The 121,268-nt window shown below is 54.7% G+C and overlaps 6 protein-coding genes across 13 annotated transcripts; 2 read left to right on the top strand and 4 right to left on the bottom strand.

The window, feature by feature from the left end:
• Nucleotides 1-18,647: 18,647 nt before the first annotated feature.
• On the bottom strand, nt 18,648-38,608 carry IL9R (interleukin 9 receptor). 4 transcript variants are annotated; one of them, XM_002683814.6, is made up of 9 exons: nt 33,547-33,673; nt 30,394-30,495; nt 30,005-30,116; nt 29,747-29,925; nt 29,172-29,317; nt 28,657-28,858; nt 28,128-28,233; nt 26,801-26,885; nt 18,648-23,749 (listed from the first exon to the last, which is right to left on the bottom strand). In XM_002683814.6, the coding sequence occupies exons 1-9, from the start codon at nt 33,572-33,574 to the stop codon at nt 23,408-23,410; spliced, it is 1,302 nt and encodes a 433-aa protein (XP_002683860.2). In that variant the 5' UTR covers nt 33,575-33,673; the 3' UTR covers nt 18,648-23,407. The 4 variants fall into 4 exon arrangements, with proteins under 4 accessions (XP_002683860.2, XP_015314263.1, XP_024840984.2 ...); XM_015458777.3 differs by lacking the exon at nt 30,005-30,116 and having other exon boundaries at nt 33,547-38,608; XM_024985216.2 differs by lacking the exons at nt 30,005-30,116; nt 33,547-33,673 and having other exon boundaries at nt 30,394-31,472.
• A 435-nt stretch (nt 38,609-39,043) lies between these two features.
• Nucleotides 39,044-41,771, bottom strand: POLR3K (RNA polymerase III subunit K). The gene is given in 3 exon segments (NM_001046617.2): nt 39,044-39,645; nt 40,498-40,585; nt 41,652-41,771. Coding segments are annotated over 3 exon segments (327 nt in total). The 5' UTR covers nt 41,763-41,771; the 3' UTR covers nt 39,044-39,517.
• Nucleotides 41,772-41,996: 225 nt separating this feature from the next.
• On the top strand, nt 41,997-44,152 carry SNRNP25 (small nuclear ribonucleoprotein U11/U12 subunit 25). Its single transcript, NM_001166612.1, has 5 exons — nt 41,997-42,211; nt 42,633-42,723; nt 42,939-43,044; nt 43,405-43,479; nt 43,896-44,152. The coding sequence occupies exons 1-5, from the start codon at nt 42,170-42,172 to the stop codon at nt 43,951-43,953; spliced, it is 372 nt and encodes a 123-aa protein (NP_001160084.1). The 5' UTR covers nt 41,997-42,169; the 3' UTR covers nt 43,954-44,152.
• A 510-nt stretch (nt 44,153-44,662) lies between these two features.
• Nucleotides 44,663-63,108, bottom strand: RHBDF1 (rhomboid 5 homolog 1). 5 transcript variants are annotated; one of them, XM_024984958.2, is made up of 19 exons: nt 62,983-63,108; nt 56,834-56,905; nt 51,391-51,529; nt 51,191-51,246; nt 50,115-50,328; nt 49,485-49,694; nt 49,286-49,408; nt 49,057-49,214; nt 48,340-48,597; nt 48,129-48,240; nt 47,931-48,005; nt 47,667-47,828; nt 46,860-46,960; nt 46,642-46,705; nt 46,174-46,268; nt 45,910-45,985; nt 45,740-45,840; nt 45,482-45,635; nt 44,663-45,314 (listed from the first exon to the last, which is right to left on the bottom strand). In XM_024984958.2, exons 3-19 carry the CDS (start codon nt 51,505-51,507, stop codon nt 44,895-44,897), a joined length of 2,496 nt encoding a protein of 831 aa, XP_024840726.1. In that variant the 5' UTR covers nt 51,508-51,529; nt 56,834-56,905; nt 62,983-63,108; the 3' UTR covers nt 44,663-44,894.
• Nucleotides 63,109-68,587: 5,479 nt separating this feature from the next.
• MPG (N-methylpurine DNA glycosylase) lies at nt 68,588-75,842 on the top strand. The gene is made up of 4 exons (XM_024985448.2): nt 68,588-68,687; nt 70,583-70,816; nt 73,173-73,377; nt 75,400-75,842. The coding sequence occupies exons 2-4, from the start codon at nt 70,595-70,597 to the stop codon at nt 75,804-75,806; spliced, it is 834 nt and encodes a 277-aa protein (XP_024841216.1). The 5' UTR covers nt 68,588-68,687; nt 70,583-70,594; the 3' UTR covers nt 75,807-75,842.
• Nucleotides 75,786-108,755, bottom strand: NPRL3 (NPR3 like, GATOR1 complex subunit). The gene is made up of 13 exons (NM_001206315.2): nt 108,558-108,755; nt 103,412-103,481; nt 97,421-97,550; nt 96,260-96,334; nt 91,495-91,648; nt 90,489-90,570; nt 84,773-84,910; nt 83,516-83,672; nt 79,896-80,002; nt 79,374-79,503; nt 77,649-77,838; nt 76,927-77,119; nt 75,786-76,489 (listed from the first exon to the last, which is right to left on the bottom strand). The coding sequence occupies exons 1-13, from the start codon at nt 108,673-108,675 to the stop codon at nt 76,324-76,326; spliced, it is 1,710 nt and encodes a 569-aa protein (NP_001193244.1). The 5' UTR covers nt 108,676-108,755; the 3' UTR covers nt 75,786-76,323.
• Between the last annotated feature and the right edge of the window lie 12,513 nt (nt 108,756-121,268).

Here is a 121,268-nt window from a genome sequence, read left to right on the forward strand (position 1 = left end):
ATTACTGTGATATTAAATGGTTTACCTTGGAAACAAACAGAGATCATTCTGTCATTTTTGAGATTGCATCCAAGTACCACAATTTGGACTCTTTTGTTGACTATGATGGTTACTCCATTTCTCCTAAGGGATTCTTGAACACAGTAGTAGATATAATGGTCATGTGAGTTAAATTCACCCATTCCAGTCCATTTTAGTTCGCTGATTCCTAAAACATTGATATTCACTCTTGCCATCTCCTGTTTGACCACTTCCAATTTGCCTTGATTCATGGACCTAATATTCCAGGTTCCTATGCAATATTGCTCTTTACAGCATCAGACTTTACTTCCATCACTAGTCACATCCACATCTGGGTGTTGTTTTTGCTTTGCATTGATCACTGAGTTAGGCTTAAATAATCCATAATCTTAAATAATGTTTATTTACTTTACCAAAGTAACAAAAAGATTTTAAAAACAAATATAAATCACTTAAAGGCAAAGAAATTCATAATCTGTTATCAAAAGTTGCATTCTAAGAAAACTTTGTTCTCTAAACAGAGAAAATCAAATTCTAGTCTGGTACCAGCTTACTGTTAATAACAAAATTTGTTTATCTGTTTAATCTTAGAAAGTCTTTTCCATAAATCTTGAAAAAATAGCAGTATTCTTCTAAAGGCATGAGACTAAAACCATAGAAGGCATGTTTAAAATCTGATTCTACTGCAATCGACAAGGGAACCTGATCATTGTTGTGATATGTAACACTTTAATATAAGTAGAATTAAAACTGACCATATTTTATCAGGGCATATCAGATCTATATAAATTTCACATAATTTTAGGATATCTATATTAGTAACATCAACCATACAGTATAACCTGAAAAGATTTATCATCCCTTAACAGTACTTCCCATGTAATTTAACATGTCCAATGGATCCCGGTAGCTTAATAGCTCTTTGGGATGTCTCAGAGGCCCTCTGAAGCATCCCAGATTTAGTTAGAAGTTGTTATTTAGGAAGTTTTGTCAATAAATATCAAAAGGGTTTATAACACTCAGTCAGGTAGGAGCATACTGTGAAATAAGAGTTATTTACTTAGCTGAAGTTAACAAAATATTTCAAAGGTAAATATAGAACAGATCAATTAAGAGGTAAAGAAACTTAAGTCTATTATTAAAAGCAATTCAACATCTGAAGAAAGTATGTCCTCTCAACAGAGAGAAAGGCCAAATTCAAGTTTTGCACCAGCTTACTTCAAACTCATTCAGGTAAACTTAATAAAATTCATTTTAAACTTAGTCAGTCAGTCCTGCTGCTGCTGCTGTCCTCAGATCAGATCAGATCAGATCAGTCGCTCAGTCATGTCCGACTTTGCGACCCCATGAATCACAGCACACCAGGCCTCCCTGTCCATCACCAACTCCCGGAGTTCACTGAGACTCACGTCCATCGAGTCAGTGATGCCATCCAGCCATCTCATCCTCTGTCGTCCCCTTCTCCTCCTGCCCCCAATCCCTCCCAGCATCAGAGTCTTTTCCAATGAGTCAACTCTTCGCATGAGGTGCCCAAAGTACTGGAGTTTCAGTTTTAGCATCATTCCTTCTAAAGAAATCCCAGGGCTGATGTCCTTCAGGATGGACTGGTTGGATCTCCTTGCAGTCCAAGGGACTCTCAAGAGTCTTCTCCAACACCACAGTTCAAAAGCACCAATTCTTCGGTGCTCAGCCTTCTTCACAGTCCAACTCTCACATCCATACATGACCACTGGAAAAACTGTAGCCTTGACTAGACGAACCTTTGTTGGCAAAGTAATGTCTCTGCTTTTGAATATGCTATCTAGGTTGGTCATACCTTTCCTTCCAAGGAGTGTCTTTTAATTTCATGGCTGCAGTCACCATCTGCAGTGATTTTGGAGCCCAAGAAAATAAAGTCTGACACCGTTTCCCCATCTATTTGCCATGAAGTGGTGGGACTGGATGCCATGATCTTTGTTTTCTGAATGTTGAGCTTTAAGCCAACTTTTTCACTCTCCACTTTCACTTTCATCAAGAGGCTTTTTAGTTCCTCTTCACTTTCTGCCATAAGGGTGGTGTCATCTGCATATCTGAGGCTATTGATATTTCTCCCGGCAATCTTGATTCCAGCTGGTGCTTCTCCCAGTCCAGCGTTTCTCATGATGTACTCTGCATATCAGTTAAATAAGCAGGGTGACAATATACAGTCTTGATGTACTCCTTTTCCTATTTGGAACCAGTCTGTTGTTCCATGTCCAGTTCTAACTGTTGCTTCCTGACCTGCATACAGATTTCTCAAGAGGCAGGTCAGGTGTTCTGGTATTCCCTTCTCTTTCAGAATTTTATACAGTTTATTGTGATCCACACAGTCAAAGGCTTTGGAATAGTTAATAAAGCAGAAATAGATGTTTTTCTGGAACTCTATTGCTTTTTCCATGATCCAGCGGATGTTGGCAATTTGATCTGTGGTTCCTCTGCCTTTTTCAAAACCAGCTTGAACATCAGGAAGTTCATGGTTCACATATTGCTGAAGCCTGGCTTGGAGAATTTTGAGCATTACTTTAGTAGCGTGTGAGATGAGTGCAATTGTGTGGTAGTCTGCTGTCCTAACCATACACAAAACTTTTTTTCAAGGGTCCACTTTCCACAAACTTTTTAATCACTTTCTGTAACAGCCACCTGTAATTCAGACCTATTTTCTTTTCCCTTTATAAAATATTTTATTTTTATACTTTTTTTATTAAAAACATACATCCTACTTATTAGACTAGCAAACAAACATTAATACTATTTAATATTGAATATTTCCCAGGTTATGGGAATCTGAAATTTATCTAGGTTAATTTTTCTTGTATTTAGAATTGTTTGATTTGTAAGTACTTACTTTTTTTTAGGCCAATTAAATTAGAACTCATTTACAACTTCAACAATATTATCAACAACAAAAAAAAGACATACACTGAGACATATATAAACAACAGACAGACAGACTGACAGAGATCTTATAGTTTTCTGTTTGAGATTTAAAATATCTCTTTGACCCCTTTTTTCCCTTTGCTTGATGTTCTAATTGGCCCAAGGCTGAGGTCTCAGGCAAAGCTGGCTGTGTATTTCAAGGATATGAAAAGGGTTAACTTCAAGCTTTTTCCTAGGCAGGCCTTTTAACAAGTTAGCTGTTTTAATTGTATATGCAAAAAGAATTGGTTTTACAATTTCCAAAAAGAAAAATCTCTCACTCCATTCAATCAGCAATCACGCACTCACAATCACATAGAGGCTATCACAATGCCTCCCTTCTCCCGAGTCCCCAGGTTTCCTAACTGTTGCTCCCTTCCTGGGAGCTCCAAGGAGGTGATCAGTCACAATGCTCCCTTCTCCCGAGTCCCCATGTTTCCCTAACTGTTGCTCCCTTCCTGGGAGCTCCAAGGAGGTTATCAGTCACAATGCGTCCCTTCTCCCAAGTCCCCAGGTTTCCCTAACTGATGCTTCCTTCCTGGCAGCTCCAAGAGGGTGATCAGCCTCCTCTTCTACCCACTGGGGCAGGACCCGACTGGGAACGGGCCCCGGGCCTTACCTGAGATGGTGGCCACTCCTGGTGAGTTGGTCTGTACCTCCAATGAGTCCAATTGGGGCTCGGCTGTCCAGAGAGTCAGAACACCAGTCTGAAAGAGAACTCGGAATACCATCAGGTGGCACACCTACTTGTTTGTCTCGGATTCCTTCGCTCCAGCCAGGCCAAGCCATCAGTCCAGCAGCTCAAGAGGCTGGCATGGTTGGGGAATCTCACTGGAGCCTCCAGAAATGTTGCAGAAACCAGTACTCCAGAAACCAAGCACCACACTCGGAAAGTTCGAGAACTCAGGTTTATTATGCCAGTGGGCCCAGAGGAGTTAACTCTCCAAGCTCTGAGCCCCAAACAAAGGGATTGCAGAGTTTTTATACATGGACAGGCATGATAAAGCTCCAGTTCCTAGTATTGTGAGTTCCCACTTTCTGAGATTACATGATGTACATGATCCAGACTTTGCAAGGAGCAAGCTGAGTTACAGAAGCAGAAGGAGCAGGAGGTTATGTAAAATTTTCGCTTTTCCTCTTCACAAGGAGCAAGCATCTTTTAATTTCATGGCTGCAGTCACCATCTGCAGTGATTTTGGAGCCCAAGAAAATAAAGTCTGTCACCATTTCCACTGTTTCCCCATGTATTTGCCATGAAGTGATGGGACCAGATGCCATGATCTTAGTTTTCTGAATGTTGAGTTTTAAGCCAACTTTTTCACTCTCCTCTTTCACTTTCATCAAGAGGCTCTTTAGTTCCTCTTCACTTTCTGCCATAAGGGTGGTGTCATCTGTGTATCTGAAGTTATTGATATTTCTTCCCAGCAATTTTGATTTCAGCTTGTGCTTCATCCAGCCCGGCATTTCACATGATGTATTCTGCTTATAAGTTAAATAAGCAGGGTGACAATATACAGCCTTGATGTACTCCTTTCCTGATTTGGAACCAGTCAGCAGCTCCATGTCCAGTTCTAACTGTTGCTTCTTGACCTGCATAGATTTCTCAGGAGGCAGGTCAGGTGGTCTGGTATTCCCTTCTCTTTAAGAAATTTCCACAGTCTGTTGTGATCCACACAGTCAAAGGTTTTGGCATAGTCAATAAATCTGAAGTAGATGTTTTTCTGCAACTCTCTTGCTTTTTTGATGATCCAGTGGATGTTGGCAATTTGATCTCTGGTTCCTCTGCCTTTTCTAAATCCAGCTTGAACATCTGGAGGTTCACAGTTCACATACTGTTGAGGCCTGGCTTGAGAGTTTTGAGCATTGCTTTGCTAGCATGTGAAATGAGTGCAACTGTGTGGTAATTTGAACATTCTTTGGCATTGCCTTCCTTTGGGATTGGAATGAAAACTGTAAATATTAGAGAAATCCAATCAAAACTGCAATGAGGCATCACCTCACACCAATCAGAATGGCCATTGTCAAAGACTCTACAAAGAACCAAGGCTGGAGAGCGTGTGTGGAGAAATGAGAACCCTCCTCCGTCAGTGCTGGAATGTCAATCGGGAGTAGCCACTATGGAGGCAGTGTGAGTGTGTGCTAAGTCACCTCAGTCGTACCCAACTCTTTTCGACCCTGTGGACTGTAACCTTCCAGGCTCCTCTGTGCCTGGGATTCTCCAGGCAAGAACTGGAGTGGGTTGCCATGCCCTCCTCCGGGGGATCTTCCCCACCCAGGGATCAAACCCGCATCTCCTGTTTCCTGCATCGGCAGGTGGGTTCTCTACCACTAACGCCACCTGGGAAACCCATGGAGGCAGTGGGGAGGTTCCTTAAACAATGAAAATGGGAACAAAATTACAATATTCCTGTCAACTTAAAAAATATTCACAACCTAAAAGTTGAGAGTTACGTTTTATTCGGTGGGAACTTACAGGACTTCAAGCCCAGGAGACACCATCTCAAGTAACCCTGAGAGACCTGCTCCCAGGAGGTGAAGGGAGGAGCCAGGTTACACGGAACTTTGTAACAAAGGGCAGGTAGTCTGAATATCAAAGCATTATTGTTAAAGGAAACCAGATATCCTGAGTCAAGGAATTTAGTGCTTTTCTGTGTACGGGAAGATGCAAGAGTCTGGCTCACTGGACCATTCCTTTCATATGCACCTCACCTATCTGGGGCCAGCATTCTGCTTTCACATCCTGAGCTTCCTTTCCTCAGGGCTCACCTTAGGCAGTGTCTGCAGTCTGAAGGCTGCTAGGGAGCATATTCTTCTCCTTCCTGAGTTCTTGGAGGGCCCACCAGCTCACACTGGAGGGCTGCAATTGCTGATGACTACGACATCCTTGTTAACTGATACTGCAGGAAATAGTCCAGTTCTCACTCCCTAACACCATACGCAAAAATAAACTCTAAACAATTTACAGATCTCAATGTGAGGACAGACACCCTAAAACCGTTGAGGAAAATAAAGGCAGAAAACGCTTTGTTGCAAATCACAGCAAGTTCTTTTTGGATCCATATCTTAGAGTAAAAAAAATAAAAATAGGCCAAAGGGACGTCATTAACCTTAGCAGCATTTTCACAGCAAAAGAAACTCTAAATGAAAGAAAGACAACCTTCAGAATAGGAAAAAAAAATTTCAAAACAAAGATCCTCACTAAGAATTCATCTCCAAAACACACAGACAGCTCGAGCAGCCCAACTGTTACAGCCAAACGCCCGGGAAGCACACTCACTCAGAAGGAGTGGATAGTGTGATGCCGTGTATCACACTGGTGGGTCTGAGGCAGTTTCCTTTTTAGCCAAGGACCCCTACCGATTTTTGTGACAATCTTTTATACCCAAAGTGTACGTGCCCAAACCCACATCCCCCAAATTCTCTAAAGCCCACTCTGGACAATGTTAGTACGCGATACAATCAGGTTACACTCATAAATTTACATGTCTGGTCATGTAGTCTAACTTACATCACTGGGTATTCCTAAGATTACGGATACTGACTGATTACACCGCGGTCATGGTATTCTTTTTGGCTCTGGAAGGTCTAGGTATGGGGTCAGCCTGGTCTGGTTTCGAGGCACCCGTGAGGCTGGCTGGTTGCTGGTATTTTATCTCTATGGCCTCCCAGATATATAGTCCAAAGTTTGCCAAGAGTATAGGATGGACTTTCCTTTCTTCTAGAATGCAGTCACTCCAGTCACGGCAACCTGCCCCTTTCCTTCTTCACAATATCAAAAATAAAGTAAAAATACCCAATAGGGAAATGGGCCAAAGATCTCAATGGATATTTCATGAAGAAGGCATATACATGTGGCCATTAAAAACTTGAAAAAATGCTCAGTATCACTAATGGTCAGAGGAAGGCAAATCAAAAGTCCAATGAGCTATCACCTCACGTCAGTCAGAATGGCCATCTCAGAGAATCTCCAACAATCATGTTGCCAAGGATGTGGAGAGAAGGGAATGACCCTGCACAAGAGTGGGAATGTAAATCAGTACACCCATTAGGCAAAGAGTATGAAGTTTCTTTTAAAAAATTAAACTTAGAAGTACCATAGGATCCAGCAATTCCACACCTGGGTGTAGATACGGGGAAACCCAAAATTTGAAGATGCCCGCAGCCTGATCACAGCTGCTCTAGGACCATAAACAAGACACGGCAGCAATCTAAGTGTGGAATGCAGATGAACAGATAAAGAAGATGGGGTCCCTAGACATAATACAATATTATTCAGCCATTAAAAAGGGTCAAGAAATGATATTTCCAGCCACAGAGAAGAAAGTAGTAGTGATCATTCTAAGTGAAGTAGGAGAGACAGGGCAAGACTAGAATCATGGTATCACTTCTAGGTGGGAACTAAAAATGGAGACAGATGAACTTCTTTACCAAAGAGAAACTGCCTCACAGACATGGTTCCCAGGAAGAAACTTATGGTCCCCAAGGAGGAAAAGAGGAGGGCAGGGAGAAATAAGCTGGTTTAGATTAACATACACACACTATTCTTTATAAAATCATCTGCAAGGACCCACTGCATAACACAAGGAACCCTTCTCAACACTCCGTAATAACTTATATGGGAAGAGAACCTGAAAAGGAACATATATGTCTAGTCAAGGCTATGGTTTTTCCTGTGGTCATGTATGGATGTGAGAGTTGGACTGTGAAGAAGGCTGAGCGCCGAAGAATTGATGCTTTTGAACTGTGGTGTTGGAGAAGACTCTTGAGAGTCCCGTGGACTGCAAGGAGATCCAACCAGTCCATTCTGAAAGAGATCAGCCCTGGGATTTCTTTGGAAGGAATGATGCTAAAGCTCAAACTCCAGTACTTTGGGCACCTCATGCGAAGAATTGACTCATTGGAAAAGACTCTGATGCTGGGAGGGATTGGGGGCAGGAGGAGAAGGGGACAACAGAGGATGAGATGGCTGGATGGCATCACTGACTCGATGGACGTGAATCTCAGTGAACTCCGGGAGTTGGTGATGGACAGGGAGACCTGGCGTGCTGCGATTCATGGGGTCGCAAAGAGTCAGACATGACTGAGCGACTGAATTGAACTGAACAACTATACATGAATCAAGCCCCTGGAAAGACATTCCCCCCTCTCTCATTACAGGGCTCAGTTGTTCAGTCATGCCCAGTGCTTTGCAACCCATGGGCTGTAGCTTGCTAGTATCCTCTGCCCATGGAATTTTCCAGGAAAGAATACTGGAGTGAGTTGCCATTTCTTTCTCCAGGGGATCTTCCTGACTCAAGGATCGAACCTGCATCCCTCGCATCTTCTGCACTGCAGACAGATTCTTTACTGCTGAGCCATACCAGGGAAGACCCACTCATTATTAAATCAATGTTAATCAAATCTACACTGAGGAATCCCCTCCCACCGGTCAGAACGGCCATCATCAGAAAGATCTCCAAAGAATAAATGCTGCAGAGGACGTAGGGAAAATGAAATCCTCCTACGCTCTGAGTGGGGATGCACGGGCATGCAGCCATGATGGAAAACAGCATGGAGGTTCCTGGAAAAAGCAAACAGAGGAGCCACGGGATCCAACAACCCCACTTCTGGGCTCAGATCTGGAGAACATCACAATTTGAAATGACACGTGCACCCCTGTTTTCAGAGAAGCACTATTTACAATAGCCAAGACATAGAGTCCACCAAAATGTCCAGTGACAGGAACATGAAGACTGAGTGGTCCATCTGTACACTGGCCTACTCCTCAGGCTCTGGGGGTGGAATCAGGATAGGAGAATGTGGGCCTCTGACCAGGAGCTGGTTGGAAGAAGGGAGATCAGTCCTGAGGGCAGAGGGTTCTCTGAAGTCTGTGGACACCAGTGCCCTAATGGGCTTCATCCCCAGTGGGGACATGGGCAGGGGCTGAGCCCCTTTGATGAAGCCACAGCAGCACTGGTCTCAGAAGTCCTGACGACGTCTCAAACTCTGACACCATGTTTTACAAAGGAACAAGAGAATGAAGCTGAGCTCCTGAGGGCCAATAGTTCCGGCTCTGAGTTGCTTCCAAAAGACCACCATCACCTGCGTGGGGTCAGCTGGGACCCACTTGCCCCCTTCTGGCCTTTCCTCTTCCCCCCCAGTGGTGATTCCAGTGACATTTCCAGCCTGCACCCCTCTCCCAGGCCAGATGCATCTGTCCATCCACTGCCTCCCCACTTCACCCCTGGGTGCAAACGGGCCCCTTGGAGGAGTGGATCCTGCTGCTCCCCACGCCCAGGAGGCACAACCCCACCTTCCCTGGCTGCTGAGCCCAGACACCTGGTGTAAACGAGCAGGAGTCTATGGGCTTCCCAGGACAGACCCTGTCCCCGATCCTCTGCTGGAGCTCCTCTCTGAAGTATGGAGAGTTATCTGAGTTGTTTTACAGATACTAAAACCCCCACCGAATGGAAGAAGTTAACTACTTGATAAGCATGAACATGTAACCACCTGAGCTTCCAGTGCCTGAGAATTTGTGAGGTTAGCTGTCTGTTAGTTCACCAACCAGAAAACCGTGCACCAGCAGATCACAAATTCTGTGGCCCCTCCCTCGTGTGGCCCTTACAACTGCTGTGCTGAAACCCTTCAGGGAGTTTGGGGTTTAGAGCACAAGCCACCTGTCCTCTTTGTTTCGGTACTTTTATAATTATTGCTTCACTTTCCTTCACCACAACCTGGAGTCAGTAGACTGGCTTTACTGAACTCAGGCGTGTGGACCCAAGTTTTGTTCAGTAACACGGGGGCCTCCCAGGCTCCCACGTTCTTGTGTCCCAGTGACTGCAAACACCTCCTCCAGAGCCCATGGCCAGTCCCCACACTCATTCTCCTCTACCCCAATCTGGTAGTTACTGGTTATATCATGGTATTGATGAAGACATCCAGAAGAGCCAGCTGGGTAAGGTGGACACTTCTGGACTTGACACCAGGCCCCTTTCCATGGATAGGATGGAGTGGCTGTTCTCACGGGCCCCATGGTGGAAGAGCTCACCTTCTGATGAAGCCAGGCCTTGAACCTTTCCAGGTGACTCCATGGTCCTCATTTTCCCCAGAATCCCACCCACATGTCTGCTGTCTGTGCCGATGTATATGGGATCTTGGTACTCTCCTAAAATGAGCACGATTTTATACTCAGATAATGGGCTTCCCTGATGGCTCAGATGGTAAAGAATACACTTGCAATGTGGGAGACCTGGGTTTGGGAAGATCCTGGGTTGGGAAGATCCCCTGGAGAAGAGAAGGGCTACCCACTCCAGTATTCTGGCATGGAGAATTCCATGGACAGAGGAGCCTGGCAAATTAGAGCCCATGGGGTCACAAAGAGTCAGGCACGACTGAGCCATTTTCACTTTCAATGGGTTGAACGTTGGCCCCAAAAGATGTGTCCCCCCAGAACATGTAAACAAGACCATATCTCGGAACAGGGTCTTCGTAGATGCATTTAAAGATATTGAGCTGAGGTCATCATGAGTGTGGGTGGCCCTCAATCCGATTAGCAGGTTCCTTGTAAGCGTCAAAAGAAGGGAGACAGACACAGAGGACAAGCTGCACGAAGACGAAGGCAAAGACAGAAGGGAGGGGGCCACAAGCCCAGGGACCCCTGGAGCCCCAGAAACTGGAAAAAGCAGGAAGGACCCCATCCTGGAGCCCCTGGAGGACCACACCACCTTGATCTCAGGCGTCTGGTCTCCAGGACTGGCGGAGGATGAACTCGTTGTTTTAAACCACCCAGCTTGTGATCATTTGTTAGAGAAGCCACAGAGCAGCCACACAGACCCTGCTCTGTAGGATCCTAGAAGTGTGGATCTCACTAAAGGCAGATAAGGCAGATGGAGGGTGGATTACAGAACCTTAGAGTCAGCACTGGGCCCTCAGAAATGCTAAAGCAGTGGCTGGAGCCCAGAATGTTACATCGGAAGCCCATCCCTAGGGTACCGGCTTGCACACGCCTCCCCAGGTTCTTACACCTGTACACGTGGTGTAGTATCTCAATCCTGACTGAGAACATTTAATGTCACTATTCACATGGCCAATTAAGAACCCATCAGTTACACAGAAGAAAACCCAGTTAAGATACTTGCCACACTGATGATCAATTCTGACGATGGTCAGGGGCGGGGACTTACATGCAGCCAGCAGCCCTTCCACCGTCTCCACCCCCTTACCCCCCGTCCTCCAACCCCCCTCACCAAGGAGCATCCTCCGTGGGAAGCTGGGGGACCACACAGAGGCATCTCTAAATAAACCTTGGCAGCTGCTCCTGAACCTCATCCACCCTTCCCAGGTAAGACACCTGAATACGAGCAAAGACCTCACAGGCTGGAGGAAAGGACTTGGAGCCACCCCAGCGACAGCACGTTTGCGAGTTGGCTCGTGCAGGCCAGGCGGGATGGTCCTGACCCAGGGGCTCTTCTGGAAGCTTTCCGTTTCCTACCTGAGTTACCTCTCCAGTCCTGCTCCCACTGCCTTTTCTCTTGCTTCCTCACCCCTGCCCCCCACCTGGGGAGACATCCAACAGCAGGAACAGGTGACATACCACTTCCTTACCTGGTCTAGAAAAGACCTGATCACAAACAGCAACCACAAGGCCATCTCGCCAGCCCAGCTCCACACACCCCGCAGAGTATGGTGTAGAGTCCAGCTGCAGGCACTCTTACACCCGCTTACAGAGACCTCAGCCCAGGCTCACCTGGAAGGGCTGGCCGGCCGGGTCAGGTCAGCCAACCTCCCCCATCAGGGGCTTGCAGAAAATGGGCCTTGCTGTGCCCACCAGGTGCAATGAACAGGTGAGGGTCCTGAGGGTCAGGATGGACACGGGGCTGGAGTTCTGGCTTGTTTTCTAATCATTTTATCTGACCCATGAGTGGGAGGTAATTTCAAAAAGACCCTCTCCTAATGAGAGGAACCCAGGAGTCAGGGAGAGGAGGGCTGGCACATGGCCCCAGTGCCTGGGTGCAGCAGAAGTCTCTGGAAGACTCGGTGGAGGGAGGCTGCACAGTGAAGCCCAGGGTCACTGACCTGTCCAGGAGCAGCTGTTTGTTAATTTAGGTCCTGCTCTGAGGGGCTCAGGGTCAGGTCTGACCAACAGGTGGACCGGGGTGCTCTGCAACAAGGGCTCTGTACACGATTCCTGGGTGCTGAGCCCTGCAGGATACCCGAGCCCCATGTCCTTGGAGGAGCCTGCCCACCAGAACCTTGTGCTCCTGAGAAGGGTGTGTGAACGAGCACCCTCTCTGTGAAGCAGGCACAGAGTAGCTTAGTGACTCCCCCGTGGGCACCCCTGGGCCCATCCACAGGGAAGAGGTTGGTAGGCAGGTGCTGGCCGCTGTGCTGTGTGTGGGAGGCCACACAGGAACCTGTTGTTTCTTAAACCTGACACCACGGAGGCCTCCCCAGGACAGGGCAGACAGCCTGCCCTGGGCGGTGGGAGCTCCTGGTGACCCTGAGGGGGCTGTGAGAGGGACAGGCCAGGCCGGAGGGGAGTGAGCGCCCAGACAGACCCAGGGGGCTCGGGGCCCTAGGGGACCTTTCAGGTCTGAGCGGGGAGTGGACGAGCAGGTGGTGAGTGTGACCCAGGAAAGCGGCCCTGGTGACGTGAGGCTGAATCTGCTTCAGAGGGACAAGCCTTCCGGATGATCCCAGAGACAGGATGTGACACAAGAGTCCTGTAAAAGAAGGTGAGTGAGTCCCCCTAAGAGGAGGCTCTGTGAGCTGCCCTGGGAGGGGGTGAAGGGGCAGACGTGAACCTGCTGTGAGTGGGCAGTCACCCTGGGCGGGGGGTGGGCACAGACCCCACTCCATGGCCCCAGCCTGTCCTCTGGGTGGGTTACTTGGCTGCTCGGAGCCTCAGCCTCTCAGCCTGCTTGTGGGCTGATGGTAGCATGGACTGACAAGTAACTTGCTCAGAACAGGGCAGAAAAGAGCCTCGTGGAAATTCCACAGAACACCATCAAGATGGGACTCACAGCCGCTGTTTCCTGCAGGTCTGTCTCCAGGATCCGGAGGACAAAGGCGAGCAGACTTGTAGCAGAGCCTGTGATGGGCTCAGTTTTGGTGGTTGGTGGAGTATCCGCTCTCGTCTCCAGGTCCTGCCCTTCAGGCTCTGGGTCAGGGAGCCCGTGAAGTATGGGTCCAGCTGTGCCCACCTTTGAGGCCTGGAGGGGTTGGGCAGGAAGCACTGGTGTGGTCATCACCTGTGCAGAAGCTTGCAAGACAGGGTCCAGTAGGAGCTATTGCCCCGCAGGCGGGTTCAAGTCCACAGCACACATCAGCTTCTAGAGGCTCTGTTTCCTAGACACAAAGCAAAGTCCTAATACCCAGTACACCCATGACCTGTGTGAAGGCACATCTGATCTGGCTTCAGGTGCTGCTGTTGGGTCCCTCCTGACTGGAGCAGGGCCACCAAGTCATGACGGCAAGGTGGTGCAGGTGTCGGGGAACAAGAGCACACGGCCCAGGCCCACGAGAAGCCGTGCTGTGCAGGGAACCAGTGCTGTGGCCACGGGTGCGCCCTCCACCCACCCCACAGGCACAGACTACTCATCAGTCCAACAGATCTTGCTCTGGCCTGAGCCTAGCTGAGGTTCTCTGCATCAATACGGAACGTTTCTTTTTTTTCCATTTTGGTTCAAGTAGGCAAATAATGAATAAGGAAACAAAAGCTGAGACCAACACACCCAAGGCTTTATCCAGTGGCCAAACACTGGAAAAGCAGGAACTAAATACACAGATCAACTTCTCACACACCCGCAAAGTTATTTAATTTCATTAAGATGCGATCAGATCAGTAACTAACCAAGAGGGCTTCAGGGCAAGGCTTACCTGAGCTCAAGAAACCTGGATGAACAGGAGTTTCCCTACGGCTCTGCATGCCCTAGAAACCAGAGCTGGGCATGAAGAAGTGCTGCCACCTTTTGGGCATTTCCCACAACAACAACTTTAAACCCAGTTGGGCAGACGGACATTCACAAGGCCTGTGGGGCTGTAAATGACACCTGCCATCAAGTAACGTCCCCCTGGTAAATCATCGGAAAAGAATTCAAAATAGGGCACACTTTCAAGAAGTCAATTTCAAGTGGTAAATTATACCCTGTAAAAGATCAGAAAGCACAGGTAAAGCTACTCCACTCACTATTCAGTTCAGTTTAGTCGTTCAGTCGTGTCCGACTCTTTGCGACCCCATGAGTTGCAGCACGCCAGGCCTCTCTGTCCATCACCAACTCCCGGAGTTCACTCAGACTCACGTCCATCGAGTCAGTGATGCCATCCAGCCATCTCATCCTCTGTTGTCCCCTTCTCCTCCTGCCCCCAATCCCTCCCAGCATCAGAGTCTTTTCCAATGAGTCAACTCTTCGCATGAGGTGGCCAAAGTTCGGAGTTTGAGCTTTAGCATCATTCTTTCCAAAGAACACCCAGGACTGATCTCCTTTAGAATGGACTGGTTGGATTTCCTTGCAGTGCAAGGGACTCTCAAGAGTCTTCTCCAACACCACAGTTCAAAAGCATCAATTCTTCAGCGCTCAGCTTTCTTCACAGTCCAACTTGCACATCCATACATGACCACTGGAAAAACCATAGCCTTGACTAGACGAACCTTTGTTGGCAAAGTAATGTCTCTGCTTTTGAATATGCTATTTAGGTTGGTCATAACTTTCCTTCCAAGGACTAAGCATCTTTTAATTTCCTGGCTGCAATCACCATCTGCAGTGATTTTGGAGCCCAGAAAAATAAAGTCTGACACTGTTTCCACTCTTTCCCCGTCTATTTCCCGTGAAGTGATGAGACCAGATGCCATGATCTTAGTTTACTGAATGTTGAGCTTTAAGCCAACTTTTTCACTCTCTTTCAATGTCATCAAGAGGCTTTTTAGTTCCTCTTCACTTTCTGCCATAAGGGTGCTGTCATCTGCATATCTGAGATTATTAATGCAAATCAAAAGTACATGGACTAATCACCTCACACCAGTCAGAATGCTGCTGCTGCTGCTGCTAAGTCACTTCAGTCGTGTCTGACTGTGTGACCCCATAGACAGAAGCCCACCAGATTCTCCCATCCCTGGGATTCTCCAGGCAAGAATACTGGAGTGGGTTGCCATTTCCTTCTCCAATGCATGAAAGTGAAAAGTGAAAGGGAAGTCACTCAGTCGTGTCCAACTCTTCGAGACCCCATGGACTGCAGCCTACCAGGCTCCTCCGTCCATGGGACTTCCCAGGCAAGAGTACTGGAGTGGGGTGCCACTGCCTTCTCCGCCAGTCAGAATGGCCATCATCAAAAACTATACAAATACCAAGTGCTGCCCAGGATGTGGAGAAAAGGGAAGCCTCCTGCACCTACGCCCAGGATGTAAACTGGTAACAGCCATGGTGTAGGATAGTGTGGAGGTTACTTAATGAAAACAAGAATGAGACTAGAAGACTCCCTAACACCACACATGAAAATAAACTCCGCAAAGTATAAAGATCTTACTGGAAACTCGGATATCATGAAATTCTTGAGAAAAATATAGAAAAGGCACACTTTTCCATAAATTACATCAAGTTCTTTTTCAACCCACCTCTTAGAATAATGAAAAATGAACATGAAATAAGAAAACAGGAACTAACTATCCCTTAAAAAGTTTGCACAGGAAAGGAAAGCCTAAAGGAAAGACAAGGACAACCCTAAGAATAAGGGAAATATTTGCAAACATAGATAATCCCAAGAATTCATCTCCAAAACAAACACCTCCTGCAGCTCAATATAAAAACACCAACACTCCCAGAAGACATGGGCCAGAGACTAGGAGGGTGTTTCTGAGGAAGACTTAGTGTCTGCCATTACACACAAGAAAAACGCTCACCATCACTAATTACCAGAGAAATGCAAATCAAAAGTCTAAGAGGTATCACCTCACACCAGCTCAATGCCAATTCAAAACTGCAAAAAGAAATGCTGGCTTACCGTTGACAACTGAATGTTCATTGACCTTTAACACATTCTGATTTTAATATCAAGCTACACTTACATATTGGGTTAACCAAAGGGCTCCTTTGGTCTTTAGGTAAAAATAAGACACATTTTTCATTTTTACCAAGAACTTTATTGAACAACATATTCATTTTGTTCTACTACCTTCTGCCAATTTTCAGGCAACTTACAACTGATAATTCCACCATCCCAAAACTTTTTATCTTTTTGAGCAAAGAACTGTTCCAGGTGCCTTTTGCACTCTGCCAGGGTATTGATATTTTCTCCATTAAGAGAATTTTGTAAAGACTGAAATACATGGACATGTGAAGGTGGAATGTCTGGTGAACACAGCGGATGATCACAACTTCCCAGCCAAGCTTTAACAGTTTTTGCCTGGTCATCAAAGAAACATATGGTCTTGCAGTATCCTGATGGAAGATTATTCGTTTTCTGTTGACTAATTCCAGACACCTTTTGTCAAGTGCTGCCTTCAGTTGGTCTAACTGAAGAGCACTGGGAGCATTATTGGAATTAATCGTTTGGTTTTCTGGAAGGAGCTCATAATAGAAGACTCCCTTCCACTCCCGCCACATACATGACATCACCTTCTCTGGATGAAGACCAGCCTGGGTGTGGCTGGTGATGGTTCATTTTGCTTGCCCCACAATCTCTTCCACTCCACATTATTGTACTGTAACCACTTTTCATCACCTGTCACATTTTGCTTTAAAAATAGAACGTTCTCCTTATGTTTAAGTAGAGAATCACATGTGAAAATAAGATCAAGGTTTTCTTAACTTATTTGGAACCCAAACATTAAAGTGATTAACATAACCGAGCTGGTACAAATGATGTTTAACAACTGATTTGGATATTTTGAGTATGCCCACTGTCTCTCTTGTGGTGTAACATGGATCGTCCTCAAAAAAATCTCGACTTGATCACTATCAACCTCAACTGGTCTACCCGACTGTGGGGCATCATCCAGCAAGAAATCTCCAGCACAAAACTTCACAAACCCCTTCTGACACATTCATCAGTCACAGCACCTTCTCCATACACTGCACAGATCTGTTTTGCATTTCTGTTGCACTTTTACTTTTCTTAAAATAATAAAGCATAATATGCTGAAAATGTTGCTTTTCTCCTTCCATTTTCATTACTAAAATGGCTGCACCAAAAATCTACCAATTTTGGTAAGCTATTTGTAAAGGCATGCTGGTATGACAGCTGTCACATTACAATCTAATAAAATTGCTTCTTTTGAATGAGTTAAATACAACTAAATGCTACTAGAGTCAATGCATGGAAAAAAACTAACTTTCTGGTCAACCCAACATTTCATCTGATGTAGGATTTCAATGTCTAACAAAAAGACAGTATTTTACATACTGTTACAACTTGCTGTTCTGTCGTGTCTGACTCTGCAACCTCATGGATGGCATCATGCCAGGACTCCCTGCTGCCAATCAAATTTTGACTTGCTTCAGAAATATTTCATGATGAGTATACTTCCATTAAAAACCAGAATAGTAAAATTTTAATAAATTCTGGTTTGGGTAACTTTAAAAATAATGCCATGAACCCCTCACAGGACAGAGCCCAATGGCTTGGGGGACCGGTGCTGTCCTCCAGGACACAGCATCCAACACGCCCACTCACAGTTCAGCAGCGTCCAGTTCCCTCCCTCAGACAGTCCTAGTGAAGCTCTGAAATTCAGTGTTGTGATTATTCAGTCATAACTTAGAAATTCCAACTGAAGTAGAGCCCACCAGTCCTGTGCCTTGATTGGAAAATGGGGAACAAAAAGCAAAGTAAAAGTCAACCTAAGTCCACTGACTCCCTGTTTCAAGAGTGCTGTGTCTGAATGCCTTCGTGCCCCCAGATCCACACGCAGGGATTCCGAGGGCAGTGGGCGGGGCCGCCCTTGGCAGACGACAGGTCATGAGGCGGGGTCCCCAGGAGTGGGGCTCGTGCCCTTATGGAGGAGACAGACCCCAGCCCCTCTCCTCCGCGTGAGACACAAGGAGAAGTCTGCCACCAAAAGAGAGCCCTCACCCTGCCAGGCTGGTGCCCCAACCCAGACTGTCAGCCTCCAGAGCAACAAGACATAAATTTCTACTGTTCACGGGATGGGCCGCCGTCTGCGGTAGTTTGTTAGCAGCCCAGAGGGGCTACGGCAATATCAGCAGGAATGCACGGGACAACCTGGGATCTGGAATCTAAAGAAGTTCCAACAGCACTGCAAAAATTAAAACCCTGAAGTATAAAGCTTACAAAACATATATATGCACACGTGCAGAAGACAGTGAAACTCAGGTGAGCACAAACAAATCACAAAATACAGAGCTCTTCCTTGCTCACGCGCAACACACTCAACGTTGTTAAGAGGATCATTTTTTTCCTCCCAAACATATTTGACGAATTGTTTCAAAAGCTAAAGGAGATGACAGAAGACTAAACCCCCAAACTTATGGTAAAGCGACAGAAATGAAGAGTGTGATGCTGGAGAGCAGAGAGAGACGCAGAGCAGAACAGAAAGCACAAAATAGACCCATGTGAATCCAGTCAAGTGGCCAGTCAAAGGGACAGTGTAACAGAGGAAGGAAGTGTGTCCACAAACGGCCAGGAAGCAACTGGAAACCATGTGGGAAAATGAACGTAGACACAAATACTCTAACTCACACACACAAAAAATTCACTCAGAATGGTCCATAAACATGAATGTTTGTTTTTTTTTTTTAATAATAGCAAATTATTTAATTAGTATACATGTGTTCCCCATCCTGAACCCTCCTCCCTCCTCCCTCCCCACACCATCCCTCTGGGTCGTCCCAGTGCACCAGCCCCAAGCATCCAGCATCGTGCATTGAACCTGGACTGGCATCTCGTTTCATACATGACGTTTCACATGTTTCAATGCCATTCTCCCAAATCTCCCCACCCTCTCCCTCTCCCACAGAGTCCATAAGACTGTTCTATACATCAGTGTCTCTTTTGCTGTCTCGTATACAGGGTTATCGTTACCATCTTTCTAAATTCCATATATATGCGTTAGTATACTGTATTGGTGTTTTTCCTTCTGGCTTACTTCACTCTGTATAATAGGCTCAAGTTTCATCCACCTCATTAGAACTGATTCAAATGTATTCTTTTTAATGGCTGAGTAATACTCCATTGTGTATATGTACCACAGCTTTCTTATCCATTCATCTGCTGATGGACATCTAGGTTGCTTCCATGTCCTGGCTATTATAAACAGTGCTGTGATGAACATTGGGGTACACGTGTCTCTGCAAAATCATAACCATTATAGAATAAAATCTATATAATCTTGGGTTTGGTATGAGTTTTTAAATAAAACACCAAACAGTAGTCTATGAAAGAAAAAAAAATGTGATGCTGTCTATTAAAATTTTAAATGTCTACCTCATGAAAGACCCTGTTAAAGAGAATAAAAAGAGAAATCACAGGGGCTTCCCTGGTGGTCTGATGGTGGGGAATCCACCTCCCAATGCAGGGCACACAGATCCCATCCCTGCACCAGGAAGATCCCACATGCTGCACAGCAGTTCTTCAGGGTTCCAATTTCTGCACATCCTTGCCAACAGTAGCTTCCTCTTTCTTTTCTTTTTATAGTAGCCATTCTAATAGATGCGAAGTGGTATCTTGCTGTGGGTTATTTCTGTTTTTGTTTGTGTGGGTTGAGCCGTGAGGCTTGCGGGATCTTTGTTCCCCAACAAGGGATTGAACCTGGGCCTTCGGCAGTAAAAGCACGAAGTCCAAGCCATAAACCCACCCGGGAATTCCCTCTCACTGTGGTTTGTCCACTTCCCTGATGGCTAGTGATGCTGAACATCTCTTCACGTCTTTACTGGCACCAGGTTTAGCAATGACTTCTTGGGTATGACAACAAGAGCACAGGCAGTAAGATGAAACATAAATAAACTGCACTTCACAAGCACTTAAAGCTTTTGTGCTTCAAAGGATACTCTCAAGAAAGTAAAAAAACAACCTACAGAATAGAAAAAAATATTTGCTAATCACAAGTCTGATGAGCATCTTGTATCCAGAATATACAGAGAGCTCTTACAACTCAGCTACAAAGGGATAAACAACCCAAATTTAAAATGGGCAAAGGACTCAAGCAGACTTTTCTCCAAATAAGATACACAAAAGCATGAAAAGCTGCTCAGCATCATTAGCTGTCAAGGATACACAAATAAAAACCACCATGTGGTACCACTTTATATCCATTTGCTCGCTCGCTAAGTCGCTTCAGTCGTGTCTGACTCTGTGCGACCCCATAGACGGCAGCCTACCAGGATCTGCCGTCCCTGGGATTCTCCAGGCAAGAACACTGGAGTGGGTTGCCATTTCCTTCTCCAATGCATGAAAGTGAAAAGTGAAAGGGAAGTCGCCCAGTCGTGTCCGACTCTTCGCAACCCCATGGACTGCAGCCCACCAGGCTCCTCCGTCCATTGGATTTTCCAGGCAAGAGTACTGGAGCGGGGTGCCATCGCCTTCTCCATCCATTAGAACGGCTGTTATCAAAACAACTTAATTCACAAAAGGAAAAAAAAGAAATGAAAAAAAAAAAAAAAAGGACACTAACAAGAGTTGGAAAAATATGCAGAACATGGAGCCAACAGTACACTGCCAACGAGAATGTAACGTTGCAGCCACTGAGAAAAACAGTTTGGTAATTCTTCAAAAAGATGAACATAGAGCTAACACATCATCTAGCAAGTCTAAACCTAGGAATACACACAAAGAATTGAAAACAGGTATTCAAACAAAAACTTATACAGTAACTTTCATAGCAACACAGTTCCCAAGAGTGCAAAGACGGAAATAACCCAAACATCTGTCTAAGGACTAGGGTTCAGCCTGTCCATAGACCGCCCACTACAACATGGACAGACGTCAGAACCACTGCAGTAAGAGGGGAGAAAAGAACACTAAAGGCCGTGTATTACACAGCGCCATTTGTATGAAACATCCATAGTAGGTAAGTCATAAGACAGAAAGTGGACTCGTGGGGGCCAGAGGTCACAGGGAGGGTGGAGAGGGGAGTGGGCGCTTAGGGGGCTTCCCTTCAGAGTGAAAAGCAGACAGAGGGGACAGCTGCCCATAAGATGACGCACCGAGTGTCGCTGCCGCACACACTAGAAAACAGTTAATTCCACCCTATGCAAACTCTACCGCATCAACAGCCAGAGAGAGAGCGCCCTGAGCCCCCGGGCAGCCCCTGCCTCGGCCGAGCCTCCAGGGCTGTCCACGGCCCGGCTGCCGTGGGACCTGGCCAGCCACCCTTTGGATGCTCGTGCCCCGGCCACACTGTCACTCAGCTCCTCCCTCCGGCAGCTTCCCCGTCAAGACCCAGGCCACCTTCCCTGCCTCCTTCACAGAGGCATGGTGATCCGCGACCCCTCATCGGGGCTCATGGGGTCTCAGTGTGCAGTTGCCAAGGGTCATCTCCCCAGAATGGGTGGAAATGAGTGTTTCCTGAGCCTCGCTGTGTACAGGCAGCTGGCTCAGTTCGTCCTGAGAGGCAGGCGTGGCCCACCTACAACCACCAGCCTCTAAAAGCGGCTGCTCCCTCAGGCAAGAGGAGGACCCAGTGTGTGAGACACATGAACACCGTGCCCAGCCGTCCAGTCCTGCGGGGCTCAGGTCCATGTGAGCTGCAGGCACCACACAGATGCTGTTATAAATACACCGGCCTGGGGCTCCCCAGGGCCGGCTCCAGGAAGTGGATTCGCGCTGGTATTTTTATCCCTGGTTAGAGCAGAGGGTGCCTGCGCCTCACTTCCGTCCACACACGTCCACTCTCTGGAAACTAAAGATACACTCGGGGTCCTGCCTGGTCCCGCCTGTCGCTCTCCACAAACCTCAGGGCTCCACAGCACGCAGTGGGGCGGGGTGGGGGGCCCTGTCTGAGCCAGAGCGACCTGTGCCTCAGGACCTGGGGAGGCTTTGCTTCTCTCTGCTCGGACCACAGGGAGGTGCCTCTCCAGCCCAGCACCCAGGAGACAGGCCTCCATCTATCCAACCTGCAATACATCAGCACCTCCAACCTCAGGGCAGGTCCAGCCCAGCCCTCACTAAACAGAGGACCCCAGTACCAGACCCAAGTCCCGCAGCCAGGAGGGACAGGGTCTGTGTGTGAAACCCAGGGAGTGTGCTAGGGAGGCCCCAGAGGCACCCCGGCACCCCAGGGCCAGTAGGAATCCGGAGACATCTGGCAGAGGCAGGGACGCTGCCCAGAAAGGGGAAGTCCTACCCCAGCACCTGATAACGTGACCTCTTACAGAAATAGGGCCTCAGCCCATAATTCAGCCAAAATAGAGCACGTCTTTCAGGTCAGCCCTGATCCACTGTGACGACACTGGTATACAGAGGGGCTCTGGACAGAAGGCAGGGCCCTTGTGAGGCTGGAGCTGTGCAGCCTCGAGCCAGGAATCACCTGAGCCAGGCACGGCCTGAGTCAGGTCATTGCTAGCACCCCCGCAGCCCCGCCAACACTGTGATTCCACACTTCCGGCCGCCAGAACTTCGAGACCACCAATTTCTGCTGTTCTAAGCCACTCAGCTTGTGGTGCACTGCTGCGGCAGCACGGGACACAGATAGGCGCCCTCTGCCCTGTCCCCCGCTCTCCAGACCACAGGCGGGGGGGTGGGCGATAGGCAGGGCCCTTCACAGACCTAGGCCACGGCAGGCGGTCACTTCTGGCCCTGACCCTCAGGGCTCTGGCCACAGCTCGCAGCTTCCTGGGGCTCCTGGGAGGATGAGGACAAGGAGAAGTGGGGGGCGGGGGGCCTCCCTGAGCTGGTCACTGAGCACCCCCAGAAACCCCAGGCAGCAGACCCCAGCTCCCCTCTATGTCCTCTGGGCCCGTCCCCCAGCCAGCAGCAATTCGAAACGGCCATCCATCCCTTTTAATCTCAGTCGGGGAGGAAGCCCAGGGAGGCACAGAAAGCGGACCCTCAGCCTCATCACTGCGTCTCACCTGTGTCCACGGGGCCCAGACTGGCCTCTCAAGGGGCTGAGGGCAGAACAGGCTGTGGGGCCGACACCTCGTTTCTCAGAGGGGCCTGGGGTTAAGCCCGGAAGCAGGGAGGGAAGTGGTGGATGGGGGCCAGGATGGCAGGACGCTGAGGGCAGAGGCCCAGGCCCACAGGGGTGGGGTGCAGGGGAAAGCCCGCCTGCCTCCACCCAGACCCGACACCTGACAACCGCATGGGTGGCCCTGCGCAGGAGGTCCAGTGCAGTCAAAGGTCAGCTCCAGGGCCGCTGGTCCATGAGCCGCCAGAAGGACAGGCTGCAGCACCGCGGGCCTGCCCACACAGCACCGCCTGGCCGGGAATCCAGGCTCCACCATCCAGGCTCGACTGGTCACAGAAAACGCCACTGGTGGGGGTTGGGGGGGCTCAGAGCTCCACGCGCTTCCCGGGAAGGCGGAGGTCAGCTCCCCACAGAGCAGTCCAGGGCACAGTAGTCGCCACTGCTGCCCTCGCACCGGGGGGGCGCCAGCCGGGGGCGGCCCGCAGGGGCCCAGTCCTCCTGTGGCAGGTAGGCGGGCGACGGCACCCCCCACTCCACGTGTCCTGCTGGCAGCACACCTGCCGGGAGGCCGGGCCCAGGGCCGCCCTCCTCCTCCAGGCCCACCGACGGCCAGGCGTCTGCTGGGTCACAGTGCAGCAAAGCGACGGCCTCCCGGACACGGGCTTCCAGGAGGGCTCCTCGTGGGGGGCCGGCATGGTCCCGGCCAGCCTGTGGGCTGGCTCCGCGGGCCCCTATCCAGGTCTAGAATAGAGCAGCGGGAGGAGGGCAGGCCTCAGGAGGCGTGTTCAGGACTCAGCATGGGAGCAGCCGCCCCTTCTCCACGAAGCTCTCCAGACAGCCACACCCAGAACCCAGAGCGCCCTGCCCATCCACCATGGGCCGGCCCAGCCTCGGCACAGGGCCCCCTCCCTCCACACGCCCCCCTGCACGGGCCCGGGGCTCACAGAGGCCTAAGCCAGGGTGTAGATACGGGCCAAAGACAGTGCTGCCCCTCACCCCAATCCCACTACCCGCACGCACGCACGCACGCACGCACGCGGTGCTGTTGGGCCTAATACCTCTGGGCCAAGGTCAGCAGACCTGGACCCCTCTGTGGGACCACAGGAGGCCCCCACCTCCAAAAGGAAGCTGTTTCTGCATATAAATCAACGAAGTTAGAACACTCCCTTTCACCATGCACACACACACAAATTCAAAATGACTTAAAGATCTAAACATAAGACATGTCACCATAAAACTCCTAAAAGAGAACATAGACAGAACATTCCCTAACATACATCATACTAAAGTTTTCACAGGTCAGTCTCCCGAGGCAACAGAAATAAAAATAAGCAAATGCAACCTAATCAAGCTAACAAGCTTTTCCACAACAAAGGAAACCATAAAATGAAAAGACAACATACAGACTAGGAGAAAATATTTGCAAACAATGTGACCAACAAGGGATTAATTTTTAAAATATACAAACAGCTCATACAACTCACTAACAACATCAACAACAACAAAAAAAAAAAATCAAAAAATGGGCAGAAGACTGAAAAAGACATTTCTCCAAAGAAGAAACACAAATGGCCAAGAGGTACATGAAGCTCGCCATCAATAATTATTAGAGAAATGCAAATGGAAATTACAGTGAGGTACCATCTCACACTGGTCAGAATGGCCATCATTAAAAGCTGCAAGTAGGACTTCCCTGGTGGAACAGTGGATACGAATCCACCTGCCAATGCACAGGACATGGGTTCGATCCCTGGTCCAGGAAGATCACACATTCCATGGAGCAACTAAGCCTGTGCTTCACAAGTTCTGAAGCCCACGTGCCCAGAGCTTGTGCTCCCCAATGAGAGAAGTCACCACAATGAGAAGCCCACACACAGCCACACAGAGTTGTCCTCACCACAACCAGAGAAAGCACACACACACGGCAACGAAGACCCAGCACAAACAAAAATACGTAAATAAGTAAAAAAAAAACTACAAACAATAAATGCTGGAGAAGGTGTAGAGAAAAGGGAACCCTCCTACACTGTTAGTAGGAATAAACTGGTCATCCACTGTAGAAAACTGTATGGATGCTCCTTAAAATAAAAAAATAGAGCTACCATATGACCCAGCAATCCCACTCTTGGGCATATATCCAGACAAAATTCTAATTCAAAAAGATACATGCATTACCATGTGTAAAATTAGACAGCTGGTGGAAATTTGCTGTATGAGGCAGGGAGCTCAAATCTGATGCTCTGTGACAACCTAGAAGGGTGGGAGATGGGAGGGAGGTTCAAGAGGAAGGGACATGCGTATATATGTGTATATATATACACACACAACTGAAACCAACAATATTGTAAAACAACTACCCTCCAATTAAAAATACATATTTTTTATAAAAAGGTGTATGTACCTCAATGTTCACTGAAGTATTATGCACAATAGCCAAGACAGAGAAACAATCTAAATGTCTATCAATATGTGAATGGATGAAGAAGTGTGTGTGTGTGTGTGTGTGTGCGCGCGCGCGCACAATGGAATATAACTCAGACACAAAAAGAATGAAATAATGCCATTTTCAGCAACACGGTTGCAATCACAGATTACCATACTAAGTGAAATAAGTCAGACAAAGACAAACACCATGTGAAATCGCTTATACGACACAAGGGAACATGTCTACAAAACAGAAACAGGCTCCTGGATATAGAAGACGCTTGTGATCGCCACGGGGGTGGGGGAGGGGTATTCTGGGAGCTGGGGGCTAGCAGACGCAAGCTCTTACATACACGCCGCATAAACAGCAAGGTCCTCCTGTAGAGCCAGTACCCTGTGACAAACCATCATGGAAAAGAAGTTTTTAAGAAGCTGTTTCCTACATGGGACCAGGGATCTCCATCGAGTGCAGCACACACACCTTCCATCGGAGAGCCAGTCCGTGGCTCCAGACCACGTCCTGCGGGGTCTAACTAATCCCCGGCGGCTGCTGTGGTTCTACAGGGAAGGGGCTGGGTGCCTACAGCCCAGAAGGGGAGTTCAGGGTAACCTTTACCCCACAGCCCTGATCAAGGCCTCAGCTTTAAGCTTCAAATCATCTCTCTCGATGACAATCTTAGAAAACATACTTTCTGTTAAGAGAGGAAAAGGCCAGGAGGAACCCAGCCATGCAGAGCCAGTCCGCGGACCCCCGGAGCTCCATCCTCTGACAAAGCAAGGGGCCCAAGACAGTGAGACCAGAGACCACCCATGGAGCTCCCCTGCCGCTCCTTCTGCCTGTGGAGCAAGAGCGTCCGGCCAGCAGCGGGGACCACAGGGCCACCAAGCTGTCCTGAGTGGCCTGTGAGAGCCCACGAGGGCACCATGACGGGGGTGGGAGGCCAACTCATCACACCAGCCAGCGGGCCTGGAGGGGCCAGGCCCTCCACAGCGGCCACCAGAGTAGCCCAGGGACCGGGGACGGCTCCAGGGCATCAGAAGACGCAGCCGCCAGCGCTGGCACCTCAAAGGGCCACTGCAAACCGAAGAGGCAATGTCACAAGAATCTTCACGTTTTTCCATCAGCAATGAAATCAGAGACACAAGAGGAAAAAGAGCTCAGCCACACGACAAAGCTAATTTTTCTTCTTCCCATTTGAGTCATAGTGTGTATATACCTCTATATATACTCTACAGGCCACTGTATACACTGAAAAAGCTCAAAGCACTGACAAAGGCCCCCAAACCTCATCGAAGCCCACATCCTGGGGAGGCCGGACATCAGGGCACCCCGGCCCCACCCCAACCCTGGCCCGCAGGGTCACAAACCTGGAAGTCCCCGTTGTGCACGCTGTACAGAGGCTGGAAGAATGGGCCTGGGGACGGCACATCCTTGTACAAAGCTGTCTTCATCCTGCAGCCAGGAGACGGCAGTCAGAGGCTTCAGAGACCTGGGCCAGGGGCTCCTTGCAGCCCTGCTCCAGGCGTCACTGCAGGGACCTCAGCTCCTTCTAGCAGCAGGCCCGTCCCTGCCCCGCATGCGCTCTCCCCTCACTGGGTCCACATCTGACACGTGTACCTATGGGCCCTGTGCAGGTGACCCCACAGAGCTGAGTTATACCAAGCCACGCAGTGGAGGTGCCCAGCTTTGTCCTCAGTCTGAGAGGGAGACAGCACCTCCAGGAAGCCCGCCTGATTTCTCCCTGAGCATCTACCCACCCAGGACCCAGTGGTCCTCCCCTGAGGATGGCATACTGGGCTCCAATCCAGCAGGTCCAGGTCAACCTCAGCAGCCTCCCCGGGGGCCTAGCCCAATTCCCCACACCAGGGCTGGCCTCAGGGGGCACAGGTCACATAGCATCCACCCGCACGTCCCATCAGTTTCTATTCCTGAGACCCTGGCACTTCCCTCCCCTTGGCTCCATCTCTGCTTCTCCCGCCAGCTCCCACACTTGCCTCCGTCTGGACACCGCTGCTGGTTGCCCCGCAGGCCTCCTCCTCACTTGTACCACGAACTTCCTCTCTCAAAACATCAGCCAGGTCACATCACATGTGGCCAGGCTTCAAGGGCTTTCCTTTGACCCAAGGAAAAGCCTGACCCCTCCCTCGCCCAGGCTCTCTCTGTCCAGTCGCCTCTCACCCTCTCTGCTCCCTGTCCATGCCCGGCCAGTCTCCTGTGGGGCCAGCCCTGCACCCTGTCACCTGACCGTGTGATGGCTTGTTTCAGGAGGGCCTTTGTGTTCATCTGGATCTCAGCAGCATCCCCCAGGGCCGGGCACAGGGGCCCATGGAAACCAGACGCCCAGCACTGTGCCCACAGAACCAGGCAACGGGCTGGCACCTCCAGAGGCAGGAGACAGGGCTCAGACCACAGCACAGTGTCCAGGGCTCCTGGGGACACACTGTCTACCACCCCCACGCACATGGCAACTTGGGAACTCCCCACTGGTCCAGGGCAGAGGCCTGAAACCCCTCCCCATCCAGGAGCATGCAGGGAGGGGCTGCAGGTTTGAACCTTCAATGCACCGTTGACCCCATGCCCAAACACACACACACACACACACACACACACGATCACACGCACACAAGCACACACTCCCACACACGATCACACACACACAAGCACATGCTCTCACACACATCCCTGGTCACCCACCTGGGCGACAGTTTGAACAGTAAGTAGATCAGGCTGCTTAGCAGGAGGAAGAGGGACACAGCGACCAGGGTGCTATCAGACTGCCCCAGAGCAGGGACCAGGCGACCTGTGGCGAGAAGGACCAGGGCTGTGTCCCTCTGACTCGCCAAGGCATCCAGCCGAGTGCCTGGGCCACAGGGGAAGTACCGGACAGGCCCTGGAGGTTTGTTTCACGCCTGCAAGACCAGGTGAGGCACACACCCCTGGGCCTTGCCGTTTCCATCCACAGGGTCAACAGGGTCTGCGATCCTTCAGGACCTCTGTCCACGGGGTCAGCCAGGCCGCCCTAAGCAGACGAGGCTACGCCCGGCTCCACGGGCAGCAGCGGGTCCTGGTGTGCAGCCTGGGGCCACGGTCACTCCCGGGAGCCCCCCAAACTGACCCCGTTGACCATCTCAGAGAGAGGGGGTAGGAGGGGGAAAGGTGGGACACTCGGAGGCAGGAGGGGCCCCACCCAGACCCCGGGGGCAGCGGCCACGGCAGCGCCCACCTCGTCTGGGGGGAGCGGCAAAGCAGGCAGGCTGGCTCCAGTCACTCCACACGCCCTCGTATCGCTCCTCCTCCGCCACCTCGCCCTCTAGGGCAGCCATCTGGACTCGCAGCCGGGCCTCATAGGCAGAACCAGGGTCCAACTCGGCGGCTTCAAGTTTGAGCCAGGTCACCCCAACGATGTGATCCTTGTGCCGAGCCCACTGGGGATGAGGACAGTCGGGAGATGCCAGTGGTGAGACTGGGTCGTCAGCCCTAGAGGACACGCACGCGGGCACACTGCACGTCCACACGCTCACGTGCATTCACTTGCATGCACACTCATCCACATAGGCAGGCCCTGGGAACACGCGCACACACACACACAGGCACGCTCACCACTCTGCACTCACATACCCTTGGCTCTGGTCACTGCCTTCCTTGTAATTCCAAGGTGAAAGCACCCTGGGTGGGAAGAGCAGCATCTCCTGCTGCTTCCAGGAGAGACGGGCCCCAGGGTGGGCGACCCAGCTTTACCTCCCAGGCTTCCTCCTGCCTCTTGAAGGCCAGTTCATAGCTGAGGAGCATGGCCAGCGGCTCCAAGGCAGGACTGACGCTCCAGGTCAGGACACAGTGCTCAGAGCTGACGTTGCTCTGCAAGTCCGAGGGGGGGTCCAGCTTCACTGAAACAGAGCAAAGCCACGTGAGGGTGTGTGAGTCAGCACGCCCAAGACTGGGGATCAGAAAGATTCCCGGGAAGGATGAGGATGTGACCAAGGCCCTCTCAGAGCAAGGCCTCCCTGGGAGCCTGGGACGAGACAACCCCTGAGGCAGCTAAGATGCATCTCAAATCTAAGCTGGCGTGCCTGAAGTGCATTTCAAGGGACTCACGCTGGAGCTCCAGCCCCAACTCAAAGCCCTGCTCCTTCATCCTCCTCCAGACCCAAGCCCTCCGGCAACCAGTGGGCCGACCCCTCGCCCCTCAGTTCCTACCTGCTGCAAGCCCTGGGTCTGTCTGCAGGGACTGGGCACGCTTGACTGGGTGGCGGGGGTTATGGGCGGTGGGCTGTGGCCAGGGGGTTCCCAGCCAACACACCCGACCCAGGTCTCACCGTGTCTCCGGGGCAGATACTGTGGATCCACAAGGCTGACCTGCTCCTTCCCGGAGATGTGGTGGTGGAAGGTGATGGTGAAGTTGTCAGCAGGCACGAGGACCTCCTCGGGCGGCAGCTCCACGGTGCACACGCCGGCCCAGAAGACACACTTGTGCTTGCTGCCCGGCACGACGTTGCTGGAAAGGACACGTGTGGGCACCAAGGGACCATGGCCCCCCCAGCTCCCTGCCCTCTGCCCCCGCTCTCCAGCCTCACCTGGTGAAGAGCAGCCAGGAGCCGGCCCCCTGGCCCAGCGCTGGGCCAGGCCAGCGGCACTCAATCCTGAGGATGTTGTTATTGTAGCAGGTGAAAGCCCCAGGCCCTGGCCCTGGGAACAGTGACCGTGGCAAGTTCACCGTGGCTGCCTTGGGGCAGGGCCAGGGGAGGGGGAGGGCTTGGCGCTGACCCCCTGTGACAGGGCAGGCCTGAGAGAAGGAGCCCTGAGGTGACCACGGCGGGGCTGGGCACCCTAAGGGGATGGGCTGTGACCATGCGCCCTGGGTGGGGCTGAAGCCCCAACCGGTCTGCAGAAGATGGGCACCCGCAGCCCAGACCCTGCCCCGCTCCGTGCCCATAGCCCCTGCACGCCCTGAGCCAGCCCTCACCTCCTCTGTCTCCCAGGACAGGGACCCCCAGGCTGAGCCAGGCGCAGAGCAGGAAGCAGGTGCCCGCCTCTCTCATCAGAACTTCGCTCTGCAAGGTCCAACCTGGAAGAGGCTGGGCTGAGGGGCTGTGTAGAGAGCACCACCTCCGCCCCGCCGCGCCCCGAGGTGGCACTGTGGGGAGGGCATTTCAAGCAAGTCACCACCCGCTCCCTCATCCCATCCCTTGAAGGAGGCTGAGCACCGCAGGGGAGCAGCACCCACAGGAGCTCAAGCTCAGGCCTCCCAGGTCTGAATCAGCCACGTGTCCAGGTCTGTCCAGCAGGCAGCGCTCTGAGCCTGGGCCCCAGGTCCCCCCTGCAGGGGAGTCAGGGTTGGGGGAACACAGTTGTAGATGACAACTGAAGGGCAGATCTGCTGGACCCACTGGTGTCACACCTGGGCCAACTGTGCAAGGTGTACATCCACGTGAGTTCCCACCAGAGCCACGGGAGGTGGGGGGCTGACCCCAGGGCTCTGCCCCAGGACAGCAGAGGAAAGGCAGGGGGTGTCCACATGCCCGCCAGCACCTCCCACACTGTTGCCACAGGCCCATCCTGAGGAGCCCTGCAGGGGACAGCACCCCGGGGCGGGGCTCCCAGTGCTGGATGCGAGGAAGCACCTTGGGGTGAGCAGGCTGCTGACGCCCTGTCACCCCATTTTTGCAGCCCCAGATGGTACACTGATAGCTCCTTCGCAGGAAGCAGGGCCAGCCTGGTTATGCAAGCCTGATGGGTGATAAGGACTCAGAAAAGCAGCAGACAAGCACAGACCGCAGCCCGGAAGCGCTCAGAGCCCGCACCCACTCTCCCAGCAGCAGACGCCCACCCCACCCCCGCAGCCTCCTCATGGACCCGCACGACAGACCCATCAGATCAACAGGCAGGAAGACCTCACCCGCCTCTGGATTGAAGCATCACCTGCCACAAACCGCTGGCAATCACGGGGGGAGGGAGCTGGCTCTCAGGGAGCCCGAGACGGGGTCATCCACAAGGATGTTGGGGGGTGGCCGGGAAGTGGGCACCAGGATGTGGGGGGCAGGGTACTTAGGATGTGGGGGGCGGGGCACTTAGGGTGTGGGGAGTGGGGGGCATTTAGGATGTGGGGGGTGGGGGGCACTTAGGATGTGGGGAGTGGGGGGCATTTAGGATGTGGGGGGCGGGGCACTTAGGATGTGGGGGGCGGGGCACTTAGGATGTGGGGGGCAGGGGCACTTAGGATGTGGGGGGCGGGGGGCACTTAGGATGTGGGGGGTGGGGGGCACTTAGGATGTGGGGGGCGGGGGACATTTAGGATGTGGGGGGCAGGGGGCATTTAGGATGTAGGGCAGGAAGAAGTGCCAGGATGGCCCCAGGGAGGCCCAATCACACCCAGAGGAGACAGGTCGCGGGGTGGCTGCGACGCAGGATGGGGCCCCACGGGAGAGCGGCCCCACATGCCCGTCCTGCGGGGGCCAGGCCGACATCCCCACCCGGCTCGTCCCTTCCCACTGGTCCGTGGACACGGCTTTCGGCAGACAGCACTCTGGCCCCTTTTCCCAACCCCGTTTCCTCCCTGGCCTCAGGGTCAAGGTCTGGCCAGATGACCTCCAGCCCAGAGCCTGCCTCCCGGCTTCCCGCCCGCCAAGAAGTCATGGGCTGCCATGCAGCTGGACTTCTGCCGGGACCTCGTAGGGTCAGCGCCCCGGGCCTCACCAGGTGAGACGCCCGCAGGGCGAGGTTTATGCAGCGCACCACACCCTCCGGATTGGCTTCCTGTCCCCTTTCACACAGTCTGTATTTTTAATGGGGACAGACTATCCCTGCCCATCCCGGGGTGGGATGGAGGCTGCGGTTGAGACGGCACTGATCCACCACTGCCCTCACTGCTGGGAGAGGAGGGAGTCCAGAGGCTGGCTCCCGGGGCAGCTCGGACCTGGGGGGCGGGCCTGAGACACAGCACGAGGCAGGAGGCAGGAAACGGGAGCAGGACCCGGCGCCCCGGGGCAAAGGGCTGAGGACCCTGCTGGGCAAGGGCAGAGGCGGGGCGGTCAGGGCAGGGAGGCCACCTGTCCTGGGATGGCCCAGCCGGACAGGCACCTGCCTCAGGGAGGTGGACGTCCCGGGACACGGAGAGGCCAGGCCAGAGCCAGGGAGAGACGCGGGCGGGATGCAGGGGCCTTGGGTGGACGGGGCCCAGAGAGCAGGACCCAGGACAGAGGGAGGAGGGGGCTGAGGCTGGGAATGCCTCAGGACGAGCTGCTCACTGTCACCCCCCAAACCACCCCCCACCCCCCACCCCCACCTTGTCACTGCCTTCCGCCGAGGCGCCGTGCATGGCATGGCTGAAAGAATGCTGACAACGGCCTGGGGTTCAACGAGGGCGGCGCTCTGCTCCACCCACGCCCACACAGCCCTGCCAGCAGCCCGAACTGGCCATCAGCAGCCCTGGCATCAGGCTCCCCCAGGGTGTCTGATTCTTGCTGCGCCCTCCCACCTGCTCCTAACTGAAGAGACATCCCGACCTTCCCCCAGGCCTGCCTTTGCCTGGAGAAGATGTTAACGGGGCTCTGGAACATTCGAGCACAAGCCCACTTCCTCTCCATCTTCTTGGCTGCAGAGCCCTCTTGGAAGCCTGCCCTCTCCTGCTGCCCTGCCCACAGGTCCAATGGGGGGTCCACAGACTCCTCTTCAGACCTAAAGCCCCTAAAAGTCATGGGCGAGAGCAGAGGCTTTACCAGCCCCAGGACTGAACCCCATCTCCACTCAGTCGTCCGAGCTGAGACCACCTGACCCCAGAATGCCCACGCGCTGCCCCCAAGGGGTCAGGAACTACCCTGGCCCTAAGCCTACCCTGAACTCCACCTGACGAGCTCAGTGCCAGCCCCTCTGCCCAGTGGCACCCACGAGGCTCACAGGCCAGGCCAGGATGGCCCGCCATTCCTATAGCACATGTCTGTCGCCAGGAGATGCCCAAGGCAGGACAGAGTTGATGAACCAGGGTGGCCTCCCCAACGCCCTGCAGCCCTTCTGAGTATGCCCCCCAGGCTCCTCCTGAGCTCGGGGCTTGCGGGCCACCTGCCCCGTCCCCCAAAGTCCACGCTGACTTGAGCAGTGGAGAATCCCAGGCGACACTCACCTCTCCAGATGCAGCTGCTGGCGCCCATGGCAGGCGTGATGCTCCCCTGAGACCTGCAGGTGGCTTGTCACCCAGCCACCCCTGCGCTTGCAGCAAAGTCCCTCTGCCTGATTCAGGAGATAACTGCACCGACCAGTGACGTGAGCCTTGCGCGGGAGGCTGACACAGGCCGCCCACATCTGAAACCACGAGCCCAAGAGCACGGCAGCTGGCCTAAGAGGGGCGAGAGGGGACCAGCACCCACCATAAACCCCACCTTCCACCGCCAGGGACGGCAAGCTGCCACACGTGGACCTGGGGGCCACCCATCGATTGGCGGGTGAGCGGGGCTGCTCCCTGAACTGGCGCCGGGAGGCGAAGACGTGGACCAGGTTCAGAGCAGCGCCTGTCTCCCAGGCTGCAGCTCAGGCAGTCCCTGAGCGCCAGGGTGGGTGGAGACAGTCAAACCTCACAGTGCTGCAGCCTCGCTTAAGGAAGGAAATAAAAGATGGGAGCCCCTGGCCCCAGAGAGACGCCCCTGTGGGAAGCCGGGCACAAGGCCCTCCAGGCCACGTCTACGCTCCAACAAACGCTCATTTAACAGCCACCTCGTTGCTCCGGCTCTTTTCAAATTCTTTTCAGAAAAAAGAATTTTCTCTGAAAATTTTCTTTTCAAATTTTTCAGAGAAGCACATAAAAAGCTACCTCATGCCTTTACTGGTGGTACAGATCATGGTTTAATAATCCTGTTGGTGGACAATTTCACTGTTGCCCACATCTGCTATTTCAATTTAATGGACATACAACACTGCATTCGTTTCTGGTGTAAACATGCCATTTTAAATGAGTAATTCCAGGCCTGGATCTCTAATCACCAGGATGAGTGCTGTACAAAAAAAAAAAAAAGCGATCTGGAGCAAACTGTCGGGCCTAAGATCTCAAAATAGATGCTGCCAAGCGGTCCTCTAGAAATACACGGACTTCTGCTCCCATCAGACATGTAAGGATGCTTGCAGTCCTCACTGCATTTGACAGCAGTCTTTTAAATCTTTGCCAATCTGATAGGCAAAGACGTTTCAATGCTGTCTTAACTTATATACACTTCCTTGGTTATCAGTAAAGATAAGCATCTTTTCATAAACTTATTGACTGTTATGTTCTTAGGGGTGCCAAATAAGGTTGCACTTTAGCATGCCCCTGTGCCTGAGTTTACGTATCAATGTGTTTGTGTGTGTCTGTTCTGTGCATTAACCCAGCTGAGGGGAGATCTGGAGACACCAGAGCTGCAGCTCTCTGGAGTTGCAGAAACCAGGACCCACGGCAAGATGGCATCAGAGGCTCAAATCCATGACACACCTTAGGAACGACCAGGGACACGATCACACTTCTAACATTTAAATGTTGATCATCTTGGCCCCTTACACACTTTTATACTCACTGGTGCCATCCCTGCCCTAGTATCCTTATTAAGAGAGCTTCCTTCTCTCTCAGGCTAGAACTCACTCCCTTGAGACCAACGGACCGCACATCAGCCGCACACGACCCACAGGACAGCATGCAGGCTACAGAGACGGGAGAGCAGGTCACAGACACTGAGATGCGTGAAGGCCACTGCCTCTGCCCAGGAAGTGTTCCGATGCCACAGCCTGGCACCCCACCACCTCCTGTAACACGCAGTTCAGTTCAGTCGCTCAATCGTGTCCAACCCTTTGTGACCCCATGGACTGCAGCACGCCAGGCCTCCCTGTCCATCACCAACTCCCGAAGCTTACTCAAACTCATGTTCATTGAGTCGGTGATGCCATCCAACCATCTCATCCTCTGTCGTCCCCTTCTCCTCCCGCCTTCAATCTTTCCCAGCTTTACAAATGAGTCAGTTCCTCGCATCAGGTGGCCAAAGTATTGGAGTTTCAGCTTCAGCATCAGTCCTTCCAATGAATATTCAGGACTGATCTCCTTTAGGATGGACTGATTGGGTCTCCTTGCAGTCCAAGGGACTCTCAAGAGTCTTCTCCAACACCACAGTTCAAAAGCATCAATTCTTCGGCCCTCAGCTTTCTTTACAGTCCAACTCTCACATCCATACATGACTACTAGGAAAACCATAGCTTTAACTGGACAGACATTTGTTGGCAAAGTAATGTCTCTGCTTTTTAACACACTGTCTAGGTTAGTCATAACACACAGAGATAAACAGAAAAGCAAAATCTGCAGATGGAGGGAAAACCTCAGATACAAAGACAATACAACCAGGGCCACTAAGTATCTCCCGAAACCCAGCCCCTCGAAAAACAGGCCCAGAGAATAACAAGCACCGCTGGTCAGACGTGCCCTAACGACAGGACACGTGGAGCTGCATATGTCCTCATACCTGACGAGGAGGAGCAGCCCGGGGGCAAGCCCGCCCCCGTTAAGAGAACTTGTGAGCGAACAGCAGTTACAACAGAAAATGCGCAGGTGGTCCCGTGGTTAGGACTCTGCGCTTTCACTGCCCTGCGCCCAGGTTCGCTGTCTAGTCTCACGTGCTGCGCCTCAAGGCCATAGATAAATTAAATAAACAAAGAATAAGTTTGTATATTTGCAAATGGTTGGGGAAAAAATAAAGAATTACATGCCATGTGGAACGACTATGAAATTCAAATGTCAGGGTCCACCTTCTGGAACACCGCCTGTATGCGCTGTCTACAGCGGCCCTGGTGTGCTCACGGCTCAGCAGCGATCTTATCAGTGTTTCAAGGCCACAGTGTTTCACAACGCTTCTGCTCGCTTGCTTACACTGCACACCCGTCATGTCACAGTAAGAAGACAGGGCTCCAAATGCCCTGTCTTTAAGGCCCAGGGCAGTGCGAGCTACTGTTATCAGTGAGCTGGATGGCAGAGGACAGTGTCATGCGACAACACTGCAGTAGTCGACATCACCAGGCTAAACGCTCCTCTGGCACGAGTCTCAACACAAAACAGAATTTCTTCACAAGAAATAAAAATGAGGCAATGGAATTAAATTTTCCAGGGACTCATCGTTAACCCAGGAAGGAAAGCCGCTGAGGGTGACTTAAAGGTGTCTGACTGCAGAAGCTGAGGGAAGCGTGTCCAGAGAAGATGCGTTTAAGACCATCTGTTTTTGGTCAAGAACAGCTGTTCTGAAAGCTAAGGACACTGGGAGCGATGTCACGTCAATTAAAAATGAGGCAGATAATCTGAAGCGCCTTTCCTCGGCTCTCGATGGCTCCAAACATCACCGGACCCGCCCTCTGCCGCTTCCGCGAGGAGTCAATGCCTCGACACTAAGCGGGGAAAGGCCTGAAGAACGAGCTTCTGGGCACAGACCAAGGAAACAACTAGCAACTCACGTGGGAGCACTCGCAAAGCCGAGAAAACGTGAACGCGGGAGAACGGCACCTGGAACCTGCCGCTGAGTGTCACGGCTGACGGTGCACACAGGTGCAGCGCGAGGTCACACAGCTGGCAGCCTCGTGGAGGACACGTCCACAGACTGCAACTGCACTGCTCACCCTCAAACACGCTGCAGACAATACCCACGTCTCTCACCACCGGCAGCTACTGAGCCATCAGCAAGGTCACAGTGACCCGCATCTGCCCCCCGCCTGAACCAGGGTGAGGAGATGCACACGTGCAACTTTAACAAGAAACACCAATTCGGTTACACAAAATGGTGTGCGTTCCTTTCATCAAGGGGCTCGTATAACAAACACTGCAGGGTTACATTCTGAGCTTCTCTGTAAGAGCTCGCTTCCTTATGTCTTTCTTGATTGTGACTCTTGACCCACAAAACCCAAAATACTGACTCTTTACAGAAAAAGCTGTGAACCCCTGAAGTAGACTATTACTATCTTCGTTTTACACAGGAGAAAATGAAAGAGGTTCAGCAACTGACAGGCAAGCAGGGTAACTTCAGCGGGCATGACCTTCACCGCTGACCAGGCTGCCTCCAGTAACAAGCGAAAACAAGAACAGACCCCTGAGGAAACATAACTGATGGCATCAGTTCAGTTCAGTTCAGTCCCTCAGTCATGTCTGACTCTGCGACCCCACGAATCGCAGCACACCAGGCCTCCCCGTCCATCACCAACTCCTGGAGTCTACTCAAACTCATGTCCATCAAGCCGGTGATGCCATCCAGCCATCCATAAGAAGACACTAAAGTGACACCCACAGGACAAACACCCATTTGCAAAAACAGTGCAAACTGTTCTGAAACAGAAACAACTGGAGACAATGGGCTCAGGATCTGGTCAACGTGTTCCAACAGGAAAATACATATGCGATCCATAATCATTTCAAACAAAAGATTAATAATTTCTCGAAAAGCGGACTTCCCTGGTGGTCCAGGGGTTAACAATCTGCCTGCCAATTGACATGAGTTCAATCCCTGGTCCAGGAAGACCCCACGTGCCTGGGGCAACTGAGGCTGTATGCCAGCACTGCTGAGGCCGGGCTCTACAGTCCACGAGGCACGCACCCTAGAGCCCATGCTCTGCAACGAGAAGACTGCACGCAGACAAAAACAAATAAATAAAATTTAAAATTTCCTGAATTATACAAATTATACAAGTTATGTAAGACAACAAGTTTCAAAAAAGTAAAAATCTGGGATTTTCCCGGTTGCCCAGTGGTTGGACTCCACGCTCTCAATGTAGAGGACAGGTTCAGTCCCTGGCTGGGGAACCAAGATTCTGCACGCTACCCAGCAGGACAAAAAACAGAAAGTAATAAAAAGTTGGAAAAAAGCAAGAATCTGTATAAAAGACTTAAATTTAAGTCCCATTATTTCATAAGTGAAACTTCATTATTAAGTGATTTGGCACAGGGAACTATATTGAAAATCCTGTAATAAATCATCATGGAAAAACATGCAAACAAGAATATGTATACATATATATGAATACATATACACTCGTGTGTGTGTGTCTATATATACATGTACGTATAACTGAATCACTACGCTGTACACCGGACACTACTAAAACCTCCTAAGTCAACTATGAAGTGAAAGTCGTTCAGTCGTTTCTGACTCACTGCGATCCCATGGACTAGACAGTCCATGGAATTCTCTAGGCCAGAATACTGGAGTGGGTAGCTGTTCCCTTCTCCAGGGGATCTTCCCAACCCAGGGATTGAACCCAGGTCTCCCACATTGTAGGCAGATTCTTTACCAGCTGAGCCACATGGGAAGTAAACTATAATTCAACAAGAGAGATTTGGAAGTAATTAAATTTGAGGCCCTGAGCAAGAAACAAATCTATCAATAACCAAAATCCTGCCCCCATGAGCCTAGAGTGTCCTTTTTCTCTTTAGAGTAGAAAGATGGATACAGAAAGTATTAAAAAACATACAATCTAATAAATGTACTGCGATTCTAGGAAACAAAAATACAAATAATAAATAGAAATCCATGTTATTAGCAATTCTGTAACCAGTTTGGCCCTAAATATAGCAGTCGGTTTGGGGATTTAAGGTTTGATGTCTACTTCTTAAGGCATTTAAAACACTGAGAAGGTGATAACAAGACTGTTAACTTTAATTAAATATTCAGGATAAATTTTGATTAAATAAGTTTGCAATTAACAGTTAAATACTGAGGGGCATCTAATGTACTAAACTAGTAAGTTTTACTTTATTAGTTGTACAAACAATGTAAATATTGAAGAGTGTTGGCTGATGGCAGGAGAACACCAACTGCCCAATATACATAAAAGAGGAAGAACAGGACCTTCAACAGGATGCACTCAGTTATGGATACTCCTGTCCACACACAGCATGGGCAGAATTTGGACATACTGGACATCAAGGAGTTAATCTGCTGACTGGGAGGCAGGCTATACTTCCTGACCCCCTGGGCAGCCACCCTTAAAGGGTCAGCTTTCCACCATACCACCCAAGACCCTCAGAACACACAGTTCACACTCGCAGCTGGGAATACACCCTGGGCAGTAAAGCACGCAGACGCTGACGCAGCTGGGCCATCCTGGCCTTAGTCCCGCCAGCGGTGTCCACACTGAGCGTTGCAGCACTTGTAAAAGGTGGTCATGGGCTCATCTGCAGAGCGGGTCTGAAGCTGCATGAAATAGGCTCGAGGATGTTCACACTTGGGACATGGCTCTGGCAACGAGAAGAACAAACAGTGACCCACGTTTACTAAAAAAAAGAAATGATGCTCATGATCAACATGCTTGTTATAAGTGGACGTTTCGTGAAACACAGCTGCAGACACTCCCCAGTTCGACTGGTATCCCTCGCCTGGGGTGCCCTGCAAGGTTTTCCTGCAAGGGGCTGTCATTCCCACTGTGCTCTCACAACTGAGAGCACAAACTGTGCTCTCACAACTTGTGGTCTTGATTGTACTTTTTTCTTTTTTAATTTTACTTTCACCGAGATTTCAATTCAAGAACCTCGCTCTTAATGAAAACTCCTTCAAACACTCAGACACCATTTTGGTGTGTAATTCACCTCCCAGTGACAAATTCTGCCTGTGCAAGATTTTTCACAGAGCAGATCTGGATGGTCCTCTCTGGGGTAAAAAGACAGTACTAGTCACCCTAAGCTCCTCCTCCTCTCTGGACTGGTCGTGCTGGGCTCTCTTTCCTTCCTTGGTCACATCTGTCGCTATCAGAAATGAATCAAGACTCAAATCCTTACTTAACGGAATATTTAGAGCAGTTTAATATTATCTTTGACTTAAAAAAAAACTATATTAGAACAAAATCCTTAGACTGATTTTTTAATTACTCCAATCAGCATCACTATGAGGTCACCCTGAGACTTTAACTCAGGTCTGAATTACTCCACAACAGCTTGTGCCAATACTGTTTGCGTAACAAACACATCAGAGAAGAAAACAGTTTCTAGTCTCAGAAGCCCACTTGATACATCACAGACTCTGCTATGCAGTGGCACAGCCAGCGGCCTCATCCTTACCCACAGCTCTGAAACAGAAAAGGTTTTCCCTCTCACCTGCAGTAGAGTCAACATTCTCCCAAGCAGCTGCTCCACCAAGCACATCATCCACTTCTTTCAGCTTTGGATACTTCCGATTTGTTACCTAACAAACAACAAACAGCAGGTCTTCAGACTCTCCCAGTAAGTGAACAGTACAAAGCCGGGTCACCAAACCATGCCTTCAAGTATCACCCCAGACTCTGCTTCCTGCCTTCAACACGAAGGGAGGAATACTAAACGAAAGCACAGTTCCTGCTGTCACAGAGCAGGAATCTCCATGAGAATCGGGAGGATCAACAATTGGGATGATCCAATAAACAAGATTCTGTGAGGACTGGATGAAGCAACAGAGCAGGAAGGGGGAAATGGCTCTGGCGTGACCTTTTTGTTCTCCCACCTCTCCAATACTTGGTCACTGAAATAAAAGATCCAAAGACGACTAAGGCCAAAGTGGAGCACTTGGCAGGGTGGCCCAGCCACTCTTCGCAGGCAGAGGTTTTTCTAACTATTCTCCAAGTTTTACCAGCCGTCCTTGAAATGTCACCCTTCACAATTTCAGACTCTTAACTCCCACAACACAGCTACATGGTGGAGCAGTATATAAACATTAAGAATGAGGTAACACCAGCGTGCTCTACTTCTAAAAACTATTAAAGGTGTTCTAAAAAGGAAAGACGCAATATCGATGGAAAGTAACGAGTTATAACACAGTATGTACCATTCCGTAATGAATATCCAATATATTCCAGATGTTCAGACTAAAATATAAGAGCGAGCAAAAACTGAAAAATGCTTGCCCTCCTACAGCGTATACCCTAGTGTTAACAAACAAGGGGCACAAGTAAATTGTAAACCGCAATGGAAGGCAAACGAGTCCTATTAAAAAAATAAGATTAGGAGAAGAAAGGCGAGGTGGACAAAGAGGCTGCAACTTTAAATAATCCTTCGGGTAAAAGCACGAGCGACGAGTGACACGGGTACCGAGGGGAAGAGCGACCCGGGCGCAAAAGCTCTACACAGGCCCCGGGAGCAGTGCGTGGCTGGCGGAGAGCCTCAGGGCGGCCGGCAGGGCCCGCAGGACGCCGATCCAGGCGGGGAAGGAGGCGGGGAAGGCCCGGGTCGCGCGGCCGCCTCGCGAGAGCGTGGGCCTCCGCGCCGCGCGCGCCCACCTTGCGCGTGACGTTGTGCACGTAGGGGCAGGTGTTGCATGCGAAGCGGTGGCAGCGCTGGCCCTCCTCGACGATCAGCCCGTTCCCGCAGCCCGGGCAGAAGAGCAGCATGGCCGCCACAGGCCCGGCGCTCCCGGCAGCGCCCGCGGCAGCACTGCGCCGGCGTTCTGAGCGCCCCTTGGTCCCCGCCCCGCCCCCTGCCAGCCCACCAATAATCACGCCGCCTCCCCGCCCCCAAGTACAGCAGTGGCCGGCCGGCTCCCAGTAGCTCATCTCTCATTGGTCCTCGAATGGCCCCGCCCCCGGCGCCCCGAAGGTGGGGATATAGGAGCGGTCCCGGCGCCTGCGCGATAGCCTCTGTCGCGTGGAGCCGCTGTGCGGGCGAAGCCGGCTGGAAACCCGGCGCCCTGGAGGAGCCGCGGGTCGTGGCGCGGCCAGAGCCGCAGGACGACGAGGAGGATGAGGAGGAGGCGCTGCCGCACTCCGAGGCGGTGGACGTGTTCCAGGAGGGCCTGGCCATGGTTGTGCAGGACCCGCTGCTCTGCGACCTTCCGATCCAGGTGCGCGAGGGCCGCGTCGTTCCCCCGGGGTGCGGACGGACCCTGGGACCGCTGGGGGCTGCAGCCTCGGGAAGGCGTTTCCGAGCGTAGCGGAGCGTCTAGGCAGAAGGCTCCTGTCGGGCCTGGAGGCGAACGAGGCTCTGGCCTCGGGCTTGAAATTTAAAGGGGTGCCGAAAAACCGACTAGTTAGGACATTTGACATGTCAGCAGTGTTTTAAAAACAACCAAAAGTTGGTGTGTAGAAGCCTGGGGTAAACAAAAATAATGTAATTTTCAGACAAAAGATCAATGTTTCCCAGTTTTCCGTTCTCCTCAGACTTCAGGAAGGTTCTGCCTAACTTTATAGACGCTGTCCGCTTGTCTGCCTTTGTTGTTCGGGGTGGTGAAGGGAGCTCCCACCTCCATCCTTGGTCTTTTCCAGGTTACTTTAGAAGAGGTTAATTCCCAAATAGCATTAGAATACGGCCAAGCAATGACAGTGCGAGTGTGCAAGATGGATGGAGAAGTTATGCGTAAGTACTGCCTTCCCCCTCAGGCCAAGCAGTCTGAACCTTCACAGGAGAGGATGTTAGCAGGGCTGGTGGGTGGAAACTCCGGGCTGTGCCCAGGCCTGTTGGGCACACCCACACCTGCCCAGACTTGAGCCTTGAGAAGTAACAGAGCTCATCAGAGCTTCTGGGCTCTCCTCTTGACACCTGACGCTGGGGATCTTCTCCTGCTTGTGCAGCTGTGGTTGTAGTCCAGAACGCCACTGTCCTGGACCTGAAGAAGGCCATCCAGAGATATGTGCAGCTCAGGCAGGAGCGCGAGGGAGGCATTCAGCACATCAGCTGGTGAGTGGAGCCTTGGCTCCTCCCTCAGCCCTTCTTGGGAGACAGGGAGGACGTGCTGGACACGAGCGAGCCTTTTCATCCCCTGGGCTCTGCTCAGGATGCGGCCTAGAGCATCGAGCTCCCTGTCCCGAGCCTTTAAAAAGGGCAGGTGCTCCTGTGCCTGCGGGCCCTGTCCTAGCTGCTCCTCCTCTGCATTACCACGCGGGCAGCTAGGTAGCTGCACGTGGGGACACCTTAGGGCATGCCCAGTGTGTCTGGATGCGGCTTCCCTGGTTAGAGGAGCTGCTACCAGCCCCTCGCCTGGGTGCTCTCAGCCTCCTGAATCACCCTGCTTGTGGTTCACTGAATTCCCATCTGTAGGTCCTACGTGTGGAGGACATACCACTTGACCTCCGCGGGAGAGAAGCTCACAGAAGACCGGAAGAAACTCCGAGAGTAAGTTCAGGCTCCGTCTTGAGCTACAGGGAGCTATCTGATCTGTGGCCCTTTTGTTCCCCAGGCCCTGCCATAGGGCCGGGGTTTCCTCCAGAGGCTCTTAAGAAAGGAGGGGTCTTAAATCCATTCCTGGGGAGTGTGTGAGACCAGGAGAGTCCCTGACTGTCCTGCAAGGAACTCCCTGGAGACCTCCCTGCCCGGAGGACAGGAGGCAGAGGAGCTGTGGCAGTTCAGGCTGCAGAGCCAGGAGAGAGGGTTTTGAGTGTGCGTGGCTGGGGAGCATGGCCCTGCCCCCTCCTCACCTCCCCAGCACTGCGCTCTTCCTGCCTGGCCTCTCTCATCCCACACAAGCCTCGGAGGAGGAGTCACAGCTGGGCCCTTCTGTAGGCTGGACTCTGCCTTTCCTTCTCTTTCAGTTATGGTATCCGGAATCGGGATGAGGTGTCCTTCATCAAAAAGCTGAGACAGAAATGAATCTCCAGACTTGGACAGCTGTGTGTGCGGGCAGCTGAGCTCTTCCCTGGCAGAAGGAAGCCTTGGGCCACCGTGCCCTTTCCCCAGACGGGTGGGAGAGAGCCTGACCCCAGCTGGACTCGCCTGGCCTCTTAAATGAACCCTGATCCCAGGGCTGTGGGCCTGGCCCTGTATACAGAATAAACCCTGTTTTCTTTGAGGTTTGGAAAGTCATGTCCCCATAGTGGGGCACAGGTGGGGACCCTGCCGGCGGTCACACTGTTGGGATGATGTACCTGAGCCCTTGGCCACCACCCTGCTCCCCAAGCCATACACACCTGTCCTGTCATCTCTGCAGCGAGGAGGAAGTAAAAGCAGAGTGCCGGCTCTGTCTCTACTTGTGGGAAACAAGGGCGTCTGAGCCCAGCCTGGTCAGGGCCTCCAGCTTCAGCCCATGGGTGCCTGGCTCCTAGGAAGGGACATGGCCTGGATGCCGTGGGGCGCTTCCAGGTGTGTGTGGGGAAGTGTGATATTCCTGGGTCCTTGTTTGTCACTTCCTCGTCACTCTGCAGAAGGGGGACAGAGTGTGCGCACCTGGCCGAGGACCTCCAGGGAGATGGACCTGACGTGAATGCCCTGTTCTGGCAACTTGTGGGTGGGAGGCCTGGGGCCTGGAGGATGTCCTTCCACAGCGCCCAGCTGGAGACCAGAAAGGAGGCGGCAGCTCTGGTTGAGTTAGTGGCAGCTAAAACGCTCCCGGTCTGTTTATTGGCCACATGAGGTGGTCGTCAGAAGGCTAGTTAGAAGGTAATCTCGGGAACTAGTGTGATAAATGCCCGGAAGCACGAGGGGTTCAACAGCAGTGAACACGGCAAAGTGTGTGGGAAGCAGGGCTCCTGGGCAGAGTCCCGAGCCGCAGGCCTGGCTCCAGCCACGGGCACACGGCCCCAGCGCCCGCCAGCTCAGTGGAGCTGAGCATCCAGCTCGTACTTCTCACAGAACTTGTCAGTGAAGGGGATGCAGGTGAGGAACTCACACCACTCGCAGCGGACAGGGTAGAAGTAGAAGAGGACCACCAGGCCAGCCAGCAGGCCCAGGAAGACCAGCTGAAAGACGATGATCTGGCAGCGCTTGCGGTACAGGTCGAACTTGCCGAAGCTAATGTAGGGCAGGAAGGCAAAGGAGAGGAAGAGGCCGCTGATGAAGCCTGAGATGTGGGCGAAGTTGTCGATCCAGGGCAGCAGGCCGAAGGTGAAGAGGAAGAGCACCACGGCCAGCAGCTTGAAGAAGGCGCGCCAGGGCCGCGCCAGAATCTGCCAGCTCTGGAAGAGCTCCACGAAGAGGCAGGCCAGGATGCCAAACTGCGAGCCAGCTGGGCCCACCTGGAGGTGCAGGTGACCCTGAGCCAGTGGGCCGGGGCAGGCCGCCCGCCACCCTCCGTTGGCCCAGGGTAGATCAGGACAGGAGCCCCAGGTGGGACAGGGCATGGCAGGGACTCGGGTCTGCTGGACCCAGTTCATGCTGGGCAGCACGTGGGGGGCAGCCTTACCTCTGCCCGGTATGGCAGGAAAATGGCACTAGCCAGGTTACCAGTGACGCCACTGAGCAGGTAGATGATGGCTATGCGGTGCCAGCCCGCCAGCTTCTCCAGGTCTCGCAGGACTGTCATCTGGAAGCAGACGGACACCAGGCAGTGCAGGACCCTGTGGGGAGGGGGCACTCAGCAAGGAGCACTGACCAGCTAGTCCTGGGGTCCCTGGGACCACCTCCTCCCCCCAGCCCCCACAGCCCACGTGGTGTCACTTGCCCAGCGTGCAAGAAGAGGGACAGCCACAGGCGGTAGAACTGGTCAGGCACCTCGGGGTTGAGGAAGGGCAGGAGCCCACACACGTCGTCCATGCAGTGCACCTGTGCAGAGTGACCGTGAGCACCCGCCACGGCCGCAGCACGCGGAGGGACCCTCCCCCAGAGGCCTACCTGGGAGCAGAGTGTGGCCTCCTCGTGGAAGTAACCCCTCATGAAGTCACAGTACTCCCGGGAGGTGATCTCACACCTGGAAGGTCAGGCCAGAGCTGGGAGGACTCCCAGGCTCAGGTTTTGGCCCCACTCGCCCACCTTGTTGGCCTGGATAGGTCCGGCCCCTTCCTCACCCCACGCCCCCCGGGATCCTGGGTCGTTTTGGACTGGATATGGGAGCAGGCCCAGGGCAATGCTGTGTGTCCAGGACTGGGGCAGCCCTACCTGCCCTTGGTGCCGATGCAGCAGGGCCGGCCCGTGATGACGCAGTCCATGTGCGGGTGGTTGGTGTGGTTCCCAGCACTGCTTTTGGTGCAGATCTGGGTCACAAATGGGGATGAGTTGGGTCAAGGTCACCCCTAATCTTGGGCCCCACACCACGCTTGGTTGGAGCAGAGATGGACAGGCTCCTAGGGTAGGAGACAGGCCCCTGTTGGCCTCAAGCAGGTCACAAACCCTGGGCCTCAGGGCATCTGTCAAATTGGCATGATGTCACTTGACTTCTTAAGGCTCCACCTGGTTCTACTTAGAAAGGGAGGCTGTAGTGGATGGACCGGCTGGCTGAAGGCCAGGGCAGAGCATCTGAAAACGGGGTGGTCCCTCGGAGACCTCTGGCATCACTGATGGGTGAGATGTGGATTCCTCCCCAAGACAGTAAGGTGGCTCCCGAACAACCCCTCCACACCAGCTCACCGGCCACTTGGTGATGTCATCTGGCCACTCATGGGGGTCCTCAGAAGAAGGCTCATCACACACCCTGCACGAGCCCAGGTGGTCAGACCTTACTCTGAGCCCTTGGCTTAGCACCCTCCCGCCCTCCTGGACAATAAGGAGACAAATTATACCTCCCTCCACCCCCACTCCCAGGGGAGACATGGACGAACGGAGGTAGGGGGCGCAGCAGGACTGACCTGGGATCCTGGTGGCAGACAGAGCCGTACCGCCTCTTTTGGCCAGCAAGGTCTGGGGCACTGGGATGCAGGGGCCACTTCACCCACACTGCCAGCGTGGACTGTGGGAGGACATGGGCTCAGCCCTGGTCTGAGCCCACCGTCTCCAGGGGGCCAGGATCAGAGACCCTGAGCTCCTCCCTCTGGTTCTACACACCCGCGTGCCCTGCAGCCCCTCCATGAATTTGCACTCGGGAAACTGCTCACATGTTGGGAGATTGTTATGAGTTCAAGAGCATAGTTCCTATTAGCTTGAAAACAGAAACCACCCGTAGGCAACTGGTACAAACTGGGAGCTCCACATTAGATGATAAAAACTTGGATGAAGTTGTTTAAAATTTAGTGAGAAAAGTAAGGCAATATCACTTACATAAACTTATGACAGGTGCCCCAAAACAAGATGGAAGTGAGAAGGCCACACCCAAATTAAAAACATGCAGAATTCCCTGGTGGTGCAGTGGTTAGGACTTGGTCCTTTCACTGCCAGGGCCTGGGTTGGATCCCTAGTCCAGAAACTAAGGTCCCCCAAGCCCTGCCGCTCGGCCATTTAAAAAAATAATAAAATTAAGGACACACAGTCTGCAGGGGGAGCAGCCAGAGGTGGAGGGATGGGATAAGAAGGAAAGACTGAGGTGAGGGGCCTTGCACAGACGGACGGCATCGTGTGCTGAGAACCAGGGGTTTAGGACAACTCAACCAGCTCTGCCTGAGTCCCAAGGAAACGAGGTGCAGACAAGGGTGCGAGCTGAGCTGTGGGCGGGCACTCACCGAGCACTCCTCCTCCGAGGTCTGCACGCAGCCTGACCGGTCGTTACGCACGCAGCAGGCCGAGTGCTTCTCGCGCTCGCGCGCAGCATGGATGAAACTATGCACCTGCGGGTCCTGGCGCATGCACGGCGAGAACTTGGCACCCAGGTGAATGAGGGCCTCCTGCGGGGAGGACGATGCAGCTGCGGCTGGGCCTCGGCGAGCCCAGGGCCCCGCCCCGCCCTGCCCTCACCGGGCCCCGCCCCCGCCCCGCCCTGCCCTCACCGAGCTGGGCCCGATCCAGAAGTTCTCCTGTTGCACGTACTTGACATTCTCGTAGACCCCACGGTTGCGCAGCACCTGGGAGGTGGAGAGAAGATAAGACGGAGCTCGGTCGCGCCCCCTCCCGTCAGAGTGGGCGGGAGGGAACCCAGACTTCGCAGAGCGGGGCCAGGAGGGCACCCGGAGGGCGCCGGGGCTCACCGAGTCTACGGTCTCGTGCTGTGAGAAGCCCACGGGCGCCACGCCATAGATGCACACGGCTAGGATGGTGACGAGCGAGTGCACGAAGGTCAGCCAGTAGGTGAAGAAGGGCCTGCGGAGCAAAGCGTCAGCAGAGGCGCCATCCCCAACCTGGAGCGCCCGCGCCCACCTGGAGCCATGCCTGCCCTAAACCCCTCCCCTCGTGGCCTACCTGTGGTCGTCCATGTCCTCAATCTGGCGTTTGACATAGCTGTCTATTCGCTTGCGGTAAGTGCGGTTGGTTAGCCGGCCCACCATGCCCAGCCCGTACGGCCGCTTCTCCCTGGCAAACAACTTGCGCACCGGCATCGCGATGCGCTGGCCCCGCCGCTGCCCCGCCGTGCTCACCACCTCCTGCCGCAGCCGCACCTTGGGCTGCGGGGCCGCTGCGCCGCCCTCCTTCTGCTTGCGCCAGCCACGTTCCAGGGGCCTGGGGAGGGAGGCACTGTCACCGCCAGCCCCAGAGTGCCCACACGCTGCTGTCCATCCCCCGCGGGGCCAGGACAACCCTCCGAATCTGTCCTGCTCCCATGTGTAACAGGCTGAAGTCAGGCCCTCCGAGCAGAAGCAGAGCGGCCCGAGCCACTTTCGGGATGGCAGGCAGGTGGGGTCAGACCTACATCTGTGAGTATTAACGACGCCACCTCTTCGCCTGCTGGATCCTCTCCAGGCTGTGGGCTCTGGGACCGCCAGCCTTCTCCAGGGATGAGCAGCCCAATTTGAATGGTGCCCAGTCCTGGGGCCCCCAAACCTAGTTGCCAAGCTGGGTTCCCAGTCCATGAGATGACCGCCCCCGCTCCGGGGGTCCCCTTGGGTGTCATGCCTTGGAGCAGCTGCTCCTGACAGCCTGGGGGCTTTTCCCCCACGGAACTCGCAGGGAGGCACTCACAGCATCAGGTGGCTGCGCTCCAGCTCGCTGCGGTCCAGGGCGCCGCCCGTGAGGTCCACCTGCTCTGGGGCTCGCTCCCAGTCTTTAAGCGCTGCCTCCGATGGGGACTCGAACACCTCGTCCGGGTAAGTGGACAGCTCCTCGTGGAGGACACCTTCCTGAGCAAACACGCGCGGTCAGCGTGGGAAGCTTAGGCAGAGGGGTCAGGGTGATGGCGCCAGGCTCTTACCCGAGCAAAGAAGGACGTGTCCAGCTCGTCAGGGAAGTCAGCCGTGTCCTCTTCCAGGAAGCTGGCAGGAGTGAAGCTTCGGCGCTGGGCGCGGCGTAACGTGCCATCCCTAACCGAGCGACCCTGCCAGCGAGGGAGTAAGCACGCGGCTCCGTGTAACCCACTCGCCCCCAAACCCCACCTGGGCCCCTGCACCCACCTTCACCAGCGCAGCAGCTGCCCGGAAGCTCATCTTGGCCACCGACTCGCGCTTGCGCCGCCGCGGGAGCCGGTTGAAACCGGAGCGGGAGCTGGAGAAGGAGCAGAGGGAGGCGGCACCCGGCGTGACGGGCGTGTGCGGGGCGCTCGGGCCGTCGGCGGCATCATCCGCCAAGCGGAAGGCCCGGCCCCGGGCCAGGGGGTCTACGATCTGGAGGAAGGGAGGAGATGCCAGAGTTGGGGCTGGGTCTGGCCAAGGGGGCTCCTTCCCCACCCCAGATCCCACTGTGGAGAACACAGCTGCTGTTCAACCCCCCACCCAGCGGGCCCCTGGACAGCTGAGTGGGTTCTGCCGCAGCCCAGTGCACCCAGGGCCCCTTCTCCGCCTGCATTGTGTTACAGCACTGTCCATCCCGCGATGCTTCCGGTCCAGACGCTGGCCAAGGCTCAGTCCCAGGTCCCTGTCTTCCCTCAGGAGCCCCTCATCCCAGAGAGCATCTTAGGTGCCTTTACAGGAGCATCCAACCACCATCCAAATCCAGGAGCTCCCAGGGGACCGCCTTTGCTCGGGCTGGCTGTGTCCCCAGCCCCGCCCAGAGGAGCTGAGTGAGGGGCCCATGGGAGGGCATACCTTCTGCATGCCCAGCTGGCACGGCCCCACGTACAGAGGAGGCGGCGTCTCAGTGCTGGTCAGCGACACGTTGTCCTGGCTAGGCAGGTCTAGCTCGCGGATGACCTGGGGCTTCAGCTTCCCGTAGCGCTGGCTGCAGTGGCGGATGCTCTTGCGCTGCCACTTCTGGGTGCTGTCACTGTCCTTGCTCACTCCAAACCAGTCGGCCGTGCCCCTGCCGGGGAAGGAACTCAGCAAGGGTGCCCGGCAGTCCCCTCCCCCGGCCCGGGCCTCAGAGGAGCTCCCCCTCGGCATGCCTGCCGCAGGCCTCCAGACCCTCCAGGGGCCCAGGTGGGCTGTGGCTGATCAAGGGGAGAAGAGGGTTCTGGCCCTGGCCACCCCCGCACAGTCAGCCAACTCCAAACTGCCACCAGAGACGGCAGGCCTGGGTGAAACGGGTGTTTCACACAAGCCCTCTCGCCATCCTTGAGGCAGGGATTTCTGGAGAGACACCGAGGCTAGACAGAGGTCAGATTTCAGCCAGCCGGAGCATGGCCATGAGCAGCAGCTGGGCCTGGCACATGGCAGGACCCAGGAAGCGGGTGCCGCAGCCCCGGGCAAGCTGCCCACGGCCCTCGGACATGCAAGCAGAAATGCTGCTGCGCCTGCCGTCAGGAGCCCTGGGGACACCAGCAACGCTGGCAGCTCCGGGGGCACACAAGCCATGCTCACGCTCGCGGACGCCAGCACACGCCTGCCCTGCCCACGGTACCTGAGCAGGGACCGAGAGAGACGGGCGCTTCGGGAGGGCCCTGCGGGCAGCGGGGGGCCCAAGGGAGGCAGAGTGTGGATGTGCCCGGAGCGCACCCGGCGGCTGTCCAGGGCCAGAGCGTTGGGTGGGGAGACAGAGAGGAGAGAGGAGGTGCTGGGGGCAGAGAAAGGAGCAGGCAACCGCAGCCAGCCCCAGAGCAGGGGAGCGGGGATGCAGGATTGAGAAGGTCCCCGCCCCGCTCCCAGCCCTGCGGCCCGAAGGGACCCTGTGTGCTGCATCTGCCCCAGGGCCCCACCCGCCCCAAGCAGCCAGGACAGCCCAGTACCTGCGGATGGTCTGTGTGATGGACATCTGGCGCTGTAGCACCGGCCGCCGGGGCTCCTGGTGGGGCGAAGGGACGCGGGCGGGCTCGGCCGGCATGCTCACGCTCCGCAGGAATGCCTGGCGTCTCAAGGGCTGGGCAACGGGGTCCCAGTGAGGGCACTGGACAGGCTGGACCCGCAGCCCCCGCTGCCCAGGGCCTACCTGCAGGAAGCTGGGCTCCTCTGCTGCCGGGGGCACCACGGCCGGGATGTCCAGCTTCAGCCACGGCGGCTTCTTGTGCTGCAGGCTGCTGCTGCTGTCCCTGCGGGCCTCGCCCATGGTTCAGGCAGACTAGGCGGGCCTGGGGTTAGGACACAGTGCTTTACTACTGCTGTGGGCCTGGGTTCAATCTCAGGTCGGGGATCAGGGATCCCAAAGCCATGCAGCACAGCCAAAACACAACACGGACAGGTCTCTGCGGGTCCCCAGGCCCAGGCCCGGGAGGTGGGAGGGTCAGTGATAACCAGAAGAGACGGCCCCAGCACAGCTCAGCACCCACGGGCTCACTGCCTGTCTTGACGTCTCAAGACACCACCGGGCACACACTGGGTCCCCAGACGACAGACATTCATGTGACAAACAGTTCAGGACCCACCATGAGCCACTCACAGGTGCTCAGGACTCACTGGTGGACAGTGAGAAAAGAGGAATCCAAAACAAAGTTCCTGCACTGCTGGAGCTTGGAGTCCAGACAGACAGCAAGCCAACGTGGACATACAGTGCGCTAAAGGTTGCAAAGTGTGACGGGAATAAAATAGCATGTGCCAGCTGCCTGCCTGTGAGGAAGCCTTTCGTCAGAGTAAAGACTCGCAGCGTGATCCAGAGAGCACGGCCACGGGCAGGCTGCTCCCCACACAGGGGATGGCCGGGGCAGAAGCGTGAGGAAGCGCGAGGGCTGAGAAGCCAGCCTGGTCTGTACACGGGGCGAATCCGAGGGTGGACTTCAGTCTCCTAGCCACCACGACAGCTGCTCCAGAGACGGAGGGCCCACTATGTCCACGACAGGCTGCAGGGGCCCTCCCTCTCTCTGAGGCGGGACCACCTGGTTTCCCAGAGGCCGAGGGTTCCTACAGCCAGGTGCTTGCATGCGTGCCAAGTCGCTCTGGTGTCTCTTTGCGACCCTATGGGCTGTAAGGAGCCAGGTTCCTCTTTCCACGGGATTCTCCAGGCATACTGGAGTGGGTTGCTGTGCCCTCCTCCTGGGAATCTTCCCAATCCGGGGACTGAACCCACGCTTCTTAAATCTCCTTCATTGGCAGGGGGGTTCTTTACCATTAGCACCAGGCGGGAAGCCAAGGGACCTCCTCCTGAAAACCACCTAGTGGAAGTGCTGCTGTCACCACCAGGGGGCGCCACACACCAAGAAACTTAAGCAAAGACGCTCCCTGGGGTCTCAGACCACACAGAATCTGCCACAAGGCAGGAGGCCAGGGTTCCAACCCTGGGTGGGAAGATCCCCTGGAGAAGGAAATGGCTACCCACTTCAGTCTCCATGCCTGGAGAATTTTTCTATGCATAGAGGAACCTGGCAGGCTACAGTCCACGGAGTTGCAAAGGATCAGACACGACTGAGCAACTAACACTTGCACTTTGCTCAGCGCCACCCAAAGCGCCTACAAACAGCAAAAGTAGTGGAGGTGATGGAATTCCAGCTGAGCTATGTCAAACCCTTAAAAATGATGCCGTTAAAGTGCTGCGCTCAATATGCCAGCAAATTTGGAAAACTCAGCAGTGGCCAAGGACTGGAAAAGGTCAGTTTTCATTCCAATCCCAAAGAAAGGCAGTGCCAAAGAACGTTCAAAGCGAAAGTCCCTCAGTCATGTCCAACTCTTTGTGACCGCATGAACTATACAGTCCATGGAATTCTCTAGGCCAGAATACTGGAGTGGGTAGCCTTTCCCTTCGCCAGGAGATCTTTCCAACCCAGGGATCAAACCTAGGTCTTCCGCATTGCAGGCAGATTCTTTACCAGCTGCGCCACAAGGAAAGTCCAAGAATACTGGAGTCGGTAGTATTCTACCCACAAACTGTGGAAAAATCTTCAAGCGATGGAAATACCAGACCACCTTACCTGCCTCCTGAGAAATCTGTATGCAGGTCAAGAAGCAACAGTTAGAACTGGACATGGAACAACAGACTGGTTCCAAATTGGGAAAGAAGTATGTCAAGGCTGTATATTGTCACCCTGGTTATTTAACTTATATGCAGAGTACATCATGCAAAATGCCAAGCTGGATGAAGCACAAGCTGGAATCAAAACTGCAGAGAGAAATATCAATAACCTCAGATATGCAGATGACACCACCCTTATGGCAGAAAATGAAGAAGAACTAAAGAGCCTCTTGATGAAAGTGAAAGAGGAGAGTGAAAAAGTTGGCTTAAAGCTCAACATTCCAAAAACAAAGATCATGGCATTTGGTCCCATCATTTCATGGCAAATAGATGGGGGAAACAATGGAAACAGTGACAGACTTTATTTTTGGGGGCTCCAAAATCACTGCAGATGGTGACTGCAGCCATGAAATTAAAAGACGTTTGCTCCTTGGAAGAAAAGCTATGACAAACCTAGGCAGCATAGTAAAAAGCAGACATTACTTTGCTGACAAAGATCCATCTAGTCAAAGCTATGGTTTTTCCAGTAGTCATGTGTGGATGTGAGAGTTGGACAATAAAGCTAAGTGCCAAAGTATTGGTGCTTTTGAACTGTGGTGCTGGAGAAGACTCTTGAGAGCCTCTTGGACTGCAAGGAGATCCAACCAGTCCATCCTAAACGAAATCAGTCCTGAATATTCATTGGAAGGACTGATGCTGAAGCTAAAACTCCATTACTTTGACCACCTGATGGAAAGAGCTGACTCATTAGAAAAGACCCTTTTGCTAGCAAAGATTGAAGGCAGAAGGAGACGAGAGAGGATGAGATGGTTGGATGGCATCACCAACTCAATGGACATGAGTTTGAGCAAGCTCCAGGAGTTGGTGAAGGACAGGGAGGCCTGGCGTGCTGCAGTTCATGGGGTCGTAAAGAGTCAGACATGACTGAGCGACTGAACTGAACTGACCCTAAGCTGGGCAGGACCCAGGACACAGAGCTGAGGGCTTGATTTGGTCTACCCCAGCCTAGCCATGGGGCCATGAGGCAGTAGCCACATAAGCAGGGCTCCTTGGCACTTACTTCCCTCTTCACAAATCGGCACTTTTCGGACAGGTCTGCTTCCCTGGCCCCAGAGAAGAATCACAGGGCCTGGAAACACTACACATGGACATCACCAGGTGGGAAACATCGAAATCAGACTGATTATGTTCTTTGCAGCCGAAGACAGAGAAGCTCTATACAGTCAGCAAAAACAAGACCTGGAGCTGACTGTGGCTCAGATCATGAGCTCCTTATTGCAAAATTCAGGCTGAAATTAAAGAAAGCAGAGAATACCACTAGGCCATTCAAATATGACATAAATCAAATCCCTTATGATTATACAGTGGAAGTGACAAACAGATTCAAGGGATTATATCTGATAGACAGACTGCCTCAAGAACTATAGACAGACTGCCTGAAGAACTATGGACAGAGGTTCGTAACATTATACAGAAGGCTGTGATCTAAACCGTCCCAAAGAAAAAGAAATGCATGAAGGCAAAGTGGTTGTCTGAGGAAAGTAGATAGAAAAAATACTGAGAAAGAAGAGAAGTGAAAGACAAGCAAGACGAGGAAGGATATACCCACCTGATGCAGAGCTCCAAAGACAGCAAGCAGAGACAAGAAAGCAATGCAAAGAGATAGACGATAACAACAGAATGGGAAAGACTAAAGATCACTTCAAGAAAATTGGAGATATCAAGAGGACATTTCATGCAAGGATGGGCACAATAAAGGAGAGAAATGATAAGGACATAACAGAAGACAAGATTAAGAAGAGGTGGCAAGAATACACAAAAGAACTATACAAAAAAAGGTCTTAGTGGCCCAGATAATCATGATGGTGTGGTCACTCACCTACAGCCAGACATCTTGGAATATAAAGTCAAGTGGGCTTAAGGGAGCATCACTACCAACAAAGCTAGTGGAGGTGATGGAATTCCAGCTGAGCTATTTAAAATCCTCAAAGATGGTGCTGTGAAAGTGTACCACTCAATATGCCAGCAAATTTGGAAAAGTGAGCAGTGGCCACAGGACCGGAAAAGGTCAGTTTTCATTCCAATCCCAAAGAAGGGCAATGCCGAAGAATGTTCAAATTACCATACAATTGGCTCATTTTGCAGGATAGCAAGGTAATAAGCAAAATCCTTCAAGCTAGGCTTCAACAGTACAGGAACTTCCAGATGTAGAAGATGGATTTTAAAAAGGCAGAGGAACCAGAAATCAAATTGCCAACAGCCATTGGATCATAGAGAAAGCAAGGGAACTCCAGAAAAACATCTACTTCTGTTTCACTGACTATGCTAAAGCCTTTGTGTGGCTCACAACAAACTGGAAAATTCTTAAGAGATGGGAATACCAGACCACCTTACGTGCCTCCTGAGAAACCTGATGCAGGCCAAGTGGTAACAGTTAGAGCTGGGCGTGGAGCAGCAGACTGATTCGAATTGGGAAAGAAGGGCGTCAAGGTTGCCTATCGTCACCCTGCTTATTTAACTTACATGCAGAGTATATCGTGCGAAATGCTGGGCTGGATGAATCACAAGCTGGAATCAAGATAGCCAGGAGAAATATGAACAACCTCAGATATGCAGATGACACCACCCTTATGGCAGAATGTGAAGAGGAACTAAAGAGCCTCTTGATGAAGGTGAAAGACAAGAGTGAAAAAGCTGACTTAAAACTCAACATTCAAAAAAGTAAGATCATGGCATCCAGTCCCATCACTTCATGGCAAATAGAAGGGGGAAAAGTGGAAACAGTGACAGATTTTATTTTCTTGGGCTCCAAAATCACTGTGGACAGTGACTGCAGCTGCGAAATTAAAAGATGCTTGCTCATTGGAAGGAAAGCTATGACCAACCTAGACAGCATATTAAAAAGCAGAGACATCACTTTGCTGACAAAGATCCATCTAGTTAAAGCTATGGTTTTTCCAGTAGTCATATATGGATGTGAGAGTTGGACCATAAAGAAGCTTGAGCACTAAAAAATTGATGCTTTTGAACTGTGGTGCTGGAGAAGACTCTTGAGAGCCCATTGAACTACAAGGAGATCCAACCAGTCCATCCCAAAGGAAATCAGTCCTGAATATTCATTGAAAGGACAGATGCTAAAGCTGAAGCTCCATTACTTTGGCCACCTGACGGGAAGAGCCAACTCACTGGAAAAGACCCTGATGCTGGGAAAGATTGAAGGTGGGAGGAGAAGGGGGTGACAGAGGACGAGACAATTGGCTGGCATCACTGACTCAATAGACATGAATTTGAGCAAACTCCGGGAGACAGTGAAGGACAGTGAGGCCTGGCGTGCTGCAGTCCATGGGGTCACAAAGAGTCATGACTTAGCAACTCACCAACAACAACAAGCAGAGAGGGTCCTTGCACAATGAGGCCAAGGGGAGCAGGGGCGTTGTGGAGACTCTCACTTTCTCAGCCTCTCAAAGCAACCCAGACCCTGACAGATTCTGACCTGCGGGGTCTGCGGCTCACCCACCGAGGTCGCGAGACACAGCCTCTACTTCCGAGACTCCCTCTCAACTGCCTGGAGAGATACAGAGAGAAGACTTTACGCATAGCAAAACTGAGGCCTAGGAAGGGAAGCTGGCCTTGCCCAAGGTCACATATTCATGGCACCATAACTAGAGACACAGCTGCTACTGGCTCTGCACAGACCAGGGAAGGGACCCCGCTCGAAGCCTCCACCAGCTCGCTATGGACCTGAAGGCAGGTCTGACATGAGGGCGTCTTGACTGAGAACTGGGTTCCTCTGGGGTCTGAACCAGGAGACCAACTCTCAGCGTCCAACTCACACCACCACCCAGCCCAGACTTGCACGGCTGTGGCCAAGCAGGCCTCCCATCCTGGGAGGCGGCGTCCTCGTCATCCACCAGCCCCCCTCCACAGGTCAGGGAGACTGTGAGCTGCTCTGTGGGGAGGACACTGGTCTCGAGCACCAGCGATGGAATCTCAGACAGTGCTGGACACGCTGGGAAGAGAGAAGAAGCTCAGCAGCTGCAGGGCTGGGACGACACTCTGGGTCACCTCCTGAGCCGTGACTGGGCCGGGGCTGCCAGCTGGAGACCCGAGCAGTCAGACCCCTCAAATGGTGCTACGCCCCTGGGGCCTTGTGGGGAGGGGCCAGAAAGGACAGGACCCCTTAGCATATCAGGTGGAGGCCCTGGTACCGTCAGCCTGGCCCTGCCACCCAACCCCATGGCTCACATAGCCTCATACGCTCCTGGTAAAGCTTCTGCGAGGTCCGGATAGGAACCCGCAGGTGGGGTGCCGGGGTCTGACCCCTGCAGAAGCTTCCGCACACACACCCAGAACATCTAGATGCCACAAGATGGTCCTCCACTCAGGAGAGCCAGAAACCCCTGCCCGCTGGTGGGCGCACACCACCACCCACACCTCTGTGACCCTCCAAGGCCCCTCCTCACAGCTGGCTCCCCCAGGACACACATTCTGCCCACGGGGTCACCCTGCCAGGGCCTGGATCCCCCTGGCTTGGTCGGGACCACATCCACACGTGTGCTGTCCAGTCCTGCCACACCAGGCCCACAGTGCCCAGGGCAGGCCCACTCCAGAGCCACGGCTCAGCGACCATCTCAGAGTATGGGCTAACAGGGGCCAGGCCCCATGAAGCAGGGTGACGGGAAATTCCTGAAGATGCCCCTTCACCGGGGCCTGGGAGGAGCTACCATATGACTGGGGAGGTGGTAGGAGGGGGCGGGAGGCACACAGAGGAGCTGGGCACCCCCTGCCCCCACCAGCCAGGGCCACCAGACACAGGAGCCTCTCCCGAGGAAGGCCCCAGCTCCCTCCTGGACACACAGACCTCCGGGTGCCCACCCCCCTCAGCACCCACCGCGTCTGGGGCCAAGGCTGGATGGCGCTCCGGATGCCACACAGCTCCTTGCCCCCAGAGCTGCGGGTTCCCAGCCTGACCCGCCCTGTGTGACCAGTCCCCCCGATCCCCTCAACCCATGCCAAACTCTGGACCTCAAGCGGGTGGGGTTCACAGGCAGGGTTGGGAGTGGCTCCGCAGTGGGCCCCAAGGGCGTGGGGGAGGGACAGGCCCAGGCCGGACAAAGAGTCTGGGCTAGAAGGGGACAGCGCCCGCCCAGAGTCTGGGCTAGAAGGGGAACAGCGCCCGCCCAGAGGAGACAGTGGCGCAGTGTCTGGGCCTCCCCGGGCACACAGGGGCTCTTGTTCCTAGACGGCCCCTGGGGGGTCTCCCTACAGCAGCCCCCTCCACTGCCCCCAGCACAGGGAGAGACCTCAGGCCAGGGAGGGCCTGCCTGCCACGGTCACGGCATCTGACTCACTCCAGCAACACTCACGGCCGCCCCAATGGGCCCAGACCTACCAGGGACTCCCAGACAGGCCCAGGGAAGCACAGGGAGGGACGGCGCCGCAACAGCAGCTCAGGAGCGCGAGGCGACGCTGGGGGGGCTGGGGGCCACCACAAGGCCCACCGTAAGCAGGAACCAGCAAGGCAGAGGGCTAGCGGGAGGGGGCAGGCCCCCCAAGGACCAGCCGCGGCTGATCTGGCAGTGACCCCCGGGGGTCCTGGGCAGGGGCCCGGTAAGTAGGAGACAGAGCGGGAGCCTGGCCTGAGACAGGGTCCTGACCCAGCTCCCTTCTGCCACCTGTAACCCTGAGCAAGCCTGAACCTTCCCCTCTGAAAACCGGAGACCACAGCAGAGCCTGGGACACACAGGTGCTCAAGAAGCAGCAGCTGATTCAGAAATGGCTCTGCCTGCCAGTGCAGGAGACGAGGGTTCGATCCCTGATCCAGGAAGACCACACATTCCCTGGAGCAATAAGTCCACATGCCGCAGCTTCTGAAGAGCCCATGCTCCGCAAAAAGAGCAGGCGCTGATGAAGCCCGTGCATGTCAACAGGAGAGTGCCCCCGCTGGCCGCGACTAGTGAAGAGCCCACGCGGCAACACAGTCAAAAATAAACACATGAAAGTATTTTTTAAAAAAACATGCTGGACCTAAAAAGAATATAATATTGTAAGTCATCTATGAAAGAGAAAGTGAAGTCATGTCCAACTCTCTGTGACCCCATGGACTATAGCCCACCAAGTTCCTCCATCCATGGGATTTTCCAGGCAAGAGTACTGGAGTGGGTTGCCATTTCCTTCTCCAGGGGATCTCCCCGACCCAGGGATCAAACCCGGGTCTCCCACATTGCAGGCAGACGCTTTACCCTCTGAGCCACCAGGGAAGCCCTTAAGTCATCTGTACTTCAACTAAAAAAACAAGGAGCAGGCTGGTGATGCCTGCCAGCTGTGGGGAGCTCCCTGAGGAGGGCCCAAGAGCAGAGCGTATCAGAGCACGGGGCGTGGGATGACCCGGGCGACACCCTTCAGAGAGGCTTGGTTTGGGAAGGTGTAGCCAAGAAGCAGGAGGAGATGGGGGAGAGGTTCCGGCCCACCCAGGCCTGGACAGGCCACAGCTGGGTTAAACCTGGAGCCTTTGCTTTCTCACTGAGGCCTGCCCCGCACACCTGGAGGACAATGCTGACCAGGGGCATCTGGAGGCCAAGTGGGTGGCCCGGCCTCAGGACCAGAACCACAAGCTTGGGGCCAACCCTGCCCCGGGGACCACCGGCCACCACGGTCAGCTGCAGCAAATGGCCCCACCCCAGGATACCCACCCCGACGTGACCCCAGCTCCCCTGCGCGTGGTCCCAGGAGGGGCCAGCTCCTCTGACCTCCCTCTGTGAGCCCTGATCTTTGACCCTCAGTCTCCCGTTTGACCCAGAGTCTGACCCCCAGCCCCAGGTCTCCCTTGGGAGTTTTGACTCCGGTCCCCCACCACGTGCTGCTCTGGTAAAGCGGAAGTGAGCTGGCTCCTCTGAGCATCTTGAGCTCGTCTGCTTCCAGCATCTTGTCGGGAATGACCCTGGGCAGGCCCTCACGCTCCTCACCCCCCGCCAGTGACCCTCCACTTTTCTGTGGAAGATATGAGGTTCAAAAGGGAGCAGGGCAGACCTGAGACCTGGCCCCTGGCTTGCTCGGTGCCCTGTGCCATCCCTAGGAGGAAAACGGATCCCTAAGCCCCAGGCACCCACACCAGCTGTCACCCCAAATGAACCTGCAGGGCACCAGCCAGAACCACAGGAGACTCCCTGCTTTAGAAAGCCCTGAAAGGACTGCCCTGCGAGGGTGATGCAGGAAAGGGGGCATGGCCCTATGACCAGGCGCTGCCCAAAGGCTCGGCAGACACAGATGGCCTAGGGGGTCACTGGCCACCAATTAAAGCCTATGACCCAGCTGGGCCTAACAGGGCAGACGCACCCTGGGACTGGGAAGCACCAGGCTCAGAAAGCTCAGGGGACCCGTCTGTGCCACATGGCCAGCTCCAAGGTAGGGCAGGGACTTCGATATAACAGGTTCTGGGTGTGACAATCTGGTATCTAACTGGACCTTGGGAGTCAAGTTGCAAGCCCGCCTCTATCTGTGGAGTGGAAAGACCCAAATCCCATCAACAGGCCCAGACAGAGGGCAGACGAGCAGCCTGTCACCAGAGGCCCCAGAAGTGCTCCTGGCCAGCCCCACAATGTGCTCCCAGTGCCCACACAGCCTCGGGCTCAGCAGCCCTGCCCAGGACAATGCAGCTGGGGGATCGCACCCTCGAGGCCACAGGAGGGGACGCCTCGCCCCTGAACTCTACTCCTGGAGCAGGAAAGGCTTCAGCTGGCAGAAGCCTGGCACACCTGCCTCAAACCCAACACTGGCTAGCCCCGTTGACCTGTCACAACCCCTGCAGGGGTCCTCTGCGTCCACCTTACAGATCAGGAAATTGAGGCTCAGAGAGGCCGGTCACCACCTGTGGTCACCCAGCCTCCAAGCAGTTGGGCCATGTCTGCCCAGGAGCTGGGGAGGGGGCCATGCCCCCCTGGGGAGGGGCAGATCATCTGGGATCCTCAGGCTGGGGGAGCCAACAGCCCCTCTGAGACCCCCATGCCTCCACCCAGAGCATCTCAACTCAGGGAAAAGGGAGCCACCCTCACACACCCAACCCAGAAAACAAGCAGCCGCTAAGGAATCTGATCCTTGGGCTGAAAGTAGATCCTGTCACAGACACCGAGGTGGGGGAACCAGAGCTGGGGAGGGGTGGGCAGGCAGAGGGAGCTCCTCATATCTGGGGAGAGGAGCTACAGGAGGTGCCCTGAGCAACAGCTTGAGTCCAGAGACCCTGAGAGGGGCCCGGGAAGGCAGGCACGACCTGGGTGATCCTTCTGAACCACGGGGTCCCCTGGACTATGCACTGCCAAGGGCAATGGTTCGCCAGCCAGCCTGCGAATGCTGGACGGGGAGCGCTCTCACTGCAGTGCTCCAGGCCTGGGCCCTCGGTCAGCACTCTGGGAGGGAGCCTGGGGCCCTGGCACCTTTCATCCAGGGTCACCCCGCTACAAGCCCTACTGGTAGCCCCTGCTTTTCTCAAGGAAAAGGACCCAGCTTGCCCAAAATAACTCGGTGGCAGGGGCTCAGCCTCAGGGAACCCTTGGGCCCTGGCCACCTGCTGGGTTGTCCAGGTTGTCCCAAGCTCTGGGTGGGGGCTAAGGGGGCTGGGGCTGGCCCCACCGGGGTGGGGAGAACCCAGAATCTACCTGGGCCAAACCTGAAAAGCCAGTTTCATCCTAGAATCTCATCTGCCAGGAAGTCCCCAGTGGGGGTTGGGGGACCTTTCCCAACACAGAGCTAGGGCCTCCAGATCCAGACCTCGCTCACCTGGATACACAGATACACACCCCCAAACTGCATACCCGGAGGAGAAACTCTGGTCAGGGACAGGTGGGCCCCCAGCAGGGCGGGCAGCCAGGCCCCCCAACCCAGGGTCCTGAGCACCTGGGATCCAGCCATCTCCCCAGCCAGGAGACAGCCTGCTTCCCAGCACGGGGTAGTGGCCACAGGCTCAGGCCCTGGCCTGGTCCTCTTGGCCACCGAGCACAAGGTAGGAAGACGCCTGGCAGCTTCCCGCGTTGAGAGGCAGGATTGTGAAGCTGAAGGTGGGCCAGTCCCTCCCCAAACCCCATCTCCACAGCTACTGCTATTGCGGAAGTTAGTCCCATCCCCAGGGAGGACGGCTGGGACAGCGACGATCCGGAGAAGTCCCACCCAGAAGTCCCACCCTCCGAGCTGGAGTTTCGACTTGAGACACCACCCACTGGCGGAGGCCGGGCAAGAAAGCGTAAAGGGCGGGGGGAGGGTACAGCTCAGAGGCGCCTGGGGACACCCGGACCCCGAGCCCTCCCGCTGCCCGGACCCTCAGCTGTCGGGCGGGGGCTGGAGCCGAGCTGTCCGGCCGGGTCAGGCAGCCGCCCGGACGCGCTAATCCGGCCACGGGCTATTTTTGCGGTCCGCCGAGTTAGGAATCCGGAGCTGGGCCGCCTCCTCCTCGCGCGGCTCGGGAAACTCCGGGAAGGAAAGTCCGGCCGTCTCGGGCGGAGACTCCTCAAAGCCGGGACTTGGCCAGACTCCCGCCGCTCTGAGCGGTTCCGGCGGCGGAGGGCTGGGGACCGGCCCTGGCGCGGCGGACGCCGTCTCGGGACCCACCCGGCCCGCGCCCCGCGTGCAGCCCCGCCCAGCGCGCTCACTCACCACTGCCGCCAGCGCCGGGAGTCCCGGGGGTCCTGAGGGCTGCGGGGAGGGGCTGCAGCCGCCGGCCCGAGGGCGCCCGCGCCGAGTCCCCGCCCGCCCGTCCGGCCCGCCCGTCTGCCGGGGAATGCCATGGAGCGAGGGGCGTGCGCGCCGGGGGCGGGCCCGGCTGAAGGGGGCGGCCGCGTGACTCAGGGCTCAGGAATGCGCGCGGCCCGCCCCGCCAGAGCCACCTCCTCCGGGAGGACGGCGGGGACAACTCTGGCTGGGGGTCGAAAGCGCTTTGGTCGGGGCAGGAGGACCTGGTGGCCCAGCTGGACCAAATCTGATGGTCAACCTCACCCGCTCCCGGACCCGGAGTGAGTCCTGACCTTAGCAGATGCTTTGACTTGTGCTTGCAGAGTGGGGAGTCCGGGAGACAGCCCCGTATCTACAGGGACCCAAACCCCCAGCCTCCTCCAAGGCCGGGCTGCCAAGTCTCTCACTCTAAGTCCCTCGGAGCTTCCCTGGCACACACATACCCCTGCTTTCATACACTTACACACACACGCTCTGCTTCTGTAACCCAGCTTGCCTCTTGCATAGTATAGATCACCTAGATCAGCTAGTTTTGGGGAAAATGGAAACGTACAACAATTCTAGGAACTAAAACATCTCACTCACCCTTGCCCCTGCTTTTGCAATTGTCTAGCCCCTGTAACCTTAACTGTGCTTGTCTGTGTAAACGGCAGGCAGTCCCCTACCCCCTCCCCATCCTGGGCGCCCAAAGTATCCAACAGACTGCTGCTGCTGCTGCTGCTAAGTCGCTTCAGTCGTGTCCGACTCTGTGCGACCCCATAGACGGCAGCCCACCAGGCTCTGCCATCCCTGGGATTCTCCAGGCAAGAACACTGGAGTGGGTTGCCATTTCCATCTCCAATGCATGAAGTGAAAAGTAAAAGGGAAGTCGCTCAGTCGTGTCCTACTCTTAGAGACCCCATGGACTGCAGCCTACCAGGCTCCTCCGTCCGTGGGATTTTCCAGGCAAAAGTACTGGAGTGGGGTGCCATTGCCTTCTCCGTCCAACAGACTACAGAACACAGACCCGGAATTGGGACCCAATAAAGGAACTGTACACCCAACAGTCAGGGCTCGGAGCTTGTGTGCTAACTCCTCTGGGCCCGCAGCGGAATAAACCCAAGTTCTCCAACTCTCCGGAGAAGGCAATGGCAACCCACTCCAGTGTTCTTGCCTGGAGAATCCCAGGGACGGGGGAGCCTGGTGGGCTGCAGTCTGTGGGTTCGCACAGAGTCGGACACGACAGAAGCAACTTAGCAGCAGCAGCAGCAGCAGCTCCAACTCTCCGAGTGTCACTTGGTTTCTCGATTGCTAGTTTCTACAACATACCCGCTCACACTCAGGTTTGCCCCCGTATTCCTTCACCCACTCCTGTTTACAGACTTCCATACCCACACCTACGCATACACAACTGTAACACTTCCATGCTCACTCGCACACTTACACACGTGAACACAACCACTGATGCCTACTTACACTCAGTTGCACTCAAACCAAAGGCAGGACAGGAGCCGTGACCTCCTCCCAGGCCCCGTGCTCCCCGCCCGCTGGAGCCTGGCTCCCCCAGCAGGCGCCCCCCGTCAGGTTGGAGCCCCACAGCAGAGGCAGCAGCACCCGCTGCGTGCTCTCCCTATCTTAGAGCTCACCCGCCAGCCCGGGGCCCATCTCTGCCGCCCTGAGCTGGACACAAGGTAGCCTGAGGGCTGAGGCTGCTGCAGGGAGTCTGCCTGCGTCCCTCTCTCCTGACACAACCACCAGAGACAGACCCCGGAATGGGCCCAGCTAACCGGGAGCCACACGTTGGGGAGGGGCACAGGCTTCCTCAGAAGCAAACCGGGGACCAGGGGTCCTAAAGACCCTCCCACTGGGTGCAGATTCCTGAGGCACACAGGGCCCAGCCCCTCCAGCCTCAGAGGCCCCATATGTGTCTTCAGGGGCCCTTTGCTGGCCTGGGACCAGGAGGCAGTGGTCTTCTATGAAGAGAGGAGCTGCCTTGGTCAGGTCAGTAAGCTAAGCCCAGGGCATGGCTTCAGACAGTGCCCTGGTCCTTGCCCACACAGAAAATAAAGTGGACTAGTTGAGGTTGGTCACTGGAGCCTGGGAGAGGGACAGAACCCTCTGATTGACTGCCTGTCCACACTGCCGGACGGGACAGCATGGTGTCTGCACACTCTGGGTCCTTTGTGAACTCGAGGAAATCAACACAATTCTTGGGTTGAGGGAGACAATGAAAGCTTCGGAGGGGCTACAGGAGGGTCCTTCAAGGGGAGGGGGGTGTGTGACCCAAGAACCTTGGCTACACCACCTCCCCGTCCGTGCAAGGCTCCCAGCCAGAGACAGGACAGTCTCTCCACGCCTGGCATTCCCCACCCTGCCAGGAGTAAGCCTGCCCTGTCCACCTGGATGCCCAGCCTGGCTGCCAGGGCCGGAGCTGGTGGTGTCCTCTCTGGAGCCCAGCGCCTGGGCTCACCTCCAGCGCTTGCCAAGGCCGGGCGTCCAGCCTGACAGGTCTCCCTTCAGCGGGTGCTGCAGGGCATCCAGAACCCCTCCGTGACCCAGACTCTCATTCCCAGCAGCCAGGAGCTCGGCCAGAGCAGGCCCTCAGCCAGGCCTGGGCCCACCTCCTAGTCCCTCCCGCCGCAGCACTCCCACCCCAGCCAGCACCACCTCGAGTTGTCCTCAGTGAGTGCAAGCTGCCTTTCCGAAGAGGGTGGCCCCCTCCTGCTTCCTTTGGGCTGCCTCCACGGGACCCTCTCTGTCCCCACGCCTGTGAGACCCCAAGCAGCCTCTGCTGCAGGCCCTTGCCCCTCACAAGTGTGGCTGCCACGTCCACCCTGGCAGGCAAGCCCAGGAGTCCACAGGTTCTCAGCCCACCAGGCCTCCTGAGCAGGACCCTGACGCCAGAAGGACAGTGTGAGCAGAGGCACGGACCCCGGCCACAGGGACACATGCACAGCCTCATTGCCCTGTGCTCTGACAGAGGCACTCCTGACACGGAGGACCAGCTCCCAGTCCCTCTTTCATCTTTTCTGAGGCCCTGGAAGGAGGAATCCACTGCAGCCGCCTCGGATGTGTGCAGGTGACAGGCTGGCCCGGTGTGTGGACCACTCCCTGCCTGCGGACGGCTCTAGGACCTGAGGGGGTGGGGGCCCAACCACTGAGAGGCACCCCTACCAGCTATTAGGGGTTAGTTCAGCAGGCCCGCCTGAACTCTGGGGGCCTGCATGAGCTCAGGACCAGCCCCTGGCTATTTGGGGAAGAGGCAGCAGTGGGCCAGGCCAGCCAGGGGCCTGAAGTCACTGGCTATTTGAGGCAGCTGCCCCTCCCCACGTCTCGGGGCCGGGCAAGGGGGCCCCGAGCACCCGGCCCCCAGGGAGCAGCATTGGCAGCACAGCCCCAGGAAGGGGCGACGCGGCCAGGGGCTGCCGCGCTGCCCGAATGCCCCGGGCCCGTCGGCCACAGAGGCCCCTGCCCAAGGCGGCCCCGCTGCAGCCTCAGGGACAGCTCGGCCCCTCTGGCAGCGTTCGCTGCCCCCACACAGAGGCACAGAGAGAAGGCCCACGAGCAGTGTGCTAGGTGGGAGCTCGTGGAGCCATTGTCCTTTCAAGGCTCAGGGACCACCATTCCCTCCAGGGCGTGGGGCAGCTCCCCTGGGCACCAACCCCTTTCAGAGCACTGAGGGCTTCCGCCAAGGAGCCTCTCCCAGCCCAGCAGGCAGGCACCCTGGGGACAGAGGAGAAGGTCCTAGTCCCGTCCCCCTGCTGAGCACCCGCTTCTCACCCCGGCCAGCCCGCAGCCCGCCCTGTAGGCCACAGTGGGAACGCGCAGCCCACCACCTCACCACTTCCTGCCTGCGGTGCAGCCTCAGACCACAAAGCAGGAAGTGGGGGGCCGGGGCGGGAGGGGGCAGAGGTTGTGCAAGGCCCTGCACTTGGGCTGAACATCTGGAGAAGGGGCTGCTGGCTCCAGCCCCGTCTCCTCCCTCTGGGCTGCCCTCCAAACCTCTCTTCGTCTTCAAGTTGGGGATAAGACACCCTGAAGGAATGTGTGAACTCCCGAGATTTCTACAAGGTCCACGCACCATTCGTGAAATTGAAATGAGAACGAATCCAAAACAGCAGCCACCATGCCCCTGGCGCCCCCAGGGGGATGGGCCCCACTGCAGCCTCAGCTTGCCTCAGGGCAGGGGGAGGGAGGCTGGGCACACAGGAAGGCCGGAAGGGGGGGCATTGTTAGGGCAGAAAGGCTGCAGCGGGTGAGGAGGGAAGAAGGGTGGGAGTCACATCCAGGCCTGCCTCACAAGTTCCCACTGACGACACACTGCCCACCCCCGGAAGGAAGCAGCCCTTGGTGCCACACACAGCTGGGCGGCTTCCAGCAGGCGCTGCAAGGCTGCCCCTCCCTCCGCAGGAAGTCCCCGTGGGGGCCCTGGGAGGTGGGGGTGCACAGCTGGGCCAGGGCCTGGGCCTGCGCTAGAGCTGAGCCCCTGGGCTGGTCTGAGGAGGAGGAGGAGGTGCTGGAGACCAGGGCTCTCCGAGCTGGACTTGCTGACCAGGCGCCATGCACATCCTGGCCCGTCACAGGCCCTGGTACCTCCCCCTACCCCCACACCATCCTCTGCCCAGCAGCTCCCCAAGGCCCAGTGGGTGCCCCTCACAGGGCCAGGGTGACCCGGTCAGAGAGCTCAGGCCACGCTCCAGGGCAGAGCTGTTCCCTACGCTGCCCAAAAGGGCAGTGATGCACCTCACAGCGCCCCCAGCCGCTGCCCTGCAGTAAGGGTGGTCAGAGGTCTCCACAGCCCTCCTGCTGGCCTGACTCCACTCCAGCCCGCTCACCCCCAGAACTGTGCAGGCTCCTCTCAGCATCCTTAGGTGGTGGGAGGGGTGGGGGCCCCACTACTGAGACACTGTCCTGGGACCCACTCCTAAGTGTTGGGAGTGGGGGCGCTTCCAGAAAGGCCTGGGTCCACCTCCTGGACAAAGTCTTCCTGGCCCACTCCGTCATCCAATCTATCCTCTCCACCCAAATGTCCCCTAGGTAATGCGCGTCCGCAGTCCAGGAAGGCGTGTCTCAAGGACCAGGGCTCCCATGCCCCCTCCCTCAGGCGCACTCCACGTGCACCCCAAAACCACCACACCTCCAGCCGGGGCCCAGTCAAGGCTCCTAAGAGACCAGGCCTCTTGGAGGTCTGACAGACCAGCCGGTGGAGGCGTGCGTTCTGCGGCTGGGCTGCGTCGGGGAGGGTGGACCAGGGTGCAAGTGTGGCGCGGAGAGGGGGGGCATGCCACTGGGAGAGGTGAGGAGCCCGGGGCTCCCCTTCACCCCAGCTGCCTACTCCCCCTCACACTGCAAGCGTTCCAGCAGCCGCGGGCTTCGTCCAAGATGGGAGGTGGGGGTGCCAGGCAGGGGCGCCAGCGGGAAACGCGGGTCCCCAGGCCAGCCCCCACCCCGGCCGAGGCGGACCCGTGCCGGCGCCCGCCCCGCTCCGCTCCGCTCCCCCGCCCGCAGCCGGCCTTCCGCCCTCCTCCGCGCAGGCGCCGGCTCCACCCCCAAACCGGGCGGTGCTTCCGGGTGGGCTCCTGGGTGGGCTCCGCGCCGGCGTGTCCGGAGCCGCGGCGGACCGCTGGAAGCCTACGCGTCGTGGGGCCCAGGTGAGTGCGCACCCCGGGAGCACGTCCCTCCGAGGGCGCACGGCCGAAGGACAGGCTTTGGGCTGAGACCCTCCCCGGAGTCTCAGCCCCACCGCAGTGAGCCCTGAGCGGGAGCCAGTAACGTGCTCCCGGGCCGCCCCTCTGCGTGTGCAGTCTTTAGATGAGCCCTGCCGGCGGGGTCGGACCCGCTAGGCCGCTCCATTTGCCACCAGCAGAGTCGAGGCCCAGCCCGAGGCCTCCAGGAAGGAGAGCCCGAGCCCGGTTGCCTGGTTACATGCTGGGCACACGGCCCGGCTCACACGGCCCCTGCCCGGAGACCGCCTGCCGCAGACGTGACCGTCCGGTTGGCCCGAGAGGCTACTTCCGCACAGCCCTCCCTCCAGTGCGTGTCCCAGACGGATAAACACTCTGTAACTGACCCTGTTCGCCCAGGTTTTGACGGAGGGCTGGCAGGTGTCTTGGGCGCCTGCTTCCAGGCGGCTGTTTCCTGCCCTCCCCTTGGGGAGACCCAGCCTGGCAAGAGACCCTCCCCAGGTTTTGCCCAGAGCTCTGCGCTCTGGTGAGGGTGTTTCTTCCTAACACTAGTGAAGGCTGGCTGTAGGCTGGCTGAGTACTTCCCCGGCGTCTCATTTTATTCTCAGAACCACCCTGTGTGATGATGTTGGTTCCCTTTCTGCAGGTGAAACAGAGGCACAGACATTAAGTCACTTTCTGGGGCAGCCGGCACTCTTGGGTGCAACAGCAGGCTCACCCCACTCCTCAGCCCGGGGATCTGAACCAGGGCCTCGCTGAGCCTCACTCCTGGGGCAGCTGTATGAGTCCCCACCCCCCAGGGTGGGTCAGGGCAGAGACCCAGAGTCAGCCCGGGGCCTTGGGCAGGCCGCGAGCCACACCCGGGCTGAGGAGCAGGGCCGCAGCGTCCCGGAGCGCGAGCCCACGCTCGGTATCGGAAGATGGGCTAGGCTGCAGTCGCGGTCACATCAGCATCTGTTCTCAGCTCTCCAGTGGCTCCAGACAACATAGTGTCAGCACTTACGTTAAAGATGATGGGTCTGTCGCATGCCAGGGAGGCACTGGAATCGACCCCTGAGGAGGGTGTCCAGGCCCCAGTGCTCACCTGCATCTTCCCTGGGAGACTGGCTGGTCCCAGAATGAGTGAGGGTGTGTGTGGTCAGGTCCCCGGCCCTGCGGCAGCAGCTGGGAGGCAGGCGGTGTGCTGGTCTTGGCGGAGCCTCCTCACTCCTGGGACCTCACCTTTGCTTCACTTCTCCTTATTCTGACATCCTGAGTCACGAGCCACAGGACAGCTGGGGACTCATCAGGGTTGTCCTGAGCCAAGGAGACGAGCAACCTGGTGCTCACCCACGGGGGTGTCAGGCCTTCTGGGCCCTTGTAGGAGGGGTCAGGCACAGCGGGAGTCCTGCCGACTTGGGGAAGGGGTGTGGATGACTCGACCCCCCAGTCTGTTCCTCGGCCAAGGCCCCACTGGGGTCACAGCTGACTTAAAGTTCCTGGTCAGGGTCAGGTGCCCAGGGCTCAGAAGTCCACTTGGGGACCCCGTGATGAGTGGCAGTCAGCGGGGACCAGCCCTGACCCAGGCCTGGGTGCCACTGTCCCCTCCCCGGGCCCTGAAGCCCCCTGCCACTGAGCTGTGTAAGTGCTGCGTACGGGGCAGAGTGGCTGCTTTGTCACTGCCTTTACGTGCGGTCATCTCCTAGGGCCTCCGGGTCCCCGCCTGGGCGGAGCATGTCAGGTGTGGCATCATCTGCAGCTGGTTGCCCCCGTTTTGCAGATGAGGAGGTGAACAGGCAGGCAGTTGAATGAGTCCTTGAGCTCCTGACTTCACTGAACAACCATCTGTCCTCCCCAGATGATTTTGTCCTTTCCCATTTCAGCTTTCCTGCACAATGGGGCAGAAAAAGCAGCGAGCGTTGGAGGCCAAGCGGCATCAGAACCCATCAGACGGGACCCAGACGCCTTCCCCCAAGGAGCTGCACCTGGGGCCGCCCGCGACCCTGGGCCCCACGCGCAGCATCTATTTCTCAAGCCCGGAGGGCCGTCCTGCTCGCCTGGGATCAGCGTTTTTCGACCAGCCCGCAGTGTCCCTGGCCCGGGCATTTCTCGGACAGGTAATAGAAATGTAGCAGCGTGGCCTCCGCGTGAAGAGTCATCACCGGGCAGCATCTGTGGGCACAGCCCTCTTCCCGCTGGGCTCACGTCCCTGACTTGGCCCTGCGTGTCCTCACGCAGTCAGCCACTTTGCCCACACTTGCCCTGAGGAGCTTCACCTGAGTCGCCTGGAGCAGGGGTTGGGGCAGGGTTGGCTGAGAAGAATGCCGAGGTTGCTGGGGTGTCTGCCTGCTCTGGGCAGTGCGAGTGAGGAGGCAGCAGCTACAGCATAGGACTTTCCATTGGGGCATGGGAGCGCTGGCCCTGGGTTTCTCACAAGGACTGTGGTCTGTGCTGGCCCTGTCACCTGCCCTGTCCCCTGGCACAGCCACTGCCCTGCCGGAGTTGGTCTGTGTGTGTAGCACCTTAGACACACAGCAGCCGAGCCCACGGCACACAGGCTGTCCTGCATCGGCACGGGCTGGCGACAGCCTCTTCCTTGCCACTGGCTCGCTTCCCAGCAGCACCTGCAGCCCCGACCCCTGGGGGGGCCGCTGGATGCCCAGCACCCGTCGGGGAGCCTGCTCCAGGCAGTGTGCACACAGCATGTGCCACATCTGTCTGGAGCACCATCGGGCTACAGTCCTGGTGCCAAAACCCTGGCTTTCTGGTCGTCCTGGAGGCTCTGTGGCTACGTTGTGTCCTTTAATGAGTCTACCGTGAGGTTAAAATAGCCAAGGAGATTCAGTTTCTGTGGCTATTTGAAAACTGGTGCCAAGAACAGACCCTAAAATGTAAGCTAGTGGAGCGTGATCTAAAGTGTGCACTCGTCCAGAAGGGAGCAGTCTGTTCCTCTGAGGATGCTCTGAGCTTCAGGGGCCAGGAGGTCCTGAAAGCATGTGGAGTCAGGAGAGGTTATGACCTCACACGAAGTGGCATGGGGGCAGGTGAGTCCAGCGTCCTGTCGAGGACCCCAGGTCCTCACAGGCTCCCCCTGGGCTCCCGGCATGCCCATTTGAGCCTGAGGGTGGACAGGGCAGTGTCCAGCAGAGAAGGGAAGGTCTTATCCCGTGTGCCCCTTTCCTTCAGGAGGAGAACCTTTCTCAGACCCTCCCAGTGGATGTCCTCTGTAGAGCCCCTACCAGGCTTGGGTTGTGCACTCATCCTTGGGCAGGTCAGTGCAAGGAGCTACGGGTTGCCACAACAGCCCAAACCACTCTGTGTCCCCTCGTGGGTTGAGAAGGGTCCTCTTAGGACCCCCACCAGCAAGCAGGAGATGTTTGTGATGGGCTGAGGGGCAGCCGACTCCTGCTGTCTGAGAGAAGGTCGTGAGATTCGGGGCAGGAGCAGACCGTGAGCACAGGGCTGCGGGAGGCTCCGCCTACCCCATGGCGGCGCAGAAACCATCAGGCTGTTTCCTGATCCTGGCCAGACACAGTGGGCTCCGTGGGTTAAGGGGCAGTGGCCTGGCCATCTGCTTGATTGCTCTGGCCTAAGGACAAGGCAGGTGCTGGGGACGTCCTGGGGAGGTGGCCATCCCTGATACTACACCATGAACCCTGATTGAGTCAGACCTGGGGCTGCAGACACTGGGCATGCCTGCCAGCCATTCTCAGGGCCGGGCCACTGTGCTGCGTGGTGCAGGCGCCGGGCACAGGGCTCCAGGCGGGCGGGCCCGGCTCTGGCGTGCCCAGCACTCTTCAGGGCCCTGACTCCCCTGAGGCCTGCTTTCCTTGGTGCTCTGCTGGCCCCAGGGGACAGCCCCTGACAGCTGCCCCTGCCCTGTGCTCAGCCAGCCTCTGTCCCTCGCTGGACCCAACCCCAAACCCACCCAGTCCCCGCCCCAGGGTGTTGTCCAAGGCAGCCAGCGCCAGGCCCGACTCCCCGGCCCACTGCCTGTGCTGACCCCCAGTTCAAGGAGCTTGCCACCCCAGGGCTGGGGGCCAGGCTGGGGCACTGTGGGGCAGCTGGTCCTACTGCTTTCAGAGCTGGCTGCATGGGCGCTGAGCATGACAGCCCTTTGCAATTGGTCTGGGTGGAGAGTTCCACGGGCCCTGGAATCCCGGGCAGGGCCCTGTGCCCTTCACACCGCTCAGCCTCAGGCTAAGCGTCAGGTCCGGGGGCACTGGGCATGGAGGGCAGGGCACCCATGAGAGGACGCGTGAGGACTCGCTAGTGCTGAACACACCCCAGCCAGGCCGGCTGCGCCCTGTGGACGGGACACTCGCTGAGCAGGGCCCGCGGCCCAGCGGGATGGGGGGCGCCATGGCCGGCCCGGCTGTATGCGGATGTCCTGGGACATCCCAAGCTGGGGAGGGGCGTCCAGGCCGCGGGCCATCAGCAGGGAACGAGCCCCCTTTTTCCTCCCCGGAGCAGATCTTGGTCCGACGACTGGATGACGGCACAGAGCTCCGCGGCCGCATCGTGGAGACTGAGGCATACTTGGGGCCAGAGGATGAAGCTGCCCATTCAAGGGGTGGCCGGCAGACCCCCCGCAACCGTGGCATGTTCATGAAGCCCGGGACCCTCTACGTATATCTCATCTACGGCATGTACTTCTGCATGAACGTCTCCAGCCGAGGTGAGGAGGACCGGGGAGCAGGTGTGTGAGCCAGGGGCGCCTTGGGAGCGAGGCTGCAGCATCACCCTGGCTGCACTGCCAGTGGCTCAGAGATCAACCTGAACCCAGAGCGGCAGGTGCAGGAGCCCCCGGGTGGCCGCTGGTGCTGCTGGTGGCCCGGGAGGACTCGGAGGGCCGACTGGGGGGGAACGACCGTGCGATCAATTTGGGGTGCTCTGGGCTCAGGCAGGAACCTCACCAGTGGGCAGTCACGGGGTCTCAGCAGGATGGCCCTGCCACCGTGGGGAACACGAGGCAGTGTCTGGATGTTCTTGGCCGTCAGAGCCCTGGGGTGCTCCTGGCTTCCCCTGCGTAGGGGTCAGGGAGGGTGCACACCGTTCATGACGCATAGGACGCCTGACTCCACAGAGAATGGTGGCCCCAGGGTCAGCAGTGCCAAATGGAGAGAGGCTGATCTAGAGCTCCCCCTCGTTGGGGGACCCACTAGGTCCTTCGTGGGTAGGCACCTCTGTTTTCTTGGGCGTTTGTGCTGGGAAGGAAGCGCCCAGCAGTAGGTCTCCCTAGCCCAGTCTGGCCAGCCAGTTCCAGCGTCCGTCTGCTGAGCCTCTGTCCCAAGATGAAGGCTTGGGGATGTCAGGGCTGTCGGTCACACTGGAGAACTGCAGTGACGTGCGAGTTGTGATCGCCCAGGGTGGACAGCTGCAGATGCTGAGTGTGAGCCGCAGCCTGGAGGATGCGGGGAGCCCTGACTGGCCCTGCACCCCGTCCCGCAGAAGGCAGTTATGTGAAACTGAGTGACAGGGACCGCCCCAGGGGCCTGTTATCTCCCAGAGAACTTTCCAGTGGCCAAGCTTTTCTTTGGCATTAGAACCAACCCCTCGTGAGGGGAGACTGGACTTGGACAAGGGGCTGCGGTTGGTGAGGAAGGGAAGGCGTTTTGGGGGGTACAGTTGGACTGGGCAGATGAGGGAGGTAATGTGTTCCTTTCTGGTCATGTGAGCAGGATGCCCAGGAACGTCCCAGTCAAGGGAGCAGAAAACTGCAGGGTGCAGACTGCCGGGGCCAAGCATCATCCAGGAGGGAAGGAGGGGCAGCGGGGCCGGTCTGTGCCTGCGGGGTGGAGGCCTGGTGGAGACCGAGCAGCTGCTGCGGGTGGGGGGGTGGGGGGCCAGGGGGGAGGATAGGGAGGCCCAGTGGGAAGAGCTGGGGCTGTACTCACACGCATCCTCGGAGAGGAGGGGTGAGCTGCTCCCCTGACCTGTGTGCGGGTGGCACCCAGCACGCTTGGTGGAACCAGAGGGAGCTGTGCAGCTGGTGAGGGAGGGCCCAGGAATCATGGAGGAACTAGAGCCCAGGCTTGGGCGCCCTCAGGCCATCCTGAAATGCTTTGAAAAGTGGCTGGTTAAGGCTTGCAGGCTGTGCAGGAGGCCGGCTCCTGGGTGTTGTTGGGAAGCCCTGTGTGGCTAAGGCCCTGGAGGGACTGGGCTGGCCACGTGTCGGGCTGAGCCCCTCAGATCCCAGCAGGTGGGGCAGACTCCGGGCCCAGAGCAACCCTGGTGCTCAGCTGGGGATCAAGGGCTCTGGACAGGCATGTATTCTCTGGGGAATCCCAGGCCCTGGGTGTCGGCCCTCCCTCAGTGGCCTGGACTGTTGGGGGAGAGGGCGGGCCCCGAGGTGGGGAGCTATGTTGGCACCTCTCCCCATTGGGTCACAGGGTGGGGCTCACCTGTACCCTGTGTACACTGGGTGTACATGGGCATATGCCCATGGGGGGCCATCTCTAGGGCTTCCATTGCCTACCGACCTTACAGTTAGCGCTAGTCACACTAACCAGAGGAAGCCAGGGAGCTCCATGCCTCCCCAGCTGGTAGACACACGGCTAGAGGTGCCCGTAGGAGGCACAGGTGAGCAGGACGGGTGGCAGGCAGAGAGTCTGGGCAGAGAGTGAGCACAGGTGTCCCCAGCTGCTCTGGTCAGGCCTTGGATAGGAGAACCACAGCCTGGAAGCTCCATCTCCCACAGGGGACGGGGCGTGTGTCCTGCTCCGAGCGCTGGAGCCCCTGGGGGGCCTGGAGGCCATGCGGCAGCTTCGCCACGCCCTCCGCAAAGGCGCTGCAGGACGAGCCCTCAAAGACCGTGAGCTCTGCAACGGCCCCTCCAAGCTGTGCCAGGCCCTGGCCATCGACAGGAGCTTCGACCAGCGCGACCTGGCCAGGGATGAGTCTGTGTGGCTGGAGCAGGGCCCCCCCGAGCCCAGTGAGCCAGCCGTGGTGGCGGCAGCCCGTGTGGGCATAGGCCAGGCTGGCGAGTGGGTCCAGAAGCCCCTGCGCTTCTACATACGGGGCAGCCCCTGGGTCAGCGTGGTGGACAGGGCGGCAGAGCGGGACACACAGACTGGAGCCAGGGCGTGCTCCCACAAGGACTTTTAATTGTTTACCAACGAAATAAAGGCTGTGTTTCTAGAAGAGTGTCCTTTGCACCTTGTCCAGAGCCCTCCTGGCAGCCAGCTCTGCTCCGGTGACCCAGGGCCACCGTGCCCACTTTCTCTCAGGCCTGAAGCCACGCTGGGGTGGGGGGCACCACGGCAGACACACTCCCAGGGGAAGCAGAACGACTCCCCACAGGATGTCCTGAGCCAGGTCCTGGTGCCTTGGGTGCCCACAGAGAGGACTGCTTGGCCACGGCCTCCAGAGGCCAACACAGGAAGGTGGGGCTGGGGAGGTGCCTGCAGGCAGGCAGTGCTGGGCCAGACAGGGCGGTGAGGGACACGGGCAGAATCGTGTGGGAGGCATGCAGCCCTCAAGAGGCCCGCGTGCTGGTCGCGCCCCTACCACGAGCCTCACCTTCGCAGCCCAGGGCCCGAGGCTGTCCTGAAGACGAAGATGAGGAGAGCAAGGCCCCGCAGTGGGAGGGAGCAGGGGGTGAGAGGCAGTGCCCCCACCCAGCTCACGTGAGCAGGGCCTGGAAGACGGCGATGACCGGGTCCTCGTGGGTGGTCACCACCAGGACGCTGCGGAACTTGTCCACGAGCGCCAGCAGCTGGGAGCGCCGTGTATTCTCATTGTACATGATCTCCTCCAGGTGGTGGCGGCCGCGGAAGTAGTGCAGGAGCCTGCCGGGGGTGGGGGTGGGAGGGCGTGAGGACAGCTACGGCGTGGGGCTCAGACAGCCCGCGGGACCCGCTCCCACCACAGCCCTTCGGCAGAGGGGGGTGCACGGGCAGCCGTAGCTTCGGCCCTCCGTGCCACTGCAGCTCGGGGGAGTCTGGCTTGGAGGCTTGGCCCGACAACCTGATGCTCCCGGAACACCATGTGCCCAGTGCCCCCAGGTCTGGGCTGGGGGTGACAAGTCTCTCACCCAGATGTGCAGACCTCAGGCCCCACCCCGCCCCCAGACCAAGGGTCCTGGGACGATCCCTGCTCAGCCCTCGAGGACGACGTGACGAGCAGCACTGGAAGGAGGTCCAAGAGACACTCCACACACAGGCGCCAGTCCTGAGGCCTGCGCTGAGGTCCGCCGCCCGTCTCTCCACACGGGGCCCCGCCGCACCTGGCAAGCATGCGGAGGTCCTCCGGGTTCTGGGCCGCAGGCACGCTGAGGATGGCGGCCCGCTCGTGCTCGGACAGGCTGGCCAGCAGGCTCTCCGTCATCCTCCTGTTCAGCGGCGAGTCCCCGCTGGGGAGCAGCTCAGCGCTGGAGTTGTCCATGCTGGGGCTGGTGAGGGTCATGTCATCGCTGCTGGCTGAGAACCGGCAGCAGTCAGGGAGCGGCAGCCCTGCGGTCACCCACATCCACCTGGGAGCTCACCGCCACGCCCTCGGGGAGCTGCCCCAAACCCCAAGGTCATCCAGTCCCTCGCATTAATGGGGCCCTGGGAAGACTGGGGTCCCCAAGCCAGGGACCTGGGCTCAGGGCTGCTGCCTTCGGGAGACACTGTGGCCAAATGGCTCTGCAGAGAAGGGACCAGTCACCATCTCCACAGAGGCGCCTGGGCCAGGCTGCTCCAACTCAGCAAGGCAGAGCCCCGTCCTCAGGGAAGCAGGGGAGGACCTCCCGTCCCCCAGGCAGAGCTGCCCAGCGGGGCGAGTGACATCCATGCTAGGACACAGCTGCCCAGAGGGCGGTGTGAGCAGGGGTTCGAGTGCGGCCCTGTGACGGTACCGTGGTCACTCACAGGTGCCCAAGTCGGACCTCCCAGCCACCCGCCTCTTGCAAGTGTGCCCAGGTGCTCACCCCCCTCCAGACAGATGCCCAGGGGCAGGAAATCCTACTTGGGGAGCCAAAGCTGAGGGCATTGGGTGTGCTGAGGCTGCGGCCGCCCACCCTGGTGGCGAGGGGCGCGTCGTCCTCGCGGGCGCGGGGCTCGTCCTCGCTGGGCGAGGCCATCAGGCAGACGTAGGTGTGCAGCTGCACCAGGAGCCGGCGCTGCAGCATCCACACCACCATCTGGATGAGCTGCGTCTGCAGGCAGGGGCACCGGAGGTCAGAGGGGACACCCGGCGGGGCCACAGCGGCCCTCACTCCGCCACGTGCCCAGCTGCCCACACGCCTTTCTGCCCAGAGCTGACAGGACCTGTGACGTGGCGGCCCTGCTGTGCCGCCTCTCCCGGCCCGTGGGCTCTGTGGGGACCCCACCCATGGCCAGCACCCTAAGAGCAGAAAGTCCTCCCCCCTGGGTCGACCCCTGTGTGGGGGCATCCACGTCCCCAGACCCACATGCCACCTTCCTGTCACTGGGGTTCCCTGCTGGGAGGGCGGACAGGCATGGACACACGCGTGTACCGTGAGCATGTATGACCCAGTCACAGTAAGGAAAATGGAAGAGGACTGTAAAATACTTCAGGAGACCTCGTCAGCACCTGCACACATTCGGGGCCTGAAATAGGAGTTAGGGAGGCAGGCGGCTTCACCCAGGACCCAGCAGAATCAGAACCAGCTCCCCTCAGGCCAAGAAGAGCCACCGGCCGTCCAGACCACTGGGAAGTCTGCACTGGGGAGGGGGAGGGCACACACAGTGTGTCTTCTGTTCGGCTGGCACAACCTAGCACTGTTCCAGGAAACCAAAGGTGCCACGGACAACGGCATTTACGACAGTCACGCTCGGCGTCTAAGTGAAGGAACCAAGAGACAAGCTCCAGCTTGGGGTTGGAGCAGACCACACCCCACCCCTGGGAGGACCAGATGGTGACTGACACGGTCCCTCCTCTGCGTTCACAACTTGAGGAGGAAAGGGCTGCTTTTAAGGACTGGCTTTGCCTACCAGCCCCAGCACTTGTTAGAGCAAACACTTCACTTTGAAGACAAGCCTTGAGAACACCAGCCCATCTCCCCCCGGGGCCCAGGGCTCAGGCTGGGGTGGGGGAGGGGCAAGGCCTGGCTCTGGGACCCAGGTCAATCAGTCCTTCTGTAAACACACAACTCGCCAGCTCGTTCCCCATGCCTCGCCCCTCCCTGGTGGCCACCACACCACGCCCACACTCCTGCCAGCCCCTCGCCACCCTGACTCTGACCCAGACCCAGGCCTGTCCTGTGCAGGCCCCAAATGTGAAAATTCTGGGTGTCTGTGAGCTCAGACTTATACCCACAGACCCCGTGGCCACCGGGACCCTGGCAGGCAGGAGAGGGAGTCGGGGCAGGGCCCAGGCTCAGTAAAACAAAACCCTCTGTGTTCCCGATTCTAGGACCCCCAGGTCCAGAAGGGGCAGCGGGTGGCTCTCTTGTCCCAGGAGTGGTCACAATCTCCTACCAGTTGACCTCTTAGCTCCGCCCTAACCCTGAGAACTGCCTGCCACGGGCAGACAGGGCTCCGTGTGTGGAGGGACTGGCACTGCCCAGGTGTCGGCAGGCAGCCAGCCTCTGGCAGGGCAGGTATCACCTACACAGCAAGCACTGCCCCCAACCCAGGCTTTGGGCGCAGCAACACTGCAGGCCTGGGATCAATTGGGGACTGAAGCCAGGTGGCTGGTCCCTGGGCTCCCCCAGCTCCCAAGACTCACCTCCTGAACAGGGGGGGCCAGGGGGTTCCTGAATTCTGACAAGGAGACAGGCAAGGAGAACTTGGCAAGGACAGATGGCAGGTCGTGAGATGGAAACTGGCGTGAGAACTGCTCGGCGAGCGGGGAATACCTGGGGATGGGGGTGAGGATCCCTGAGCTCGAGAGGTCTCCCCTCAGTCAGGCATCTGTGTCCTTGCCTCGAGCCCGCGCTGAGCAGGAGGGGATGCAGTGTGGTGAGGGTCCGGGAGGGTGCAGTGAGGACAGAGCCCAGACGCCTTCCCCACGCGGCAGCCCCTGTGAGCCTCTGCGTCAGGACCAAGGCTCCTGACCTCCCAGCAGGCACCCTGCGCAGGGCCCACTGGCCAGCACGTGTGGGCAGGCGCAGACCTTTCCCAGAGGCTGCAAGTGCAGAGCAGCACAGGCCTGGGTGGCGCTGGAGGGGAGGGACCAGGCCAGAACTGGGACACGGGCCTGGCTGAGCTGGGAGCACCACCTGGGGCCCTGTCAGCCAGAGGGACTCACAGACACACGCTGGCGTTGGGAGACAGCATGTAGACGTTGTTTTCACACAGCGGGTAGATGATGATGGCCTTGCCCCAGTACACCAGGTGGGCCGCAAGCTGGAAAACCTGCAGGCAGGGAGCAGGGGACTGCTGGGAGGCTGAGCCTTCTGCCACTGGTCCTCAGCTGTCCCAGCTGGCCCCGGCACGGACGCCTGGGCAACCAGGACGAGGTCGACTCAGCTGCGCAAGGGTCTTGGCTGCTCATCCTGGCAGAGGCCAGCCCCTAGCCCACCAGCACCGAGCACCAGGACAGTGGATGAGGGGTTGCTGCACCCACCCCGACCCCTCACTCATCCCTGGAGAACCTCCCTCTGTCTTGCTGCCCTGGGCTCTCAAGACATCAGGATGGCCCACAGACAGACCACAGCGCCGGGAGGGAGGGCCAGGGTGAGACCACGGCACTGGGCAGTGCTCACCCCGACCACCACAGCCAAGTGCCTGCGGGCACAGCACCAAAACACCCCCACCTCGTCTCAGCAAACAGGGCCTCCAGTGGCCCCAGCTCAAACACAAAGGACGTTTCAGTCCCACTGCTGACCCTCTCTCTCACCCCAAGTCCCAGTGACAATGGCTCTAAAGGAAACAGGCTCACTTCCCTCCGTCTCTGCCACCAACCTCACCCAGCGGGTCCACATCCCCTCTCCCTGCAGCCAGAGCGCCTGCTCCAGGCTAGAAGTCTGAAATTGGGAGCACTGGGCTGTTGGCAGGGACACTGATCTTTGCCTCCAAGATACAAGCTGCTGTTCCTGGCGTGAGGTGAGACCACGCCTCCCACCTTGGCCTCCACAGTCACCTCTTCTGCAGGTCACCTCCCGCCTCCTCTTCTGTAGTCAAAGCCTCTCCACCTGCCTCCCTCTCACAAGGGCCCACCCAGATCATCCAGGATTATCGCCTCATATCAAGAGTGTTAATTCCATCTGCAAAGTCCCACATAAGGAAGGTCCCACTCACATTAGGACGTGGAGGTCTACGAGGGCACTGTTCATTCATTACAAGTAACGTAAGTATAATCCTAATTTTGTTATTCAAAGATTATATATTAACGTTTATATAAAAGAGTTGGAGGAATCTACTGTGGTTACTGCTGCGATATGGGATTGTGGGCACTTACTCTGTGTCTATAATTTGTGTGATACTTGAACTTTGTAAGAAAGAATATATTAGTTTCATTAGACAAAAACCTTCAAATCACCTGATGACATTCACACCTGAGACCGACATTCCCTGATATCCGTGCAGGGGCTCCGGCTGGGCTCGCCAGCCTCCCCCACGGGGCCTCTGCTGGGCCACCTGCTGAAGGAAGCAGCAGTGCCAGCGGCCGGCACAGTCCACCCTGGGGCCAGGCCCTGCATGACCACACCAGCAGCAAACCCCGATCCACACCGGGTTCAGTGTAGAGGGGCAAGGAAGCAGACGGCAAGGGGCAGCAAGGGGCCCCATGGCAAGGCCACGGCCAGGGAGAAACAGAGGCAACATCATCAGAGCTCTGTGCAGGGCAACTGCGGCCAGGGGGGGGCGTGTCCACACAGGCCCCTGTCGGGCAGCCGCGGGGGCAGAGAGGGCCCCTCAGAGCCGCACACGCACGGGCCCCTGGCCTCAGCAGCACCGGTCAGGACGCCGCGCAGCGGTGCACACACCTCAGCCAGCGCCTGTGAGGTCTGTGTCTCGTGGGCGCTAGCAAGGCAGTCCAGGACCCCACGTGAGACGCCACATGAGACGCCACGTGAGACGCCAGGCACAGGTCAACAAACACTCGCACGTGGGGTGGACAAGGGTCATGGGGTAAAGATGGGGGGAGGATTCTAGACAACAGAATCCCAAAGGGCTGCTTTGGGAGAAAATGGCCTGAGAGTCGGGCCTGGTGAACAAGCTCCCCTACTGTGCTAACGTGCCCATCTCCATGGAAGATTCTTAAAGATTTGGGAATACCAGACCACCTTATCTGTCTCCTGAGAAACCTGTATGTAGGTCAAGAAGCAACAGTTAGAGTCAGACATGGAACAAGGGACTGGTTCAAAATTGGGAAAGGAGTAGGTCAAGGCTGTATATTGTCACCCTGCTTATTTATTTATGTCTAGAGTACATCATGCGAAATGCCAGGCTAGATGAAGGACAAGTTGGAATCAAGATTATGGGAGAAAAATCAATAACCTGAGATATGCAGATAATACCACCCTAATGGCAGAAAGCCAAGAGGAAATAAAGAGCCTCTTGATGAGGGTCAAAGAGGAAAATGGAAAAAGCTGGCTTAAAACTCAATATTAAAAAAACTAAGATCATGGCATCCAGTCCTATCACGTCATAGCAAACAGATGGGGAAAATGTGGGGAAAGTACAGATTTTATTTTCCCAAGCTAGAAAATCACTCTGGATGATGACTGCAGCCATAAATCAAAAGACGTTTGTTCCTTGAAAGGAAAACTATGACAAACCTAGACAGCGTATTAAAAAGCATCACTTTGCCAACAAAGGTCCATATAGTCAAAGTTACGGTTTTTCCAGTAGTCATATGCAGATGTGAGAATTGGGCCATAAAGGCTGAGCACCAAAGAACTGATGCTTTCGAACTGTGGTGCTGGAGAAGACTCCTGAGAGTCCCTTGGACTGCAAGGAGATCAAACCAGTCAATCCTAAAGGAAATCAACCCTGAATGTTCATTGGAAGGACTGATGTTGAAGCTCCAATACTTTGGCCACCTAATGCGAAGAGCCAACTCGTTGGAAAAGACACTGATGCTGGGAAAAATTGAAGGCAAAAGGAGAAAGGGATGACAGAGGATGAGATGGTTGGATGGCATCATTGACTTGATGGCCACGAATTTGAGCAAACTCCGGGAGAGAGTGGAGGGCAGAGGCGTGTTGCCGTCCCAGGGGGCGCAAAGAGTTGGTCATGAACTTAGTGACTGAACAACAACAACGGCCAATATGCTGAGGAGCAAAGACCGCAGGCCCCCTGGAGGTGCCTCACAGGGCCTGAGAAAGCTGTCCCGGCCTCCGCAGCTGTGGCCCCTGGCCCAGGGCTCCGCTGCCCCCTGGTGGCCAGGTGCTGCCCCACTCCAGACCCGGGGTCCCCCTCAGGCTGTCGCTTGAGGCCCCCCTGACCCAGCCTCCACCTTCTTCCTGTACTTTTCCTCACCCTCAGCGCTGCCTACTATTCCACCAGATCTTCGGCCAAAGAGGAGGGGCCACCATCTGATCAGAAAGGGCAGCCCCCAAGCTTGTGACTCGGCAGGGAGATGGCACCTCGTACAGAACACAGGCCCGCGTGCCATGGGGTGTGGTCCTGCTCTACACGGCTCCCACAAGGGCGAAGTCCACTCACCCAGCACCATGAAGGCCTCGCTCCTCTCTGCCACAGCCCAGCAGCCCCGCCACGATACAGACACTCGGCAGGAACTCAGGCCCCCGGCCCAGAGGCCGGTCTGCCTCCAGATCCATCACTGTGGCAGGCCGTACGCGGCCCTCGGCTGGACTACGGCCCTAGGGAGGCAGCTTGAGGTGCCTCCTATGACACATCCAGCCTCCCCCCACACTGCCCATCCTGCCCACTGAGGGCATCTCCCCAGGCCCCCAGAGGTACCTGCAGCAAAGCCAGGTCTGCGTCCTGGGCCAGCTGCTGCAGGTTCTTCACAGCAGACGTGGTCTTGATCACGCGCACCAGGGCCGGGGAGCAGTCAAGTGGGAGCTCACCCAGCAGGGACTTCTCATCGCTGAGCAGCAGCAGGGCATGGTACGGGCTGCAGGGCAGAGACATGGTCAGTGGTACAAGCAGCTTCGGGCTCTCGGGGTGGGCACCTGGAGAAAAGAGGCCACGGGAGGAACTGGAAGACAGGGTTGTGCCCTGAGGCCTTTAAAAACCTGCGAGGATCACTGCTGCAGCAGAAAGAACTGCAGGAGCCCTGATGACCCGCTCCATCCCACCTCTGGGACTGCCCGCAAACACTGGTTGACTTAAAAATGAGTCAACCCTTCCCAAGGAAACAGTCCCAAAGAGGGCTTCCCTGGTGGCTCAGATGGTAAAGAATCCATCTGCAACGCGGGAGACCTGGGTTCAATCCCTGGGCTGGGAAGATCCCCTGGAGGAGGGCATGGCAACCCACTCCAGTATTCTTGCCTGGAGAATCCCATGGACAGGGGAGCCTGGCGGGCAACAGTCCGTGGGGTCGCAAAGAGTTGGACACGACTGAGCGACTAAGCACAGCATATAACACATGGGAAAAGCAAAATCCCCACCTCAGACTGTGAACAGAACTACCGAGACACACGCTGGGAAGGAAGCCCAGGAGGAAAAGCCCGGACAGTGCGGGGGCCTGGGTGAGGGATGAAGCCAGTGCTCTGCTTTCTGTCATCAAAACATCTGCTGTCCCGTGCCCAGATCTCTTTTTCTGGTTAAGACATTTGAGGAGACAGAGCACTTGGTGGGGAAGGCAAAGGCAGGAGACTGGGCTCTGTGCTCTCCTTGCAGGAGGAAGCCTGAAATGGACAAACAGAGCCCACAAGTTCCGGTTCAAGCAGAGACCCCAGGAGTAACACCATGATGACACAGCCCTCTGAGGGTCAGGCCTGCTGCTGGCCGTGAGGCGCGGTCCACAGCCCTAACGAGGCCCCAGGCTGGGGCTGCAGCGCAAAGCCCTGCTCAGCCAGGCAGTGCCCAGAGGCTCTGGGGGTGAGCTGGGGGTGATGGTCACTCCTGGACAAAAGTGGACACAAAAACATGTGTTTACAAACAGCAGAGCCCTACCTGCCAGTTTCTGTGGCAGGAAGAGGACCCAAGTGCTTGGTACACCTCAGGCAGACAAAGGAGAGAAGGGCCGGCGGGCGTGGGGCTGGCACTCACCGGATGGCCTTCAGGCTGCGCTCGATGGCCTCTGGCGGGATGAGGCTGCTGGCCGCGTAGTGGATCTTGTGGGGCAGGCAGAAGCTCACCTCCAGCCAGCTGTTGACGTGGAGCCGCACCACCCCAGATGTGCACAAGCTGCAGAGAGAGGGCCCTCAGCCTTGCACACGCAACCACATCTTGCACACCCGCCTGAGGGCGCCTCCGCCCAGCCCACAAGTACACTGCAGGGAGGCTTCCCAGACTCCTACCCCGCATCCTACCCCACATCTCAGTAGGGTTAAGAAAGCATCCTATCCCGCATCTCAGTAGGGTTAAGAGAAGAAAATGATGTATTAGGAACACACACAAAAGTTGCCTTTCTGGCCAGCCTCGGAATCTGCAGTCCAACCAGACGCAAGGGATCAGGGAAGCCTCTCCAATCTCTGCCCTGGAGGCTCAATGCACCCGGGCGTCCCAGGGCTTCCTCTACACGATGGGCGGCCGGGCAGGGCAGGGCCCATCACCAAAAGGGAGAGATGAGCAGGAGAGGAAGGGGGAGCGGGAGGGAAGGGTGGCGGTGCCCGAGGGAGGAGCCCGCCCCTGCCGACGGTGCAGCCCCGCAGGCGCTCCACAGCCAGCAGCCACGCCAGCCCCCGCTCAGGCTTTTGGCACCCCTCGTCTCCCCAGCCTCGCTCAGGCCAAACACAGAGACTCTGTGTCTGACTCTCATGTCTCACAACCCACCTCAGACTGCCTGTGAATCCTGCCTGCTCCACGCAGGGACACACTGCACACCTGCTCCACTCTGGCCTCCCCGGTCTGCCCTCCCTACGCAGACCCCCAGGGGTCCCACCTCAGCAGTCCTAGCCAAGACCTCAAAGTGCCAGAGCCCTGTGGGACGTGCCCACTCTTGCCAACCCTGTATCCTCCCGCCAGAGAGTCCAGCAGGACAGGCTGCCCTGCTGCTCTCCAAGCTCGTGGACTTGCCCTAGCCACACGCTCTCCCTCAGGGGCGCCAGGGCTCCTTCCTGCCTACAGATCTCAACTCTAGGCCCACCTTCTCAGTGGGGTGAGCCCCAAGCCTGGCCCTGGCCCCCCAGGCGGCTCCAAGCTGCCATCTGTCCTGTGCGTGGGCAGCAACAGGCCCTCCTGTCCGCGGTCAGTGCTGTTTCCCGACCAGAATCCACAAGGTGCGGTGCTCACCGCACGGCCAGCAACGGGCAGGGACACTGAGAGCACTTCCAGCCTGGAGGGGGGAGGAGGCCTGAGGACAAGACCCTCTGGGCCGCCGTCTCTCAGGAACGAAGCTGAGGCCCTGACCTGGCCCGGGTGCTGAGCACAGAAGGAGTGACTGCTAGCGCAGAGCAGGGTATGGGGCCTGTGCCCCCTGCCTGGCCCCTTCTTGCCACACTCCAGCCCATGCTGCTGGCACTCGGGCCTCGGGGCTCTCGGAAACAGACTCAGGGATCTGGGTGCTAGAGGCGGCCCGTGGCCCCCGCCCCGCATCCACAGGCTGTTCTTACAGTCCCTCCCCACAGCCCTGTCCAAAGAGCTATGCGGAATCCACAGGCAGCAGTTTCAAATGTAAAAATCAGTCCTTATTGTCTCCAGCAGGGAATGGGCACCAAGGAGAGGAACCACGGGAAGCACACGGAGCACGCCTGCGACCTCAGCTGCCCCCAGGACTCCTGCTGGCCCCGGCCTCGCTCCCTCTCCTGTGCTGCCACCGGGGCACCTGGAGGGCCGGGCCCTCTCCCAGGGCTTCCCTGTCCCTAGCTGACCCCTTGAAGGATGAGAGAGGGTCTCAGGCCCCCAGCTGCAGGGGGGCCACAAGCTGTGGCTTGTGTGTAGTTCTCTTCACATCTGCTCAGAAAGGCAGTGGACTCAGAACCAAGGTCTTCCTATCTCTGAGCTCTCCTGTAGGACATGGCACGAGGTAGCTGCTGGAACGCAGAGTCATAGTAAACACCGAGATTCCTCTTTTCTTTTTTTTTTTTTTCGAGATTCCTCTTTTCAAATGTAGCCACGTGGGCTCCTCCAGGAGCCCAGCGATGCCATGTGTAGGCTGCTGAGCCACTGGGCACAGGAGGAGGCCCCAGGCACTGGTTCAGGCTCTTGGTGCACAATCTACAGCCTGCATTTGGGGGCTCCCACTCAGTCGTGCCAAGAAAGCAAAGGGAATTGTAAGCAAACTATGTGAACACAAGAAGCCGGACAGAGTGGTAAGAAAAGGGATGTGGAGGAGGGGGCAAGGGTAGGTGTAGCCTGGGGCCTCATGGGGATCTGGTAGCAGGCAGACAAGCCATCAAGGCCTGTGCAGCAGCATGGGGTCCCAGTTGATGGGGTCACAAGGAGTTGGACAGGATTGAGCGACTGAGCACTAGCAGAGTAGAAGCTGGGCCCGAAAAGGGTCCCGAGCAGCTCGTACTTGTATCCTCAGGGCAGCTAACGGTTTGGTGGGGACACTGAGGAAAACACTGTGCCTGTGTGAGGCTTATCCGGCCCCTCACACAGATAAGGCCACACCACACACTGGACTGCAACTCTGAGACCCCACCCCGCCTGCGACACGAGATAGATGCGCCCCCAGAGCCCAAGGCCCAAGGCAATCACACGGGCCTTTCAACAAGCGCTTATCTTTCACATCCCAGACGGCACAGGATGCAAGCTCACCCCCCACCTCACATCTCAGCATCCAAATTTCAGTCCCTATCCTAGCGTCCTGCTGTGGGCTCGCACCAGTCACCCTTCTCCCTGCCCCAGGCCAGAGACCTCCGAAGCCAGCCCTGCACCCTCTGTTCCCGCACACAGGGCCAACACTGCGCATGACCCAAGAGGGCTAGGTGGGCTCCTGGAAGCCCACACTGACATTTCCAACACAGGTGCACTTTCTGGAAAGGACTGAAATTCCCAGGATACTCGTGGGCAAGTCTGTGGGCCCAGCCCTGCTCTGGACAGGCAGCGAAGAGCAGGGCAGAGTCCCCAGCACCCCCAGCACTGCCACAGGTCAGGAACTGCTTGGCAGACACTTCTTCAAGCCCCACCACGGGATCCACATGCTGAGCACAGACGGCTAGGGGACATCCCCAACCTCGGGGGATGCTGTCACTGAAGTCACCAAGCTACAAGGGGACACACAGGTGCTGGGCAAGCAGCGGCGGGCTCCGCGGAGTCACGCGGCAGCAGCGGCTCACAGACGCAGAGGTCCTGGGGCATAGGGCCTCCAGGCCACACCGCACACAGGACTGCAGTCAAAGCGCTCAGTCCAGAACGCCCCTGTGCAAAGCCCCAGCCCAGCCTCAAACCTCAACCAGACCTCAGCTTCAGGCCTCTTGCTTCTGCTCTGAGAAAGCCCGTCCCGGGGCCTGCTGGCGAGCCTCCACAGAGAAAGGGCTGCGTGCTCCCTACCACCTGCCTTCTTGCCCCTCGGTGCAGCCCGCCCTGCAGGAGCAGGGTGGGTCAGGCTAGACCCTCACAGCCTTCCCACTGGGTCAGAGCCGATGCCGTCAGCAGGTGGGGACAGGGGAGGACACGGATGGTCTGGGATTCCTATGGGAGAAGCACTGGGCGGGACCCAGATCACAAGACTCGGGCCTGGAAACAGGGAGGGGGTCATCTGGGTTCAGGAAGGAGGCAAAGGGCTGAATGGGGGCCCGGGAGCTGCTCTTGCTGAGTGCTGACTCCTGTCCTTGGGACTGCTGCCACTAGAGGGCGCTGGGCTGCCTCAGCGCTGGGCTGCCTCAGCTCCGGGCTCGCCGGTCCAGCACGCCGCGAAAGCAGCTGTCAACTCTCGAGGGTCAGCATCCCAACACAGTTCGAGCCTAAGAATTCACAGCTCATTGTTTGCTCAGAAACATACTGTCTGGCTCTGGATTGCTTTTTACTGTAAGCCCACGCTGGCCTGGATCTAGCGTGCAGTTTCAAGGGACGCTGCTCTTATGTCCTCTGACACCCTGAAGTCATCGAAATAAAAACACGGAAACAGCAGCCACTCTGTGCATCCCTGAAGACAGCTCTCCCTCCCACCTAAAGGCACCTGCGCCCCCAGGAGGAAACAGGGCCAAAGCAGAGCGTTCACAGAGAAGGGTACAGGGGTGGGCCCAGGTGAAGACGTGCACACCTGCGTTCATATCGGCTGACCTGAGACACCATCCACCACCCACCGTGGTCGGCAGAACCGGAAAGCTCAGAAGACTGTGTGTGGCAAAATCAGGTGCTGCTGAGAGGTGGGCAGACGCAGCCACAGAGGGCAGTACCTCCGTGACACACACACCTGACTACTTAGCCGGCAGTTTCACTTAGGAATTTCTCTCAGGGATGCACGGGCACCCACAAAAAAACACACACGGCTAAGCCGCATGTCCTTCAGCAGCAAAAGCTGGAGCCCATGAAGCCCCAGGGAGGCGGCAGGCAGCTGGGCAGCAGAGAAGTCAGTCCTTATTTACCAACAGACAGATGTCTAAGTTGCACGTGGAGGTGAGAAGGTACAGGGCAACCGCACACGCAGTATGCTCCGGGGTCACCCTCCTGTGCGCCGCGCCCTCAGAGGGGCACACAGCACGCAGCCACCTGACACATCCTGCCTCCGGGACGGGACCAGTGAGGGTCTAAGGAGAAAGCAGCCCAGCGCCCTTTCAGACCTGACCGACAGGGGACCTCTTCAAAGGCTTAAGCTAAATAACAAAAGGACAATTACCAAAACATCACAGTGGTTAACACTGGGCGTGGGATTACAGACCGTTTTATTTTCTTTATACTTCCCTATGTCTATAATAAATACATAATACTGGTGAAATCAGAAAAAAACATTAACATTAAAAAAAAAGGAGGGGGGAATTCTCTGGCAGCCCAGTGGTTAGGACTCCACGCTTCCACTGCAGGAGGCCAGGATTCAATCCCTGGTTGGGAATTAAGCTATCACAAGTCCCACAGTTCAGCCAAAAAAAAAAAAAAAGAGAATTCATGGGGAAAAAGAAAACTTACATGGAAAAAGGAAAGGATGTGGACAAACCACCATCTCCAGAGGGGCTCTGGCCACAGCTCTCAGGTCAAGCCCATCTCCAGTGGGGAACACGGTCTCCTGGATGGAGGAGGCCAGGGCAGGGAAGCTGGTGGCGAGGGGAGGTGAGGGGGCAGTGCCCCTTGTGCGCCCCGTCCAGCAACATGCCGGTCCCCTCAGCCCCGAGAGGCCTCTGGTGAGCCCGCTTGCCAGGTGCAGAACAGGAGAAGCTGCCAGCCAGCGGCACTCACCCAGGACTGGGGTCCCACAGACCCAGGGCCAGGGAGCAGTGGTCAAAGCCCCGTGGACACGCTTTAGAAAGAAGAGTGCCTGCCTTGCTTGTCCACACTAAGAGGTGGTGCTGAGCTGGGGTTCCCGCCATGTCTCCACTGCCTGCTGCCCATACACTGAGTGTCCCAAACCCCCAAGACTAGAGCTAGTCAGGGGAGCAGGGCCAGCCCTAGACCCTGAGCCTCAGTCTCCTCTTGGGTGCGGCAGCCACAGTGACCTCACCTGAAGAAGGCAGGCCTGGAACACGGTAGGTGCTGTGCTCAGTCAGCGTCACCTTGCGTTCTAGGCCCCCACACAGCTTTCTTCAGGTCCATTTTCTAGTCAGAGCAAAGTCTGGGGGTGCCGTCCCAGCCAGGCACCTTTCTGCCCTCCCTCCATCTCAGGCAGAGCGGGGAAGTGGCACCCGCCTTGCGGAGGCCCTGGGCAGGAGGCCACTCGTCTTACCTGTCATAAGCGTCCTTGAGGTCCCTGGCCAGCTTGCACTTGGGCAGGATGTGGTGGAATGGGGACTGAGGCCCGTCATTTGCTGCAAGAGTTGTAACACAGGGGACTCAGAGCCTGCACAGCACAGAGCTCACACAGGCCAGATGGCAAGTTTAGGCTAAGAAGGACTTTAAGTGACTGTACACCAAACATCAGGACGTTGCCCAGTGGTCCGCACCACCATCTTCTGGATTTCCCGACCGCTGGCCCCACCTGACTCTGCAAGTACAGGCGTCACGTAACATCTAACAAAAAATAGATGTACTTACATTGAACTTTTAAAAATCCCGGTGAAAAAGTCACAAACTCTTAAGAATGTTTTTAAAAGATAAAACTTCTGGATTGTTATTAATAATACATAACTGGGGAAAATAAATGTATTACACATTTTGACAACTGTCAAACATCAAAAACAAATTTTTCCAAGTGGCACATTCTCATGTACTTTTGCTTATAGCTAAAATTAGCCCAAGTTCACTGGCAAGTGTAGTCCTGGTTTTCTCTTCTGCTATGGAGGTGCTGACCTGAGAAGACAGAGGCAAAGCCTATGACAGAGGGGGCATCTCTCAGCTCTGAGATGCTGACAGTGCACCAAGGCCTCAGGCGGGTCCATCAGCAGATACTACTTTAATAACTGGCCAGCTGACAGCTCGATTGGGCTCCCCTTCAATTCTGCTGAAAGCAAAGAAGAGGCCTCCTTCCAGCTTGACGCTGCCCTTCCGCATGCCTCCCACCCCAGGGAGACTGCCCAGCAGGACCAGGGTGGTACCTGACCTGCGGGAAGAGCCATCATGCGGGGTCTGGGGGAGGGGGACAATTTGGGCTGGGGAGCCACTCTCGGAGCATCAGTTCGGGAGCCTGGGTCTTGCTGGGACCTTTGAGGGTCTTGCTGAATGCCCAGGGCATGCTCAGTCCAGCACAGAGCCCACCAGCCTCCGTATTCTGGAGAAGCCACCGGCGCGCTCACCGTCAGCCGTGGCGGACACCTCGTCCTGCAGCGCCAGGATCAGCTTGGCCTCCCGCGTGAGGTACTGGCAGCGGCGCTCCTCGTGCTGCAGCACGGTGGCGATGCGGCGGGAGAGGGTGTGCAGACAGCTGATCACCGACGGGTCCGCGTGGGCCTGCAGGGCACCCCAGGAGGACATGCAGCATTGCTCAGACTGCAGAAGAGCCCTCTCTGGGTGTCCCGTCCTGGGTCCCCTCGAGGGCCTCTCCCAGCAACACCGGTCTGCGCACGTTCCACAGTGGGCATGGAGCTGCTGCCCACACGGCAGCACAGATGGCCCTGTGGGGTCCCCAGTGGGGAGGGACAAGCACGCAGGTGCTTCTAACAAGTGAGAGAGGGTCCCACACTCAGGGCCCCAGGCCAGCACATCCAGGGAGGCAGGGGATGTTCAAGAATGCAGTCCAGGCCTGGCAGGAACAGCCCAGTGACACAACGGAAGGCCCAGACCCCGCCATCACGTGCGCGGGGACCCAAGGTCACAGGCTTCCATCTGAGAAGAACAAGGGCCCTCCCTCACCCATCAGCCCACAGGTCAAGTGCTCAGAGTAAGCCTATGGAGAGCAGAGCCCAGGGGTGTCTACGGTCTCCAGGGAGCGGCTGTGTGAGAGCTCAGTCACACAAGCACACAAGTAACAACAGGGACACAGCGTGAGACACAAGCGTTGGGCCCACTGCTCAGTGAAGACCTCTGTCCTCAGAGGAAGCGCTCTTCCTGAGAGCTGGCTAACAGGTCAGCAGGCACCAGGCCCCCGCACATCCCTCTGCACCCCTCTGTTAATCCTGGCACCTATCGGGGGCCACAGCCAAGCCAGGCCTGCGCACCCGCCCAGGCAAAGGGTGGGGCAGGCAGCTGTGAGGTCTGTGAAGATGCCCCCAGAGCTGATAACCACCTGCCGTGACTCAGCACCCCAGGAGCCGACAGGGAGGCTGAGTCATCCCGGGTAGAGGTGGGAGGAGGGGAGAGTGGCGGCCCCGATTAGAGCCTCCGCTTGGCCCCCCCTCCTGTTTATCTGCAGGCACGGCCCTCGGCAAAGGTCCACAGCCAGGCTCCTGGGCCAAACCTTGACCTAGACAAAGTAAACACCTTCATCACCTGGAGCTGGGGACACTCTAGCCCCTAGCAGATCCACATTCACAAGCAGAACTCACCCCCGGCAGCACACCTGTGCGGCGAGGGGCTGAGGGCTAGGTCCACGCCGGGCCCCTGCAGACCACAGCCCTCCCCACATCCAGGAGGGCCCCTCAAGGGTCCCCAGAAGGTCACGGGATAGAGGGTCTGGGTTAAGTGTGTACACAAGTGCCTCAAATCAAAATGTTCTGCCTTAGATTTGAGAAAAATCTGTGTAAAAATCTTCCTCCCAGCAAAGCAGAGGGAGGAGAGTGACCTGGGCACATGGTCACTCCCTGACCCCCCAGCACACGCCTACTGGCTGGGGCAAGACGGTGCCACAAATCGGGTGCCCAGGGCTGCTCACTCACACTCCTGGGCGAGGCCCACATGGACGAGTGTGTCTAGGTGCCCCGACTGGCTGCAAGGCCCGGCCCGGCTCCAGGTGCCTGGAGAGCCCAGGCTACATGGGGTACACCAAGAAGGTGACCACTGAGGAGGCGCCAGCCCCGAGTGGGGCTCTGAGAAACATGCCCTCCCTGCAGACATGATGTGAAGCAGCATGATGTGCAGAGCATCGCCAGTGAGACTGTCTCACCCGTGAAACTCCCACCAAACAGTCAGGCCCTCAGAGCAGATGTACAGTTTGCAGGAGACACAGGGATTGTCTGCACAGAGACAGGTCTGACCATGGACCCGTCCACGGGATAAAGGAGGAGAGAGTTCTAGATGGAGAGGAGGGGAGCGTTAGAGGCCTGGGCACACAACCCCCCATGCTTCTGTGGGCTGGTTTCTGGTTTTCACTCCAGTTTAGACAGGCAAACAGGAAAAAATGCTGTGACGACTGGGACACGTTTCCATGAACTAGACACTAGCTGCTACCTACATAAGTTAGTTCTGTCAGGTATGGTGTACAACAGCTGTCCCCTCTCAGAGACGCTTCCTGAGGTATGTAGGGGTGAGCAGACAGGCGCTCTGAGACCTGTCCTCCTCAGCCGGGGAACGGGGTCGGGCAGAGGAACCAGGGGCAGAGGCAGCAGCCGTGGGACCTGAGACAGGGGCACAAGGGTCATCAGGCTGCTGTCTCGAGCCCAGGGCGTGCTGAAAACTTCAAAGCAAAAAGAGTGTACATTTTTATATGACTACAGAAAAGAGGAAATAAAACCCGTCCACTCTTTACCTTGCGTTCAATTTCTCCCACTGCTCACATCACTGCCTCTGTGCTCTGAAGTCCTACGTTGCCCTGTCTCCTGTGGCTTTAACCTGGGAGGGACCCACCCGCTCGCTCCAGCGTCTGGCCTCACCCCCATTCTCACTTGCAGTGGCCACAGAACACGCTAGTGCATAAACTACTACCCTGTCTAACTGTTCTCCGGCCACTGGACAGCAGGATTATCTCCAGCCTGCTTATTATAAAAATCCCCATACACTTTAAAATCTGCCTTTTTCCCTGACTGCCGCGCCCATGGGAGTCACACACTCAGCTATCACATGCCGCTGCTCCCAGAGATGAGGGCCTGCCTGCAACATCCAGGGTGGGGCCACAGCGGCTCCTCACACCCCCGCCCCTCAGGGGCTATCAGAGTTGACGGGTGGACAGCACTGGTCGTGGTTTCGGTCTGTCTTCATCACTGAGTTCTTTCTGTGGATGTCTGCAGTGCATAATGAAATAAACGATAAAAAGACACTGAACAAGCCCACGCCACCCAAGTGCACGAAGCAGAAAGCAACGCTTCCCCTCTGGGCACCTCCAGCCCCACAGTCACCAGCAGGGACCACTGTGTCTAACTGGCACCTCTCCACTGATCAGCAGGGGGGCAGTTTTGAGAATACAGCTCCCTTCAAAACGAAGAAAGCTTTTCTCCAGCATTATTTTGATTCTGAACTCTTCAGTGAGATCAAAAAAGCCTTGTGGGGAAAACACTCTGAGACTCAGAAGGCAGCTGAGGTGGCAGGTCCTCTCCTGCTGGAATCACTCCCGCCACCACCCAGGGAACAAGGCACACTGCCCACTCCTTGTCACCAAGGTACAATCATTCTCTCTGACACTTCTGTACGAAAGCCACCTGCAGCTCACGTGTGCCGACCAGGAAGAATGACTGGACTCGCCAGTGAAATCTGCTGGTGGAGGAGTGCCATATTTAACTGAACACATGTCTCCTAGATTTCAAAGTTCCTTCACAACACCAGCCAGCCCTTACCCACGAGTGCTTCTCATGCTTACTGAGATCCCTTGTATTCTGAGAGCTCTGTGCTGTGCTCAGTCGTGTTCAACCAGGCTCCTCTGCCTGTAGGATTCTCCTGGCAAGAATGCCAGAGTAGGTTGCCATTTCCTCCTCTAGGGGATCTTTCTGAACCAGGGATGGAACCTGCATCTCTTGCACTGGCAGGCGGTTCTTTACCACTAAGCCACCTGGGAAGCCCTTTGACAGCTTTACCAAGAAGAAATTTCCTCTAACTAGTGAAAGCAAAACTTCAGACAGTGCTAGGAACTGCCTCAAGAAGTAATTAGGCTTAATTATAAAACAACCCAACATAACAAATGCTGAGAATGTAGAGAAATTGGAACCCTCCTACATGGCTGGTGGGGGTGTAAAATGGTGCAGCTGCTGTGGAAGACAGTCTGGCAGCTTCTCAAAAGGTTAAACACTGAGTCACCACATGACCCAGCAAGTCCATTTCTAGGTATGCGCCCAAGGGAAATGAAAACATGTGTTCACACAAAACTTGAACATAAATGTCCTTAACGGCATTTTCTTACAGCCAAAAGGTGGAAACAACCCAAAAGTTCACCAGTAGATAAAACAAAGTATGATCTCCTTTCAGTGGAATATGATTGAGCCATAGAAAGGGAGAAAGTACTGATCCATATTACAACATGCATGATTCAATTAAAAGAGTATTTAAAAAACCCTCAAGGACCTACTGTACAGCACAGGGAACTATATTCCATATCTTACAATAATCTTTAATGGAAAGAATCTAAAACAGAATATATAAATATGTCAGTCACTTTGCTGTACACCTGAAACATTATATATCAACCACACTTCAATTTAAAAAAAAAAGATTATGAAAAACTGGATGAATCTCAAAACCATTACATTAAGTGACAGAAGTCAGACATCAAAGCTCACATACTGCAGGATCCCTTTCATGTGAAGCACAGAAAACAGGTAAATCCACAGAAAGAGAAAGCAGATTGGTAGTTCCAGGGCTGGGGGAGGAGAGAGCATTCGGAATAACTGATGTCCTTTTGGGACGATGACAATAGGGTGGCAGTGATGATTACACAACACTGTTACCAGATGCCACCAAAATGTCACTGTAAAATGGTTAAGATGATATGTTTTACGTACATTTTACTTTAAAAAGAGGGGAAGGATGAAGCTAGACTCTTCCAGCACCCAGAAGGGGCTAGTGCTGTGCCCAGAGTGGGCTGAGTTGAGTGAAGGACGCAGTCACCGGAAATGAGTCACTGCCCCTCCACCCCTCCCTGAGCCCCTCTTCCAACCCCTCCTCCTCAGCACCTCCTTCTCCCCCTACCCTCCCCCGTGACCCCCACCCTTCCCCCAACCCCCCTCCTCCCTGATCTGCTCTTCAGTCATTTACACTCACCCTCAGTGCAAACACCACATTGAAAAGAATCATGGTGGGAGCCTCCCTCTTCGGGGACGGGTCAGTTTTGGAGACCTGTGAAAGGGGCACAGTTCTGTGAGTGAGAGCCAACACCTGCCAGGAAAATCACTTGGAGTGATCCCACCGCAGGCAGGACAATGCTCCAGAGTACTTGGAACCAGAGGAGAACCAAGCCCGAGGCCTCTGAGAGGCACCCAGAGTCTGCACAGCAAGTGCATGCTGCACGGACAGACGGTCACGGTGGAGAAAGGAGCAGAAGAGTGCTGTGACCCAAACAGACAAGACTGCCCCATCACCTCGAGTGAGCTGGCTGCCCGGAGGAGACGGCAGGGGCCACTGGGGCACCAGCCTGCCCAGGGCCCAAGCACCAGCTGCTGACAAGCGTCACCAGCAGGGGCAAAGGGATCCCTGGGCCACCCATCAGGCCCGTCTCCAGCCCTGTGCCTCCAGTTCTGCGGGCAGGGTGGCGAGGGGCTGCCAAAGGCCCCCACCCCACCCACAGGCCACCAGTGAGGTGGAGCAAGTGTGGGCAGGGCTGGTGCCCCAGGGGCCATGTCCCCACCGTGTCCCCTGCCCTGGCAGCTCCTGCTGTCTCAGAAGCTCTCCTCCAGACAAGAACACCTGAGGACCATACCCCAGGCCCTCACAGGATTTCTGGATCATGTGTGTGTGTCACTTCAAAACCCTTCAGAATCCCAGGGACACTGGTGTTGCTTCTGCCTGCATGCAGAGGACTGACTGGCAGTTCCGGTGTGCCAAATCCCCTTGGGTAACAGTGCATCCAGTCTCCATGGAGAACACACAGAGCACGCTCAGGACGACAGTGAGAGCTAAACTGATAACACTATTGGCTAGGACTTCACTTATGAGCAAGAAGAAATGCTTGCCCTGCTTTATATAAAGCTCAAGGGTCTGACACACTGCTGACCTCCCTCTCTTGGCTGCCCCCCCGAAACAGACATGGTATACACAAAGAGGAAGGCCGCGGTCCAGAGAGACTCCAGATGCAAACAGCAAAAGCTCCGGGCAAGGACTCAGGGCCTACGAGGAGGTGCAGGTGGGCAAGCACCGGACAGCTCTGCCCTCCACAGCCCCAAAGGCCACGGAGCCAGGGGCCCGCGCCTGCCCGGGAGCCCGTACCTGGCCCAGCGTGTGCTGCAGCAGTGTCGGGTGCCCAACAAACCGCACGTTATCGATCTTCAGTTCAAACTTCTGGCCACACATTTCAGACTTGGTTGCCAAAATTGTTGCCAGAATGACATCTGAAAACCTTAAAATTTAAAAAGACAGTGGAGTGAAAAGAGTTAACTGAGAGCCACAGCAGCAGGCCCACTGCCCTGGGTGGGGGCGGCACCGCCGACCAGGACCGGGAAGCTTCCACCTGACAGCTGCCCTTCGGAAGCAACCCCCAGGGTCAGGGCAGAGCTACAAGGCGAAGGTGCGAGCGGTCCCGCAGGGCATGTGCTGCCACCCTGGCCCCCACCCAGGCAGGAGGAGAGAGGCGTCTGCCCTCAGGAAGGCTGCGGGCGCTGGCAAGGCCCTGAGGAACCTTGTTAAGGCTCGGAGGCCGGGGGTGGGGGTGCGGGGGGGGCTCCTTAACGGGCCCAGGGGTGCAGGGCCCCCCACCAAGCCCCCAGAGGCCGGCCCCTCGGTGCTGACTGAGGCCCAAGGGGATGCACGCATTGGAGCCTGTGAACCGCTTTCATCCCAGGGCAGCTCCTGGGCCTCCCACACCCTGAACACGTCACCCTCCAGCTTTTATTCGGGAAAAAACATTTCAGACACACGAAATACGCAGATCCACTAACTGCGAGGATGGAGGGACAGACAGAGACGGAGGCCACGGAGGAGGAAGGGCTGGTGAGAGCTGGCTGCGGGCTGGCAGCATGGCCCCTTCCCTCCTGCCCGGGGTGTCGGCATGGGGGCGTCACCACAGGGGAGAGAGTGCAGGGCAGCCTTGTCTCCAAGCCCGGGCCCGGGGCCTCCGCTCTGCAGACACAGACGCCCCATGTCGAACGTAGAGCCAGAGGGCAGCAAGGCCTGTGCTCATCCCCCCGCTGGGGAAAAGCCTCTCTGGCATCCAGGTGGGAGGACAGGCTGTGCGCAGAGGGCTCCACAGGGGCCACTGAGGACACAGGCCTCACGAGCAGCGGGGCTGGTGGTAGCACCCCGGGCCTCTCCCAGGGGCCGCGCTCTGGGGGGGCACCTGCCCCGAGAACCCTTGCCCCCAGAGAAAGGAGGGCCGCACACTGTGCGTGCTGCTGCTGCTGCTTCCACTCAGCTACGAAGCAACCAGACACCACCCGGACTCAAGGGTCCAGGAAGGGGCCCCGCGGTAGCGGCTGCCTGTGCGCGCCCAACACTGGGAAGAGCATAAATGAGACCAGCAGCCGAGTGAGTCCTGCAGAAACCGCTGAGGCCCTGGGCGGGGTCACACTGGCGTCCAGTCTTCCTCCAGGACTGACACGGGCCTCTAGGCACGCTCGGTCACCTGGGGCCCCCAAACGAACCAGACACAGAGGGTCTGTCAGCGCGGGCCGCCGCGCCATTCGCAGTCAGGGCTGCAGTCGGCCCTTCCCGCACAGACACTGTCAGAGATGTTTTGGAAACACGGAGCCTGCAGCCCGGCCTCGGCCCCCACTGTGGGGCCTCGTTCCCAGGAACACAGCCTTCTGGTGAGTCAACCAGACACGGGAGACTCTAGGTCTTTCTTCAAAACCTCTCGATGGCTCACTCTGCCCGGGAAGCCATGCAGGGGCCTAGAGACCGGAGAGGACGTGGGGAGGCGGAGCCTCACTGACGCGACTGCCCCAGCATCTGGCCCAGCGCCCGTGCCTCCTGCCCTATCTGAGCAAACCCACCACTACTCCGGCACCCTGTGACTCAGGACACCACAGGACAGATAGGAGAGCACCACCCACCGCCCAGAGACTTCACTTTTTACTGTGATATCAAAAATCTCCTCCAAAACCTCTGCTCTGCCATGAAGAGCCACAGACAGGCCTGAGCCCTGGCCTCAGCCTCCCGTCCAGGAACCTGAGTCTGCCGGGCTGTGGGACAGGCCCTGAGACTCAGAGGCAAGCAGCAGTGGTCTCACGCACGTCTATAAGCCTCCAAATCCCAAGGCCGCCTGAGAAGCACTCCCCCCACCTGGGCCCAGAGAGCAAAGGTCTGCAGAGGGGACCAACCGCAAAGTCAGGTGCTGCTTCAAGTAAAAGCCACCCCTCAACCCCCGGCAGACACTCAGGGAGACCCCTCTGCTGTCTGACTGCTCTGCTTGTGTGGGCAAGTCTGGCCCACACAGAAATCCACTCACCAGAGCTTAACACTACAGGTTTATAATGAGAAAAACACCTGAGTGGCTTTATACAGGAGAAGGCAATGGCACCCCACTCCACCACTCTTGCCTGGAAAATCCCATGGGCGGAGGAGCCTGTAGGCTGCAGTCCATGGGGTCCCTAAGAGTTGGACACAACTGAGCAACTTCACTTTCACTTTTCACTTTCCTGCATTGGAGAAGCAAATGGCAACCCACTCCAGTGTTCTTGCCTGGAGAATCCCAGGGACGGGGGAGCCTGGTGGGCTGCCGTCTATGAGGTCACACAGGGTCAGACAGGACTGAAGCGACTTAGCAGAAGCAGCAGGCTTTATACAGCATCTGCTGATGTAACATGCACAAAGACAGCTATGTCATGAGATATGGGGTCAGGCGATATAATAGTCATAAAAACAAATTGAAACAAAAAGTGTCAGTATTTGTTTGGTTTTTTTTCAGGCCGCGACATGCGGCCTGCAGGATCTTAATTCCCCAACCGAGGACTGAACCTGGGCCCCGGTGAAAAAAGCCCCAAGTCCTTACCACTAGACCATCAGGGAATTCTCTCAATATTTGTTTGATGTTTCCAAAATTTACAAAAATCCTTTTCCCTTGTTTTGATGATGAGAGGCATGGTAAATATTGATATATTTTAATACACTAAAATAATTGTTATAAAAACTAACATTTCTGCAATAACTTAAGAAATTAAAAAAGAAAACACATTTAGAAAGATGAACCAGCGCAGCTGGAAGTCAAACCAAGACCGTCCACTCTGAGACACCTGGAACAGGGCATGTTCTCGGGCCAGTCCAGAAACAGACAGCGGGACAGCATGGAAGGGCATGCGACTCTGCCCTCGTTCTCGGGGCGCCCAGGTGCGCTGCGCACCTCCAACCCCGGGGGTGCCCTGTCAGGGACAAGAGGTCCCCCTGTACTCCTGCCTCCTAGAGAAGTGTCATATAAAGCCCACGGGGACATTTTAGTGTGTGATGGGCACAGGGCAGCATCCAAGCCCGAGTGCCACAGGGGACACTCAGCCCTTGGGACAGACCTCACAGACCCCTCTGAGAGATGGAGGGGCGATGACAAGCGTCTCTCTTGGGAGGGGCAGGTGGGGGAGACAAGAAACCCTGCTTCCACTTGTCGAACACCCTCCCAAGGGCACAGCGCCTGCCGGGAGGAGGGGGCATTTGAGAGCACTCAGTCCCAGAGGTCCCTGGTGCCAGCCAACCTTGTCTGGGCGCTCAGGTTCAGAGCACTAGACAAGTCCAGGTGCAGAAAGGGTAGGGGCTGCGGGAAGCCTGGGCTCTCGCGGGGCAGTGAGTCTTTGCACCCAGCAGTCCACCCCCAGCATCGAGGGAGACCAGGAGTCCAGAATAAGCAAGGAGAAGGCGGCGGGAACTGGGACAGAGGTGGGTGGAGAAGCCGTGGCCACCCTGTGGCCAGTCACCTGCCGGCTGGAGGACTCGCTCACTGCGACGGGACCAGGGCCATCAAGACCACACTGATTCTGAAACTCATCAAGAGTTACAAGATCACAATTAACACGGCGCTAAGGTCTGGCAGAAGTACCACACTTACACTAACCGCTGAGGTCAAGACGACACCACCTGCCACACAAGAAAGAACAGAAAAACACTCTCCCGACATGGAAGACTTACCGCCCAGTCCTCCCAGGAACGCTCAAATCCTCACGAGTGAACTCAGCTGGGCAAGGAGGGTCAGTTCCCAGAAGCAAGAACAAGGCCGAGGGCCCGATCAGAGTGCAGCAGCGCACGCACGCGCTGGATGCCTGCACGGCGCTCAGTCTTTCTGCCCAAACACGTCAAGGAGCTCAGACAAGGCCCCACAGGTGAAAGGCTTATGAGAACCGCACAACGCCACCAAGTATCTCAGCCTCAATTCCTGAGACCCTGTGGCCGCTGCACAGCTGACCTCCCTAACAGGAAGACAGCGTCTTTTCTAAACTTGACCTTCAGGCCTTAAGAGAAAACAGACAATATCCATCTTCTTCACTCCCTACTTGTCGTCACAGGTGGCCACTGAGAACCTAAAATGTGGCCAGTGCAACTGAGGAACTCAGTTTCTACTTTTATTTGATTTCAGTCCATATCAACTTAAACGGCTAGCCAGTCAGGACAACCCTGGGCAGCACAGCTCTGCACCCGCACTCCTGTGAGACCAGCCACCACCACACTCAGAGGGGACCGTCAGGCCCGTTAACACAGCTTCAATCTGGCAAACAGACAAGCAGGAACACACTGCTGGTTCCAGAAGAAAAAGCCCCTCTGAGAACGACAACCAAGGAAAACAGGGAGTGAGTGTGAGGCACATCACTGCACTGCTCTGGGGAGACATCTGAGCTGGGTGGGGGTCCTCTGGGTGCCAGGGGCAGAGCAGGAGCTTGGCAGGTCTGTAAGACAAAATACAGCCGGGCCCCAGGGCATTAACCTGCACCTCTGATGGTGTAGGGGCGCGGAGCAGGGTCAGCAGGTGCTACAGTGTGCCGAAATCACCAACAAAGGCATTCTTACGTTCAGTGAGCCTCTGCAGAGACCAGCTCTCCCTAGGCAGCAAGCCTGTCTGGCATCCTGACTGACCCACAGTGTCTTATGCCTGTCCCCTGGTTTCCTGTCTTCATTACACTAAATGCAGAATGGATTCCCCAGAAAACATCCTCCCAGTCATTTTACTGTAAGCCTCTGAAAAGTCACTGCAGCAAACAGGTCCTGCCGGCCCTCCTCCCAGACTGTTCCAAGAGCTCTTTCTGAGTCTTCAGTGGGCTGAGCCTCACATCCGCAGAGCTTGAAGGAAGGCAGGCAGGTGGCCAGCCCTGCTCTGGACCACCTGTGACACAGGAGGAGGGGGCCAAAACGCACTCAGTAGGTGTGCAGTGCAATACGCCTTTCTATGCGCCTCACAGCCAAGAGTCTGTTTCCAGGCGCCACTTTAAAGGACAAGACATCCACAGGCCTCGATGTCAAGCAGAATGACCCACAGGATACCCAGCAGCCCCCACATCCCTGCCTCCTCCTGCTGCTTCCAAAACCCACCCCCTTCAGAGCCAGTCGGCGGTCATGCCAGAGGCCCCCACATTCTCACAGAAGAGAAGAGAAAACACACGAGGCGATGGCAGGCGCCACGTCAGAGAACCTAGGGAGACGACACTAACACCTCACACAGCCAGGGTGCAGGCTGGGGCCCACAGATGCCTTCCCATGGATATACTCTCACGCAGGACTCGCAGGTCACGATCTTGTCTCCTTCATCTGGGACTATACCATTATTTCTTAAGCTTTAAAATGAATGTAAGAAGGCAGATGTGGCCATTTCTCAAGGTTGCCACCCTGAGAGCACTTCCCAGAGAGAAGTGGGGAGCATGCCCAGAAGGAACGGGAGCTGCTTTCCTCTGGGCCCTAAGCCCAGGTCACAGCAGCACTGGCTCTCAGCTCGCCATACCACCCGGACATGCTGTGCTGCACCCAAGCACCCACATTCAACCTCTGGACACGAGCTTGAGGACGAGGGTCCAAGGACAGCACCAGGGTCCCCTCCTCCGTGCTCCTCTCATGGGATACAAACATCCCGTAGGGACATGCTCCCATCTAGTCTCCAGCCTGTCCCACCAACCACACAGCCCACAGCAGGATCATGGAACCGAGTCACAAAGAAAGCCGGAGACGGGCACCACAATCCCATGTCAGTCTGCCTGAAACACCCACCAAGTGGAGAAGAGGAACTGGGCTCCTGAGGGGGGAAATGTCTGGGTCGACAGGGGGCCGGCGCCCACGGAGCGGCTGCAGAGCCCGTACCTGGGGTCCCCATCCTGGTCTTCAGCATGCTCTCCGGCACTGTTGACAGCGTATCTGCTACGAGGCTTACCTGAGTGAAGGCAAAAGGAGAGAAAAGCTAAGAAAACAGGACCCATCCACATATGGGAAGGTTGTGGAACCATTAAAAGTGATGGTTTCTGCTCTAGGATTAGAATTAATACTGTTTCAATGGCCATACTACCCAAAGCAATCTACACAGATTAATGCAGTCTCAATCAAATTACCCATGACATTTTTCACAGAACTAGAACAAACAATCCTAAAATTTATATGGAATCACAAGAGACTCAGAGTTGCCAACCAATCCTGAGGAGAAAGAACAGAGCTGGAAGAATAATCCTCCCAGACTTCAGGCAGCACTACAAAGCTACAGTAATCAGAACGGTGTGGCACTGGCACAAAAACAGCCCCAGGGACCACTGGAGCAGAACAGAGCGCCCAGAGACAAACCCGCACACCTACGGCCAACGATGCTCAACCACGAAGGCAAGAATATTCAGTGGAGGCGGGCTCCTCAGCAAGTGACCTTGGGAAAGCGGGACAGCTGCACGAAAATGAATGAAATTAGAACACTTCCTCACACCACACACGAAAGTAAACCCAGAATGGCTGAAGGAACTAAATATAAAGACACAACACCATACAACTCCCAGAAGAGAAGATAGGGAAAGCCTTCTGACACAAATTGTAGCAATATTTTCTTAGGTCAGGCTCCCAAAAGAAATAAAAGTAAAAATAAATGGAACCTAATCAAACTCTTAAGCTTTTGCATAGCAAAGGAAACCACAAACAAAATGAAAAGACAACCTACAGACTGGGAGAAAATATTTAGTGATACAAATGATGTGACCAACAAGGCTTTGTTTCCGAAGTATACAAGCAGCTCATATAACTCAATATCAAAAAAACCAGTAACACAATCAAAAATGGGCAGAAGACCTAAACAAACATTTCTCCAAAGCAGACATGCAGATGACCAACAGGCACATGAAAAGATGTTCAACATCTCTAGTTATTAGATTGGTGGTTCAGTCACTAAGTTGTGTCCGACTCTTGCAAACCCATGGACGTTAGCCCGCCAGGCTCCTCTGTTCATGGGATTTCCCAGGCAAGATTAGTGGAGTGGATTGCCATTTCCTTCTCCAGGGGATCTTCCCAACCCGGGGATCGAACCTGGGTCGCCTACACTGCAGGCAGATTCTTTACCAACTGAGCCATCAGGGAAGCCCATTTCTCTAATTATTAGAGAAATCCAAATCAAAACTACAACTACACCAGTCAGAATGGCCATCATCCAAAAGTCTACAAAGAATAAATGTTAGAGAGGGTGCAGAGAAAAGAGAATCTTCCTACATTGTTGGTAGGAATATAAACTGGTGCAGTCACTATGGAGAACAGCATGGAGCTTCCTTAAAAAGTTAAAAACAGAGTTTTTGATTCAGCAATCCCACTCCTGGGCATATACCCAGAAAAGACAAAAACTCTAATTCAAAAAGATAAATGCACTGCAGTGTTCATAGCAGCATTATTTACAATAGCCAGGAAATGGAAGCAACCTAAGTGCCCATCAACCGATGAATGGATAAAGAGGATATGGTACACATATACAATGAAATTTTGTTGTTGTTGTTCAGTCACCAAGTCAAGTCTGACTCTTTGCGACCCCATGGACTATAGCATACCAGGATCCATGGGGTTCTCCAGGCAAGAATACTGGAGTGAGTTGCCATTTTCTTTTCCAGGGGATCTTCCTGGACCAGGGATCAAATCCATGTCTCCTGCATTGGCAAGAAGATTCTTTACCACTGAGCCACCAAGAAGTCCTACAACGGAATGCCATTTTGCAGCAACATGAATGGACCTAGAGATTATCACGCTTAGTAAAGTAAGTCAGAGAGAGAAAAATATTATATGATTATCTAGAATATAGATTATGTAGAATCTAAGAAATAATACAAATAAATTTATTTACAAAACAGAAACAGATTCACAGACACAGAAAACAAATATATTAAGACAAAAACCCAAAAAACAAAAACAAATATATATTAACACATATGTGGAAACAAGAAAAATGGTACAGATGAACCTATCTGCAGGGCAGGAATAGACACACAGATGTAGAGAATAGACATGTGGTCACAGTGGGGACAGGGGAGGGTAAGACAAATGGGGAGAGTTCAGTTCAGTCGCTCAGTCATTCCGACTCTATGTGACCCCATGAACCGAAGCCCACCAGGCCTCTCTGTCCATCACCAACTCCCAGAGTCCACCCAAACCCATGTCCATTGAGTCAGTGATGCCATCCAACCATCTCATCTTCTGTCGTCCCCTTCTCCTCCTGCCATCAATCTTTACCAGCATCAGGGTCTTTTAAAATGAGTCAGCTCTTCGCATCAGGTAGCCAAAGTATTGGAGTTTCAGCTTCAACATCAGTCCTTCCAGTGAACACCCAGGACTGATTTCCTTTAGAATGGACTGGTTGGATCTCCCTGCAGTCCAAGGCACTCTCAAGTCTTCTTCAATACCACAATTCAAAAGCATCAATTCTTCGGCCCTCAGCTTTCTTTATAGTCCAACTCGCACATCCATACATGACCACTGGAAAAACCATAGCCTTGATTAGACAGACCTTTGTTGGCAAAGTAATGTCTCTGCTTTTGAATATGCTGTCTAGGTTGGTCATAACTTTCCTTCCAAGGAGTAAGTGTCTTTTAATTTCATGGCTGCAATCACTATCTGCAGTGATTTTGGAGCCCAGAAAAATAAAGTCAGCCACTGTTTCTACTCTTTCCCCATCTATTTGCCATGAAGTGATGGGACCAGATGCCATGATCTTTGTTTTCTGAATGTTGGACTTTAAGCCAACTTTTTCACTCTCCTCTTTCACTTTCATCAAGAGGCTCTTTAGTTCTTCTTCACTTTCTGCCATAAGGGTGGTATCATCTGCATATCTGAGATTATTGATATTTCTCCCAGCAATCTTGATTCCAGCTTGTGCTTCCTCCAGCCCAGCGTTTCTCACGATGTACTTTGCATATAAGTTAAATAAGCAGGGTGACAATATACAGCCTTGACGTACTCCTTTTCCTATTTGGAACCAGTCTGTTGTTCCATGTCCAGTTCTAACTGTTGCTTCCTGACCTGCATACAGGTTTCTCAAGAGGCAGGTCAGGTGGTCTGATATGCCCATCTCTTTCAGAATTTTCCACAGTTTATTATGATCCACACAGTTAAAGGCTTTGGCATAGTCAATAAAGCAGAAATAGATGTTTTCCTGGAACTCTTGCTTTTTCGATGATCCAGTGGATGTCGGCAATTTGAACTCTGGTTCCTCTACCTTTTCTCAAATTGGGAGAGTAGGATTGACAAATATATACTGATAGCTAGCTAGTGGGAAGCTGGTATACAGCACAAGGAGCTCAGCTCAGTGCTCTGTGATGACCTAGATGGGAGAGGGGGCTGGTGGAGAAGTAGAGGTCCAAGGAAGAGGGGATATTATGTACACATAAAGCTGATCCACTTTGTTTTACTGAAGAAACTAACACAACATTATAAAGCAATTATACAGAATATCTTTTGAAAAGACAATAAATGTTCCACAGGAAAACAAGACACTCCTTTTGTTAATAATCTTGGACAGCAGAAGGCCTTTCTATGCAGAACAAAACTCAGAAACCACAAAAAGACTGAAAACTTGACTCCATAAAAATCAAAACTCAAAAGGCAAACTGGCTAAGAACGTACAGCTTTGTCACAAAGGCCTATTTTTTCCTAAATATATTAAAAGCTTCTTCAACAACAAAAAAATCAAGCAATCCAAGAGGAAATTAAGCAAAGGTTATGAGTAGGTTCTTAACTCAAAAGGAAATCCAAATGACTATAAAAACAGGAAAACATGCTCACTCTCAGTCAGAAGGCAAAAGCCCATTAAAACTACTATCGGATAAAAGTTTTCACCTATCTCATGAACAAACATAGAAAAATCTGATCTATTAAAAATACATGGCTCAACACAACAATGTAAAGCAATCTTCCTCCAAATAAATAAATTTTAACACATGACTCACTATTAACCCGAGGATCCAAACATTTTATTTCTGGGAACTGATCATATATTCTGCAGAACAAAAAAAACATACATAAAAGACATTCACACTGCTAGCAAAAGACTGCAAACAAATGTCCGTCAACAGAGGACTGGATGAATAAACCATAGTAAGTTCTTCCTATGATTCTGACCATAGTTTTAAATCTATATCAAACATGTAAAGTGAAAATGAAAACAGGGCAGAGTGTGAACAGCGTGTTCACTTGTGCTTAGAAAATAATGTACGTATATGCTTGCATTTACACTTAAGATTCTAGAAAGATGCACAGGAAAATGGTAACAGCATCTGACCCTACAAGGGATGTGCGTGGCTGAGGGTCAATGAGAGGAAAGAACCACCTTTTCATAATCTAAACTCCTCTGGGCCTTTAAAACTTTTTCCATGTTTACAAATTTTAAAATAATTTTTTTAATTAATTATAAATTGAACATCCACAATAGTGAAAAACCACAAGTAACCTAAATGTCCATCCGCAGGGAAAGAGTATGTTCCTACCAGGCAGCTGTGCGCTACACCAAGAGGGAGGTGATCCGTCTGCTAGGCAGAAAAAAGCTTCAAGACAGACGGTTCAATGGAAAAAAAAACAGCGACTGCGAACATCCTATGTGTGGGAGGGGGAAGAAGCCCAAAGTAATAAACTATTTTTCTGTGGATATATATTTGGTGTCTATGTTCAAGAGGAACGCTTTTCAAAGTGGTTATCGGGGGAGGAGCAGCAGAACTGAGGGGAAGTAGCCAAAGAAAACTCCGATGTCCCTGCATTTCGTAACTTCATCCTAGCTGAATACATTCACATTGTGGCTTTATCCCAGGTAAAAGTCTACAGAAACCGATGAAACGTTAGCAACAGTGATTTGACATGTTTAAACTATGAGTGATTCTTTTCCTGCTCCTTTTTACTTTTCTATACTTCCCCAGCACTCTGTGATGAGAAGGCACCGCCAGTACGGACACAACACGGTAGCCGGCTTCCCCGCTCACAGCGAGGGAGGCGGCGCCCGGCGCCCACTTACTCTTCTGGGACGCCGAATGCTCCTGGCTCCTCTGGAAAGGGTACCTGAACAGCAGCTTATTGCCCCGGCTCCCCGAGCTCACAAGAATCACGCTGATGGGGCTGGTGTTGTCCCCCATCCTGCCGGGAGCCCGGGGAGGGGTCGGCCCGGGGCCTGGGTAGGGGCCCCGAGGACGTCGGGCGGGGGAGGGGCCGGGACCCGGGACCCAGCGCCTTGAGGAGCACGGGCCGTGGACCCGGCGGAGGCGGACGGGTCTGGGGAGAGGGGCGGGTGGGGCTCTGAGGAGGAGCGGCCCGGGGGGGAGCTGAGGACCTGGGACCCAGCGCCCTGAGGAGGGCAGGCTGGAGGCGGGGCGCCGAGCGGAGCCAGACCCACCGAGCCCACGGGCCCGTCCCGCACCCCACACTCGCGAGAGGCTCGCGAGACTTCGCGACAGTATGAGGCAAACTTGCGGAAGCACCCTGTACGCAGACCGGCGACCTCTGCGCAGGCGCAAGCTGCCGTGTGCGCAGGCGCGACGCTGGCTCTGGGCGCTGGGCTTATCCCAGTGCCGGCGGCGGCCTGCTTCTGGCCAAGGGAGCCAGCGGCAATGCAAATAGAAAGCTGCCTGGCCTAACTTTCTGGCTCGAGTTCGGTTCAGTTCAGTTCAGTCGCTCAGTCGTGTCCGACTCTTTGCGACCCCATGAATCGCAGCACGCCAGGCCTCCCTGTCCATCACCAACTCCCGGAGTTCACTCAGACTCACGTCCATCGAGTCCGTGATGCCATCCAGCCATCTCATCCTCTGTCGTCCCCTTCTCCTCCTGCCCTCAATCCCTCCCCGCATCAGAGTCTTTTCCAATGAGTCAACTCTTCTCATGAGGTGGCCAAAGTACTGGAGTTTCAGCTTTAGCATCATTCCTTCCAAAGAAATCCCAGGGCTGATCTCTTTCAGAATGGACTGGTTGGATCTCCTTGCAGTCCACGGGACTCTCAAGAGTCTTCTCCAACACCACAGTTCAAAAGCATCAATTCTTCGGCGCTCAGCCTTCTTCACAGTCCAACTCTCACATCCATACATGACCACAGGAAAACCATAGCCTTGACTAGACGGACCTTTGTTGGCAGTAATGTCTCTGCTTTTGAATATGCTATCTAGGTTGGTCATAACTTTCCTTCCAAGGAGTAAGCGTCTTTTAATTTCATGGCTGCAGTCACCATCTGCAGTGATGTTGGAGCCCAAAAAAATAAAGTCTGACACTGTTTCCACTGTTTCCCCATCTATTTCCCATGAAGTGATGGGACCAGATGCCATGATCTGGCTCAAGGGATGTGTCTAAATGTGCCTTTCTTTGCTGTAAAAGTTATTAAAGTACCCACGGAGTGGGGGAAAATGTTTGCAAGTCATATATTTGATGAGACAATTGTATCCAGAATATATTTTTTAAAAAACACAACAGGAAAAACACAAGTGACCCTCTAAAAAGTGGGCAAAAGACATGAATAGATAGTTCTTTGAAGAATATAGACAAGGAACCTGGAAACACGTGAAAAGATGTTCAAACATCACTAGTTAGAGAAATGCAAATCAAAACTGGTGGGGGACAGGGAGGCCTGCCATCTGCAGTCCGTGGGGTCCCAAAGAGTCCGACACAACTGGGCGGCTGAACAGCAACAAATCAAAACTAAAAAGAGACGCCATATCACACCCACTAGGATGGCTATACTTGAAAAAAAATAGTGAGCAAATGGTGAAATCGGAATCTTTAGACACCACCTGTGGGAACTGAGGGGCTGGGGGTTCCTTTGGGGTGATGAAAATGTTCTAAATTGTGGTAGCTGCATAACTCTCTGAACATACTAAAACCCACTAAACTGCACACTTTGAATGGGTGGAATGTACGATATGTGAATTCTATCTCACAGAGCAGCTGCTTTTAAAAAGTAAAAAAAGCACTCCACCCACCCCACCCCTGTGGTCCCAGGAGGTGACTGTGGTGGACAGTCTACTGCGACTGTTTTCAAATCTTTTCAAGCACATCAGATGGATGGGAAAGTAACCAATGGGCTAAAGAAGGAGCATTGTCTTTTATTTATCTAGTTGTGTGTGTTGGGTCCTGGTTGCTGCATGCAGAACCTTCACTGCATTAGGCAAGATCGCCCCTGTGGCGCACGGACTCTCTTCAGTCCTGGCAGGTGAGCTCAGCAGTTGCTGCATGCAGGCTTTATTGCTCCAAGGCATGTGGAATCTCAGTTCCCTGACCAGGAATTGAACCCAAATCCCTCGCATTGCACGGCAGATTCCTAACCACTGGACTACCAAGGAAGTTCCAGGAATGGAACTTTGGCATTTTCATTGCCAAAGTAACCTCTTTCACTGAGGATAACACAAATGTGTATTTTGAAGAACATATTCATGGGTTGACTCTCCCAGGGTAATGGGTACATATCTCTGAAATGTCTCAGATGTTCCCCACAAACATATTGCCCTGCCCAGGACTGCATAGCATTGACTTTTTTAATCCCAAAAAAAATGTCAAAAAAGGAAAATAATGTCTCATGTTGCATTTTTGTACTACTGAGGAACAGAATTAACTGTATTTCTTATTTACCAGAGCCTAAGAAATGCCTTTATGTTTCCTTTTGTGTTGTGTGTCCTTTTTAAAACCTTTCTTACTTCCTTATATGTTTGGCTGCAGTTGGGTCTTTATTGTCGTGTGCGGGCTTTTCTCTGGTTGCGACATGTGGGCTTCTCTCGTTGCGGAGCACGGGCTCTAGGACACACGGGCTTCAGTAGCTGTGGCTCAAGGACTCCAGACTGCAGGTGCAGTCGGTGCAGTACACGGGCTTAGTTGCTCTGCCTCATCTGGGACCAGGGATCAAACCGGTGTCCCCTCCATTCCAAGGTGGATTCTTAACCACTGGACCACTAGGGAAGCCCATTTATCCTTTGTTTATGGGATCTTTCTTTGGTGAAATACTTTTATATCCATGGCCTAAAAAATGCTATAGATATTACGGATAAGGAAAGAGACATTTCTTCCGTACAGGGCCTCATGTTCTATGTAAAATAAGGGTAATAACACAAATGTGTCTTCTCTCGTAGCTCAGTGGGTAAATAATCTGTCTGCAGTGCACGAAACCAGGTTCGATCCCTGGGTCAGGAAGATCCTCTAGAGAAGGAAATAGCTACCCACTTCAATATTCTTGCCTGGAGAATCCCATGGACAGAGGACCCTGACTACAGTCCATGGGGTTGCAAGAGTCAGACACGATTTAGTGACTAAACCACCACCACAGCTAACCTCTGTTACAGATTCTGCAAGCCCTTTTTCCAGTCTAGAATATATTGATTTTTTAAAATATTGTATTTACTTATTTGACTGTGTCCGGTCTTAGTTGCAGCATGCAGGATCTTCATTGCAGTGCCTGGACTTCTGTACGTGCGGCACACAGGCTAAGTAACTCCACAGCAGGATCAAACCCATGTGCCCTGCATTGCAAGGCAGATTCTTAACCACTGGGCCACCAGAGAAGTCCCTAGAATATACTAATTTTATGTATCATCAAAAGGTTCCCGAGTTCTCCCCCAGTTCCCATGAATGTCCTCAGAATGGAAACAAGGACATAGGAGCAAGAGGTGAGGCTGGGAGAGCTGTATGGATGGGGCCTCCCTGCCGGACACTGGGAATCTGTGGGCACCCAGACACGAAAGCCAGGACTCTGGCTCAGGTCTGCTTCTTCTGACTTTCCTGGACATGCTGTTGCGCCACTGGATGGGCCTATGACCCCAGAACTGGCTGTGCTTGGGCTGGGGTAAGGCCCAAAAGTAGAGAAACCACCGTTCCTATATTACCTTCTCAGGGCCCACTTCGTGCTAGGAACCTTCCCCAGAGCATTCATTGTGTATTTTCTGGCTGTGTGGCTCATGACTTTTCATTGTAACAAGCACTGGAATCCATGAATGGTGAAGGGAGCTCACCAGGACACATCCCTTCCCGAGGCTCAGATGCAGGACTGTCTCGGGCTGGACTGAAGGGAGTGGGGGTCTGAATTCCACAGCACCCTCCCCAATGGCACCTCAGTGTCCGTGTCCGTCTGTGTTCCCGGGCTGTCAGGGAAACCAGGGGCTCATGGTCACTCCCTGGGCCATGCAGCCAGCTGCCGGCAGCAGAGGGACTGAGGGTAGGTGGCCCCACTTTGGACTCTGATTCCCCACCAGGAAGCACAGTGGGAACTAACAGCCTCCCGGGCAGCATCGTGCCAGGCTCAGCCTCTGCTCACTGCAGGGTGTGCCCTCAGACGCCTCCCTGCCAGCGCCCCACATCTCCAAGTCCTCGTTTTCTGTGTCTTTTCTGAGGGGAAGCCATGTCTTGTAGCTTGTGGGATCTCAGTTTCCTGACCAGGGACTGAACCTGGGCCACAGCAGTGAAAGCACCGAATCCTAACCCAGGGCAGGGCCAGGAGGCTCCTTGGACAGCTAGGCCTTATCAGCCCTGCCACTCGGTCTGGCCCCGATAGAGCCACCCTCGACGGTCGAGCGCCAGGCGGGGCTCACGAACCCTATCTCAGACCGACGTGATATCTCCACCATCCCTACCGCAGGGTATCTGCCCAGGAAAATCGTTCACCTACAACAAGAACAACAATAATCTTGAACTCACGCTGCTGTGTGCCGAGGTCACACGGCAGCAGCTCATCCGTCCTAAGAGTGAGGTGGAGGACACGCTTGAGGTTAAAACAGTGAAACCAGGGCTCACAAGGGAGCTCATCCTGCCCAGGGTCAGCCAGGGGTTGCTCTCAGTTGGGGGAGGCGGGGAGGAAGCATTTGCAGACCCCTGTCTCAATCTTCTGCTGAGACCACAGCCCCTCTGAGCTCAGCCCCAGTACACAAGCTCAGAACAAGCCTGGCACTTGGAATTCGGCCCAGAGACCAGCAGGTCTCAGGGCCCTGAGGCCCTGCACAGGCCCAGCCCCTCTTGTTTCAAGTGGGAGAGCAAGGACCAGACACAGAAGGCCTCGCACACAGCAAACCTCGGTCTCCTCTGCCCACTGGGGCTGCTCCTCCTCCATGGAAACTGTGAACGTGTAACCTTCCCGAGCCTGTGTTTCCTTATCTGAAAACACGTCATCTTGAAAAATAAAACTTCTCTCACAGAGCTGTGAGGGGCAAACACCCAACATGAGAGTGCCCAGTCCACACCACGCCCAGGACTTCGAGAACACTCAGTTCACACCAGCCAGAGCCAGTCCGCAGACCTCACCTCACTCCACACAAAAGCAATCCAAGGTGGACTGTGGCCAGCTCGAAGGACCAAACGGCAAAGTTCTTAGAAAAGTAATGTAGAAGGTTCACTTCACCTCAGCCTTCAGCATAATGCTTACTCCACTTCTTAAAAATTTGAGGGAAAATTTGCATAACACAAAATTAACCATTTGAAAGTGAAGTTAATTCTGTAGCATTTCATATATTCATAATGAGTGCAACCAGGATCACACTAGTTACAGAATATTTTCATCATCCCATCCTCCCCAACCCCGCCCCCAGCCCTTGGCACACACTCGTCCACTTTCTGTCTCTTTGGGTTTGCCTGTTCTGGACACTTCATATAAGGGGAGTCACACAGTATATGGCTTTTCATGTCTAGCTCCTTCACTTAGCGTAATATTCTCAAGCTTCATCCACGTTCTGTCAGTGCTTCATCTTTACATTGTTTTCACTCACTCGGTTGCATCCGACTCTTTGCAACCCCTGGACTGAAGCATGCCAGGCTTTCCTGTCCTTCACCATCTCCCAGAGTTCACTCAAACTCATGTCCATTGAGTCGGTGATGCCATCTAATCATCTCATCCTCTATTGTCCTTTTCTCCTGCCCTAAATCTTTCTCAGCTTCATTTTCATGTCTGTTTAGTAAATATCTCACTGTATAGAAATACCATCATTTGTTGATCCATTCATCCATGGATGGACATTTATGTTACTTTCACCTTTTGGCTGTTACATATAGAAAGGTACATTTTTTTTTACCTGAATTTTAAAAAATCACTTAATTTGACTGCATTAAAATTATAAATTTCTGCTCAACCAAAAACAGCAGTAAGAGCGTGCAGGCAAAGTACAGACCTGGGGGAGGTACAATATATGAAACTGACAAAGAACTTACATCCAGAATACTTTTGTAAGTATTCAGTACAGTTCAGTAGCTCAGGCATGTCCGACTCTTTGCAACCCCATGAACTGCAACACACCAGGCCTCCCTGTCCATTAGTACTTTTAAAAATTAATTATTTATTTATGGCTGCGCTGGGTCTCCGTTGCTGCACGCCGACTTTCTCTAGTTGTGGCGAGCAGGGGCTACTCTCTGGTTGCAACACGCAGGCTTCTCACCGCAGCGGCTTCTCTTGTTGCCAAGCATGGCCTCCGGGCGTGCTGGTCAGTAGTTTCAATGTGCCGGTTCAGGTTCAGCTGCACCTCTGCCTGTGGGATCGTCCCAGATCAGGGATCATACCATAGCCCCTGCATTGGCAGGTGAGTTCCTAACCATGGGACTACCAGGGAAGTCCCTACCTAGAATCTCTTTAAATTTCCTATAAATCAATAAGACTGGCAACACAGTAGAAAAATGGCCATGACTTGGAAACTTCAACAAAAAAAGGAAATGCAAATGTAATGCAAAGGACAGCAACTGTGTGAACAGGGACCTAGCTCAGCAGTGTCGAGAAAGTGCAAATTAAGACCACGTGAGAAGCCAGTATACACCCAGCAGAAAACCTGAACCCTGAGACCCCGCCTCCAACCGGGACCCAAGTGACAAACTTTCAGAAGGGTGAGGAGCAAGAGGAACTCGCACATCACTAGGTGAGTGCCAGGCAGTACAACTGCTCCAGAAAACATCTGCCATTAACTGCTGAAGCTGAGAACTCCACGCCCTGGACCCAGCAGCCTCCATCCTGGGGATATACCCAACAGAATGTTCACTGCAGCGTCGCTCACAACAGCCAAGAACTAAACAGCCCAAATGTCCATCCCTGTTACCCTGGGTAACTTGTGATATGTCCCTACCAGGAAACACAACACGGCGACGACAACCGATGCCCACAGCACCTCGGGCATGTCACAAACGTGGGTGATGGGAGATGACCCACTACACTGTCTCATGGACCTGAAAGCCAAAGGCAGGCAACACCAACTAACGCGCCTAAGGACACACAGTAGTAGTAGTGTGAGTTGCTCAGTCGTGTCCGACTCTTTGTGACCCCATGGACTATAGCCCACCAATGTCCTATGTCCGTGGAATTCTCCGGGAAAGAATACTGGAGTGGGTAGCCATTTCCTTCTCCGGGGGATCTTCCCAACCCAGGGATAGAACCCAGGTCTCCTGCATCGCAGGCAGATTCTGTACCATCTGAGCCACAGGGAAGTCCAAGGACACATAAGTGTGTAGTAAAAGCTTACTGTAAAGCAAGAAAGTAGGTTGGGGTCACCTTTGGGGAGGACTGGGATGCTCAGTATGTGACTTATAATATTTCATTACACTGTGACGTAATCTTGTACTGTATTTTACAATGAAAAAAAGTAAAAGAAAAAGGGTGCCTGCCCACACCAATGTTTTGCAGGCCTTGGAAGTTTCAGAATCAAAGTGGCTTCCTGTGACTCTCTGTTCTGTGAAAGCCAAGGATGGGGGAGGTGCTGCCAAGAGGGGAGTGAGGACCAGCCCCACGGCGGGAGGCCGGGAGTGCACACTCCTCACCCCCAACACTGACTCCTGGCCAAGACCCCAGACGCTGTAGCCGGGGGCCTTGTCCAAGTCACATCGCTCACTGAGGCCCCGCTGTGCCTCCCCTACCTTGTCCAGCAGGTCAGCTCCACCCTCACCCAGGACCTCCAGACTCCCTCCTTCTGCCTGAACTTCCATGTGTTCCTCAGCCCCTTCTGTCTCCCTGGCTCAGTCTGTTTTCTCTGCCAGTCTGTCCATCTGTCCCTGTCTGTCTCCCTTCCTTCTCTTCTTTCTGGGGAGCTGAAGCCTCAGGATCAGACTCGCACACCCTGACTGCAGGCCTAGATGCGGGCAGCGGCCTGGAGTCTCCTGAAACAGGCGTGAGCAGGGAGGGCTGGGCTCATCAGTTCTGGGGTGAGCCCAGAGAGGCAAAGTCACACACCCTGTGAACACCTGGGCCCAGAGGCAGAGCACGGCCAGGAGAGGTGACCACGAGCGCAAGGCCAGCAGAGGGTGGGCACACCCTGGGAGAGGGAGACCCTGTCACATGAGAAGAGGGCACAGCTGTGAAACATAAGGGGAGACCTGGAAGGGGCTTCCAGGAAGACAGACTCGGCCTCCAGGCCACAGACAGGAACTGACAGCCCCGGGAGATCCCCGCCCTCTCTGCTCAGCAGTGGGGAGGCACCCCGGGAGGCAGCACCCGCCCTCAGACCTCCAGTCTCATCAGCCCGGGCTCAGGCTTAGGAGAAGCAAGCCTCATAGCACAGTAACACTCCAAGCACAGAAGGTGCTCAACACTTGTTTATTCTTGTGCACATGTTTTCCAATCAGAGGGCTTGTCTGAGCCTCACAATTTTCTCTAAGAATAGTTTAGCAAAATATCTGTGATCAGAACTCTCCACACAGGAAACGTTTACCTCCATTCTGAAAAACTCCTAGGCTTTTGTGCAAGTAACTCTTTGACTAACTCTGAAACTCAAAAAGCAGAGACATCACTTAGCCAACAAAGGTCCGTATGGTCAAAGCTATGGTTTTTCCAGTGGTCATGTATGGATGTGAAAGTTGGACCACAAAGAAGACTGAGTGCTGAAGGATTCATGCTTTTGACTGTGGCACTGGAGAAGACTCTTGAGAATCCCTTGGACTGCAAGGAGATCAAACCAGTCAATCCTAAAGGAAATCAACCCTAATTATTCATTGGAAGGACTGATGCTAGCAGAAACTCCAATACTTTCATCACTTGATGTGAACATTGGAAAAGACCCTGATGCTGGGAAAGATTGAGGGCAGGAGGAGAAGGGGACGACAGAAGACCAGATGGCTGGATGGCATCACTGACTCGATGGACATGAGTTTGAGTAAGCTCCGGAAGATAATGAGGGACATGGAAGGCTGGTATGCTGCAGTCCATGGATTCACAAAGAGTCAGACACGACTGAGCAATTGAACAACAAACAAAAACTCACATGGGAAGGCAAAGGAACCAGAGTCACCAAAATCGTTTTGGAAAAGAAAAATAATGATGGAGGAATGACATCACCCCATCTTTTAACACCTTAATTGAGATAAAATTCACATACCATACATCCCGCCACTTTAAGTGTGCAATTTGGGACTTCCCTGGTGGTCCAGTGGTTAAGACTCTGCACTTCCACTGCAGCAGGCACAGGTGTGATACCTGATCAAGGAACTAAGATCCCAAATACCATGCTGCACAGACCAAAAAAAAAGAAAAAAAATTAAGTGTCCAATTCAGTGGGGTTTTGTATATTCAGAGTTATGTGACCATCACCACAATTTTAGAAACTTTTCATTACCTCGAAAGAACCCCCAGCCCCATTAACAGTCACAGACCCCCAACTACCCTGGCTCCAGAAAACCTAATCGACTTTTATCTTTTTTTAATTTTATTAATTCGTTTTTGGCTGTGCTGAGTCTTCGCTGCTGCACGCAGGCTTTCTCTAGTTGCAGCAAGCAGGGGCTGCGCTCTAGTTGTGGTGCGTGGGTTTCTCGTGTGCTGGTTTCTTGTGGAGCACAGGCTCTAGGCAGGTGGGCTTCGGTAGTCGCAGCTCAGGCTCTAGAGTGTTAGGCTCAGTAGTTGTGGTGCATGGGCTTAGTTGCCCCTCAGCGTGTGGAATCTTCCCGGACCAGGGATTGAACCCATGTCCCTTGCATTCTTAACCACTGGACAAGTTAACCACTTAGGCAAGTTCCCTAAGCTACTATCTGTCTCTAAGGACTTGCCTGTTCTTGACATTTATGTAAACGGAATCATACAATATGAATTTTTTCAAGATTCACTCACGTATCAGTACTTCCTTCCTTTTTACGACTGGATACTACGCCACTTGGGGTTTCCCAGGTGGCTCAGAGGTTAAAGCATCTGCCCGCAATGTGGGAGACCTGGGTTCAATCCCTGGGTTGGGAAGATTCCCTGGAGAAGGAAATGGCAACCCACTCAGTATTCTTGCCTGGAGAATCCCATGGGTGGAGGACCCTGGTGGGCTACAGTCCACGGGGTCGCAAAGAGTTGGACACGACTGAGCGACTTCACTTCACTTCACTACTCCACTGTCTAGATTATATACCATACTTGATTCAACCTATTCATCACTTGAAGGACATTTGGGTTGTCTGCACTTTTTGGCTGTTATGAATAGCGGTGCTATGAACACAGTACAAGCTTTCAAATGGATGTATTTTATTGGGTGTGTACTACAGAATGGAATTGCTGAGTCATGTGGGAACTCTGTTTAACCTTTTGAGGAACTGCCAGGCTGTCTTCCATAGTGGCTGCACCATTTTACATTCCCATCAGCAGTCTAAAGATTCTAATTTCTCCATCTCCTTACCAACAATCGTCATTTTGTATTTTAAATAGAGCCATTCTATACGCTGTAGGTAAGGTTAGGATTAGAGTTCAGGCTGGGGTTTTTGATTACAGCCATCTTAGTGAGTATGATGTGCTATCTTTTTTGGTTTTGATTTGCATTTCCCTAATGAGTACGGAGAAGGCAATGGCACCCTACTCTAGTACTCTTGCCTGGAAAATCCCATGGACAGAGGAGCCTGGTGGGCTGCAGTCCACGGGGTCACGAAGAATTGGACACGACTGAGCGACTTCACTTTCACTTTTCACTTTCATGCATTGGAGAAGGAAATGGCAACCCACTCCAGTGTTCTTGCCTGGAGAATCCCAGGGACGGCGGAGCCTGGTGGGCTGCCGTCTATGGGGTCGCACAGAGTCGGACACGACTGAAGTGACTTACCTTACCTTACCTAATGAGTAATGATGCTGAGCACCTTTTCACGTGTTTATTGGACATTTTATGATTTCTTTAGAGGAATGTCTATGAAAGTACTTTGCCCAGTTTTCAGTTAGCTGTCTCTTCTTGACTTGTAAGATTTTTTTATATTTTGGATCAGTCCCTGATCCGATATATGATTTGCAAATGTTTTCTCTCATTCTTGGGAGACTATCTAAGTTTAAGATATGACATAAAGCTACAGTAATAAAGCCTGTGTGATTTTGGTGAAGGATAGACACATAGGTCAGTGGAATAAAAGAAAGAGTAGAGAAATAGATGTGCAGAAATATGTGCAATTAATGTGCAATTAATCGCTTACAAATAAGTTAGAGAAGGCAGTTCAATAGAGGAAGTATAGTGTTTTCAACAAATGGTACTGGATAAATTGGACACTCATAGGTAAAGAGAAAATACAAACAACCCAGGACCTAAGCCTCATACCTTAAACAAAAATGATCTCAAAATAGATCACAGACCAAAGTGTAAAACATAAACTCTGAAATACTCTGAAAGTCTTAGATGAAAACACTTAGATAAAGGCTTTGTGACTTGGGATTAGGCAAAGAATTCTCAGGCATGACTCTAAAAACATGAATCCTAAAAGAAAAACTTGATAAATTAGACTTCATCAAAAAATAAAACTCTGGCTCCGCAAATGATACTATTAAGAGGATGAAATGACAAGCTACAAACTAGAAGGAAATATTTGCAAAGTGCATATCTGACAAATGATTGCATCCAGAATACATACAGAACTCTCAAAATTCAACAGTAAGAGGACAAACAACCCCATTTTAAAATGGTCAAAATACCAGGAGAGATATTGCAGCGAAGAGAAAACCTGGATGGCAAACAAGAGTGTGAGAAGACGCTCCACGTCACTGGCTGTCAAGGAAATGCAGACTGAAGCCAGTGCGCCATACGGCCCCAAAACATCACAACAGCCAACGTGTGGAAGTGTTGACAAAGACACAGAGCAGCTAGGACTTTTGCTGGGTGGAATGCAAAATGGTGAAGCCACTCCGGAAAACAGATTAGCAGTTTCCTACTAAGTTAAACATACACTTAGCACAATCCTACTCCTAGATATGGTATTATCCCAGAGAAATAAAAATACATGTTTACATAAAGACCTACACAAGAATGTTCACAGCAGCTTTACTTGTAATAACCCCAAACTGGGAAAAACCCACACATTTGAGTGGGAGAATGAATGAACATTACTACCACGGAGTACTGTTCTGCAGTAAAAGGAAACCAACTATTGATACGGGCAATAACATGCATGTATCTCAAGAATATTATGCTGAGAAAGAAGCCAGTCCTGAAAGATGACATGCTGTATGTTGACAAGCTGTATATTTCCATTTACAGGACATTGTTAAAAGAGACAGAAGTACAGTGGTGTCAGTTTAGGGGATAGAGGAAGATGAGGCTGCAAAAGGGCAGCCAGTGGGAGTTTTGGGGGTGATAGAGCTGTGTGTCCTGATTGTGGGTGAGGTTACACAAATCTATACACGTGTCAAAATTCACAGAGCAGCATACTAAAAAAAATCAATTGTATTGTAGGTTGAAATAAAATTGAAAGGCATATCTGCCTCACTTTGTTTAAGTTATGACTTGGTGAGCAACACTGCAGAACCTAAAATCACACGATATTAGAAGGATTCTCTTCTGTTTACTTGCCACTTCCCCAGCTTTTC

Source organism: Bos taurus, chromosome 25 (assembly GCF_002263795.3).
Source record: "Bos taurus isolate L1 Dominette 01449 registration number 42190680 breed Hereford chromosome 25, ARS-UCD2.0, whole genome shotgun sequence".
In the NCBI taxonomy this organism is placed as follows: domain Eukaryota; kingdom Metazoa; phylum Chordata; class Mammalia; order Artiodactyla; family Bovidae; genus Bos; species Bos taurus.

What these genes read in the sequence shown, in the direction of transcription:
- IL9R (XM_059881470.1), bottom strand. Translation starts at nt 30,363, where the DNA reads ATGGGCACGGAGCGGGGCAGGGTCTGGGCTGCGGGTGCCCATCTTCTG. An exon ending in GTATCTGCCCCGGAGACACG is followed by an intron (nt 29,318 to 29,746) that starts GTGAGACCTGGG and finishes GCTCTGTTTCAG; the next exon opens with TGAAGCTGGACCCCCCCTCG. An exon ending in TGCACAACGGGGACTTCCAG is followed by an intron (nt 23,750 to 26,800) that starts GTTTGTGACCCT and finishes GCTCTATTCTAG; the next exon opens with ACCTGGATAGGGGCCCGCGG.
- SNRNP25 (NM_001166612.1), top strand. Translation starts at nt 42,170, where the DNA reads ATGGTTGTGCAGGACCCGCTGCTCTGCGACCTTCCGATCCAG. An exon ending in GGCATTCAGCACATCAGCTG is followed by an intron (nt 43,045 to 43,404) that starts GTGAGTGGAGCC and finishes TCCCATCTGTAG; the next exon opens with GTCCTACGTGTGGAGGACAT. An exon ending in GACCGGAAGAAACTCCGAGA is followed by an intron (nt 43,480 to 43,895) that starts GTAAGTTCAGGC and finishes CTTCTCTTTCAG; the next exon opens with TTATGGTATCCGGAATCGGG.
- RHBDF1 (XM_010800790.3), bottom strand. Translation starts at nt 51,507, where the DNA reads ATGGGCGAGGCCCGCAGGGACAGCAGCAGCAGCCTGCAGCACAAGAAG. An exon ending in ACACGTCCTTCTTTGCTCGG is followed by an intron (nt 49,215 to 49,285) that starts GTAAGAGCCTGG and finishes GTGTTTGCTCAG; the next exon opens with GAAGGTGTCCTCCACGAGGA. An exon ending in CCTCGGAGGAGGAGTGCTCG is followed by an intron (nt 46,961 to 47,666) that starts GTGAGTGCCCGC and finishes GTCCTCCCACAG; the next exon opens with TCCACGCTGGCAGTGTGGGT.
- MPG (XM_024985448.2), top strand. Translation starts at nt 70,595, where the DNA reads ATGGGGCAGAAAAAGCAGCGAGCGTTGGAGGCCAAGCGGCATCAGAAC. An exon ending in CCCGGGCATTTCTCGGACAG is followed by an intron (nt 70,817 to 73,172) that starts GTAATAGAAATG and finishes TCCCCGGAGCAG; the next exon opens with ATCTTGGTCCGACGACTGGA. An exon ending in CATGAACGTCTCCAGCCGAG is followed by an intron (nt 73,378 to 75,399) that starts GTGAGGAGGACC and finishes CATCTCCCACAG; the next exon opens with GGGACGGGGCGTGTGTCCTG.
- NPRL3 (NM_001206315.2), bottom strand. Translation starts at nt 108,675, where the DNA reads ATGGGGGACAACACCAGCCCCATCAGCGTGATTCTTGTGAGCTCGGGG. An exon ending in TGCAGCACACGCTGGGCCAG is followed by an intron (nt 96,335 to 97,420) that starts GTACGGGCTCCC and finishes CCCCTTTCACAG; the next exon opens with GTCTCCAAAACTGACCCGTC. An exon ending in ATGTGGTGTTTGCACTGAGG is followed by an intron (nt 91,649 to 96,259) that starts GTGAGTGTAAAT and finishes GGTGCCCTGCAG; the next exon opens with GCCCACGCGGACCCGTCGGT.